This window comes from Lemur catta, chromosome 17, assembly GCF_020740605.2.
Source record: "Lemur catta isolate mLemCat1 chromosome 17, mLemCat1.pri, whole genome shotgun sequence".
Classification (NCBI taxonomy): domain Eukaryota; kingdom Metazoa; phylum Chordata; class Mammalia; order Primates; family Lemuridae; genus Lemur; species Lemur catta.
The window spans coordinates 29,116,824-29,242,961 of record NC_059144.1 but is presented as its reverse complement, the minus strand read 5'-3'; the positions used below and the strand labels follow the sequence as shown (position 1 = coordinate 29,242,961).

Sequence of the window (126,138 nt, the reverse complement as noted above, 5' to 3'; positions counted from 1 at the left end):
GAGGACAATTTCATCTCCAATTTCTTCTCATAACAATTTCATATCCCAGTGAGGGCAGAACAAAATGAGAGCTCTGATGACCAAACTTCACAATTATTCAATAATGCTTAATTAGATTATTTTTTCTCCTCCAGAGTGTCTTCTAAACTCTGGACACTTAACAAAACACCCCAGAAGGTTTCCAGCCGTTTAATTACAGGATTAAATAATGTAATCATTTTCTCAATAACCCACTTCGTTCTGAGGATTCTCTGTGCTGGCTCTTCCTGCCTGGCAGAAAACATTTTTAAATCTCTTTATGAAGGTTATCCTTGGCTTGCTATTCTGAGTTCCTTGGACCCATTATCTCAACAATTTTATGGGTCTACCAAAGAACTCCTAACCATGTGCATGAAAAATCATTGCATCTACATTGTGACTTGCCCATAAGGGTCTTTTGTTGCTCAGGGATTTTGTCTGCATTTTACAACCTGGCTCCTACAAACCCCCTGCAGCTTTTTTAACCAAAGATCTCTAAAATGAGTCAAACTATTTTTCTCTCTAGATTTTTAAAACCATCCAAGGAACCACTGAATAGTTAATTGGCTAAGTCACATCACACCTACAGTGTAAGACATGATGTATGGCCCAATATTCTCTGAAAAAGAAAATAACACCAGGGTTAGAAGGAGTTAGACAGAAGAAATTCCAAGACTTCACAAACTCCTTGCCCTAGATGGCACTGATTCAACCAATTATGTCCAAGTTTAAAGTGTGGCCACCAGCGTCCACTGCCATGATTGCCCCATCCAGCCCAGCGTTGAGCCTTGAACTGAATTAAGTTGGAGTTATTTTGTAGCAGAAAATAGACAATAAAATCTAAAACAGAAAACCTAGGCACATCCTCAATATCTCAAAGAATACTCTAAGGTCAATTATAAATATGTTGACCTCCAACTATAAGAGGAGAAAATGACTTGTCATTCCACAAAGGCTAATGGAATGACATGTTGAAGGATGTGCCTAACTATATTGGATCTAAAGGGATGGTGAGGGGCAGAGGGAAGGCAGTCAGTGGCAGCTGGGATCAAAGGAAATTTGGAAACTCCATATCACCAGGAGGGTGGAGAAGAGAAAATCCCAAGTCAATGACGATCCATCAAGTGAGCCTGCTCTGCAGGGAGAGACAAGGAAACCAGGGGGGCCCTAGACACAGCCCGGAGAAGTGTCAAGCACAGGAGACAGCAGGAGGTGGGGAGAGAAATCAGATGCAGAGGAGATCAGTGGCTTTCCAGAATTGCAGATGGGTTTTTATGTCTGATATGGGAACAAGGCTGACAATTACAAACAGATTTCAGAAAACCATGAGCCTCTTTATAGGGAGTGGGTTCGAACAGAGTTCAAAGAGGAAAATCCTGATTGCTTTCTCTGAGCAGGGGATCCTGGTTCAGGGGGAAGGGGTGGCTGGCGAAGCCATCTAGACACGTCTGACACATGCCCCTGGCCCTCTCCCAGCAGCCACGACCCCGTGCCATCCCAGATGTCTCAAGTTTCTAAAATGAAAATTTCCCAAAGAAGAACTTCTACTTCTTCCTTTAATAAACCATTTGTTTCTCAGTGGTAAGTGCCCCAAAATTACTGTTGATTTCACTCATTTATTTGCAAGTGCAATTTGAGTCCTTGTGAGATCTATTTTTTCCTCTTAGCTATACATAGCAACACATTTACCAACTTCTATTCAATCATAGTCTCCATACTTACAAACAGGGTTGCATGCAGTTTCTTAATGGGACATGCCAGGACAGAGTACCTCCAGCCCCACTGTTGCATGATCTGCCCAAGAAAGGCAGGGTGGAAAGTTTTAGAGCTGTTTTTCTCCCTGTGGACAGAGGAGAGGAATGCTGTCCTCCCTGCCCACCTGGACATTATATGATTCTACCTTAAAGGACATTATATGATTCTACCTGCCCCTATCCCAGCCACAGCTGATTGGATCAGGAGTTGACAAGGACTGCCATGTACTGTTGTCTGAGTTGTGCCCTGCGCTAGGAGAGGAAGGGGTGAGTGCAACAGAAGCCTTAGTTATGTGTCCTGGCTCAGGGCTGCATCTGCCTGGAGGAAGGGCACCCATTTCAAATAACACAAATGCGCCCTGTGGGCTAGTAACCACATGAGTAAATACCTCACCCAAATTAGGTCAGTTAAATTCTCTCTCTCCTAGGCACGTGAGATTCCAGGGCTATTAAACTGGGAAGTCTGGCCAAGCTGGGGCAGAGAAAGAGAAGGACAGAGCAGACACACAGAGAGGAGACATGGAAAACCAGGCAGAGCCCCAAAGAATAGAGAGGCAGCCGCTGGGATGATCCTCCAGCTGTGATTCTGGACCCCAGGAGTCCTGATGTGGGTTTCATGAGACACACCCAGCTGTCTCCCCCAGATTCCTCTCCTAGCTTGAGCTGGTTTCAGTGCATTTCTGGTGGTTGCAACAAATGATACTTGGCTGAGGCAAAGGCCTTATGGAAAACTACTCCCAGGGGCCTTTGAGATGGATCATCAGAGTCCTGTCCCAGATGAGCACAACCCTACTGATGGGGCCCGTGACATAAGGAAGCTTCACCCATGTATTCAGTTTTGTCCTTGGGGAGCCTTTACACTGGTTAACCATTTGATAACATGGTTCTTAACCAGTTGTTTGGCTATTAGAAAACATTTGTGCAAAATTATCTGATTAGGTTAGTCATTCCCCAAGGAACTTTTCAAAAGCATTGAATGTGTCAAAACAAAATATTGTTGTTTGCAAGGTATCAAATATCTGTATAACTTTTTTTGTTTTTTGTATATGTATTCTTTGTTACACAAGTAATTCACATCTTCTGTGCATCGATTTAAAAATAGACACATTGCAAATTCCTCCATAATCCCACCACCTAGAGGCAATCACTGCTAACATGCTACAGTTTCTTATTCCAGTTTCTTTTTCCACATGTCTAAAGTATCTGGATTTTAACCAGCTTTCTCTTACAAGAACTGCCTTCTTGGAGAGCCTGTCTGTCTTAATGTGTCATTTTCATTAATAATAGTTCTTAAAGTGAGGCTGAAATCGCTTAGGGGGAAAAAGCCATAACTGGGGTAACCCATTTGAGTGACCACCAGGCGCAATGAAGGTACAGCATTCGCCCTGGGAACAACAGACGCAAAGATGACAGACTCTATCACTTCATTCTGGGAGTTGCCAGGCTTTTGTCTAAACCAGTCCAATTGCCAAATGATCCCCCTGCGGGTGTTAAAGCGCTGCCTGCAAAGAAATAATAGTTGTCCCTTTCAAGAACACTTTCTGCTGTAAAAAAAAAAATAGCAGTAATCACTACCCCAAGATGTAAAATAGAAGCCAGGCTGGAAAACTCGAGCCCACCAGATGGACCTCAGAAAGATCGCAGTGTTAACTGGCTTGCAAAGATGCACAGAAGTAAGTGGGGAGATGCTGACTTCAGGACTCCCTGCAATGCAATATCCGGCAGCACAGATTGAACTAGTTGGCCTTAAATAACAGCAAAGTTGTAGACTGAATTTCAGTTTTGCAGGTTATGATGCAAAGAACATTCTGTAGGAATGGACACGCCATGGGGGGGGGAAAATGAATATCAAGGAGGGCTTTTGCCATTTAAAAAAAAAGTTGGGGCAGGGGTGTGGAATGATACTAGACGAAGGAACATGGCATCTACTGGGCGTCCAGATGTGGACAATGTCAGCAGTGGACTCACTTCACTTCCTGACTTTCAAGGGTTTATAACATGGTTATTTATAATATTGCTCCCCCCCGCCCCCGCCATCTCTTACCTACGTGTCCCTCTGTTTCTTTCACTTCCTCTGTTTCTTTCACTCCACCTTCAGCTCCACTTGGAGTTTCTCAGTTGGGAGGCTGAGTCTCAGCAAATAAAGATGTGTGTCTGTGTGGGTCTCCCTCAGCCCCTACATCTGCTTTTGCCGTGCATAAGCCCAGTGGCCCCTGCTGGCCCTATCCACACCCTACTCCTCGTCATTCCTTCTAAAGGGCCCTCGTGGGGCAGGGACGGCATGGTGTGGTAATGGGAGTCCAGGCATCAGACGACAGAAGCAGGTGTGCAATTCCAGCTAGTACAACCTCCCCACCAACTCTCACCCACCATTCCTCTCCAAGTACACTGTCCAGGGCAACAGCACCAATGTTCCATGCCCGCAGATGCCTTTGTGTAGGACATCTTTTATCCCTTCCAAGGAGGGTGCCTGTGATGAGAGCAGTAAGATTTTGGAGCCACAAGCTTGGCTTCTTTATTTCCAGTTCAATCCCAAAGTGATACAAAGGCCAAAAATGTGCCACCAGCCACACAATGCAGACTCCTGAGGCTGCAAGTTACTCCAGCATCTCCCAGCTCTCAGCCCTGCAAAAGCATCTCTGGACTTAAATGTTAGATATCTTCTGTTTAAAAGGAGATGCATGTGTGTAATTCAGTCCATTTTGGGGGGGTATGTAGTTTCTCAAAAACTACTTCCAATTCCCTGGACAACCTGTGCCCGTGGATAACCTGGCACCTCTCTTCTGCATCATTGCCCCAGTTCCGCTGCACCCCATGCTGCACTTCTCAAAGCCTTACGCTCACTGGCAGAGTGTGCTCCGTAGAGCTGGTACTCAGAAACAGCATGTTGAATTTGTCACCGATTTTAACTTTCTCTTCCCAGCTTTTATGTTTTCAGTGACGCTTTCAACTAGTACAGGTTTGGAAAATGTCCAAACTGAATCAAATACAGAGAAAAGGCCCCAAACTGAAATTTTTATTAAAAGAAAGAAAAGCATTCACACCATCTTGGCTGATCTATGATATTACAAGTGAGAAAACAAAATGTCACCCTGCTGGGAAGATGTTCCGCTGTTTTGAGGCAGAGTTCATTCAGCTCTGCTTCTTATAGGCAATGATTTCCATCAGAGTATTTTTAGTTTTCATGTTGTTTTTTTTGGGGGGGAGGGAACTTGGCAAAGAATGGATACTCGAAGAAGCCAGGAAAATATTATTGATACGCAGAACAAGAATCTACCAGCATTGAGCCCGGGCATGTATCATTCAAGAAAGGTCTTGACACACACTCCAATTTGAGAGCTGCCATTACAGTCTGCCTGATACCAAGTCATCTGGGCTGGAATGCCCATGGCCTCCAGAGACAAGCATAGGTCTTGGAAAGGTTGTTCCTTGCTCTCCCATTTTGTCCTGTTCTTGCTTCAATACTATACTCCCCGCAAGGCAAGCAGAGTTCACTATCAGGAGCAAGAGCATGTGAATCCTGATCCCAGCCATGCACAAGGGAAACCACAATTCTCAAGTTAGTGCAGAGGAAGAAGCCTGGATTTGGGATTTGAATCCCAATTCTGCCACCCACCAGCTGTGGAACCTTTCAGATTCAACCTGCCTGAGCCTGTTTTGTCCCACACAAAAATACCTGGATCTGTTAGGGTTCCTTGTTAGCAAGCAACAGAATTCAGCTCTAGATAAATTAAGCTAAAAAGAGAAATTACTAAGGCAATGAGCTGACTCATAGAATCTGAGCAGCAGCTGAAGGAGCTCTGGGATCCAAGACCCAGGAACTAAGTGTGAACTGCGTCGATTGTTTCCGTTCTTCGTTTCTCCCTGCATCCATGCCCTTGGCCGTGCTGCCTTTGCAGCATCCTCCCAACCCATGATTCTGGCTCTGCATGCGGCTTGCTCCAGCCAATGGGATGTTAGCAGACATGATGCTAGCAAAGGCTCGGAATGGTTTTGGTTTTGTCCATTGGGTTTGTTTGCTCTTGCAACTGTGCCTCTACCATGAAAAGGACATGCTCAGACAGATCTGCCAGATGATGAGAGACACAAAAACAGGGCCAGACCAGAAATTAAAGTACAACTCTGCAAAGTAATGCCCATGGCACAAATGTTCTCAGGTCCCACATACACACACACATACCCTCGCTATTTCAGTGCCTGTCTTCCAGCTATCCACACGGGCATCTTTTGCCTGGGAGCTTTCTCTGACCACAGGAGTCTGCTCTGCCGATAGAACACCCCTCAGGAAGAGTTCTCACAGATGACTGCCAGCCCCTCCCCACTGGTAGAACTCAGTTTTGGCTATTCCACACTGTGGCCTAGGCTCCCTAGTGAAATTAAGTTCTGTTTTCCCACAGTGACAACCTGCTTCATTTTACACCCTTTATTGGCTGCCTTCCCTTCCCCATCTCCCTTTTTTATTCTTTGGACAGTGTGTCCTGGGATCACCTGCCCAAGAAACATGGTGCACCCAAACCTTTGTCTCAAGGTCTGCTTTTAGGGGAACCCAACCTAAGACAGCTTATTATACCACAGGACATAAGCCAAGGTCACATCCCTTTTAATATTCAAGTTAAATAACACATAGCCCGATGTCACCCATAGTGAAAATGGCTTTCTCCCTCTCTTAGTCCTCCCATAACAGGCCCAAGCATCCCCAAAGCCTGTTTGGTTTGCATATGAACAGGTATAATAAAGTCCAGGTAACAGAGGTCACCTCTAAGGGGCCGGATTGTGGATAGGGGGCAGAGAAAGACTTTAACTTTTAACTTTCCACATTTCTACATTATGTGAATTTTTTCCAAATGTATGCACCCAAACCAACCCACCCCTCACCCTCAGTTGACTCACCTGAGGAAGGAGTTTTCATCTTTTTCCTGAGCTCTGGGAGGAATGGCACGTGAACACCTGGATACACGGTCTTCATCTGGAAGAAGAAGAGCCAGAGGAGCTGAGGCTCAACATAAATCCATTCCCAAGTGCCTCCTTATAAGACTAAACCCTTCCCAAACCCACCGAATGTGGATCTGGACTTGGAAGTCTTGAGTCTTTCTTATTAGCTACAGCGCTGTCCTCTCATTCACCTTCCTTCCAGTGAACAGGGTCATTTCTACAAAGGGGATTTCATGAACCGGACTCTCCATTTTAGAGTCCAGCTTTGAGTCCGTTGATGAGCTGCTTCCTGCAAAGTCTTTGCTCTCTCAACCCTGCTTCCTCCTCCCGAGGACTCTGAAAATGTTCTGAAACAACTTCAACAGCAATCACAAATCCTGACCAAAAACTCTCCCAGCTTTCACGTAAGCTTATCTCTTTCCTCTATAGACAGGGAGGGTGGCTGGTGGGCACAGAACCTGACGCTTCATGTCACTACCAGCTATCATCTTCCTGGCACTGCTGTAGAGGCAGAGGGAAGCTAGAGAGGGAAAAACACCTGGGTCAGGTGAGTCAGGCGGCACGTCTTAAAGAGCCACTCTGCGGAAGCCCGTGAAAGCTGAGCGCACGGAATGAAGGTGGAGCCAGTGCTGATGCACCTGAACCACTAATTTAGCTTCACCTTTTCCAACTTTAATTCATAGAGCTTAATTACATTAACTTTAAAAGCAATTAAAGAGTTTAGCTAACAATATGTCTACAGTCAATAACAAGGACACATTCTTAATTCGATTATTAAATACTCCAGGAGAGACACACAGGCACACAGAAAAATAACTTGGGGTAATTTTGGAGAGAATAGTGCCCCCTCCCTACTATACTCTGAATGACTGAGGCGACATGTGCATTCAGGACCGAGGACCCATGCAAGGGAACGGCATTGCTGAGGATCGTGCTCTTGAATATCGCCTCTTTGGGCTCAACAGACATTTGGTCATTGATCAGGTGCAGCCCCCGGCACTCACCTCTACCCTCCAAAAACTGCTTTATGGTGAGACCCCTATGGAGTTCAATGTGACAAAACCTATGAAAAAGCATTCTACATATGCTTTTATGATTTGACTCAGTAATACCACTTCTAGAATTTTATCATTCAAATAGATTTGCACATATACAAAAAGAGGCTATGTACAAAGTTATTCATTGAAGTATATGCATATCATTTCATAGGGTAGCACTATAATAGCCAAAAATTTGAAAAAAAAAACCCCAATTTGTAATTTAACAGGCATATTTTGAAAATACTAAACAACATGTCCAGCAAAAGGAAACTTAAAAAAAAACTTTGGTGTATCCTTACAATGGACTGCTCTACAGTTGTTTCAAAAAAGGAATGAAGAAGCTCTTCATATATTGAATTGGAAACTTCTTAGAGGATAATAAATGGTAATATACTGTTGTATTTGCAAAAAGAAACACTGGGAGAATAGTATAGGAAACTCATAAGAGAAGTCAAAGGGAACAAAATAGATGGGTACAGGAGCAAGAGTGATGCCTTTCAATGTATGATTTTGTGTATTTTTAAATTTTTGAGTCATTCATGGGAGTTTATTATTAGTTCCAAAAATTTTAATAACAGTATGGTATTTCGTAAAAACAACTTTATCACATTTTAGTTGATCAAGTTGTAGGAAATGTGGGTTGTTTCCAATTCTTTGTTATTCTACACATTACTACTGTCCATGTTCTTGTAGTGAAATCTTTACCTGCTTCATTCATTATCTCCATAGAATAGTCATGCAAATAAAATTTCTAGATTAAAGTATGTCATTTTTCAAAGCTTTTTATGTGCATTGATGCATCAAGCTCCAGAGAATCTGTATCCATTTTTATGATTTTAAAAAGTTTACTTCTGTAACTCTTACAAGCCTGGAGACCCACCCGGCTCTGTCCCAGAAAGGAGTCACTTTCAAGAAGCACAATTCAAATGTCAAAAGTAATTTAAAAGAAATGATCTGAAAATCAGATTTACCTCACAAACCCTGAGCTCTCTCTTCCCCACATACACACGTTGACACATGTTCTGAGCAGTGTGAGGGTTGGGGGACACTAAATGGAGTTCAATCTGCCAACCTCAAGTGGACTCAACCATTCAACCCTTCCCTTTAGGTACCAAGTGTCTCTAAGAGATGTTCCTCTGCCATCACATTAACCCTCTCCAATCGCCCAGAGTCATAATGACTGAGTGTCCCTTATGGATATTCTGTGTGGAAGAAAAATAAAGAAAACTCAGATTTAGTATTTTCAAAATATTTTACCTGTTAAATTTTTATGATGAATGTCTCTCAAGTGGATTCAAATTTATAATCTGGCCCGTGTTGAAGTCTCCTTTCCTCATCTATCCATTTTCCTCATGCACAGTTGTTTCTGCTATAACCTCTCTCCCCTGCGGATCTGCGACAACGCCAGCCTGCACAGTTTTCCTGTCCTCCCCGTTGTCTCTCCCTGTCCCTCAGTGCATTACGACGTAGTTCAGCTAAGTCTCTCTCACCGAGAAAGACGTCAGAGAGGAAAGACTCCTTCAGAGAGAAGGAGAGACTTTGGACTGGCAATTAGAGAAATCTCTTTGACTAGAGGGGGAAGTCCGTTAGTAATTTTCATCCTATCTGCTTTAGTAATCTCCCCTTCCCCAGTTCTTGCTAGCTTTGTGAGCCAAAGTGGGCATGTAAAGTTGCCCCCAACTACATAATGCAAAGTCTTCAGCCCCTCTCAAAAGTTGCACTCACACCCAGTTCAGTCTATGAACGCTAGTGTCAGTGCAACTCCTGCCACCCTTAGGAGGAAAATGCCTCTCCGCTCCCCTCTTGTAGCAGCTGTAGGATCAGTGACCTGCCCCGTATCTCCTCTGCCCACCCGAACTCACCAGCAGATGCAGTGCCTGACACCCTGACACCTCTCTTCTTTGCAGCCTTAGTCTTTCTGCACCACACAGAGGCACACCTCAGAACTGAGGGAAATTGTGGTCCTCAGGGAAACTGTCCATCAGTGTGGGGCTAGGAATCAGCGGCTGAATGTCCAAGCCTCCCTGTGTTGCAGTGGACAATCATGAAGCATGCTCCTTATGATTGGTGGGTCAACCGGAATGAGCTCCAGATGGCCACAGTGGTGCCCTGATTGTTAACACTGCTACGTGCCAGCTCTTGTCCCTTCCCTCTCTCAATTCTCCTGACCATGCCTGTGTCCCCAGGACCACCTCCCAGTCAACAACCTGCACTCAAGCCTTTGTCTTGGAGTCTCTGTGAGGGGAACCTGAACTAAGACAACTCCTTATAGCACTTTGTTGCAATATTCTATGAGCAACCACCATCTCCCTGGAAACTGTCCATCCCCAGGCAAAGCTCCTACTCTGCTAAGAGTAGTCAGGACTTCAAGTTATTAAAATGACATCTATGGGTTTCCAGATCTGTGTGAAAGCAACCTTGCCATAACTCTATCTCAGAGGGTTCCATGAAAGAACCAGAGGGCAGAGGGACCCATGATCTGTGTGCCCCATAAAAAAAGGGGTGGGTGTTGTCCGTGAGTGGAAAAGCCTTTAGCCAAAGTTGATAAGTATGCACCAAGCCTTTGAAAGGAACCTCCACCAAAGCGTGTGTCCAGGGCATGTAACTGGTCACCCCATCACCCCTCCTTAAACAACAGAACCTCTTTTGCCTCCACATCTGGAGGTTGTCCTGAGTATCCACCACACCAGCCGAACAGCAGCCCTTCCCCAGGAGGAAGGCAGAAAGCTGGATCTCTTGTCTCTGGTCATGGCCGGGAGATGCCAAAAGGGGAGGAGAATGGGGTTAATTTCACACAAAGTGGGAAAGGCAGAATCACAGAATGTCACAGAGGTTTCAAGTTCATGTACCCGCACGTTTTTAATTGGCAGCCCCGTGGACTGTATCAAGTCTGAGATATATCCTCTTTGGCCAACAAAAGGTCTTTGTTTTAACTAACCCAAAGAGTATTTATAAAGTTCTCAAATTCCAGATTCTCTTGAAAACTGAGAAGATCTGACAAGGCAGAGTCCATATTCCAACCTGCCATTAATTTGCTGGGGCTTAACAGCGGGGAACACCTTTAGACCTTCAGTGTCCTGCCACAGTTCCGTTCCCGCACACCCGGAGCTTCGGCTGCCTGGGAACCCGCACTAGCGCCGCAGGAGCTACGGTGCCCCGCGCCCTAGGCGCACCAGCCCGAGGGCACGCGGTGGGGTGCGGGAGCCAGGCACCCACCCTCGGCTTGGGCTCGGAGACAGCCCGGGGACCCCGGGGCGGAGCCGAGTGCAAGGCGGGGCGCGCTGAGCCAGGTCCGAGGCGCTGAGGAAAGCTGCGGGGGCGGAGCGCCAACTCCAGCGGGAAGAGAGAGACCGCCACACGCCGGGAAGCCCGCTGGCGCTCGGAAGAAAGGGACATCCCCTCACGCAGCGCCTCTGTAAGTGCAGATCCAGGTCCGGCCCTCGCCCGCCCACTCCACGACCCTCGCGCGAGCCACCGGTGCAGCAGAGCGCACAGGAGAGGGGGCGCCGAGGCAAGTAAGGGGTCAGATCCGCGCAGTCGGGGACTCTGGCGCTGCGGGGGGGGCGTCGCCTGGGCTAGGGCCTCCGATGCCCACTTATTTCTGCGGGGCATTCGGGCTGCTCTGCCTCTGCTGCCACTCTCGAGAAGCGCCCGGGCTGGCTCGCAGCAGGCGAATCGGTTGCGGGAGATGCCCTCGCGGCCCTCCAGGACCCGGCGGGGGGCGGTAAGCAGGGACTGGGGCGTGCGACCTCGGGGGAAGGAAGCCAGAGGGTCGCTGGGCTGGGGCACGTGCGCCAAATGGCCAGCAGAGCCCGGGCAGGGGGGGCACCTTCCTGAAAGCAGAGCAGAAAAGAGCAGGCGTCTGTGGGAAAATTCCCGCGCGCCGCATCCTCCGCCCGCCCCTCGTTTTCTTCCTGCCCGCGGCCCCGCAGGCTTTGCCTCTCCAGCCTGAATTTCTGCCTTGATTCCCGCCCCGGCCAGGGCGGCGCCTCGGGAGAGCGCGCGGGCGCCTCGATGAGCTGCGGAGGGGGCTGCTGGAGCGGGTGGTCGCGGGCCGGGAGGGTGGCACCTCCTGCGAAACCCGCCCGGGACCCGCCCCAGCCCGGCGCACGCCCTCTCGTTTTGGGTCATGGGACAGGAAAGCCGCGGAGTGTAGATGCCCAGAGGGCCAGGACTCCCTCTTCTAGGGGCTCCAGCTGGGCAGCCTGCGGAGATTGGGGTCTCGCGCGGGACGGAGAGGGTCTTGGGCACGCAGCTGGCGAGCGCGCCCCAGGTTGGGGTGTCCCTGCCATCCTCCTGACTCCTGTTCCTTGCTGGGGTGCAGTTCCTGTCTCTCGGTGTCGCCTTCCCCTCACAGAGGCGACCAAGCCCGTTGTCCAGTTTGGTCCCCTTCTTGCTACCAGCATCCCGTGGCCCCCACACCTGGAGTCGTTTCCATGTGTGCCGAGAGGTAGGGGAAGGCCACGCAGCGGGACGGCCAGGGCCCCCTTCCGCAGATGATAGGGTCCAGGCTCTTTCTCAGGACCCCCCCCCCCCCGGGATGCCTTGTACCCCACAGCGCCCTGTCTCCTGAAGCCTCAGTACTTCAGAGACTCCCCTGTGGGGATATTGAGGCACTGAGAATATAAAGGACCTAGGCAATGAAGGACCGTTCCCCCCTCCGGCTTTTCTGGTGTTCGATGATCACCCCTCATTCCTCCCCCCACCCTTGGGGGCTGACTTCAGTTAAACCAGGTTTTGGAGTGGCCACCACTTCCAGAGGACACAAGCCTTGGTGACAAGACATAATGCCTCCTCCAGGGTTGACTTTAGGTGGAGAACTGGGGCTGGAGGGAAGGGGGAGGGAGGGGAAGCAGACAAAACATTTCTTTCTACAGCTGGTCCCCAAAGAACAGGAGAGCAGCAGCATTCCCTTCCCACCACAGCCCCAACACGGACAGAACCCTGGGCAGGACCCTCAATCACTCACTCAACAGACTCCTCTCCAGCCCCCGCTGTGTGCCAGGCCCTGGACTGGGCAGCAGGAATTGGGTTTACAGGAAGACTGGGATTCCGAGAGCATAAATCAGTGGCCCCGGATGACTCAGTCTGTCCCTGTGAAAATGGATTTGGTGGTTTCCAAGTCCATGGTTTGGCCAGGACAGAGAAGCCCTGTCCTGCTTTAGTGGAAAGACCCTACAGAGTCCCAGCCCTCCTGCTTCCTTGTCCCTGGTGGCAACAGGTGGTGCAACATTGTGACTGCCATAGAAGCCTGAGCCAGTTTCTGGGAGCAGCCTTAGAAAACTTCCAGAAGACCCTTGTGGGGGCTGATGCATTTGGGGCGGGAAGATGGGTGTGATGGGCAGTCAGACAGGCCCTGGTGCCTGGGAAAAGGGCACAGGTGCACATTCTTAGGTGTCTCTAGAGAGTCCAATCCATCCTATGCTCAGTCCTTCCTGACAGCTGGGCAGCCAGTGGAGGGTTTCTCAACTTCCAGATCTCATGTCTCCTCTCCTCTGCATCCTGGGTAGCTCTGTCTCGGGGTTGGCAGTAGGTCTGATTGGCCTATGCCTGGGGAACTCAAGGAATGCCACCAGATATTCTTCTGCATGCTGTCCCCTGGTTGTGTCTCCTTCCGTATCCAGGATGGTGAGTCACTTCTCCCCAAGGATGTGGGCAGGGTGCCAGTCTCACTGACCTTGTGAGAGCAGAAGATCTGGACCCCCAGTTGGGATTGCTTGGACCCCTTACCCCCTGCACCTCCCTGCCACCTCTCCCTCCGCAGGCCTCACCATGGCAGCCCAGAACGGAAACACTAGTTTTGCACCCAACTTTAATCCACACCAAGACCACACCTCCTCCGTCTCCTTCAACTTCAGTTATGGTGATTATGACCTCCCGCTGGATGAGGGTGAAGACCTGACCAAGACCCGGACCTTCTTTGCAGCCAAGATCGTCATCGGCGTGGCGCTGGCAGGCATCATGCTGGTCTGCGGTATTGGCAACTTTGTCTTTATTGCCGCCCTCGCCCGCTATAAGAAGCTGCGCAACCTCACCAATCTGCTCATTGCTAACCTGGCCATCTCCGACTTCCTGGTGGCCATCGTCTGCTGCCCCTTCGAGATGGACTACTATGTGGTGCGCCAGCTCTCCTGGGAGCACGGCCACGTGCTCTGTGCTTCTGTCAACTACCTGCGCACAGTCTCCCTCTACGTCTCCACCAATGCCCTGCTGGCCATTGCCATTGACAGGTGAGGATGCTGGGTAGGGGTGGATAACGGAGCCGGGCTAGGCTGTCTCTTTCCTGGCTTCAGCCCTGCGAGGCCGGCATTGCTCCAGGTATGAATGCTGACTGATCTTTCGAGGGGCAAGAGGAGACCTTGTTTCTCCTGTTATGTTCTTTTCCCCACAAATGTGGGCAAGAGTGAGGCTTCGGAGTGCGCCGACACTGGGCTGTGGCCCCAGATACCACCTCTGCCTTAGATACAGGCATGCCACGTGACAGCCTACGGCATCCAACAAAGGCAAATGAGGAAAGTTCAGGCAGCTACTACTTAGAAGCCACGGGAGAGTTAACCAGGGCAGCTTCCAGCCAAGACCAAGTTTTGTACCAAGGTTTTCCTGTAACCACTACCGAGGCCGAGATGTAAAACATTTCCAACACCTAGAAAATTTCCCATGCTCCTTCCCAGTCAATCCTCCCACCCCAGGCAACCACTAATTTGATTTCTATCATAATAGTTTAGTGTTGCCGGTTCTTTAACATCATAAAAAAGGAATCATACAGTTTGTACTCTTGTGTTGGAGAGATGATTTTTTTTTTTTTTTTTTGCTTTCTAAAATTATTTTCTCCAAAATTTTTTCAGGGGTACAAAGGTTTAGATAACATATATTGCATTTGTCCTGCCCAAGTCGGAGCTGCTAGCATGCCCAAAAAGCTGATTTTAAAATAAGATAACAAGGTTTACAGAAAAGACGGAAGGACGTGCTTGCTTTTGCTTTCCTACATACGTCCCTGTGCTCATTTGCATACATTTGCATGAGATGTTCCAGAAGTCCTTGCTCTATTTTATTTTTTTCTTTCTTTTATTTATTTATATTTTATTTTATTTTTTGCTTTTATTATTATTTTAATTGACACATAATAATTGTACATATTTATGTGGTACAGAATGATATTTTGATGCACGAGTACAATGTGTAATGATCCAATCAGGATAATTAGCATATCTATCACCTCAAGCATTTATCATTTCTTTGTGTTGAGAACATTCAAATCCACTCTTCTAGCTATTTGAAAATATACAGTAAATTGTGTTATAGTTACCCTGTAGTGCTACGGAACACTAGAACTTATTCCTCCTATCTAGCCCTTGCTCTATTTTAAATCTATAAAGTAAAATTTATAATAGCAGCTCATGACAAATCTTACACACATTTTATTTATTGGAACAGTTGTAGACCAACATCTGACCATCAGTGGCTGTATGTGACAGGGGCAGTTGGTGTCACCTCCTTTTGGTTACTGTCTGCCATTGTAACATGTGCTTATTCTGATAATGTGTTTTAGCATCTTTTCTTCCTTTTGTCTCTCTTCAACTCTTCAATGTTTCCCTTGTCCTCAGTGTTCTCTTAAGTTTGTTGCCCTTTTTAATCAACCCATTTATTATTTTTCATTTTGGTAATAAGATACACATACAGGTACAAGAATCATCTTCCTTCCTTTTTATAATGTAATTCCCGCAGGGAGAACAATTTTGTTACAACTTTCGGGCTCTCCAACCCTTAAACCAGCGCTTATAAAATGTGTACCTATCAACTAACTGCATGAAACTCCCCAGGGCAAATGGTAGAGTATCATTTGATGCAATGATACAAAGATTCCTGGGCCCCAGCCCAGCCTCTTGTATGGGAATCCCTTGGACTGAGGCCCAGGAATCTGCATTTTTATCTAATTCCTTGAGTGATTCTGATGCTCATTAAAGTGAGAGTTATAGCTGTTACCGTCGTCTTTGTCCTATTGAAACCTTTGTCTTTATAATGTTGAGGGTTTCATGTCTCTTTTTTTTTTTTTTTCGGTAACATTGGAGTTTCTTGGGAAGCAATCACCCTGCTACAACACAGCAGATATCAGAGTGGTTCTTTTTTGACCCCAGACCAGCTGTGCCCCAGTTAGTTTCCCAGCCCCATCAGCAGTTCCATCATTCTCTCAGTCACCCAAGCAGGGAAGAGTTACCATTATCCTTTACCTTTCTACCTATCCCCCCCCCCACCCTCACCCACCCCTTGTGTTCAGCCCTATACCAAGTCCTGGCAATGCTCCCTCCAGCTTCATCTCTTAGCAAGTCATAGCTGGACCATCATCATGCTCTTCTAGCCTGTCTTTTCACTCCCCAGGGGTTCCTGACTGTTCTGTGAAATCTATACTCATCCATATTAAGCATCAGAATATCACCATCGATGGGTCTTCCTAAAGCATTTGATTGCTCAAAAAATCTCTGAAAGTCTCAGCGTTTACAGAGTACATGCCAAATCCTGTGTCTAGCATTCCAGAGTCTTTGTAATTTGATGCCAACCTGTCTTTCCAAACTCATCCTATGTATGGAGATACAGGCAGTGTTTTCCAAAAGACAGTGTATTTTAAGCACAACAGCCATGTCTTCTGTTTTTCTGTGTCTTAGATTATACCTCTGTTTTAGTTTGGGTGACTCCCAAAACAGACTCTGAGACAAGGATTTATGTACAGGTAACACCCAGGAAGTACCTATATGGCGATGGGAAGTGAGGCAGGGAAGGGAAGGCAGTCCATACAGAATGCCCGGTATTATATAACTTGTTATTAAACAAGTTTTCACTGTGGGCAACTAGAGCTTATTCCTGCTGAGGGACTCTTGGAGCCAGTGTAGGTCACACCTCAGAGTTCTCCCAGGAGTGGGAGGTGGGAGGGAGCTGGGGTATTTACACACTATCTCTCGTAAGTCACTGGCAAGGGCTGCTCCGGAAGTGCTATGCACGTAGCCAAGAGAACTCTAGAAGCCAGAGAAAGCCTTCAGGCAAAGAAACACTGGTGTTGGCAGGTAGGAGTGGACAGGTGTGCACTGAAGTGACAGGAACAAATCGATATATGAGAGGGACACTGGGAGCATCAGCTACCACCTGGTAGAGCCACAACATGTTGCTGGGTCCTGCCATGTGCATGGCGTGTGTCTATGGAAGCTTAAAGCAGTAGAAAATACAGTCCTTGACCCCAAGGAGTTTTTATTCCACACAAAAACTAGTATTTATGAAACATAAAGAATACTCAAGAGATAAGACAAGAGCCATTTGCAGGAAGATGTGATCATTAGGTTACTGATGTAGTCTGGGAATACTCTGTGAGGAAGATATAGAGATTTAAGGGTGCTGTTCTGATCACCTCATACTCAGCCCATTGATAAAGGGGGGATTCTCCCACCTCAAATAATACAAGAGGACTAAACACATGACACTTGACATGGACAGATGAGATTGACAGGAGTTAATTACTCACGGATGCTCACAGCCTGAGGGAAGAGGACAGTACACATCATGCAAGACCACACAAGGGTTGCACTCAGGAGCAGAGTGAACTAGCAGGGGCTGCGAGAGGCAGGCTCTGTAGTGACAAGGAGGTTGGGTGACCCTTGGTTCCTGTGGGAGAATGTGATTGCCTTGCTTGAATAATTTTATGGGCTGGAAGGGAGGTGAGACCCATTAGGTTGAGAATGGGGGTACAGCTGGTCCAGCTGGATGGGGACCCCTTCCTTCTAGGTGGAGGGGTACATCTGTTGAGAGCAGAGGAACTCACAGCTCGGCCTTCAGGGCCCCGTGAAGCTCAAAGATGTCAAGGCAGCACATGGAATGTAAGGACTGATGACACAGGAGCCTAATAAATAGCCACTCCTCTCCAACCAGGTTTTCTGACCAATTGAGAAATAAAGCAAAATGGTAAGAAAGATGGATGGTCACTCTCAGCCCTGATGATGCTGACTTTGGAGAACAGGGTTTTTATCTTTGGGCATACTCAAGGACCTTGCAGATGTCCTTCTTCCCATGGGAAGTGGCGAGTTTAAGCAACATACTGTAGCTTCCCACATACCTTATGCACATTTATTTACCTTTTCAGAACCTGACAAAAAGCCTGAGAGGCTGTCGGTAAGGTTATGATTATCCCCATTTCACAGGGGAAGAAATTAAGTCCCCCCAAGCATAACTGATTTATCTAAATACACAGCGTAGGTCCAGGTGTCTAGCTGGAATCCAGGTCTTCTGAATAATTCCTAGCCCTGTTTTGTTTTGTTTTTCTGATTTATTTGATGACAACTCTGAGTTTTAGAACATCCTACAGAATGAGGAAGATGATATAGATGGAAAAAGAATTTGAATTTAAGAGTTGACAACAGAATATGCAGGAATGTGGAAATTCCCTTTGACACTGGTTATTGAGATACTCTCCATGATGGAACCAGATTGAGAGGGAGCCATTAAGTCCCAAATTAGTTCTGCATTTTCTAAGGACTTTGGATGCAGTATGGTAGGCGGAATAATAACCCCCTCACCCAAGGATAACCACATCCTAATTTTCAGAATACATGAATATCTTATATTCTATGCCAAAGGGGAGTTAAGGTAGACGATGGAATTAAGGTTGCTAATTGGCTGATCTTAAAATAAGGAAATTATACTGGATTATCTGGGTGGGCCCAATGTAATCACAGAGACCTGAAAGAGGGAGGCAGGAGAGTTTGCATCAGAGTGATACAGTATAAGAAAGACTAGTCTGGCCACTGCTGGCTTTGAACAGGGAAAGGGTCACCAGTCATGGAATGCAGGCAGCTCTAGAAAAGGCAAAAAACAAAAACAATCTGGCAACTCCAGAAAGCCATGCTTGCCTTGGTGACACCTTGATTTCAGCTCAGTGAAAACCATGTCAGACTTCTGACTTCCAAAACTGTAAGATAAATTTGTGTAGTTTCAAGCCACTAAGTTTGTGGTAATTTGTTACAGCAGCAATAGGACACTAATGCACTTGGTCACCACAGAGAGACAGTGATTGTGAGGTGTCCCTGCCCCAGTCGAGGGTGAGCCAGCCCTGTGAGCCTGGTACCACCCAGGAAGATAGTGCAGGTTAAAGTAGCAAGGCTGGCTCACATGGATGGGTGAAGAACTCCACCAACCACTGTGCACATAAATACATCTAGCTGGGGTGAAGCCAGTGGTTGCAATGGAATCCAGCTTCATCCTAGATCTTCTGAAGCCACAAGCTGGGCAGAGCCATGCTGCCATGCGCTCTCCTGATGGAATTCAGTGGGTCAGAGCCACCAGCAGGCAGGAGGCAGGCAGGAGACAGGCAAGAGAAGATAAAACAACCTCGTGACAGAGATATTGCCAGGGACAAGAAGAAATAACATAGCAGAAGGTCTTTTTAGTCCAGTTGAACACCTGGGAAGGTGATCAAAGAATCTGGTTACAAAGGAAAGGCAAGTGGGATAGAACTTTCTACAGATGGCTTCTTGCTCTTGGCACCCCCAACTCAAGCTCCAGGTATGGGGTACACATTCATTTCCAGGGTTGATTTGTGTTTTCCCTCACCCTGATGCCTCTTATCTTCCTTCACCTTCGCCTATCACTCCTCCACATCCCTAATAAAATACACAGAAATGATTCCAGGGCACCAAAGTATCTAAATAGGTGTCATTAGGTCTTTCTGGAAAGAAAGTTTTGACCCATGCAAATGAGCTCATTTCATACAAACAGCTCCAGACGGTCTTTCCCAGACAGTGTGGCTCACTGGAAAGAGTAGGGAAAAGCCTGATGGGGTCAAGGTGACTTCACGCACCTTCTCATTTGAGCATGAGACAGCCCAGGGAAGTGGGTGTAAAAGCTTTGTATTAAGAGCCTGGAGTCTGGTCCCTGCACGATGTGAGCTTGGGAAAGACATAAATTTCTTGTAGAGTCCATAGATTCTACGACAAACCCACCCTGACTCTTCTGCCTTTGAAATGCAGGATGACACCACATGGGAGCGGCAGGAAACCCTTGTGCACAGCCCTTGCTTCACCTCTAAACTGTGAGATATTTGAGAATGAAGAGCTTTGAGGGTATTATGTTCTTGGGCAGAATGGCAAGATGGAAACCCAAGGTGTAATAGGACTCTTAATAAATAGGCTGCAAGTATTTCTTGAACACCTACTATATACAAAAAAGGATTTTACAAAAATTATCATTTTTAATATTCACAGCAGCCTTTCAAGGTATGTATCATTTTATCCCAGGTCGTTTTTGAGGAAATACACCTCAGAGAGATTGCGTAATTCATCCCAGACCCAAAAGCCAATTGGAGAAAAGCCAGGATTTATTCAGCCTGTTTGACCCAAAGCTGGTGCTGTTTTTGCTAAACCACTCCACTACTCCAAATGACGTTGCTAAAATAAGATGAAGCTTGTTGAGGCTGGGTAACAAATGCATGGGATTCATTGTGCCATTTTGTCTGCTGTCGTGTGTGCTTAGGGTTAGTTAAAAACTATTAATGTTTTCAAGCATACATCATTATTATTGTTGTGTTTCCTCTATCACCAGATATCTTGCCATCGTTCACCCCTTGAAACCACGGATGAACTATCAAACAGCCTCCTTCCTGATCGCTTTGGTCTGGATGGTTTCCATTCTCATTGCTATCCCTTCCGCCTACTTTGCAACAGAAACCGTCCTCTTCATTGTCAAAAACCAGGAGAAGATCTTCTGTGGCCAGATCTGGCCTGTGGACCAGCAGCTCTACTACAAGTCCTACTTCCTCTTCATCTTTGGTATCGAATTCGTGGGCCCTGTGGTCACCATGACCCTGTGCTACGCCAGGATCTCCCGGGAGCTCTGGTTCAAGGCCGTCCCTGGGTTCCAGACGGAGCAGATCCGCAAGCGGCTGCGCTGCCGCAGGAAGACAGTCCTGGTGCTCATGTGTATTCTCACAGCCTACGTGCTGTGCTGGGCGCCCTTCTACGGCTTCACCATCGTGCGCGACTTCTTCCCCACCGTGTTCGTGAAGGAGAAGCACTACCTCACCGCCTTCTACGTCGTCGAGTGCATCGCCATGAGCAATAGCATGATCAACACCGTGTGCTTCATGACCGTCAAGAACAATACCATGAAGTACTTTAAGAAGATGATGCTGCTCCACTGGCGTTCCTCCCGCCAGGGGAGCAAATCCAGCGCCGACCTTGACCTCAAAGCCAGCGGGGTACCTGCCACAGAAGAGGTGGACTGTATCAGGCTGAAGTGACCCACTGGTGTCACACAATTGAAAACCCCAATTCAGTACTGAGAGCATCACCTACCATCAACCAAGTTCACAGGCTGCATGGGAAAGGACATCTGTGTTCATGACTCCCTGTCCTGAAGGAGCTGGACGCTTCTAAGTCATAACATGCAGTGTGATGACTAAATGCAAACTGCAGCAGCTGACATTTACTGATACCTGCTCAACACCTACTGTGTGCATGTTGACAACAAAGAGACTAGGTACAAGTAGCAGCAACTGACATTGACTGAACACCTACTCTGTGCAAACCGCACCAATGAGATTAGACAAGGACAACAGGAGCTAACAGTTACTGATTACCTACTGGGTGCAAAAACGTTTGAAAAACCAAACAAAATGGCAGAAGCTATCATAGTATCCAGTTATGTAAATAGCCAGGCCAGAGGCCACAGATAGTTATCTGGACTCAGCCTCTACCTTCCCTCATTCAGTATCAGTGCAGGAAGGTCAAAGGCTATAGAGGAAGGGACTCAGACAGGCACAGAGACACAATGGAAATGTCAAGGATAAGCTCCCCATGTGGGGTTTACAGCCTCATGGGAAGAGAGTTCAAGTTTTCCCACCCAGCTCCTGCTACCTCCTGGGACATTCTCTAGGATTCTGGCTGCCAGAAAAATTTTTTTTCTTGAAACCAGGCCAGGCTGATGTGGTTATCTACAATGATGTAATCTCAAAGGAAAGAACCCACAAATCTCTTTTCTACTGATGCTTGAAAGTTCGTCATTCTATTGGGTGAAGATGGGCAATCCTGAGATGAGGGACACTTCAGTGCAAAGAATTTCAAGGACCCTGGGGTCAGGGAGGAAGAGGACAGAGAAGGGGGCAAAGGTTGCCACTGGCAATGAAATGAACATAATCTGTGTGGCCATTCTGCTAAGGCCTGGACCATTTTCTAGAACACACCCTTTTTTACGAAAGGAACTCTACCTGAAATCCAGAGACCTGCGTTTGAGTCCTAACTCTAAGACTCATGTCCTAATTTCGTGGATGTTTTCCCTCCATGTCTCAGTTTTGCTTTAACGAAATGGAGATGATGAAAATACATGCTCTGCCTGCCTTGCAGAGATGTTGGGGGGGCCCATTACGTCACGGTTTGTGAATGTGCTTTTCGACTGTACACATGATAAGAATGCATGAGTGATATTGAACAGTTTGGAAGGAGTTTGGAAACCCCAACCAGTGTGATTTATGATGGAGAATCACCCCCACTTTTCATCCCCATTCTTTGGACCAGAGAACGCTTAACTCTTTACAGTGTAGCCTGTCTACACCGGGGCAAAAAGAAATCCCTGTCCTGGGCTATAATCAGGAAAATTTAACCGCAGAGACTTAGTGACCCCCAGAATCTCAGCATCCCCGTAGTCTTAGAAGTGTTGACAGTCTTCCCTGCATGTTGTAAAACAGCACACCCCAGGGCTGCACAAATATCCGTTCTGAATCTGTCTGTATTATTACATGTCTGTGGTGATTGTGTATAGATGTCCTCATTTCTTCCTGATTCATTTTGAAGCAGAGAAATGACATGAATGGTATTTGGTTTGGTCAAGTTGACCAATCCATATTTGATCAACTTCTAATTTTCTGTACAGAAGGACTTATTTAGTTGTTCCCTTGGTTTTTTTTTTTTTTTTTTTTTTTTTTTCCGGTTTGTTTCTCCAACAGTGAAATTTCAACCAACATTTTTTTCTATCACCACCCAGCAGACTCACCTCCAGCCCAATCGTTTTATCCTCAGAAAATGCAAAAGCATTGTAATATTAGTCTAAGCAAAGCTGTTTGTAAATTCTGATTTAAAAAAAATTACACAATGCATTCCAAAGCCAAGCAAGTAAGTATGTTGAGTTATCTACATTTTTATAAGTATAATAATTATATTCTTATTTATTACCCTGTCCTGATTCCTCCTAATCAGAAGATTCTGAGGAGTAGACTGTGTCCCAGTTGAGTCTGTCAACAGAATTCTTCCACTTTTTCCTTTTTATCCTAAAATGTACTATCCTCCTTTCATCTAGATTTCACTGAAAAAAACTTTTGTAAATAGCAGTGTGTATTTGTGATCTTCCAGTGAATAAAAATGTTATGTTGTTATCAAATGAAATAATTGACATATGGAATCTTTTTTTTTTTTTTTTTTTGAGACAGAGTCTCGCTGTGTTGCCCGGGCTAGAGTGAGTGCCATGGTGTCAGCCTAGCTCACAGCAACCTCAAACTCCTGGGCTTAAGCGATCCTACTGCCTCAGCCTCCCCAGTAGCTGGGACTACAGGCATGTGCCACCATGCCCGGCTAATTTTTTTCTGTATATATATTTTAATTGGCCAGATAATTTCTTTCTATTTTTTAGTAGAGACGGGGTCTCGCTCTTGCTGAGGCTGGTCTTGAACTCCTGACCTTGAGCAATCCACCTGCCTCGGCCTCCCAGAGTGCTAGGATTACAGGCGTGAGCCACCGCGCCCGGCCCAACATATGGAATCTTAATCACACTGTTCAAATGTTTCCCTGCTCTCTTTATATCACGTTAGTATATTTAGATATGAATGGAGCAATAGCCACCTAAACAGCTCAGCTGTGAAACAGAGAGAAATTTATCAAAGGTGTTTTAGAACAGTGGCAGCTCATGCCATCAATCACCCTTCTCCTGGTCACAAGCTGATAGCCCATGAGTGTATTCATGGCACCTGAAAGCAGGGAACCACTACACTGTGCCCATGCGACCCCTTAATTTCAAAATGATCTCATTTGTTTAAATGAAAGCTGCTGCTTGCATGGTGACTATTCATCCCTCCAATTGGTATTAAGGTAATAAATTAATTGCACTTTTGTTTACTCTTCTCAAGACTAATTAATGGTAAGCTTAAGACACTTTCACTATGCTAAGATATATTACTATACACATTTATACCTCTTGTTATACATTGGAAAATCAATCTTATTTAGCAAAACAAATCCATTTTCTCAGCTGGAATAAGAGAAAAGATGGCCCTGTGAGGCCCTCAGGCCTGAAAACCAATTCCAGACTTAACAAGGAAGAATATAACATGTAGGAGGTGTTTAAAAAAACTTAAAATGAGTTCTATTTCTATGGGAAAATGATGGCTTTGAAACATATTCTCCCAATTTAACTATTATCTGTCCCTTGGGCTCAAGAGAAAACACACACACACACACACACACACACACACACACACACACACACACATTCCCAATAAGACACCAGACCAGGAAAGACCTTTTAAGGGTATATAATTCACCTCACTCCTTTCTTAGGACAGAGAGCCAGGCAGACACAGGGTCCTTGCATCCCTTTGTTGACTGTTTGTGCTGAATTTCTACATATGAGTCACAGGCTGAGATGAAAGAATTAGTCTCCAGAATCTCATTTAATGCTGACCTTGGGTTTCCAGCTCCTAGGCAAGATCCCAACAAAATCTTTTTACTGAACTCTGGCTGCAGAGATGGTCCAGTGTTTGGAGAAGGGGCCTTCTGCTCACTCATGCAGTTTCTGGGCTGGAGGCTATGGATGGAACATGATGACAGAGATGTAAGGCTGAATCTCAAGGTAATTAATCTACCTGAAAGCCGAGACACTGGCAAGACACTGCAAGTGCAAAGATGAAGTGAATTTAGAGAAAAGTTCCTTCCAGCTGTGGGGATCAGAGAAGGTTTGGGGTTGGGGGTAGTTAGGCAGGACCTTGGAAGATCAGAAAGTGGTGAGGAGAAGTTATCCCAGACAAAGGGAACAGAAGGAACAAAGATCTAGAAGGGGGGAAATGAGATGGAATATAAGTAGCTTGGTTGGACAGGCCCACAGGATGCAGAGTGTTTAGGGGAGAGCGGATCGTGCCAACAAGCTGGATGAAGAGGCAGGGGGCGGAGCAGGCTGGAAGGGCCTGGGATTCCCAGCCAGACAGAAGTGCATTCAGATAATAATTCTTTACTTACCCATGTGGATTTGGAAAAACACTTGACCTCCTATCCAGGCCATATTTCCTCATGTGTAAAATGGGAACAATAGTAGTATTTACATCATAGGATTATATGTGCATTAAATATATTTTAGAAAATGCCTGGTATATCATAAGCAGACAATAGATATTAGCTGTTATTTTTAGAATGATTAATTCTAGGAATAGAATTTCTCCTAGATGCATCCAGAACATTGTGTCACATGTAGCGGATATATTTTGGAATTATCAAACCAGCGCATTTTTATTATCTGTGATCTCAAGTTTCAACTCCCTGCCATAACTGTTCAACTCAAAGCAGTGGTCCCCGACCTTTTCGCACCAGGGACTGCGGTTTCATGGAAGACAATTTTTCCATGGGGTGGGGGTGGGGGAGGCGGAGCTCAGGTGGTGAAGGAAACAATGGGAAACAGCTATAAATACAGATGAAGCTTCCCTCGCTCACCTGCTGCTCACCTCCTGCAGTTCCCCCACTCACTGCCCCGTTTCTGAGTTTCACAGAAGACAATTTTTCCATGTCCATGGGACAGGGGGGTGAGACGGCAGAGTTCTGTGGCCCAAGGGTTGGGGGCTGCAGACTAAAAGCAGAGGGTTTCTTCCATAGTGTAGAGAGGATGCCCTTCCACCATTAAGACTGAACCAGAAAGTTTAACGACCCTCAAGAAAGAGACCACGATGTAGGGGAAGTCCTCTCCATAGAGGAAGAAGAACATCGTCCACTCCTTGCAGCCCCAGTGGGTGGTGGGAAAGAAACAGAAGTTAGTTGAAGGCCAGATGCATTTGTCCTTGCTTTCTCCTTCAGGACCTCAATCTAGGTGGTACAGGAGGGAATGCTATAGAAACAGCTGAGGTATAGGGGAGCCTGAGATCATGCGGCGGGAAGGCAGCAACGGGATGCTTCCCTGGGCTCCCTGGGAAAGGCCCCAGATCTCTAAGAGGAGCCCTGCATATGACCCAGGGAGGTGGTGGAGACGGGAAGATGCCTCCATCCGAGGCAGTGCCCTAATACCCCACAGCAAACAGTGAAGTGCAGGGGTCCCTGAATTCCTACATGCCCCACGTAGGGGCCACAGATGGATGGGCAAAGGGCTGTGGTTGGGTTAAAGTGGCTATTATCAAGGACGAGTGGCCAGGACCACAAACTCCAAAAGACCAGATGGGTCCATTATTCCTTAGCAATCATCCTGAGCAGAGCCAGCAAGGACCCAGAATCTTACAGCACATAATCCTGAATCTTCCTTCTCTCCTCCTCCAACGTGAGGCCACTGGAAGCTCTACCACGCTAGAAAGTAGCAGGGGTCGGAGACTGAAATCCAAAGGATTTCTTGTGTCCAAATGTGAGTGATTTAAACTGAAGGTAGTTGACTTCAATTCAAAAAGACTGTGTATCATTAATAGCTAAATTTAAGTTTGCTTCCCTACCTCCCATGAGATGGGGGCTCATGAAGATTCAACCAATGGTAGAAAAATCAAGAAGCTACATTTTCCCAAGTGTGGTGTCAGCCAACGTTACACATATAACTATGATGAAGAGGCAGCAGGAGACCGGGTTAGGGAGAAAAAAGGAAGAAAAGCTGTTACACTGGAGACGCATGATTGGAATGAGAATTGTCACACAGGATCCAGAGTCGGGCCTTCTGGAATAGCACTCAAAATAAAAAGAAGTCAGTATGTCTCCATCATGGACAGTATGGAGAAATATAATTGATATAACATATGGTAGCCCTTGATACTGGCAGCTTTGATATTTGTGACTATGTTCCTGAGCCGTCACAAAGATCCATGATGTGATCATCTGTTATTTCGAGAGGTGTAAGTTTCTATCTTGCATCCCAGCGACTAGGCCTAGCCAGCCCCAAAGCAGCCCCATCTCAGTGGGCTTTCTTGTTCCTTACTCAACGTTATATACCCAGTTGCTCTCATGAAACGATAAAAGACTATTTTTCTTAGGGAGGGGAAGCCCCTAAAAGAAAGCCAATGGCTTTCCGGTAATGGAAGCTGGTGCAGGTTTTGAAAGTGAAGAAAGAAATAAAGATGTTATTAGGTGAGAAGTTAAGGATTCTCTAAGAAAATGAAAGCTTTTAGCCAGAGAATAGAAGTTTGGATAGATTTAAAGACAATAAGGACATATTTTTTTGTTCCAATCCAGCCCTTACTCTGTGCTTTTGTACTGGCTTCTCATATTCTTACTTCTTTCCTCTTCTTTTTCATAGATTTATTTATGTCATCCCCATCACTTCTTGTTGTTACATAGTCCTAATTTCAAGTTCTTTGCCAACTTAGTGACTTTTAAAAATATGGTTGCCATAACAACTCTTGCAAAAATCACGGACTGGTTGCATTATTTGGCAGTTGGCATGTCCCACTTTGGAAAGACACACTGATAAAAGAGGGGATGGGCTTCTACTTTATGTTAACACTGAGACTCAAGGACCAGAACCCACATGCTCAACCTGGTGGGTACCTACATGAGCTCATTTAACCCTCTCAACTACCCTCTGTGGTATGAACCACTATTAGTCCCATTTTACAGATGAGGAAACTAAGGCTTGGAGAGGTTGAGTAACTTGCCCCAGGTCATGCTGCTAAGAAGAGCCAGAAGTGGGACGTGTGAACACACAGAAGTAGAGAATAGAACAGGGGGTATCTAGGGCGGTGAGAGGGGAGGAATGGGTGGTGTAGGTCAGAGGACACAGAGTTACAGTGATGTAGGAGGAATATGTCTAGAGATCTAATGAACAGCAAGAGGACTATTATTAATAATATTGTATTGTATACTGGAAATTTGCTAAGAGAGTAGGTTTTAGGTGCTCTTACCACAAAAAGGTAGCCATGTGAGGAGAGGGATATATTGGTTTGCTTGACTATAGTAATCATTTTGCTATTTATATACAATAAAAACATGAACCCAGATCTGTCTGAGTCTAAAACATATCCTCTTGCCCAGTAAATCGAGAGTCTCCATGTAAATTACTTCAAAGATCCCCAAGCAAAGACATAAACATTGGAGACTGACCTCTAGGAATCCCTGCTCCTAACATCCCCCCTTCTCCTTCCACCAGAGATCTGTGGTCCTATCTAAAGGATAATTCTGCTCTGGGGCACAGCTGGTTGAAGCCGATGCCTCTCTGATTCTCTTCCTTCCTGAAAGCCTGGGGTGGTGTTTACTGGAATGTCTTCTTGGGCTTCCAATGCTGGGTTGCCCCCCTATCATAATCAGATTGGAATCTGACCCTGAGGCAGGGATTCAGGTGTAAATGGTCAATTAAGAAATAATAAACTTCTTAATTAATTAGATGACCAATTATTAGATAATGAATTAATTAAGGTGAAATAGTAAGAATGTGGAAAAGCAGTATGCAGAAGGGGAAGAAGCCAAGGAAGGAGTGACTGCAGGTGGAGCCCCAGTCTCAGCCTGACCCCATGCAGAGCTCTGGAACGCATATTACGATGCAGACTGTCTCACCTTGGGGAGCTACTTCTGAACTCCCACTGCTGCCCTGGGCCAGAAAGAGAAAAGCCTGGGGGGAACGGCACGAAACTCCCAGGCCTCAATGGCTCACTGTTAGACAAGGTGGCTCTATTGCCCAACAATCTTCCAAAAGACACAGATGCCCAAATTAGCAGCAAAGCACACAGAGCTGGGGGTACACCCAGCAGGCTGGTAAAAGGGATCTCAGGAGATCTGGGTGGCACAACAATGTCCACGACTGCTATGGTCTAAATGCATCCTGCAAAACTCATATGTTCATACTTAATTGCCAATATGATAGCATTAAGAGGTGGGGCCTTTAGGAGGTGATTAAGCCATGTTGGCAGGGCCTTCATGGGTAGGATTAAAGCCCTTATGAGAAAGGGCTTGAGGGAGAGGGTTCCTTTTCTGCTCTTCCACCGTGCGGGGAACTCAGGGTTCAAGGCACCATCTTGGAAGCAGAGACCAGGCCCTCATCAGACACTGGAACCTGCTGGCACCTTAACCCTGGACTTCCCAGCCTCCAGGACTGTGAAAAATAAATTTCTATTGCTTATAAATGACCTAGTCTGTGGTATTTTGTTAGAGCAGTGCAAATGGACTGAGGCAATGACATATACCAACTTCTCTCCTAAAACCAAGAGCCAGCCCTGTTCTGCTTCAGCACAACAAACACTTCAGCTTTCCTGGTGTTCTGTCCTTCCAGGCAGTTCTGACCATGCACTGGTTTGGTTTGTTTTACAGCCTTGATGTGAGCTTCGTCCATCCCTTCTCAGTTAGTGTCTCTGTCTCTCTGTGTGTTGTCAAATGGCCATAAATCCCAAATTTATGTACAAAAGCAATATTTAACAGGATATACTTTTGTCTGCTCTTGCTGCGGTCATTTTCCTGGGCTCCCCTCAGATTCTGCACAGCTCTGCCTCTCCTCTTTGCCTGGTGTTGCAGAACTAGACTGAATGAATGAACAGCCAGGAGCAGCCTCCCAGGAGGTGACCTGAGTCCAGGCACCTGGGACGGGAGCTCGGCCCGTTGCAGCTGGGCCTTTTCAAGCTCAGGTCAACAACCAGCCACTGTGTCTTTGTTCCCTTTTGCCAGTCTGCTTTATTCAAGAAACAGAAAAAAGAGCTTTTATTTTCTCCAGGAAGTGGGGAGGGATGGGGGGAGTCTTCTGGGGGGTAAATTGAGCAGAAATGGGGCAGGGCTCTACCTGCTCTCTCATCCACCCACTGCCACTGTCAACACAGGGGTTGTTTCTACTCTACAAAACTGGAAAAGCCACGGCAGCTCTTAATAAGCCATTGTCTGCATTCTCTTGGGCTGTTTGGCATCTCTCATCCACTTCCCAGCACACACACACACACAGCCCTGGGTGGGTACAGAGTGGACAAATGGCCAAATGCTCCTGTCCTGCTTGTCCTCTGAAACTAAATCTGTGTGTGATGTTTGACCTGTCCATTGAATCCTCAATCCTCTCATTTTCCAAATAGGGAAATCAGTCACAGAGAGGCAAATCATGTGTGAGACATATGAGAACCTGTTGCTGGCAGACTGATCTAGAACCCAGGTATCCTGGTCCTCAGTTCACACTAGGCCACCCATGCTCCCCAGTGACCCCCAAGAACGACATGAGAAGAGTCAACAGCAGACTCCAGGTGGGCCCTCCTGCCAGGGTCAGGAGAAGGTTTGTGGGGGAAGAGGCCTCTCGAAAACCTGGGAGATAAGACTCAGCCCCTCTCAGGCCAGAGAGAGCCCTTCCCAAGTTCAGCTGCCAGATTGATAAATCAAACTACAGGCCACCCAGTAAATTTGAATTTCAGATACACAACAAACAATGTTTTGGAACAAGTATGTCCAAATAGTACAACTCTATCTGGCGACTCTACTCCTGATGCCCAGATTAGGGAGAGAGTGGGGCTTGAGCACAGTAACTGCCACAGACCCTTTTATTTTCCCTGAGGGTGTTCAGGGAATGTCAGCAAAATGAGGCACTGCCCTATTTTCCAGGGTCAGCTAGAGCACTAGGGAGCAGCTAGAGAAGTCAGAGAAGTAAATAGTCTGCAAATACAAATTCTAAAGCATCTAATCCACACCACCTCTTTGCCATATGAATTTCTATGTGAATGAGAAGTAAACTTGTCCTTCTGGACAGTCTGCCAATTGGGAATGCCCCCCTCCCCCAAGAAAGATGCCAAACAGATCACCCTGAAAGTAGGTAGGTGCTCAATACATATTTCTTGGATGAATGAATGAGTGAATGAGCAAGCCAGGGCCAGAATGGGGTGTTAGGAAGCCCAATCTCCAAAAGACAACACTCCCACCTTGAATGGACACCCTCTCTTCTTGCCTAGCCCAGGCCTGAGCCATCCTTCAGAGCTCAGCGGAATCCCCTCTTCCTCCAAGAGCAGGCGAGCTCCCGGATGTCAAGGACCTGGTTCACTCATTAGAGTGATCTCTGCACACACTGGGCTCTCTTTCACCTTCTGCCAGGAGTGGAAGCAGCCTAAGCCTTTAACCAGATGCCGAATCTTCCAGCCAGGAGAATCATGAACCAAATAAACCTTTTTTTCTTTACAAATTACCCAGCCTCAAATATTCCTTTATAGCAACACAAAAGGACTAAGACAATAACTAAACGTGACCAGAGCTACGAGGGCATCATTAGCCAGAATGTGACTGACAAAAAGAATGAAGAGTGAATAAGAAAGTTTTGGTCTGGGGAATCCCTTAGTCAGCTCTTCCTTAAGAAAAAAAATTTTTAAAGCCACATATAGAGGATTTAGAGTCTCAAATGTTAGATTCTTGCTACTCTAAGTGTATTCTGCAGACCAGAAGCAGCAGCATCACCTGGGAGCTTGTTAGAGATGTAGATTTTCACCCCAGGCCTGCAGAGTCAGAATCTTCATTTTAATGAGATCCCCAGATGACTGATGCGCACATTACAATATGAGAAGTACTAACGTAAAGGATTTGAGGATTTGTTGGGTTTTTTCCTATCTTGACCTCTTTCCCATTCCTTTAGGAAAACTAATGAAGCTAATTAATTTGGGGATAAATTTGATGGCAAAGAGTCTCTTAAAAATTGTCTAAATGCTGTGCATAAAAAACTCTAAGTACAATACTGGGTCTCATGTTTAACTCTTGGGACCCTTCCTATATTTAAACCTCTATCCACAGATGTATTGTTCCAGTTCTCCAAGTTTCTAAGTTCTCATTCTATAATTTCTCAACTTCCCTTTTAACCTTTCCTTGCTCCTCTTAATTTATCACTCACATCCCAAAGGTTGGGGACCAGGGGAAGGTAGGAGATATCTTATCAGGAGTGTCAGCTTATTTTACATGTCTTTCTTAATTCTGAATTGCAAGGAGTATTAATTCTGGAGGCTGGCTCAAAGAGGTATTCTAAAACTAATTGGGCAGAAAAGACGTAGGAAAATGTAGATATCTGGTCATTCAAAGACATTCTGTATCAAGATGCTTCCCAAGGTGCTCAATATCATTATTTCTTAGGGGAAATCAAATTCAAATCATAGTGAGATACCTCTACATACCTTCCAGAATGGCTAAAATCAAAAACTGACAAGACAGAATATTGGTGAGGCTGTAGAGCAACCAGAATTCTAATCCATGGAAACATAAAGTGGTACAACCTCTCTGGAAGACTGGCAGAATCTACTAACATCAAATACATATCTACCGTATGACTCTTTTCCAGATTATCATATTATTGGAATCATGCAGTATGCAGCCTTTTCAGATTGGCTTCTTTCTTTAATAACATGCATGCTTTTAGGCTGCCTGCATGTCTTTTCGTGGCTTGATCTTTCTTTTTAGCACTGAATAATATTCCATTGTCTGGATGCACCACTGTTTATCCACTCACCTACTGAAGGCCATCTTGGTTGTTTTCATGTTTTAGCAATTATGAATAAAGCTTCTATAAACATCTGCATGCAGGATTTTGTGTGGACATAAGTTTTCACCTTCTTTGAGTAGATGCCAAGGAGTATGACTGATGGATCATACGGAAAGAGTATGTTTAGTTTTACAAGAAACTGCCAAACTGTCTTTCAAAGTGGCTATACTATTTTGCATCCCACCAGCAAGGAATGAGAGTTCCTGTTGCTCCACATCCTGCCTAGTATTTCATGTTGTCAGTGTTCCAGATTTTGGTCATTTTAATAGGTGGGTAGTGGTATTTTAATTAATTTTATAATAATTTTTAAATTACTATTGAGTTTTTTTTTTAAGAGACAGAGTCTTGCTCTGCCACCCCACCTAGAGTGCAGAGGCACGATCATAGCTCACTGCAACCTCCAGCTTGAAAGCTCCAGCGATCCTCCTGGCTCAGTCTCCTGAGTAGCTAGGACTACAGATATGTGACACCACATCTGGCTAATTTTTTGTGTGTCTTGCTCTTGCTCAGCTGGTCTCAAACTCCTGGCCTCAAGCAATCTTCCCACCTCAGCCTCCCAAAGTGCTGGGATTACAGGTGTGAGACACCATGCCTGGCCTAATTATTTTTAATTAATTTAAAAATGTTAAATGTTTTCTAACATTCAATGTCTTCTCCCTGGGAGAGGAGAAAGTTGGCCTGTGTTCTCAGGCCTTTTCCTAAGGATAAAATGTAAGGAAGGGCATCTTTGGCCCCACAGGAGTGTGGGGAGGGGAAAGGGAGCATCCCCTCCTTTCACAGCAGCTGGTACCACCTTTTGGCTTCATCTCCTCTTCTTCCTCTCCCCGTGTTCCTCCTCCAACTGCCACTCAGAAGCTAATGTGTGTGACGCCTACCGTGCGCCAGACTCAACAGACGTTCCATGTACTTATTATACCACTGCCCCATAATGTTCCAAACGTTTGAAAACAACTTTAAATAGAAACTCAATGTATTTTAAGTGGGGTGGGGAAGGGGGTGGCTCCACAAAGAGGCAGTGAAAACAGATGCCATAGGAGTGAGTGATGGGCAGACAATTCGGCAACATGATTCCATTCCAGGGTCCTCTGTTCTTTGTGGGTGATAATAAGTTACTGCAACTATCACAGTTAATCCACAAAGAAGTGGGTGGTGTTAACACAGACTGCCACATGCTGCCAAGGAAGTTTCACTAACTTGTGAATCGTGAAGGCTTGAAGAGTTTAGTGATGGGCAAGTGGGGCTAATTCGTCAGGTCCCCAAATGAAGTTGGGAACATATATGCAGGATACGGGAAATGAGAGCAAGGTGAGATAAATCTTCACCACTTCTGGGAGGCTGAACTTGGTAACCCTCTCAACTTCCAAGAATACACACATGGATGGCTGTGCATGTACATACAGACACATCAACATATATACAGGGTTCCTTGACAGTGGCTTTATAAAAATGGGACATTATTCATGCTTTTCTACATCTAGCTTTTCTCACTCAACAATACCTTGGGAAAATACCTCCAGGCCATCTGTGTGACTTGGATATTTTTTTTTAATGGCTGCACAATATTCCACGGTGTGGTTATGCCTCCATGTATGGTCCATTTCTTTATGCTCAGTTTCTTCCAGCACAATGAACAATGTTGTAATAAATAGCTCTGTACCAATGTCCTCACGTACCAATGGCGGTTTTAGTTTCATGCGATAGATTTCCAGGAGAGTACTACTGGGGCAAGGGTAAATGTATTTTTAAATCTTTATTTACTTTTTAATTCAGATATAATTTACAAACAGTAAAGTGCACAATTTTTACATGCATAGTTCAATGAATTTTAAAGGGTATATATATATATTTTTTAATTATGATAGTCGTTACCAGATTGCTATTTATAATTCACATTTCCACAGCCTTTTGCCCTCCCATCCCTGGTAGTGATTTCTTTTATCTTTTTTCTTTCTCTTTTTTTTTTTGCAAATGTGATGGGTATAAAGTGATATTTATTGTTCCTTCAATTTGCATTTCCCTGGCTGCTGGTGAGTTGAAGCATCTTGTCACATGTAAGTGGGTAAGTTGACCATTTGAATTTACTCTTCTGTGAAGCATCTCTTCAAATCTTTGCCCAGTTATTTTCTGTTCAGTAATTGGTCTTCTCCTGGTGAATTTGTAAGATCTCTGAATATTAACAATATTGACATTCTCATCTGTATTACTCATATTTTTTCAAATCTATCATTTATCAGCTAACATTGTCTAGCTTCATTTTTGCCATAGAAAGCTGTGAACAACAGTGAAGCATGGGGATGTGGGCAGAGACATGAGGAAGAAGGAGAGGGACAAATAAAAAGAAAAAAAGACTGCATTTGAAACAAATCCTGTGCATTTATGTAAAATTATGTATAGATTTAAGGAAATTAAGTACAAAGGTAAAAATATTTTAAAATAGTTAATGGCAGTGCCTTTCTTTTTTAATTAAACTCTTTATATTGAAATAATTGTAAATTCACATGCAGTTGCAAGAAATAATACAGAGATTTGTACAGTATCAGAGGCCGTGGCAGAGGTGGGGAAGAAATAATAAAGGGAGATTCAATGTACCCTTTAGTCAGTTTCCCTTAATAATAACATTTTGAAAAACTACAGTACAATGCCACAACCAGGACATTGACACTGATACAGTCAAGATACAGAACATTCCAGCACCACAAGGATCCGGCATGTTGCCCTTTTATAGGCCCATTTACTTCCGTTCCATTCTTACCCCATTATTAATCCCTGGCAACCACTAATCTATTCTCCGCCTCTGTAATTTTGTCCTTTCAAGAATGTTATATAAATGAAATTATACAGCATGTCACTTCTTAGGACTGGCTTTTTTCTACTCCGCAGAACTTTCTGGAGATTGTTGTGTGTATCAATTGTCAACCGATTTTACTGTGAGTAGTACCACGGCATGGATGTACCACCGCTTGTTTAACCCTTTACCTGAAGGGCATCTGTGTTGTTTCCAGTTTGGGGCTACCGCAAATACAGCTGCTGTGAACATTTGTGTCCAGGTTCTTGTATGAACGTAAGCGTTCATTTCTCTGGGATAAATGCCCAGGAGCACAAGATGGAGATCGTATGGTGGTTTCATCTTTAGAGTTTAAGAAACAGCTTTGTGCAGTGGCAACATCTTAGCCAATGAGGTTTACCCAAGGTGTGATTATTGCCAGTTAAGAACTTTTCCCAATACTCTGCTGCAATGATTTGCAATGTAGTTGGCACCGGCAATTTTTGACAGTCTCTATGGAGACTGAATATTAAAAAAAGAAGAAGAAACTGCCAGACTGTTTTCCAGAGTGACGGTACCATTTTACATTCCCAACAACGCCTGAGTGATCCAGTTTCTCCAAATCCTCACCAGTATTTGATGTTATCACTATTTTAAGCTTTCTGGTAGGTATGTAGTGATATCTCACTAGGGTTGCAATTAGCATTGCCCTGATGGCTACCAATGTTTAACACCCTCTCATGTCTTGTTATTCCTAGACCCTCTTTGGTGAAATGTCCCTTCATGTCTTTAGCCCATTTTCTAATTGGATTTTGGGGGTTTTGTTTTTTTGTTTTACTGCTGAGTCTCAACAGGTCTTTATATTTTCTAGATATTAGTCCTTTGCTAGAAATGTGTTTGCAGATATTTTCTTCCAGTCTATAGCTTGTCTGTTCTTTCTGTTTTTGTTTCTCTGTTTTCCTTTTCCTGCCTCCCTGTGAGTTACTTGAACATTTTTTAGATTTCTCTTTTGATTTATCTACCGTGGCTTTGAGTGTATTCCTTTGAATAGATTTTTTTTTTTTTTTTTTTTTTTTTGAGACAGAGTGTCACTTTGTTGCCCGGGCTAGAGTGAGTGCCGTGGCATCAGCCTAGCTCACAGCAACCTCAGACTCCTAGGCTTAAGCGATCCTACTGCCTCAGCCTCCCGAGTAGCTGGGACTACAGGCATGAGCCACCATGCCCGGCTAATTTTTTTGTATATATATTTTTTAGTTGGCCAGATAATTTCTTTCTATTTTTAGTAGAGACGGGGTCTCACTCTTGCTCAGGCTGGTCTCAAACTCCTGACCTCGAGCGATCCACCCGCCTCGGCCTCCCAGAGCTAGGATTACAGGCGTGAGCCACCGCGCCCGGCCTGAATAGATTTTTTTAGTATTCCTTTAGGTATTACTCTCTCTCTCTATATATATATATAGATATATATGTAATTTATCACAGTTATCATTTTATCAATTCCAGTGAAGTATAGTAACCTTACAACCCTTTATGTCTCTTTACCCTCTCCAATGATAATATAATTGTCTTAAATATTTCCACTATGTACATTTAGAACCACATCAGACAGTGTTACAATTTTTGCTTCAAATGTCAAACACCATTTAGAAAACACAAGAGAAGAATGAAAGTCCATATTTTGCTTACCTTATTCTTTCTTATGTCTGATAGTCCAAGAGTCCTTCTTTTATAATTTTATTTCTGTTTAGATAACTTATTTAGCATTCTTTTAGCAGAGGTCTGCTAATCTCTTAGTTTTCCTTCATCGGAGAACACTTTGGGTTCCCCTTAATTCCTGAAGTATATTTTCACTGGATGTAGGATTCTGAGTAGACAATTCTTTTTTTTTAGCACTTGAAAAACGTTATGCTACATCCTCTTGATTTCCAAGGTTTTTTAATGAGAAATCTGCTATACCATGAAGTGTTTTTCCCCTATAGGTAAGTTGTCATTTCTCCTGTGCTGCTTTCAAGATTTTTTTTTATATTTAGTTTTCAGAAGTTTGACTATAATGTATCCTAGTGTGAATTTCTTTGCATTTATCCTATTTGGAGTTCACTCAGCCTCTTTAATCTGTAGGTTTAAGGCCGGGCATGGTGGCTCATGCCTGTAATCCTAGCACTCTGGGAGGCCGAGGCAGGAGGATCACTTGAGCTCAGGAGTTCAAGACCAGCCTGAGCAAGAGCAAGACCCAATCTCTACTAAAAAAATAGAAAGAAATTATCTGGACAACTAAAAATATACAGAAAAAATTAGCCGGGCATGGTGGTACATGCCTGTAGTCCCAGCTCCTAAGGAGGCTGAGGCAGGAGGATTGCTTGAGCCCGGGACTTTGAGGTTGCTGTGAGCTAGGCTGATGCCACATCACTCTAGTCCGAGCAACAGAGCAAGACTCTGTCTCTAAACAAATAAATAAATAAAATAAAAATAAATAATAATAAAAATAATCTGTAAGTTTATGTCTTTTGCCAACCTTGGGAAATTTTTAGTCATTACTTCTTCGTGTACTTTTTCAGCCCCATCCTCTTTCTCCTCTCCTTCTGGTATTTCAGTGACATAAATGCCAGATATTTTGTTATAATTATACAAGTCCCTGAGTTTTTATTTTTGTTTTGTTTTTGAGACAGAGTCTCACTCTGTTGCCCAGGCTAGAGTGTAGTGGCATCATCATAGCTCACAGCAACCTCAAACTCCTGGGCTCAAGTGATCCTCCTGTCTCAGCCTCCAGAGTAGCTGGGACTGCAGGCACATGCCACCATACCCAGCTAATTTTTTCTATTTTTTATAGAGACAAGATCTCACTATGTTGCTCAGGCTGGCCTCGAATGCCTGGCCTCAAGCGATCCCCCTGCCTTGGCCTTCCAAGTGCTAGGATTATAGGCATAAGCCACTACGCCTAGCCTGAGTTTCTATTTTCATAAGTCTATTTTCTCTCTGCTGTTCAGATCATTTCTGTTATTCTACCTTTCAAATCATTTATGATTCTTTCCTTTTTCTCCTCCATTCCCACATTTAACCCATTCATTGAGTTTTTATTCTGATTACCGTATTTTTTTCAGTTCTAAAATCTCCATTTAATTCTTCTTTATATCTTCTATTTCTTTGTTGAGACATTCTAATTTTTTTCATTTGTTTCAGGTATGTTCATAATTGCTTACTGAAGCATTTTTATAATGGCTGCTTTAAAATCTTGGTCAAATAATTCTAATATATCTCATCATTGGCATCAATTGGTTGTCTTTTTAAATTCTGCTTCAGATCTTCCTTGGTCTTGGTATGATGAGTGATTTTTCTATTGAAATTTGGGCATTTTGGCTAATTTTGAAACTCTGGGTCTTATTGAAACCTCCTGTTTTAGCTGACTTCCTCTGACACTGCTCCTGCAGGGACGGGGGAAGAACACCAGTTAATTACTTCCACCTGTGGGTAGAAAGCCAGATTCTCTGCTTGGTCTCCATTGATACCTGATATGGGAGGAAGGCCTTATTACTGCCAGGTAGAGGTGAAGTCCAGGCTTTCCCAGTGGTTTCCATTGACAACATGATGTGAAGAGACTGCCTCATTATTCCCCAGTGGGGAGGAAAGTCTGGGCTCCTACTTGATTTTTTCTGGCACCATCTTGTCCAGGAGGTATAGGGAGCCATTTTATAGCCTGGCAAGGCTAGACGTCTAGACTCTCCATTCAACATTTGTTGGCAGGGCTGAGAGCGGGGTCACAATTTTTGCTATGTTTGGCTAAAGTAGAACAGTTATTGTCTAATTTTGTTCTGTATTTCTAGGCTTCCCTAGCCCTTTGGCTAACGAGAGCAGGCTTTTGCTTGGATTATTTTTCTGTATGCATCCATTAGCATTTCCAGTTTGCTGGCTTCTTCACCTTCAAGTCCAGGATATGTGAAGCAAAAAAAAAAAAAAAAAAAAACCCACAAAAAACAGAACAGGGAACTCACCTTCTGTGCTTTCTCAAAGAAAAGTATATCTCCTACATTTTCCTGGAGACAGAAATCCTCCTGATTTTCTTTTTTCTTTTCTTTCTTTCCTGATTTTCAAAAAATATTTGACTGAAAAATAAAATCTGTATATATTCAAGGTGTACAATATGATTATTTATGTATACATTATGCGATGAGTACCACAATTAATTAACACATCCGTCACCACCTATAGTTACCATTTGTGTGTGTGTGTGGTAAAGACACTTAAAATCTGCTCTTTTATCATATTTCAAGTAAACAATACAACTTTAGTCACCATGATATACATCAGATCCTCAGAACTTATTTATCTTACAACTTCAAGTTTATACCCTTTGACTAACATGTTCCCATTTTCCCAACTCCCAGCCCCTGGAAACCACAGTCTTGCTTTTTGTTTCTATGAGTTTAACTTTTTTAGGTTCCTCACAGAAGTGAGATCATACAATATTGGTCTTTCTGTGTCTAGCTTATTCCATTTTTCATAATGTTCTCCAGGTTCGTCTATGTTGTTATAAATGGCAGGATTTCCTTCCTTTTATGGAATAATATTCCATTGTATATATACACACACATATATATATTCTTTATACCAACAAATTGTGTAATCTAGAAGAAATGGATCAATTCCTAGAAACATGCAACCTACCAAGACTGAATCATGAAGGAAGAGAAAATCTGAACAGACCAATAACAAGTATGGAGACTGAATGAGTAATCAAAAACCTCCCAACAACAACAACAACAAAACCCAGGACTAAATGGCTTCATAGCTGAATTCTACCAACCATTCAAAGAAGTAGGAGGTGATGTCAGCACAATGACAGAATAGGGAGTCATCCACTCTTATCCCCCCACAAACCACAACAACAATTCTTCACCCATCCGTAAACAAAAGCCTCTTTGTGGGAACGTTGGGATTCAGGTAGGAGGCAGATACCAAATTTTCATAAAAGGTGGAACTGAATCTTGGAGAGGCTCTACGATGTCCTGGACACTGTCATAGGTGATGTGAAGAAGGGAATAAGACACTGTTGGTACTGACAGTTTTGTGGGAGAGACAGAAAGAGCACCTGGCATAACCATCTGGAGTGATGGGTGAGACAAAGTGAAACACAGAGTGTGATGTCTGTTAAGGGGTCACAGCCACTTATTGACCGCTGATTCCCTTCCTGCTCTCTGCAAGGACACTCATTATTTTCCACAGACCTGTATTTCTGTTTCTGGGCTCTCTCTTATGTTCCATCAGTTTGATTGTCTCTCTTTGTGGCAATACCACGTTGCCTTAATAACTCTGACCTTTTAATAAAATGTCTAGTAGAGCAAAACCGCAACACTAATTGTTTGTCAAGAGTGTCTTGGCTATTCTTGGCTCTTTGCTATCCCACGTAAGTTTTCAAATCAGCTAATCAGTTTCCAACACGATGTTACTGGAATTGCATTGAATGTATAGCTCCATTTTGGGAACAGTAACACTTTTATTTCATTGTATGTCTCTGATCATAAACATGGAACTTATCTGCATTTGTTTAAATATTCTTTATTATCTTTCAATAAAGTTTTATCATTTCCCCATCATAAGTCTATTTTATACAAGTGAGAATTCTGAATTCACATGGAAAGGCTCCTTATCTTAATTTCCAAAGTGTTCATATAATTATCCCAGGTTTTCATTAGTAATCAGCTGCTGATAGAAGACTTCAAGAAGAGCTCTTCAGCCTAAGTTCTCATCAATGAGGAGCAAAAGCTTGGAGGAAACCACATCCACAGGAGGTTTGCAATTAGTTAATTTTCTCATCCACTTGTTCGAGGGGGAAAGAAAAGTCTCACTGCTCAGCCAGCACTCTGGGACTTAAATGGCTTTTCGCAAGTCATATTCTTTCACTTGTCCAACAGACACTTGTATTTTGTGTACCTAGAACAATATTGGAGACTACCAGGGAGCAAGTGGAACATACATTGCAGTTGGTCCCTGTCCTCCAAAATTTGCAATGTCCCTATAGAGACACCTCACTGCTAAATTCCACAGCCCAGAGCTTTAAATATCCCAGCCACTGATTTTAGTTTGTGCTTCTCATTTGGCACAAGGCAAAGTGATGATGCCTGAAAATGTGGTTTTTCTGTATCCCCACAATGTCCTTTCAAGGAAACTTTTGCCATCTGCCATCCTTTTTATGGGACCAGTGGCTTCCTTTTTTCAATTATCCTCTCCTACACTGTCAAAATAGACAAGGAGCTGAGGGTCTCCTTAATTCACCGATTGACATTTTTCCATAACATGTGTGAGATTCTTGTATTACATCAGCTAGCATTTCCATCATAAGCCTTTTCTCTTTAGTTGGGGAACAAAAGACTTTGCCTGCTGTTGAAGGAATTTTATGGTAGCATTTGAGGAGATATTTTTTGGATGAGGAGGTTTAAAAAAGGGAAGAGAGAACTTGAAATCAAATGGCCAAGTGCAGCCCTGAAAAGAAAGAAACAGATGCTGCCCAGCCTGCACGGCTAATATAACAAGCCTAGACAAAGGGTAAAGGAAGAGGAATGCCCATCCTCCTGCCTTCAACTTCACAAAGGAAACATAATTTGAAACTACAAAATATGATAAAAGTGACAAAAAGTATATTCCTTGGTAGGCAAGTAAATTGTGAAACATAAGTTCCATTTCCATTCTGCAACAATAGAAATTATAAGTCTTTCATCAAGGTAGAAAAGAAAATCTAAGACCACTTTGGTATAAAATCCACCTACGTCATTCCAATTATGCCATCTCTATGCCCCTGCCCCAACTTACTTCGTGTTGACATTGTGCAGTTCTCCATGGCTATGTTCACACATTTCATGATTTTCCTTGAGTCATTAGATGTTTTTTTATGTTTGTTTTTTTTTGAGACAGAGTCTCACTCTGTTGCCCGGGCTAGAGTGAGTGCCATGGCCTCAGCCTAGCTCACAGCAACCTCAAACTCCTGGGCTTAAGCGATCCTACTGCCTCAGCCTCCTGAGTAGCTGGGACTACAGGCATGCGCCACCATGCCCGGCTAATTTTTTTTTTCTATATATATACTTTAGTTGGCCAGATAATTTCTTTCTATTTTTTTTTTTAGTAGAGACGGGGTCTCACTCTTGCTCAGGCTGGTCTCGAACTCCTGACCTTGAGCGATCCACCCACCTCGGCCTCCCGGAGTGCTAGGATTACAGGTGTGAGCCACCGCACCTGGCCTAGATGTTTTAAGCACATGTTTAGCTGCAGCTTCTTTCTAGAGGCCCTGTGCAATACAGTAGCCATTAGACACATATGTCTATTTAAATTTTAACTAATTCAAATTAAACGAAATTTAAAATTCAGTTCTTCAGTCACACTTACCACATTTCTGGTGTTCCATAACCACATATGGCTAGTGTAATAGCACAGATATAGAACATTTCCATCACAGAAAGTTCTATTACAAAGTAGTGTTCTTGATCATTGGAAAATTTTAAAAATAATATTAAAACAAAAATCTTTCTCTTTCCTCCCAGGCTCCTCTCCTCCTTCCTCTCTCCCTCCCTTTCTATTCCTGCCTCTTCTTCTTAAGTGGGATTCAGAATTTCTGGGAGAGATTGGACAGGATTCTCCAGGGTTTGTGAGTGTGAAGAAACTTCTGAATTCTGCAGCAATAATTCCAAATTTGTTATTTCGTGCACCTCATTGGTAACAAAAAAATACTTGATACACAATCAAAACAAATTTTTAAAGTATAATCTAAATAGGAAAAAACACTTAATAAAGATTTTAATACATGTATGAATATTTCAGTTTATTATAATGAATAGTCCTCATTAAGATAGAATTAAAATATGTTTATTATTAGAATTTTGAATTCAACATAATGCAATGTCCTTTAATTTTTTAAAAAAAATTGACTTCACATTTTGTGATAAAGTAATTTGAAGATGTGTTCTTTCAACACTTGGTTTTGATTGCTGTCATCGCTAAAAGAGACTTTTCAGAAAAATAAACGTAGTAAGGACATTGCTGAATGTGCTTCCCTAAATTGTGGTATTCATTTTTCCATCTTGTTCACTGCCAATTATGCAAAGATTCTTGTTGACACTTGGCAAGTAAATCACTATGTTCCGTGATGTTCTTGCAGACTAATTGGAGGTCGATGTGATTTTATATATTTAACAAAGTGTTTCTGTTCAAAACCTACCGAAACACTTCATTTGGAAGCTTTTAAAACAGCCCAACGATTCTGTTCCCAAGTCCCCCCACCTCATTTTTTTATTGTGGTTAGAAACACATGACCATCTTATTGTGGTTAAAAACACATGACCATGAAATTGACCATCTTAACCATTTTTAAGTGTATAGTACAGAAGTGTTAAGTATGTTCATATTGTTGTGAGACAGATCTCCAGACTTTTCCATCTTGCAAATCTGAAACTCTGTACCCATTAAACAATAATTCCACTTTCCTCCTCTCTCCAGCCCCTGGCAACTACGATTCTACTTTCTGTTTCTATGATTTTGACTTCTTTAGCTATCTCAATCACTTCTCAGCCTTTTGACTAAGATCAAGTGTAGATATCTCATATGGGTGGAATCATGCAGTATTTGTCTTTCTGTGACTGCCTTATTTCACTTAGTATAAGGTCCCCAAGGCTCATCCACGTTGTAGCATGTGACAGGATTTCTTTCCTTTTAAAGGATGAATATGTTTTGGAATCAAGAAGTACATGTTCTCCGACTCTGTTCTTCTTTTTCAAAATTGTTTGGCTATTCAGAGTCCCTTGAGATTTCATAGGAATTTTACCATGAATTTTTCTAATCTACAAAAAATACCACTGGTATTTTAATAGAGATTGCATTGAATCTGTAGATCACTTTGGGTGGTATAGACATCTTAACAATATTAAGTTTTCCAGTCCATGAACATAGGATGCCTTTCCATTTATTTGTATCTTCCTTCATTTCTTTTAACAATATTTTTGAGGTTTTGGGTGTACAAGTCTTTCATCTCATTGGTTAGTTTTATTCCAAAATATTTTATTCTTTTTAATGCTATTATAAATGGAATTGTTTTCTTAATTTCCTTTTCAGGTTATTCATTGTTTTCCCAAGTTTTTTTTTTTTAAAATACGGCAGCAGAAGAGTTGGCAAATGACTCACTTGTATTTCTTTTATCAATAAGATGATAATGGAAATTTTCCAAATTTCTCTCCATATATTTTATTATAAAAAATACGTTCTCCCTCAATGCTAGAATATCATTTTTACCTTGATGGTACAGATTATATTACTTTCTATGGAAATTTTTTTTATAAACATTTCAAACATACAGAAAAGTAGAGAGAAATGGTGTAATGATTTCCCATATACCCGTTACCTAGATTTAATCATTTTTAACCATTTGCCAGATTTGTTTCATCTAATTTTTTACCTAAGTATTTATAATAAATTACAGACAATGACATTTCACCTTATAAGACTTTCATATGCATTTGGCTCAAATGGACCACTGCAAAAGACATTTTGGCGACATTTGGGGAAATCTGAGCATGGATTGAGTACCAGGTGATATAATAGACTGATTATCCATTTTGTTAGGTGTAATAATGGTTGTGTTCCTCCAAAATTGATATGTTGAAACCTAATCACCAAGATGATAATATTAGAAGGAGGGGCCTAAAAGAAGGACATTTTCTTACATAATCACTCTCTTAGTTTGTTCTGGCTGTTATAACAAAATATCATAAACTGGATAACTTATAAACAACAAAAATTTATTTCTCACAGTTCTGAAGGCTGCGACATCCAAGATAAGGATGCCAGCAAGGTCAGGTTCTAGTGAGGACCTTCTTCCAGGTTGCAAACTGACAACTTCTGGTTGTGTCCTCTCATGGTAGAAGGCGAATGAGCACTCTGGGGTCTCTTTTATACAGGCACTAATCTCACTCATGAAGGCAGAGCCCTCAAAATCTAATCACTTCCCAAAGGTTCCATGTTATAATACCTCTAAACATAATCTTGGTAATTAGGTTTCAACATAGGAATTTTGGAGGGACATAGACACTCAGACCATAGCAACCATTATCACACCTAACAAAATGAATAATCATTCTTTTATATCACCTGGTACTCAATCTGTGCTCAAATTTCCCCAAATGTCACCAAAATGTCTTTTGCAGTTGGTCCATTTGTGCCAAGATCCACACTAGGACTAAACATGCATCCTGTTCAGCATTGCAGCACTAAATTCAGGAATGTGTCTGGACAAGGCTGTGTTAGCCTGGGGTAGGGGGGAAGAGGGGACACAGAGGCTCTGTTCATGCCTGAGAGTGCTGGGTTCTGTCACAATATGACATATCATAAACTCCGAGAGTGATGAGGTGCTCCTGGCCCTAGTGCAGAAGTCTGGAGCTGGAAAAACAGTTAGGCTTCCAGAAGGTCTGATGGAATTCTCACCCAATCAAATGTTATCTGACACTGTGTAGCTCTGGGAATAGATGTGGTGGACAAGTTTATACCCCTGTGTGGCCCGGTTAATATTCCTAATCTCTTTGCAGTGAATTCTGACTATGCCAACTTCCTTCTCCATCCATGACATAAGTGAACTTTGTTGATTTAACCGTCAGTGTTTGTTTCTGGACTTTCTGCCAATTTGAGCACTCAGTGTCATTTCTCAATTCTATTGTCAGCACGTGCCTTCCTTGAAGAGTTTCCCAAATTTGAAACATTTGCCTTGTTGCAAAGGAAAACCGTGTAACTCATCTTTCAGTTGGAAGCTCTTTCAAGAACTTGGCCACAAGATAATCAGTGAATTCCTGTGCAAAGGATCTCCGTCCTAGTTCTTTTAAAAACGTCCTCACAAAGCAAGCTGTGTTAATGGAGCATTTCTGGCTGTCACCTCTTTGCTGCAATACCTGGCCTATGAAACAACAGTGAATGCATTTTTTTATGAGAAGCTCAATAGTCTCACCCTAAAATCCTTTCTGTTCCCCTCCCAAATCAAAGCAGATGATTCTTGGTAGCTATAGGTTTTTGCTTTTTATTTTCCATCAAACACTGTTTATGCTCTGTAAATTTACTGTTGAGATTATATCTTATCTGGTTTACCTTTTCTTTCACAGCTCATTAAAAAATGGTTCTTTCAATTTGTGACTGACACAGAGTCTAATAAGCACTGTAAACTGGGATGTGCTAAAAACATCTGTGCTTTTATCAAACCGTATTGCAAATTTCCTAATATTAATTTATTTTAATATTTTCCAAATCTCCAACAATACCATCTACATATCTTCCACTTATTTGCCCACCAAGGACTGCATTTTAATTTTGCTGCCATATTGTTTCTAGGTATTCTTTCAATTGTTTTTATATCCAGTAGGATGAAACAATTTTTTACATAGTAGTGTGTAGCTTTTCATCTTTTACTCTTAAATAAGAAATCTCAAAAGAGGCTTTGTAAGTATTTATCATTAAGTTGAATGAAATTTTATAAAAGTCTGAATCAGGTTTCCCATGACTTTAAAAACAAAACAATGAAAAAGTATAGAGCTTTTTCATCGCCTGTTTCTTTAAAAATATATTTATATTTATATCATATTAATCATGACAACTTTATGTCAAAGTAAACTGCATTGAATAGCTGATTTTCTATCAAAATAGAGCTGAATATTGTCAACTTCATATGATTCAGTCTAAGACGATCTGATTTCTTGATTTCTCAAGATGTATACACCTAAGACAAGGTTTAAAACTAGCGAGAGTAGCTACAAATCCATAATCCAGAAAGATATCTTAATAATTTTGAGGGTTTTTTTTGTTTTTGTTTTTGTTTTTACCAACCCCTGGTCAGGACTGATGAGACTGTCATTGTTTTCAGTCTTATTATGTATTGATACTAGGCATGATGCCTATCAGCTCCCCCATTTTCTTGTCATTTGCTTACCTTGCCTTGTTAGTATCCTCAATCTGGGAATTCTTTGCAGAGATCTTTTTAAGCGACTTGCTCGTTTGGAGAGTGTAACCCATAACTGTACTTGGCAGGCACTTTCAAGGCACAGAGATGCCACCAGCAGCCCCTCCAGGCTGGGAGCGCCCTCTCTTTCCTTGGGACGCTCCGACCCCATGGGCACCTCATACCCTGTGAGCCAGCAAGGATGTCAGCATCTACCAATACACGCGATATTAGCAAAGCTTTAAATACAGTTTAGATAACCTTAGGCATTCTTTTGATAATATTTTATTCCTGCCATCCATCATGGGCACCCCTCTTTAGGAAATTACTTTTCTAGAAGGTTGTGACTGGGGGCCCATCCTCTACAGCAGGCTGCCTGTCACTGCCCAGCCCCACCAGGAACTCGTAAGACCCAGCCTGTGGGCAACGACCTGACCTCCTTCCCGAGACCCACAGTCACAAGAGGCCACCTTCTCTCTCTGCTCTTCCCTACTCAGCCCTTACCCCACATTCTCTATTCTTCACTCAATACAACATGCCCCCTTGGAGTCTCAGGTGCAGCATGTTATAACAGATCTTGCATTAGTAAAAACTGGCCTTCAGTCTGACAACAGAGGAAACTAATTTATGAACTGGAGAGCACCACACTGACATTGGGGGAATGTTCTCCTCGGGCCCAGCCCAGGCCTAGTGGTTCCAAGTCTCTGGGGTGTGACCGGAAATCTGCATTTTTACTTATCTTCCTACTTGTTATGCACAGTTATGTGCATTTCCATTTCAGAACTTTAGTATTAGACATTATATTACTTGCCTACTCATATTTTAGGAAATTTCTGACAATGCCATATAATATCACTTTCTTCATTAAGAGCAGATGAAAGCCGTGTGATCAGCATCGCACTTGTTGAATGAATAATTCCTCTGGGCTTCTTGGAGAAAAACAATATTTTGTGCTAGTTGGCTGGGAAGAAATCTACATTGAGTCCAGCCTGAGGACTGTAGAATTTAGGTTAATAATCAAGCACCGTAACAGGTAAAACAGAAGGGCAAAGTTGTAAAGTCATGGAAGACTTGTAGTTTTGTTCTTGTTCTCAAAGAGCTGGAAGGATTCTATTTTTAAAAATCAAAATTATTAAGAAAATTTTTTGAATTGTGGCTTTATATTGACTGTCACTAGTTCTGAACCTTGCCTTGGGTAAATATGTTTTGAGAAATTAAGTAATGGTTGTATTAGACTGAACCATATGGGTCCACAAGGGAGGCCTATTGTGAGGTGTGTTTGTTTCCAGAAATGGTTTTGAGCGAGATATCTATGCAGTGCATGAAACAGAGGAAGGAAAAAGGAGCTTCTGATGGAATGTGTGGGCCTGGGATGGGGAACAGTCCAGATGCAGACAGCCAGGACTGTGGGGAGACCAGGCCTGATTTCTGCGGTTTCTTTCTAGATCAAGTCCTGCAGAGATGTTGGAAGCTATGCAGCAATAAAACATAATTAGGGTAAAGGATTTTAACAACATTCTCAGGAACTCCCCTGGATAGGAGAAGCAGCAAGGGAAGGAAATGGGGAGGGGGTACACGGGCCTTGCCACTATGACTGATCTCACTGCAGAGACTGTCTACACGGCAGGTGCTGCCGGGCTGAGATTCCTCCATGAGCACTGCTCACCGAGTGCCCCTTCACTTTCACCAACCAGGCTAAGACATGGAGCCATCTGCTCCTTTTGCAATGGCTCTGGGTGATTCAAAATCCTCTCCTGCCTGTCCCTCTGAGCCAGGTGTGTGACAAAAAAGCCCAGATAGAGATGGCTGGACATGGTGCACGCAGAATTTGGGTCAACCCGAGCTCCCTCCTCTGGGGTAAAGTGAAATGGGACTGAGGTATGTCCCTGCCTTAAGGTTAGGATGGGTAACCCATAAACATGGGCACTTAGGAGGGGCTGGTCTCGAACTCCTGACCTCAAGTGATTCTCCCCCCTCAGTCTACCAGAATACTAGGATTTTAGGCATGAGCCACCACACCCGGCCGTAGGACTTCAACCTTCTTTGAGGGACATAATTCAATCCAGCACAGCATATAACAAATATTTGATGGAGGAATGACTAAGGGCCCTCCCAACACTAACATGCTGTGTGTCCGTAAAGGAGAAACCAGTGTGAAATGCTATAAAAACAAGACGCTACACACATAAGAGCACAGTGTCTCTGTCCCACAACTGTCAATGGAGATGATGTCAGCTAGTGACATCATTCTGACTTCTGGCTCTGCCATCAAGTTTTGCTTCATTGAGACCCAGATGGACTGAGTCCTGGCTGCTGGTAAATCAGAACATGTAATTGCATCCTCTGGCCACAGGAACACTCTGTTCAAGGCTATTTCTTCCCACCTGTAGAAATAGTTGATGTTCATCATAAGAGCCCAGTGACACCACACAGTCTATGAGCATCTTCTGAATCATCAAAGCACTAAATTATCTTCTGAAAAATATTCCTGTTAAATGCATTTGAATGATTTCTTTGTAATTCACAGCATTTAGGTTAAGTCCCTTGAAAGTAGAGACAGAGACAGGATTCAGGTACCTGTAATTCATTGAGAGTCACTCGGAAGTGGAGTGAGCCAAGGAGATGAGGTCAGAGGAAGGCGCTGAGGGAGGATGTGCTCTCAGCTGGAATCAAGGCTCAGTCTGATCCACAGGGGCCTCTGAAGTGTGAACTACATCCTGGAGTTGGTCCTGCCTTAAGGTGAAGGGGCCGGCCTTTGCACGCCCCATCAGTCATCACTGGCTGTGGGTGCCAGGGGAGCAGGGAAGCTCCTGGACAAGGAAACACCTGCAGAGAAGGGGGCAACTGTGAGCTGTTGGCAACCAACACTCCCAGAAGCTGAGAGATGGCTGCACTGACTGAAAAAGGGGATCCAACGACATCCTCTACAGTTGGTAATGCACGTGTGGAAGAGACAGGGTATGTGCCTGCATGTAGTCACCTGCACTGACCAGCTCTCCAAAGGCCATGACGCTTGCTTTGCCTGGAAATCTCATCTCCCAACGCTGCTAGAAATCCCCGGCCATAGTGTTTCGTTATTCCCAATGTCCAAAGGCCACCAATCAAGACAAGTTCCCCTGGCGCTCTACACCTGCGGAAGTGCTGCTAACACTCAGACATCTCACTAGCGTATTTCCCGCATCCGTCTCAGGGCAGTTTATGCAGCTGGGACGCAGGCTTTGTTTTGCTAAGAATTATAAATTTGAGAGCTCCTGCATTAGGGGTGCTTTGAATAACCGTGAAAGAGAAAAGCTATTAGACTGGGCGTGCTCATTGTCTTCTGTTTATAGAACTTCAATCTATGACGGTGTCAGGGGATATTAAAATGTCATTGATGGGCAAATGCTTTATAACAACACAATCTTACCCAGGGACCTATTGATGGCTGGATTATGATGGAGAAGTACTCACATAGCTATTGATTTCTACAATACTGTGTGGGGAAAAGATATGTTGCTATGATTTTACCATCCTCTCCAAAACAACTGGCAATGAGTTGCTTTTTGGTAAGGAACTACTAAGCCCTGGTAGACCATTAGGTGGCCCTCTCTCTGGTAGGGAAGGGCAATGCTATGGCTATAATACATTGTTATAATAGTTATATAGTCACAATGTTACCATGTTGCATAGTTACAATGTTGCATAGTTACAATGCTGTAACTACATGGCTGAGGCCTTTCTCTGAGCTAAAAGTAATTCCCCAGTTGTCTAAGCTGACACACAGCACTTGTGAAAAGCAAAGTCCACCACAATCACAATGAGTGGTAGGCTCCAATGGGACTTACGGGGCACATTGTGGTTTCTTCACAGGGACAGAGGCTTGGGGTGAGGAGCCTACGTCTCAGGTCTACTGACCTTTTAACAGTGTCCTACCCTTTGACAACCACCCCCAGCTTAGCTGAAGTATGTTAGTAGGAACAATAGAGCCACATCTGAGGTTGAAGGAAAGGTAGCCGGGAGGAGTAGTTTTGCTCAAACTATCTGTGTCAATCATTACAGAAATAGGAGGAAACACAATATTATTTTTCATGATCTATCTTTCTATTTATAAAAGAAAGCTATTGTTAAACACTGTGAAAACACCAATATAGTATCTTCCCCCAAATTCCAAATCACCCCTCCTCCCAGTGTACCAGTTATGAATATGATCGTGTCTACTCTCCCCATATTCAGGCATCTATGATTTTTATATGTAAGCAATTTATGTGTGTGTAATATAAGCATGTGTCATGTGTGTTTATAATTTATATCTGCCTATATGATTTATCAAAATGAAGACCTCCTGTACATTCTGCTTCGCAGCCTGCAACCTATTATGAGTATTTACCCCTGTAAGTTAATATGATTTAGACCCTGACTATAGGGCTGTGAAGAAATCCATTACATTGTCACATCTTGATCACCTAGCTGGATCCCAGGTGTCTTAATCCATTTTCTGTTGCTTATAACAGAATATCTGAAACTGCATAATTTATAAAGAAAAGGAAGTTATTTCTTACAGTTATGGAAGCTGAGAAGCCCAAGGTCAAGGGGGTGAATATGGTGAGAGCTTTCTTGCTGGAGGGACTTCGCAGAGTCCCATGGTGGCAGAGACATCACATGGTGAGGGGCTGAGTGTGCTGCCTCAGGTTTCTCTTCTTCCTCTTAGAAAGCCACCAGTCTCACTCTCATGATAACCCATTAATTTATCAACCCATTAATCCACGAATGGATTAATCCATTCATAAGGGCAGAGCCCTCCTGGCCCAATCACTTCTTAAAGGCCTCGTCTCTCAACACAGCCACATTGCAGACTAGATTTCAACATGAGTTTTGGAGGAGACAAACATTCAAACCACAGCACCAGGGCTGGATGTTTAGGTGGACAAATTTGCAATTATAGCTGAGTTTTGGTTTGTTTCCTTATCTTTGAGGCATGGGTTGGTCTGACATGGCCAATGGAGATAAGGTCTGAGAAGGAAGGAAAACGCTCTCTGATTTGTGTCACCAACCCCTGTCCCCTGTGCATTCTTCTCCCTCAGCCCTGTGCAGGGGCCCACAGTACTGGGGTCAATTAGAAATGCTTGGGGGAGCGTGGAGTGATGGCACTAGAGTGTGGAGTACACCTCTCGAGGCTCGCAGAACTGTGAAGTTGCAAGGGAGTGTGAAATGCATTGTTTATTTTCAAATTCAACTTGCCTCCAGGCAGGCAATTCAACACTTCCATAGTCTGTCATGCTGCTGGTCTAGTCAAGGACAAAGAGGCTAACAATTGTATGCTGAATATTCCAGCAAATTCTAAGTTCAAGTGTATGCTTGGGGTTGATTGGCAACTTGAGGCTATATGCCCATTTTCTTTTTTCTCTTTCTTTTTTTTTTTAGACAGGATCTTGTTCTGTCACCCAGGATAAAATGCAGTGGCATCATCATAGCTCACAGCAACCTCAGACTCCTGGGCTCAAGTGATCCCCCGCCTCAGCCTCCCAAATTGCTAGGATTACAGGTGTGCACCACCATGCCCAGCTTCTATTTTCTAAATATTAAAAATAAGATACAGAGTCCTCATCCTACCCCTTCTAGAAAATTTTTAGGAAGAAGGAACATTATTTTCTTGTACAGCCTGTCTGTATCTCTGCTTACCATCATTCATGTCAACAGAGAACCCTGAATGCTCTGTGAATGAAAAGTACTTTCCAGCTGTGGCATTGAGCCCTCTTGGTGTACCTTGGGCTTATAGAGTCAAATGTGATATGGAAAATATATTTTGTATTTGCTTGTAGCAAAGGAGTAGGCAAATGTTCAGGGGAGACTTATTGCTTATTCAATGATAGGTGGGCATGGTAGAGAAGGTAAAGGTCCCTATGGGCAAGCTCAGGTAAGAGAAATGAAGATAAGGAACAGTTAAATTGCTCTGCATAATAATTCTGGCATTGCCTGCTGGGGCTTGGGAAAAAACAGTGGAGAATGTGGAAGGGGAAGGGGGAGGAAAGTGCTCCCAGAAATGTGGTGGAAGGAGGGCTGTACAGAAGGACATGTCCAGCAATGTGACAGAAGGACGGGGCCAGCCATCACCTCAGGTCCAGGAGCCCAGGTCTCCCCAAAGGCTGTTGTAGCAACACTGTCATTGTCCTGCCCACACGTGCTTGGCCCTCACCATTCCCAAGCATGCAATGGCTTCTATAGCAAAAACTTGTGACTCATAACCTGCGAGATACCTCTAGCTGCAGGTACGATCTCAGCTGCAGGTGCAGCAGGTAGGATGTGTTAAACGACCCAATGCCACTAGTAGCTATCATCAGCCAATGACAGGAGCAGGTTGGAGGAACTGCCTGCCTTACCTCTTGGTGGTGACAACTCTGAGAAGCACTGTTTACAGGCTCCCAAGTTTCTGCAGGGGGATTAAGCCCCAGTTGCCCCCAGCAACAACCTGCCCCATAATACACACTTCTCTGTCTCACCTCTCCACTCCACAGCAGATTTTTCCTGAGCTCCTCCAAATAAACTACTTGCACTCAGATCCTTGTCTTGCTGTCTGAAGCCCAACCCAAAGCAGCTGCTTACTGTGTTAGTTAAGTTGATCCTTCCTTTAGGTCTCCAAGTCTTGTTCTTCAGACTTCTGTACAGACAGAAAGTAATTTTCACAGAGGAATTTAAAATATGCAAATGATATTCAAATCCCAGAGTAAGAACTATTGTTATTTCTGCCAGTGTAATTACGCTCACACCCACCAAAGGCCAGAAAAAGAGATGCTGTCAAAACAAAGATAACAGAAACAAACGAAGCAAAGCCGCGGGCCCTGGCCGGTGTTACCAACTTGAAAATGAATAAGACACTGCTATCAGGAGCTCTCATCTCCAAAGTGGGGAGAGAGAAAGGTCATTTTCCTTCTGAAACATCCTCACAACCTTCACCCAATTGTGTTTCCACGTGGTCCTTGAGTCTGTCCCCATCTCCATAATAGCCTCTGTCCTGTGTAAGCAGTGAGGCTCTAACTGGGAAACAGTGGTATCCTCTGAACCTGTCGGGCAAGGCTGAAACCTAAGACTTGTCCTTATTCGCCTTTCCCTCCCACCCCTATCCAATCCACCAGCATGATCCACTGGTTCTACAGCTAAAATACATCCCAGGAGATTCCATGTATCTCCTTTTTCAGCCCAACCACCTGGTCCAAGCCTCTAGCAGCACCTGCACCAGGAGTACCAGAGTACCCTCTTACCTGGCCATATCTCCTTCCACCCTCTCTCCCTGCAAGGATGTTAAAGACCACATTTCCCCTGTTTGTGCTGTGTGCAACCTACCTTCATTGTGAGTCCCACGAACGTCTACTGTTCCTGCTGGTCAATATACGCATGAAGGGACTTGGTTTTCTGCAGTAACAGTAACCAAGGCCCCAGTGTCCGAGCCCTAACTTCATGAGGATTGAGTTGACCTGCACTGTGGCAGCAACTCCCTGGTCCCCTGAGGAGGGGAGTGTTTGCCCTCCAGAGCCTGACAGTGGAGGAAGTAGTGCTCTCTTGGTGGCGGATTCTGCAGGGTCACTCTATAAATTATTCCTGGAGCTCAGCCTTAAGTTGGCTTCCCTAGTTGATCCAGTGATTTTGCAAGCACCTAATTCTCTAAATAGATCCCGCTCTGCTTGCCCCAGCTAGAAGAGTTTGTCACCTATAGCCAACTTCTGACTGTCACCATTGGAATATCTAAAAGGAAATTACAAAGGTTGTTTGAGTATATACTTGAGAACATGTGTAATAAGTCCCACAAGAGGAGGGATTAAAGTTCTGTGCAATCACTTTCCCCATAACCATTGGAAAATACATGCAGGAACTCGCATGCTTCCCAGGTCTTCTTACCCATCCCTGGTTCTCACCCTTGCTTTCCCACCTTTCTGTCAGAACACTGCCCCTGCCTCCTAATCCTTGCTGGTGAATTCCTATCCACCTTTTGGGAATCCTGCCCCTGCCCAGAGGACTTGATCTCCCCTGGAAGGCATTTCTCTTCCCGATGGCTCCCATGTGGCATTCCATAGGAGCCTTTGCACTCCAAGGCTGGCCAAACAGTAGGGAGAAGGGAGCTCGGACGACCAGATTCCGACAGAGCAGTCCAGGGTGGGTGTGCGAGTGGCCCCTAAGGTCTGCTCACTGGGAGGAGTTACAGAGATGCCATTTCATTTCTAACTTTCCAGTCAGTTCATGTGTCTCTCATGGACACCCATAGATTCTCAATGGTGATACCAACAAAGAAGAGGTGAAATTGTTCTACAGCTGCCTGATTTATTTTCAAACCCACCTATCCATCATAATGTAGAAATTCACCATTCTATGAAAGATTATGGCAGTTCCTTTCCCTAATTCCCCATTTCTTCCAAAATGAGCCCCCCTTAGACTCCCCGGCTAGAGAAAAGGTTTATTGTGAAGCCACATGCTTGTTTATAGCCAGACTGTGGCTACACAGACCAGAAGGACATTCAAGGACATCCTCTTGTGAGGACTGGACTAAACTCTTGGCTAACTCACCTTGGAATGATCATATGTAATATACAAGTCCAGGAACCTTAATTGATTTTTAAAATAAGAATAATGTGTTTAGCAAAGATGTTGCAGCAGAAATAGCATTAAATGTTCACTGGCTCAGTTTGTGTAAAAAAAAAAAAAAAGACTCAAATCACAAGCCCTGAGATACCAGTAGAAACCTGCTGTGGCTTCCCCAGGACAGACCCTGGGGAAGGAGAGGATGGGCCCCTCATACCTTCGTGGAGGCTACTGGGGGCGGTTGAACTATGCCTCTCCCGCCCCATTTTCTCTCTTCCCTACTCCCCCCTCACACAGGTGTGTGCACGTGCAAACACACACACACACACACACACACACACACACACACACACACACACACACACACACACCCTGTTTTGGAAGCAAAGGTATCCAAAGCCGGAATTTGGCCAAAAAGGTTTGTTCTGCTGGTGAAAACAGCCTTAAGGAAGACTGGAAATGCATGCTGTCAGCTAAATGACAAAATGTGTCAGTAGCATTGATCAAGCCCCTACTTGTGCCTTCACAACAATCTCCTCAAAGTGGGGTATGACTGTGATAGAGAACCGTAACTGCCTCTCAATGACCGTTCTCTCCCTTTGTCTGAGGAACAGACTCTTCCATTTCAGCACGTTGCTCGGCAGAATAAAGGCTGCTTTCCCGCTCTCTCCCTGCCACCCTTGCCCTAGATCTTGCACTTGGCTAAATTCTGGACAACAGATTATAAGCAGACATGTTGCACGGGACTTCTGGGAAATTTCCTCCTCCCTTTCTCTTCCTGCTGTCTGCATGGTGGTTATGCTCCTGCCACCATCTTGGACCACAAAGTCTACACCCCAGAACCAAAACCAGAAGGAACCTGGGATCCTAACAATTGTGTCGCACCAAAATCACACCAACCAGACCTTGGGACTTTTTCTACATAAGTTAGAAATACAGTTCTGTCTTACTTAAACCACTTGCTTAAGCCACTGTTATTTTGGCTTTTCTCTCAGATGTAGCTAAACTGATAAATAAATAAAATGTATGAAATAATTTCACTTGGTAAATGAAGCCCAGAAAGATAAGTGACATTAAAAAGCAGTTAATGGAAAAGCCAGGAGTAGAACCAATATCACTCAACCACAGTTCAAGACCAGCCTGAGCAAGAGTGAGACCCCATCTCTACTAAAAAACATAGAAAAAATTAGCTGGGCAACAAAATAGAAAAGGTTAGCTGGGCGTTTTGGCATTTCCCATAGTCCCAGCTACTTGGGTGGCTGAGGCAGGAGGATCACTTGAGTCCAGGAGTTTGAGACTGCCACGAGCTACTCAGGGCACAAGAACTGTAGGCCACGTCACAGAGTGAGATCCTATCTCCAAAACAAAAAAGTAATACCCCAGTTGGTGAAGAAGGAAATGGACTGTCTAACCATGGTCCCCAAATTCTTTTCTAAGTGATGGGTAAATTTATATAAAGTATGTATTATTTTGAAACCAGGAAGTGTGATGTCTCCCCTCTAGCTTTGTTCTTCTTTTTTAAGATTGATTTGGCTGTTCGAGTCTTTTGTTGTTCCATGTGAATTTTAGACTTGTTTTTTCTAGTTCTATAAAAAATGCCATTGGGATTTTGATAGAATTGTGCTGAATCTATAGATAGCTTTCAGTAGTATGGATATCTTAACAATGTTATCTTCCAATCTATGAACAAGGAATGTCTTTCCATTTATTTATGTCTTCTTTAATTTTGTCATTTTCATTGTACACATCTTTCATCTCCTTGATTTAGTTTATTCCTAAGTATTTTATTCTCTCTGATGTTATCGCAAATGGAATGGTTTTCTTGATTTTGTTTTTGAATAGCTCATTGCTGATGTATAGAAATACAACTGATTTTTGTACACTGATCTTGTATCCTGCAGCCTTGCTGAACTGATTAGTTCTAACAGTTTTTCAGTGGATTCCTTAGAGCCTTCTACATAAAAGTTCATGTCTGGCTGGGCGCGGTGGCTCACGCCTGTAATCCTAGCACTCTGGGAGGCCGAGGCAGGTGAATCGCTTGAGGTCAGGAGTTCAAGACCAGCCTGAGCAAGAGCGAGACCCCGTCTCTACTAAAAATAGAAAGAAATTATCTGGCCAACTAAAAAATATATATAGAAAAAATTAGCCAGGCATGGTGGTGCATGCCTGTAGTCCCAGCTACTCGGGAGGCTGAGGCAGTAGGATCACTTGAGCCCAGGAGTTTGAGGTTGCTGTGAACTAGGCTGATGCCATGGCACTCACTCTAGCCCAGGCAACAGAGTGAGACTCTGTCTCAAAAAAAAAAAAAAGTTCATGTCATCTGCAAATAGAGATTGTTCTACTCCTTCCTTTTATCTGGATGACTTTGATTTCTTTTTCTTGCCTGACTGCTCTGGTTAGAACCTCCAGTAAAATGTCGAGTAGAAGTAGTGAAAGTCGACATCCTTGTCCTGTTCCTAATCTTAGGAACACTCCAGAAAGATAGCTATTGGGTTCTCTTTATTTGTGGTCAGCCAGCTATAGCCCTAACTCCTCTTGGGAGTAGTTTGGCATCAAGGGGGTGCCGCCCTGAGGCATAAGTAGCCACCATCAATCCTTTTTAAACATATAGCTAAAAAAAAATGAATCACACTCTGACTTTCAATTATGGCATCAGCACTCTGACACATTATAATTATTATAAACACATCAGCCAGATTTTTAATGAAGGCCTCAGGCTTCAAATAATTTGGGTGACAGTTTGATAACAAAATGAGAAAGATTCATTGCCAAATGGCATTTGATTGAGGGGCTAGGACCTATAAAGACGTCTTGGGACCCTTAACAATCTACTTGACCAAGTTGCTCAATCCTTAGGAGCTTCAATTTCATAATCTATGACATAGGTAGAATACTATTGAGCTCTTGGGATGACATCAGGATTAAAGGACATAGTGCCAGTAAAGAGTCAGTCACAATCCTTGGTCCAGGGAAAGCTTTCGTAAATGGCATTGATAATTAACTCCTAATAAACCTCCCCACATAGTGTGATCATGGTCCATTTTAAATGTCTCTCACTCTCTTACTAACAAGGGCAGGGTATGATTTATTTATTTATTTAGCATTTTATTTTGGTGAATAAACGAGAGTAATCCTGGGCCACTGAGTTTGTTCTGACTTCTGCTCGAGGTCCACGGCTCCTCACACGTGGCCCCTCACACGTGGCCCACAGTTCAGAGAGAGGGACAGGGAGGAAGGGGCAGAGTGCAGAGGGTCCTCTCTGAGTTCAGTGAATGATTAGCTGAAGCTCCATGCAGCGAATTTTCCATTTCCCCAAATGCCTTCTGATTACGTTCTCAGAAGCTGCCACCTCTCTCCTCACCACAAGACCTGAACAGAATCTTAATCACCGATTGACGATTTCACAACCTTAGCACACTGACAACAGAAATCAGCTGTCAATGATGTAGAGGAGACCTGTTTGTTTGTCCCCTTCCCACCACATTCTCATTCCTCAACCACCAAACCACCGCTCCAAATAGAGGCTGATCTAGGCCAGGCAAGGGGAAAACGTCAGCTATTGAGCGGGGAGATGTGCTCTCTGGGGACACGTAGCAAGCTAACCACAGGGGACCTGAGAGAGGGAGCCCCCCCACCCAGGGAGAGTAGGACAGCAAGCCTGCCAGCCAGCTTTAAAAGCTCTACTCTTAACAAAAAGAGAAATAAAACAATAAACAAGCTTAATTATAAAGTTCATAAAGACGAGAACTAGGTTTCCCAATATTTGCATCCCTTAAGGTACCTAATGCAGTGGCCTTTTATTCTAATTCATCCATTTTTTTCTTTTACAGTTGGCCCTTTTGTGTCTTATTCAAGAAATCTTTGCCTACTCCAAGGTCATGAAGGTGGTCTTGTGGGTTTTTTTTTTTTCTGTTTGGTTGTTTGATGCCTAGACTAGAGTGCCTTGGCATCAGCCTAGCTCACAGCAACCTCAAACTCCTGGGTTCAAGTGATCCTCCTGCCTCAGCCCCCCAACTAGCTGGAACTACAGGCATGCGCCACCACACCTAACTAATTTCTTCTATTTTTAGTAGAGACGAGGTCTCGCTTTTGCTCAGGCTGGTCTCAAACTCCTGACCTCAAGCAATCCTCCTGTCTCAGCCTCCCAGAGTGCTAGGACTCCAAATGTGAGCCACCTCACTCTGCCTGAAATCCTGTGTTTTCTTCAAAAGCTTTATTGTTTTGCCTTTCACATTTGGACCTGCAAACCATCTGAAATTGATTTTTTTTTCAGTGTGAAGTATGAGGTAGTTTTCTCATATAGATATGCAGTTGATCTGGCACATTTATTGAAAAGACCACCCTGTCCCCACTGCACCATCACCTTTGCATAAATCAAATGACTGTATACGTGTAGGTCTGTTTCCCTGCTTTTAATTCTGTTACTTTATGTCCCAGCCGGCACTGCCTCACTGCCTTGGTTGCTAGTTGGTTCATCCTTACACAACAGGTATTCAATAGCAATGGTACAGTTTGTTTAGAAAAGACAGGATAGATGCTTGATTCTTTCCATTTGTTTACTAGTTTCAGAAATAGATTTGGTTTACTATCATCCTCCAACAGTGATCAACTGAGTTTAATTATCATTACGAATTCATGTATTTAAACATAATTGATATGTTTCAATCAATTGCAGTTATTACCCTTATTGATGTTCAAAATGTTTCATCCTTGGAAGCCTTGTCTTGTTGGCTCCATCATTTTGACATGATCCTATTCTTTTGTTTTGTTTTGTTTTTATAACTTCCTTTCTTTCTGGCATATTTGCATCAATGGATAATGGACAGATAGAAAATCCTTGGTCATATAAAAATTCCATGAGGTGGGCCGGGCGCAGTGGCTCACACCTGTAATCCTAGCACTCTGGGAGGCTGATGCGGGAGGATCACTTGAGCTCAGGAGTTCAAGACCAGGCTGAGCAACAGTGAGATCCCATCTCTACTAAAAATAGAAAAATTAGCCAGGTGTCATAGCACATGCCTGTAGTCCCAGTTACTCGGGAGGCTGAGGCAAGAGGATCACTTGAGCCCAGAAGTTTGAGGTTGCTGTGAGCTATGATGACACCACTGCACTCTACCCAGGGCAATGGAGCAAAACACTGTCTCAAAAAAACAAAGAAAAAATTCCACAAGGTTGGCTGGTGGCTATAGGAAGTTCAGTATGAGCAGCCACTTGTACAACAGCTGTATTAAGGGACAGGGAGGTGCAGACCCAAGAGTAACTCCCCCACTCATAATGGGACCACCTTGAGGATGATATGAAAAAGCCAGGCACGTAGATCAGGAAGAAAAGCACGTCGGGGGGTGGTACTGAAATAATAAAAGCTAATATTTATGAAAACTTGCTGTGTGCCAGAAGCCAGTCTAAAGCTCTTTGCAAGTACTAACTTATTTAATCCTCACAATGATTGCATGAGGTGAGTACTATTATTATACCCCATTTTATAGATGAGGACACTGGAAGCACAGAGACGTTAAATAATTTGCCCAAGGCCACACAGCCAGTATGTGATGGACTTAGGAATCAAACTCATGCACTCCCCCAACCAGAATGGAAAAGAAGACAAACCATCGCTCCTTCCTGGATTTGTTAAGGATGGCTGTGGAGGGGGATTCCAGCAGCTGGTGGGAACCTGGACAATGCCACGAATGTTCAGCCAACACTCTGGTGTGGATTTTAGTTCCAGCCGGCCTTGGGGTGCCCAAGGTGAGAAAACTCAGCCACAGCTAAAACTTCATTTTCCCTGCACTTCATTCCCAAGAGCTCCCTTCCACCTCCATGTCCCTAGCCTCACGTCCAGCCCTTAATTATGAAGTTTATCAGGACAAGAACAAGATTTCACAGTCACTGTACCCCTGTCTTCACTGGGGTAGCGGTGGCAGCTCCGTCCCCTGCGCCCCTGAGAAATGCTCTTCTCCGACCAGCGCGGTAAGATTACAAATAGAAGTTCCTGTTGAATGATTACTAAGTGCTAGGGGCTGGACAAGTGCTTCACGAATTTCCTCAATTATCCTTATTTTATAGAGGACGAGGCTGAGCGGTTGAGTGTTTTGTTCAGTTCACGAAGCTAGTGGAAGCTGAGCCAGGATGCCCTCGAGATGTGTCACACACCAAGGTGCTGCACGTCACTCCTGGCCCACGACTGCCCTCTGCTGGGCCCATGACAGCACTGCCGCACTGTGCTGGGTACTGCATTTTACTATACTGGGGTGTCTAGAACAGTCCCCAGGACCCTATCCAGCAGGTGAGGGAAGGGGCACGTGGGGAGGAGGCAGGGAGGGTATTTCTTGTTCTCAAAGCCCCTGAGGAGACGCTCCCATCCCACCCGTCAAAAATATACATATTATTTTGCTATGAAGGATGTTATTGGGATAATTGGTGGAATGTCCTCTGGTACATACGGGGACGGGAGTGGCTTGTGATTCAGCACGTGGTGGTCAGACCATCAGTCATCACTGGGGCTTCCCGCCCCAAAGGCCTGGCCTCTGAGTAACCAAACACAGAAGCCACGCTTGCTTTGTTTCCCTTTCCCTCTTTCCCCAGGAGACCAAAAGGGAATGCTGCTCTTCCTCCTAAAGGAAAGGGGACCCAGGCCTCTAGAATTCTGGCCCATTCCCCAGAATGGGCCAATGAGGGGTTTGGTTTTGGACACATTCGGTTCAACTTGCCTGCGAAATAACCACATGGGGGTGTCCAATGCAGCAGACTGGTCTGGGGTGGAAATAAAAACTTTAGCCCGGCCGAGTGTAGTGGCTCACACCCGTCATCCTAGCAGTCTGGGAGGCCAAGGCGGGAGGATCGCTTGAGCTCAGGAGTTTGAGACTAGCCTGAGCAAAAGTGAGACCCCCATCTCTACCAAAAAGAAAGCAAAAACAAAAACAACAAAAAACCAAACCCAGCTGGGCATTGTGGCATGTGCCTATACTCCCAGCCACCTGGAAGGCTAAGGCAGGAGGAGCGCTTAGAGTCCAGGAGTTGGAGGTTGCAGTGAGCTACATGATGCCACTGCACTCTACCCAGGGTGACAGAGTGAGCTTCTATCTCAACAAAAACAAACAAGGCAACTGAGCACCCCTCCTCACAACCCCCTGCCCCTTCATAAAAATAAAAAAATAAAAACTTTAGCGAGATCAAGGTGTGGATATTATTCCACACTAAGAACCAGGGGACTGGATAAGGTCATTGACAGAGAGTTGAGGTCCAAAGACCAGCCCTCCGTGGTTCTGGACTCGGAGATCCACTTCTTTGTAGGTAGGGCCCTCCCCTTTCCCCTTCAACGAGTCTCTCCTTCCTCCTTTCTCTCCTTCTTCCTTCCGCAGACCACCAAGTTTCAGGTTGGGGCAAAGGCCTGGAGGGGTTGGCCTCCGGTGGCCCCACTGCTACCTGACAGCAGAAGCAGCTATTAATTTCCTCTGGGGGTTGGGAGCCACAGATCTAAAGGATGAGAAGAGATGCCCAGAAAGAAGCCTGAGGAGGAGCAGCCGAGGGGGCGGGGGAGCCAGGGAGCAGGCTGCGAAGGCCAAGGGCAGAGGTGTCGCCAGAAGCAGGGAGTGGTCAGCAGCATCCGGGGGAGTAACGCTGGTTCCACAGAAGCAACCCCAACATCCGTGCCAGGTCGGCGCACCCCTTCTGCACCCTTGGCCTCCAAAATACACCCCCCCAAATCAGAACACACACGTGATCTAGAATCTAATATATGTTTATTTGTGTAGTAGGAACATTCAGGTATATAAATAAGGTAAATACTTTCCAATGTACAGCATATCATGTTCTTACATTATGTGGAGAAAGAACCTACACGTATTGGTCAACACTGATCCGAAGTGCACAAAGATCAACTGCAGGAAGAACGCTGATTTAGGGAAACGCCACACTGGGGAGACGGCACAGCAGGAGCGCCCAGGCACACACCTACCTGGGGAGGCTGTGAGGACTGTCACGGGGACCCACACACCCAAGAGTTGCTTCAAGGTCACCCCGTGTCTGAGGGTGGAAAAACTGAATATCAACACCTGGCCTATCAGTGCCAGATAACTGATTCCACCGTGTCCGTCCACTTTACCAAGGGCAGGGCAGAGAGACTGACCAGGGGATGCTCGCCCAATCACAGGGGCAGAACGGCCGGGGCAGACACGGTGGATCTCTGGGAGGCACAGACGCTGGCAGTGATGGGCCCATGTGACCGCCTGGCACTCCAAGCACAGACAGCTCCCCAAAGTGGGTGGGGAGGCCATGTCTATGTCTGGGGAACTTGCAGGTTAAACAAATCCTCGAAGTGGACAGAATTAAGAAGGATGTCCACAGTCGTGCATGACTCACCCAAGAACACCAGGGTTTCTTCAAAACAGAGGGGTTCCTGTCTGATCTTCCCCGTCTGTTTTAGAAAGTATTAAACAGCAATAAAAATTAAAACTTGGAATCAGTATCAACTCTAGAAGATAATCCATGAGCTTCAAACTTCCCTGCATGGGTATTCTGAGCTCAGTTTTCTGGTCCCAACACCCACATGAGCATTCACTGGGATGCCTCAGTTAGAGTCAGCCCCCAGTTGCAGACTCCTGGCCCCCTCCTCGCCCCTGTGTTCCTCCTGCTGCTGCCCCTACAGCTTTTCGGGAGTCCTCTGGCTGGATGACAATAAACCGCTGCCTCCCAATCCCCGACTTGTTCTCTTGGCTCCAACCTTTGGTTTCATTGGCCCTGATGTCTGTTCAGCTCTTTCCCTTCATCATCAGCCCCCAGACGCCCATCAACACAGAAACGCAGGGTTTGCTAAAGGCCCACGGTGCTCTGTGTATAGAGGATTTAGAAGACACAGCACACAAAGAACACTCAAACACACTGGCACATTCTGCACGCTACAAAACATTCTTAAGCCCTCTTCTGTTCCGGTGTTCCTTTCAGAAAAGCCAGCAAAACCAGCACCAGAACCTAACGCAAGTGACAGAAAGCATCCCAACAGCCAGTGACAGGGACGGCTGTGTGGGTGACATCAACAAACACAATTTCGCTTGGGATGGAATCACCAGGTGGCTAAACCTTCCAAGCACTTTATGCAGAGAAAGTCCACTGGGGGCTGCAAAGAGCTGGCCCTGCCAGTGCCTTGGGTGACCACTGCAGGGGCATCTTCAGCTCAATGTCCAGAGGTCCCTCGCCCCCTGTGATGAGACTTTGTGTGGACAAAAGGCTGCCCTGGGTCCACTCGATGGCACAATGAGGGAGAAAGCATCAGGCCTGGCAAACTTGAGCCCAGAAGGGCAAGGGGACCCTCGGGGGCAAGCCCAGGATCAGCCCGTCACAGCGCTGTTTGCTAAAACCCCACCACCATCTTCTCCTGCTTCGTGGCATTACCATGACTTCACTAATTAACGAAGGACAGAGACCGTTATTTAAATGCTAGCAATAGGCTGTTGGGTCCCACCAACACCCAGGAAATAACCCACAGTAAAGCCAGTAGTTCTACACTGTTATTACTGAGTTGGCTTCAGAATTCCACGGGGCCTGTTAGCCAGCACCTTTCCTGTAGAGTGAGGAAGCTCCGCCGCACACACACTCGCTCCCCAGTCCCCCTTGTCCCTGTTCAGAAAATGAAGTTAAAGGAACTTTTTTCACCCAGTCCTGTGCCTGTTCTCCCTCCACTCATGAATCCCCCATTTGATCCTTTGCTAACCTAGAATCTGACAGAAACACCCCACACCATCTGTCCCCAATGGGTGGCTCACTTCTATCCTGTTCATACTTTTAAGAAAGAATGAAACACGAGGCCCCAGACTGGCTGCGTTGTACAGGTGTGGGCAGGACTTTTAGGCTTTTAGTCTGTCCGGTCTCCTACACAGCAGGTTTCTGTTTTCCCCACTCTTCCCCACTCTTCCCTGCTGCAGGTTCCTGAGCTGTGTGTGCAGGGCGCAGCCCTTGGCCAGAGGGGAAGGCGGCATCCACGGTGAGTCACACACAGCCCTTCACTGCCCCCAGAGTGGACGCACCACCAGGCAAGAGGAAACGGCCCCCTCCCCACGGACAGTCCAGACCACAGGCACGGGAGGTGGGCAAGATTCTCAGGCCAGCCCTTCCCGTTAAGAACAGAACTTCTGAACACCTCGCAGTCTCCTTCCTTTTGTCAGGCTGGCCTTCTTAATGACACGTGAAGCCCCAAGATACCGTAGACGGGTGATGAGTCTGGACCGCTTCTCTCAGAAGGGCCTGGGCTGCGTGCAGGGTGGTGGCAGTGTGGTAACTGAGAACCCAGTTTGTGGCACTACACCAATGTGGGCCAAACTACTAGCAGAGTTCAACAAAAGGAACTACCATTTATTGAGCGCTTACTATGTGCCAGGCACTGTGCTAAATGCTTACATGCATTATCTCATTAAATCCTCACAACCTCCCCATGGAGAAGGTACTATTATCAGAGCCAGCTGGGTTGGAGGTGGAAGCTGGCAGCAGCCGAGTAACCTGCTCAGAACTAGGTCTTTTGAGCCTGAAGTCTGTCTTAACCACTGCTCTCGACCTCAGTCACTCTCAGTTTCCTCATCTATAAAATGGGATAATAATACCCAATCAAAGGTTGTTTTCTGGATTAAACAGGATAATGTATGTAAACCCTTAGCATTATGCCTGGCACATATTAAGCACTATATTGTAATCATTAATAAACACACGTGATATCTCACTGGCTCAAGAATAAAAAGAGAAGGAACCTCAGTATACAGGCCTTCCGTAGAGAAGCGGAGGGGAGAGGACAGTCTTCAAACAGCCAACAGATTTGAAACCCACTGGCCATAAAACCCTAGGCTGCACATGTTCTGCCTCTATTCTCATAAATCATCCACAGGCCCTAAAACACCCAACACTTCAGCATCCAAAGTATACCTCCTAAACTTCCCTCAAAGTAGAGATCTCTGCGCCTTGGAAAACATGGTGCCCATGCAAACAGGTGAGAGCCTTGATCAAGAGACAGCTCCAGATGAGAAGCACAGCCTCCATCCACCTGAGAGCCAGGTGATCTGGCTGGTTAACCTGGAATGGAAACAGCAGCTGGGACTCTTCTGAGAACGCGGCCCACCCTCTGTACGGGATGTGGGAGGGAAAAGTCCAGGCCCAAGAGGAGGTGGGCCAGGCAGAGCCCTGAAATAAGAATCCCTCGTCACCGCCTGGTCCAAACCCCAGCAACCCATGGAGGCCGTGCCACAAGGCCCTATCCAACAAGTGGAACTGAGTCAGGAAGTGTGAACTGTTAACTCTTTAAGAAGTGGAAGCTGGGCAGCTGTGTGGAGGGTGATAAAAGGAAAAGGAAGATTGTTTTGGCCAAGACAAGGAAGACTATGAGGCTCTGTGTGAGTATTAGTCCCTGCGTTCAGGAGCTGACAGTGTTCCAGCTGCTCTCTGGAGCCCTGTGCTCCAGACAAGCACATGTGTGAGTCCACCCACAGCCTACCATCTTGCAATGTGTCCTCAACAGTCGCCTGGACAGCCTTCCCCTAGCCTTTCCTCCCGACCCTGCCCTCAGAACAGGAACCTGGGTCCAAGTGAAATCATTCCCCTTAGTAGAGCAATGAAAATCTACTTCCCCTCAGAAATCCACCTGGGTCTGGCTTCATAAGGAACAAGGCCACTGCTGAACAGTTCTCCCCAGCAAGGCTGATTTTCGCCCTGAGCCGTTCAAATCCTCCCCCTCCCCAAATCTGTCAGCAGCAGGATGGACCTCAGCCCGCCAGGAGTTCGCTGACAGTGTGAAGATCTCAACTCAAGAGTCCATGTGAATCAGGCTCCCTCCAACTCAACAACTAGCTTAAACTCAAATCACAGGGTCTGCGTAGTCTCCCTTAAAGTATAGTTTTGGGATTTTCTTGCATAATATAGGTCAAGTTACAGGTTAAAAGCCGAGTGGGAAAAAGTAAATTTCATAAAAATGGTTTCAAAGTCCACCTGCATAGGTTAAAAGTTGCATTTCGCACCTCTGAAAAAGGACTAGTTTCAATGGACGTGAGACTAGTTCTTACACATTACAGAGTATACAACACTAAGAGTAGATACATTTTAAATGTAGTTAATATTGTAGCTACTAAAATGCTCAGAATATGAAACCGACAAAAAATAATTAACAGACAATACATAAGCAGATAGGCAAAGGGAAAAATACTAATAAACATACCGAAGGCCCAGGCTGCCTTTAAAGGGTTTCGCTTGCAGGAGTAAAACACAAACGTGCAGTCTCGCGATGCTGAATGCAGTTCAGAGGGCGGCATGCGAACACACACACAGGGCAAGACCTGGTGCCCTGTGAGCTGTCATGAGTACAACTCACGGGTCAGGGCACCAGGCTGCATTTCGAGAGTCAGCACTGGTGTCTGTGACCCCTTCCTCATCAACTCCTTACTTCACCAGTTATGATTTAAGAGCAATTTAAGCTCTAACCTGGCTCAGGCCAGGCCTCACGAGCTTGAGAGAAGGGAAGCTGCAACACCCCAGGTGTGCTCAAACCACGTTCACGAGGCAAGCGGGGCTAGTCCTGTGCACAGGTGCTCAGGACTCTCACCTGAGGCACCTCAGAAGGCTGTTGTGAGAATGCAGAGGACACAAACTGGAAAACAAAACAAAGATCTCTAAAACGGGACCACAAAGTATTGATGAATACATAAACAAGTGAGAAACACAAACCATGCATGGAAGTGATAAACAGTGAATTCACACAAGGAGGGGCACACGGTTTCAGTCACATTTTATTTCTGACCAAAAAAAAAAAAATCAGTCTAAAGCGAGCAATGCCATTCATTAAGATCTGCACGGGTGTATGTTAAAACAGCCTTTTGAATCTTGTCTGTAAATATTAGGAGAAAGAGAAACAGTGTACTCTGGACACAAGGTGGCGTTGCTCTTCTGGCTATTTGGGGAATTCCTCTTCCCCAGAAAGCACGTGGGGAAATCAGAAGAAAATAAAGGCCAAGCGAACCCTCTGGCCTTCCTGCTGACAGCTCCAGTGAGCGTCCAGCTCCTGCTTCCCAGGACCCCTCAGTGACCACGGCCACAAAGGACCGAGACTTTGCCTGCTGCTGCCAGGCTCCTGGTCCCTAAGGCAGTCCCACTGGAGACAGTCTCTGCTGCTGAGCCCCAGTGAGACTCCCTATTCCTAAGGACCCCACATATACCCACAAAGGGACAGAAGAGACAAGTAGGCACCCTTCGGTATCTAGGTTGGTGACCCAGGTTCACTCTCCAATCTGAAAACTACAGTCCCATTACTGATCACCTTCACTGCTTCAGATTTGTTGCTGAGATACTGACTCATCTTGGGGACAAGCATTTAGAAAAGGCCTGAAACCGCTTCCTTTTTGTGTGCCCAGGATGTGACTCAATACCCACAGGAGCCTCTGTCGATGTGAACTTGCTCTGCCAGAGTTGCAGGATAGAGAAATGGGAAGACAGCACGGAAAATGAGTCCCCTGAGAGCAATACATCCAGCCTGGGGTCACATGTGTTTTGTTTTTAAGAAGGCCTTGGACCTGAATGAGAAAAGCCATGAAGCTGAAATGAAGTGAAAGTTCAGGGAAAAGAAGCCACTTCAACCCCGCACGCATGTGGGAGGTCACACAGTGATACGTAAACTGAAACATTTTGAGGGCTCTGTTCTCTGCCCCACGCCTCAGAGACCTGGGTTGCCCATGAGCTTTGAGGGAGGCAGTAAGGCTAATTTACAAGCAGAAACAACACAAAGCACCACTAGACCAATGTGCTGAAGCAAGTCATTACACCCTCATTGGAAGTGAAAGCAACCACAGCACAGAATAATTTAACACGTTTGGGCAGCAAATGCTCTCTCCCACGCTCCATCGCTTAGGACTCATCTGTCTTCCCCAAGTCAATCTCACCTTTATAATTAGGGAGGGAAAAAAATAAATCACAGTTTAGCAAATAGCAACAACAGAAGGTACCCCAGTCAAATACAAAATACATTTAAACTGGTCACATTATATATATAAAAAGTGTGCATTTAATCTTCAAAATAGTCAAGCCTCTGATCAGGCTAGGTTTTCCATAGTTTTAAGCAGGACTTTGTGGTTTCAGTGAAAAGTCATGGTGCAACTAAAATCATTGTGAGAAATAACTGACTTTTTAAAACAAACAGATATATACACCGTTAAGAGGAAAATATACACAACACAGCAGCTACATGGGTGTTCAGGCAAAGGGTGCACGAGTGAGAAGCCCTCTGCTCCCTGCCTGATGGGAAAGCCCCGGGAAGGATTCAGCAGCAGCAGGTCTACAGCACAAATGTGACGGCATCGTCCCTGAAAAAGACACAGTTAGCTGGACTGCCCTACAGGAGACACTCGAGCCGAAAATATGTGGGAAAGGGCTCAGTTACAGTACATTCTACTGCATACACTTGAAATATTACAGTGTGTTTTTTCTCCAGACTATTATAAATAATTTCTCGTGCTTTCTGAAAAAAATAAAAACTGAAACTTTCTTTCAGTCTGTGATAAAGTAAGGTGAAACCGTACTATGAAGCAGAGCTTCTTTATACTTTGCAGGATTTCCGTGTGGACGGAATGCTTCTCTCTTAATAAGCAATCCATCCTTCCATCCCACAGAAGGCAACCTCCCATGGTTGCTAGAAAAGACCAGGTGAAAGCTCTCCAGGACAGCAAAGACATCCAAGCCGTGCCCCCCGACACAGGTGAGGAAGCCCCCTGAACTGGTCAGACACAGATGCATGTCTGTGTTTGTCTGAGCCCAGAAACAGTTCAATTGATGGGGGCTAGAACCACCAAGCAGACACACTCCTGAGCTGGGCAACATTGTCTTCTGGATTGTTAAATACTTTTGTTTCTTTAAAAAACTCAAACGGTTTTTACCCCCATGACTTCTTTCCAACTCAAAGCTATAGCTTACTCACAACCCAAATCATAAACATAGACTGTATATACAGATTTTTTTGAATCCACAAATAAAAAATACCCTACCAAAAAAAAAAAAAAAAGAAAGAAAGAAAGACAGTGAGTTGAAGCCTTGTCATTGTCTGAGTCACACCAGCAGGGCTTGCCTTGGAGACCTGCCCCTTGCTCAGTCCTGCTCCTGCTCTCCCGGCCCCAGGTGGCCCCTACTCGTCCTCCGTGGCAGCTGTCAGCATCCCCTTGTCAACCAGATGAGACCGGAGCGTGTTGAAGATGTGGAGCTGCTGATCTGGCCTCAAGGTCAGGAACTGCTGAATCAGTTTGCTTGGATTAGGGCCCCTGGAACGGAACGTGAAGAAACAGCGCTGAGCTGGGGCCTAGAAGCTTCTAAGGCCAGATTATCCAAGGGGCTGCTCTGATCTCTGGATTCTCTACTAATGGAGGGTGGAGGAAGGTTTCAGAAAATCCATAAGCAGTAAAAAATAACTACATTCACATTTGGGATACTTTTCACTGGAACTTTGATGTAGCTAAAATTCTAGAATTGCACCATACTTAAAAATCCACCAACATGGAAAAGTATATACCTGATAAAACTGGCGATGTACACATTGACAAAGGTGGCCATCAGATACTGGCAGTCAAAGCGATCCATGATGCCTCCGTGGCCAGGAATGGTATTGGCAAAGTCCTGTTAGAGGCAAAGGAGAGACAGGTGAGCCTGGGTTCAGCCAATGACCAAATCCAGCCTACAGGTCCCACCCCAATGTCCAGCAACTGTCCTGAGTAACTGAGAGCAACAGAAAGTGAAAAATATTAAATCTAGAGCTGAGGCTATCTTAGGACATAATTTTATTAAATTAAAAATATTCTTTTGAAGAAATATATATTAACAAATAAACTTAAAATCAACTATTGTGTTTTTTTGGAAAGAAACGTATTTTTATTTAACCCACCTAACTTTAGCACCTGGGTCAGGAAGAGCACACATTAGTCACCAGGGTGTACAGCCTGGTATTCTGAAGAGGGTGGTGGCGGATGGGGTAGGACAGGGGGAGACAGGCCGGGCTGGGCGAGGAGGGAGCAAGATGAGGGGACAGAGACCAGAGTTTTCCTACTTTGATTTTAAAGGCTCGTTTGAATCCACTTGCGAAGAACCCGCCAAAGGGGCCGATGAGCGAGGCGAAGGTGGAGAGGGCGACGCTGTGAATCTGGAAGGGGTACATCCGGACCGTTTTCTGAGGAGGACAAGCAAAGTAAAAATCAACGTGCCCATGAGCCCAGTGCTGCGATTTGAGTTGTCCCCACCAAAACTCATGCTGAAATCTGATCCCTGGGATGGCAGTGCCAGGACATGGGGCCTGGTGGGGTGTGGGTTACGAGGGCAAATCCCTCAGGAATGGTTAACGCCTTTCTAGAGGTAGTGAGTTCTCACTCTCAAGACTGGATGGGTTCTCTCGGGAATGTTCCCATGAGAGTGGGTTGTTATAAAGCGAGGCTGCCCCCCGGGTTTTGCCTCTTTGCACGGCCTGCTTCCCCTGGGACCTTCTCCACTATGCTATGACCAAGTGCAAAAAGCTCTCACCAGAAGCCGGCAGAAGCCAGCACCTCGCTTCTCGTACTTCCCAGTCTGCAGAACGGTGAGCTATTTGCTTTATGCTTACCCAGCCTCAAGAGTTCTGTTATATCAACACCAAATGGGCCAACCCTTATTACATGTCACCAGAAATAACTCTTTATGAAACTAATTATATATTTTTTTAATCAGTAAGAGGAGTGGATTTTTTTTTCCCATTTTTGTAAATCTCTAACATCTAGCTTAATGGAAGACATTAAGATATTCTGCATTTAATCTATTGCAATATGTCGTTTTGGTGGAAATATATGAAGAAAATCCAGCCTTACAGATATGTTGTTGAAAAAAGGGAGAGTTTTTTAGTAGTCTTCTCAGATAATTGTGGTATTCTTTTTTGACACCATGCCAGAACTTGACAAGTAGTCATTTCTTCAACGTCAGGGACAATGTGCAATCTGAAATCCTATTGATGAACTTTTTATACTCTTTTACATTAAAATCCATTGGCCTATCTTGTACTTTAAATGGTTCTTTTACTGTATAACACCATGCATCAGCCATTTAGAAAATACTGGTTGTGGCCAGGCGCAGTGGCTCACACCTATAATCCTAGCATTCTGGGAAGCCGAGGTGGGAGGATAGCTTGAAGTCAGGAGTTCAAAACCAGCTGGAGCAAGATCCTGTCTCTACTAAAAATAGAAAAATTAGCCGAGGATCATGGCGCATGCCTGTAATCCCAGCTACAGGCAAGAGAATCGCTAAGACAGGAGAATCACTTGAGCCCAGGAGTTTGAGGTTGCTGTGAACTAGGCTGATGCCACCGCACTTGAGCCCAGGTGACAGAGTGAGACTCCATCTCGAAAAAAAAAGAAAATGTTGGTTCACTGAATTATATAAATCTTCCAAATGTAGACACATTTCATCATATAATATCAAAATATCATATGTTGGCTGGGCACAGTGGCTCGCACCTGTAATACCAGCACTCTAGAAGGCTGAGGCGGGAGGATTGCTTGAGCCCAAGGGTTTGAGACCAGCCTGGGCAATACAGCAAGACCCCATCTCTACAAAAACTAAAAAATTAGCCGGGTGTGGTTGTGTGCGCCTGTAGTCCCAGCTACTCGGGAGGCAGAGGCAGGAGGATTGCTTGAGCCCAGGAGTTTGAGGTTGCAGTAAGCTATGATCAGGCCACTGCACTCCAGCCTGGCAACAGAGTAAGACCCTGCCTCTTAATTAATTAATATAAAAAGTAAAAAGAAAAAAAACGAAAAAAAATTTAACATATGTTAAAATCACCACAGATCTCATCAGAAAAGCCTATAAGAATCAGGGAGCTGCCAAGCTCACAGTGGCAGGTCACACTTTCCTAAATTCTACTTTTCACTTGAGAGCCAAATTTTATCATTGGTAACAATTACTGTCATTTTCCTTAAAGTGACACACTCACTTCATCCTTTCCAAGAAAAATGTCTGCCAAATTCTCAAGTCTGAAAAAACTATAATTTGTCAGTTCTTTTCAAGTAAAGATTATATTCCTAGGAAAAAAACAGCAGATTTGGCTCACAACTCAAGTAACTGCACACATACATGCTTTCCCTGTAGGCAAGCAGCATACTTCAGTATTTAGTGGAAACATTTTACACATATGTTCCATTTCAGTAGACCGAGTATTAAAAAAGTGTGTGTGCAAGGGTCAAGACTGAATAATAATTTTACTATTTCAAGCACATTCTTAACAGCAACGGGCCTGTTTGTACTACAAGCGTGTGGCGTAAAGAACCCACTGCCTTAACTCACGTGAGGGCACCAGCAGTTTTAACCACCACTGCTTTTGTACCATATCACAGCAAATGTCAACACATTGAAAAAGGCATACAATGTCATAGTCTAATGATGAAAATAGTAATAGTCATGACATCCCAGACCCCACTAAAAGGATCTCAGGGTCACCCAGGGATCCACAGAACACACTTTGAGAACCACTGGTCTGCATGATCTGAATTGGGGGGAAAGGTCTCCGGCCCTGGCTTGAGCAATTCTCCTTCATCCTGGGGCTTATAGCTTTGGGGGGGAGGAAGCTAGCTTTTGAGGACAGCAGGTGGTGGTGGAGGGGGCTCTCTCTTTGTAGTCACTGTTCAACCAAGGCCCAAAGGCTATTTGCCCCATGTGAGTGGCACGTACCCAGCCAATGACTGACTGGATCACCCCAGGAATGTTGTACTCCTGCAGGCGAAACAGGTCCGAGGGCTCACAGTCCACAGTGAAGCTGTTGGTGTCGTTGTTGTACTCCACGGGGCAGACGAAGCATCTGTACCCGGACATCACATAGGACAGCTGAGGAGGAAGAGGAGACAGGCAAGGAGACAAGTTCCAGCCATCCAGCCTGGACGGCAGATACCTGGTTTGGCCACGTTCCTCACAGTGCCTAGCACCCCACTAACTGCAAGCTTCGAGCTGAATCAGAGGTTCATGTTTCACCACACGTGTATTTTACCTGAAGTTTAAAAAAAAAAAAAAAAAAAAAACCCTCACTACCCACTGAGGTCTCACACAGAGGTGCACAAACACCCAGGCCTTGAAAGAATCCAGGAAAGACCTGAATGAATTTGAGCAAAGAACTACAACAAGGGCTGGGTGTGGTGGCTCACAGCTGTAATCCCAGCACTTTGGGAGGCCAAGGTGAGAGGATCACTTTAGGCCAGGAGATCAGCCTGAGCAACATAACAAGACCCCATCCCTACAAAAAAATTTTTTTAAAAATACAAAAATTAGCAGCAAGTGATAGCCCCAACTATTTGGGAGGCCAAGGCAGGAGGATCGCTTCAGCCTAGGAGTTTGAGGTTGCTGTGAGCTAGGCTGACACCACAGCACTCTAGCCAGGGTGACAGAGTAAAACCCTATCTCAAAAACAAAAGCAAACCACAACAACAAAAAAAAAATATGAGAAGATCCTCCCCATCTGGGAAGCTATGGTCCACTTTCCTCAGATCTCTCAGGCCATGGGAGTGGTGCAGCGAGAGGCAGACACCAGGAAGAAGAAGGCAAGAGAGCAACAGTGCTGGGGGGTGGGGAGGGGGAGCACGGAGGGGCAGCCAGACAGCACTGAAGAAGGGAGACTGGCCGAGGGTCTAAACAAAGACTGGTGCTCTCGAAAGGGCAGGAAGGTCACCCACCTAAGGGCAGGGCACACACAGGAGAAAATCTGGGCTCGAGTGGCACGTCTCATCTCACCCCTTACTCTCGGTGCCCTCGCCCTGACCTTGGAACATCAGATGCCTGACGAGAACACTGCCTGCTGATGCCGTGCCTGGGCATAAGAGGGCATGCAAGGTGCACACAGCCCTGCTCTCCAGCTGCCGACACCCTGGTTGAAAACTAATGAGTAAAGGACAGCTGGTGGCTGCCTTTACCCAGGCAAGGTCAGCATTTTCAGCAGATGGAGGCCCTGGCCTCGGGAGACACTGTCTAGCTCTAGACAGGCCTTGGAAGGTAGCATGAGGCCTGTGTCTACTCGCCCAGCTCCCACCCTCCCAGCCAGGAGCCACCACCTACCAGAAGGCCAAACACCACAGTGGCAAAAAAGCCCCCGATGAAGCCTTCCCAGGTCTTCTTCGGGGAGAGCTGTGGACGGAGAACAAGTTCTTAGCAACGGGTGTTTCAATAACGCCAGCTTTGGGAACCATGATTACTTGTTAAAAACCTTTCTATCTTAAAACTCCCATCCTGTTAACCATGTCACCTTCTAAAATTCCCCCAAATATAGTGTCTTTGTTCCCCACCTTATACCCTTCCTTTGGTCTCCTTTCTGTTTCAATCAGTCATTCAAATATTTTTATTATAAAACCCATAGACTACACAGACTAAATGACAACACTCAAATCCAGATCAAAACCCCAAAAATGTGCCTATATAGTTTGTAAAAATATTTTATTAGCTCTCTCTTTTTTTTAAATGAGTTTTCAATGTTTTTCTTTGGCCTTTGTCTTAAAATCAGCGTATTACCAGGATGACATGAAGACGTGGCCACAATACACACAGCTATATTTCCTGTGTGTGCCAAGCTGATCTGCTCATATTGAAAGCACCACCCTCCCATCACGGTGATATTTCATGTTAGGATAATCTATTTACCTTGATAAGTGGAGTCCGACCAAAGAAAAAGCCAAACATATAGGCCATGATGTCATTACAGATCACGCAAGAAATGGGGACAATGAACCTGGGAAAGAAACCAAAGTAAAGATCAAGTCTACCAAGATGATAGTGCCCCAGAAGTCCACTAAATAATGCCATTCATAAATTCCAGTACCAAAACAACACATAAATTATTATACTTGTCACCCATTAAGGAATAAGTTAAAAAGAAAGAAAATACCAAAAAGCCATACCTAGTACCTGGCATATTCAAATGTTTACTGAATGACTACTAAGGCACTTTATAAAATGTCATTGGTTCTTTTTTAATGATAAAGTAATATATATATACACATATATATACACACACACAAATATAAATTCAAATTGTAAAAGAAATTAAAAAATAAGTTTTCCTTCTTTCCCCATCCCTATCTCCACTCCTCAAAAACAACCACTTTTAATCATTTCTAATTTTTCTTCTTCTAGTAGTTACCTCCACAACTCTAAATAATATACTGTATGTCTATTTCATACTTAACTTTTTACTGCTTATTGCCAGCTCTTGTGAGCCCTATCTTTCCCTAGGACAACACTGAGAGCAAAACCCGACACACAGCTAGATTTCTTCACCACCTCTTCCCCACAAGAGAGGGGGTGGTTTCCACACTTGCACCATCCCTATTCTCTCCTCACTCTCACCTCTCTGACACTTTTTAAAAATTCTTCTATTACAGTTTAGCATAGTATTGTATACATAAACTTCTATGTCCTGCCTATCAACTGCAGGCAGTATTTTCTGACTTCCTGTTTGTTAAGGGAGAGAATCAGAGCATCGGTACCCTCCTTACTCCATTCGCCCCCCAGCCCCTACAACGTGATTTACTCTGTTGAGGCCTCTGGCACATGGTCTCTGCTCTGTAACTATAACTAAGTCTTCCAGGTTGAGTCTGAAAACCAACAATTATGGAGATTTTAATATTATTCACTGTAGCACTAAGTGGTATGTCTGGCCCTGAAGATGAGAACTTAGTAGGTGCCACTCTTAAGAAGGACCTTTAAAAAAAAACAAAACAAACAAACAAACAAAAAAAAAAAAACACTGAAAGAGGAGTTACTTGCCTCCCCCAGCCATTGTAATTGTTTTAAATGTAATGATGCCTTAGGCTAATGTAAGCCAGTCTCGGTTCTGAGCACTTTACATATATTTACTAATCTACTCCTCAGGAGGTGGGCATTGCTGCATCCTAACTGTGACAACTGGAAGCAAAGGCACAATCTGGATCTTAACCCCAGTACTTAAGAACCTCTCTCTCTCATGCACACTGGGATACGCCTTTCCCTTCCCGCTAAGACCATCCAGCGTCTTCATTGGCCTGCTGATTTCTATCAATGCCAACAGATTTCCTGTTGAAACCACTGCATTTCTGGAATAAAATCTACTAAGCACTAGCATATTATTCTTTTGACACATGGTCAGATTCCATTTGCTAATATTTTGTTTAGAATGGTTTATATATAATCATAAAAGAAATTGGCTTATCATTCTTGTTTCTCCCTCTTCATCAGCTTTGGTAGAAAGATTAGATAAAACTCAGCTGTTATCCCATCTGGGCCTGTTTCTTTTTCCAGGTGTGCAATCTTACATAATTTTCTTTTATACTTATTGATCTATTCAAGTTTCCTTCTTCATGACTTTCAGTACACATTTTGCCAGGAAATCATGAATATTTCCTCTAGGTTTTCAAATTTGTTGCCATACATGTTGCGTTGTCTTTGAGTCTTTAAATATCCCTGTAGCGTCAGTCTAGAACAGTGGTTCTCAGAGTGTGGGTCCTGTGCAGCAGCAGCAGCATCACCTGGGAATGTACTAGAAATTCAAGTTCTCAGGCCCTACCCCAGATCGACCAAATCAGAAATTCAGGCGTTGGATCCAGCAATCCATAACTAGCCCTGCAGGGGATCGTTAATGTGGTTCAAGCTGAGAACCCCTGGCTTAGAAGGTAAGGCAGGGGCTCTCAGTCTTCCTGTTCAGGAGAAACAGCCACAAAATAAAAGGGAAAGTCTCCTCTGCCCCCAACATCACTCACCAGATCATTCCCTCAAACAGGTTGTGGATAACGAGATGTGACTGAGTTACAACAATCAGTAACGTTACGTGGGTCCAGCCAAACTGCAAAAGAAGAAAAATAAACTTTACCTATTCATTTACCTTGAAAGTAACTTCAAAGACTAATCAATATCAAACAGAATATCAATGAGAAACAAGAAGGAAGAATATCTGCTTTTATATCTAACTTATTGGAAGTGAAAAGGTACAGAACAGGCCTCTGGGAGTAACATTGTGTGGGCCCCCCCACCCCAGCTAAGAGTCCCCACCAAAAGTAGGGCCCACTAGTGAGTGAGCCCTTCCTGCTCTGAGAGCCCGGGTACTTTTCACTTTCTTTGTATTTACTGGGTGCTTGGGGCACTCAGAGAGGAGGTGTTCTCAAGGTGAGGCAGGGAATGACTGGCAGCACATGATGTACCAGACGGGCTATCCGTGGGCAGCATCTGAAGCTGCAGCTTGAGCCTTACCTGGAGTCCACCTTCAGGGCCCTAGTGGGGAGACTGCCTATGCCATAAGTTAAGTAGTAGCGCCTGGCTCTAGGTCGATGTAAAGCTGACAACGGGCACTGTTCCTTCATGCTCTGGGTTCTGCATGCACACAGAACAGACGGCATTCCAGAGTGTTCATTTATTACAAAAAGCATGAAAGCCCTGTTGAGTTTCTGCGGAACTTCATTTAAACCAAGAGTCCTCTCTCTCTCTCTCTCTCTCTCTCTCTCACACACACACACACACACACACACACACACACACATTTCCCTTACCATGTAGAACTGCAGTCGATAATGCTTCTTGACCAGACTCAGTACAAACATGCAGAATCCTAGTTTGAAGAGAGACAAGAAAGGACAAAATGAATTGCATGCACATTTATCTTTGTCCTAGTCATTTCCTTTAGCTGTGTTAAGTGGTTCTTTGGCTAATTTTTTCCCAGCAGCTAACTGGTACACAATTTCAAAACCCAGGGGAGGAAAACTAGTTATCTAGAGAAACAGTCGTAAAGAAAAAATAACTCCTCCAAGATAATAAAAGGAAGGCAATATTTTATAATTTTGCAGACCACACTCAATTCAGGACACTATTCATGAGATAGGAATGTTTTGTTCCTAGAGCAGGGACCAGCAAACAACGGTCAGGAAAGCAGCCTGTTTTTATAAATAAAGTTTTATTGGAACCCAGTAATGCTTATTTGTTTACATATTGTCTGTAGCTACTTTTGAGCTACAATGGCAGAACTGAGTACATTCATGCTCCAAATAACAACATTTTGGTCAATAATAGACTACATATATGATGGTGGTCCACAAGATTATAATATCATATTTTTACTGAACCTTTTTTATGTTCAGATACACAAATATCATTGTGTTATAATTGCCTGGAGTATTTAGTACAGTGACATGCTGTACAGGTTTGTAGACTAGGAGCAACAGGCTATACCATATAGCTGAAGTGTGCAGTAGGCTATACCATCTAGGTTTGTGTAAGTACACTCTATGCTGTTCCTACAATAACAAAATTAACTAATGATGCATTTCTCAGAACATATCTCCATCATTAAGTGATGCATGACTGTGGTTGCAACAGAGACCCTACCGCCTCCAATGCCTAAAATATTTACTAATTGGAACTTTAAGAAAAAGTTTGACAGGCTGGGCACAGTGGCTCAGGCCTGTAATCTTAGCATTTTGGGAGGCCAAGGCAGGAAGATCTCTTGAGGCCAGGAATTCAAGACCAGCCTGGGCAACATAGTGAGACCCTTTCCTCTACAAAAAACAGAAAAGTTAGCCTGGCATGGTGGTACAAGCCTGTAGTCCCAGCTACTCGGGAGGCTAAGGCAGGAGAATGGCTTAAGCCCAGGAGTGAGCTGTGATGATGCCACCACTGCACTCTAGCCCAGTTAAAAGAGAGAGAGAGAAAGAAAGAGAGAGAGAGAAAAGGAGAGAAGAAAAGGAAGGGAAAGGGAAAGGGAAAAGAAAGGAAAGGAAAAGTTTGCCAACCCCTGTCCTAGAGAATAGGGTTGGGGGAGGAGGGATCCACTTAGTATAGGGTCAAGATCACCCTTGCATCTCTCTCACAGTGACCTAGATAGTGGCAAAAAATGTCTGCAGCCCCCTTCTCCAGGAAGGAAAGGAACCTTTACCCGTAAGTGTGCTAGGCCCTGTGAAAGCAGTCCTGCCCAGAAATGAGTGTGTCACTGTTCCAGACCCCTGACCCCCTCCCATGGGAGGCTGCTTTCAGGGTCTAAGGCATGCTCTCTGAATATCCTCAACAGCAGCAGACCCCCTGGCAGTAGTCTTCATATTTTAATAGCCAGGTGTCATTCACAGAACTATAAGGCTATTCAAAAACTTGTGATCAAAACAGGTCAGACAGAAATTGAGATCAGAACAAATTTCTCATGTGCCTCAAACTGGCTTTGACGGCAACTATGAAGACCATTAGCATTATTAGAATTGGTGTGTGGCCTTACCTGAGTTTATGTTAATATAACACTTTAGTGTTTATGAAGTTTTAATATGTCTAATTTAATCCTCACAATAATTGGGCGGGTTTAGCTCTACATTACAAAAGAGCTGAGACTCAGAAAGATTAAATTCCTAGCCTCTTGAGGGTGCTGAGTCTTTTAAAGCCCAAATCCAGTCAAATTTCCACCACGCTGCAATGTCTCTCAAGGGGGTCTCCTAAGATGACTCTCCTGATGACGGTGAGGGTCTGGGTGGTCCCACTGCAGAGTTTCTGCCAACAGGATCATGCTGTGCTGTCCCCTTCAACAGAGGCCAGAACATAGGGACAGGTGGCATAAAATGCAGTTCCCCACAATCGCACAAGCCCCTCAGACTCCGTTTCTCTTAGTAAAGAGCTGCCACAGCTCAACATAAGACAGAGCTGCCAGCTCTGCTCCCTTGCATGGTCAGAGTTGATGCCACGAAACTAACCAAAAAAAATTTCTCGATGCCTATTTGACAGACATACAAAAATAATACAGACACAAGAACTGGCGAACCACTTAATCATGCGTACCTGTCAGATAGAGGGTGAAGGAAATGAAGCGGTGGTATTTACTGAGAATCCGCAAAGGCTCCTCTCTCTGGACCAGGGTGAAGAAGTAATCTGTCACTGTCTCACCGTAGAAGAAATAGTTTACACACAGTAGAAAGTACCTGCAAACGAGGACAGGTCAGTGCCACGGGAACACATGTGGCCTCTCCTTTACAGCAAGACCGTTGGACAATCCTGAGGAGAGGACAGGGGGCAGCAGACCACCCCACCCCTCAAGAACCCCAAGAAGACCACGGTTCTCTGGTGACGCTGTAGGTGAGAAGTTTATCAAGAAACTAGTGGCAGCTTTCAACACTCTCCATTTATCACAAACTTGGGATTCGGTTTTTGTCCTTTGGTGGCATTTCCATACCTAACCTAATGACACTTGAATCATAAGACCCTCCCAAACGTGCCTCATCTTCCCTCCCCAGTCTTATTTCTGCTCTTCCCGACAGCGATCCCTCCTCTCCTATAAAAAGGGTTTATTCCAGCTTTGCCTCCTGTCTGCTTTGCTCCTCCTGCCTTTTTCCTGCCTGGAGCATTTTCTTCATTTACCCATTTTTTCACTCATTGCTCAAATACCATTTTCTTCATAAAATCTTGCATGACCTAACATGGTATGTGCCTCCCTGCATTTATTTCTATAGCAAGTAGTTTTTGCCCATTTCACTAATTACGCTTCATTTCAGAGCATCTCCCTCCTTGAAGCCTGGCTCTGACACATAAGCCATTCCTTAGCGTCAACTCACTTGTCACTATCCCCTCTCTCTTCAGCGGGCCTTCCCTGAGAGGAGAAGCCACACTCACATCCCTTTGCAGCCTCCATGCTGCTTCTGAGTATGGGGCCATGCAGCCACCACTCCAAACCCTCAACAAGGCTCCTGAGACAGGGAAGAGAGTAGAGAGCTTCTCTTTCCCATTTTTTTAAATTGTGAAGTTCAAAAACTCCCGTATTAGGCTTATTTTCTATTACATAGAAAAAATTTCCTTTGGAAAGTGATCACAGCCAGAGATCAGGCCTTCTGAGCATGTTAACAAAATTCAACACACTGCTTTCCAGCCATAGAACAGCCACAAAAGAGACCTACATCTTAACCCAGGTGGCAATCACAGGTCCACCTGGAGGCTGGGAGGCAGCATGTGCCGCTGGGTAATGGGGAAGCACCTTGGGAAGGAGGTCCCCAACCTAAGGCTGAGCACATCAGCTCCCCTGACCATGACCAAGTTGCTGGGCACAAAACACTACTCTCCAGCCCACTGAGTCATGGACTCAATCCCTGTGTCCCTGCACAGTAGGGGGAGAAGGTCCATATTTGCCCCGGGTCTTCTCAGCACTGTGCAGTGCTCTGCTCAAATGTCAGTACCTGAGAATACTGTGGCCAATAATGCTGAGTTTCAGATCAGGAAGGGGTTTCAAACATCATCTGCACTACAGGTTTTTATTTTGTTTTTGCTTTAAGGCAGCCAAGCCCTTTCCAAGGAGAAGGAGAAAGCAGAGTTTCTCGGAGGAGCCCAGATCCTGTGCATTCAGTCTCACTCCTGCCCACTCTGGCACCCAAGGCACGTCCGAGGAACTAGGGCTCCTACACTACAGTTTGGAAACCACTAAGGCTCAACCATCTGTTTCAGAGATGAGGAAACCAGCTTCCACGGATAACACCACCAAAACCAGAACCTGACAACTCCCAGACTACTCAAGTGGGATGCTGGCCTACTACTACAGCATGAAAAACACACTGATCTAGAAAAGCGGGGCTGTTGTGCAGAATCTAAGGAATCCAAGTACCGAGACAAACACAGTCACAGAGCAGCTAATCTGGTTTCTTCTGAGGAAGATTCCTGACTCTTAATAACAAAGGCCAGTCACAGAGCGTGACCTTGACTCCGGTCTCAAAGGTGCTGTGCAAGTCTGTGGCCATCACTCCACCTCCCACCCACCATAACTGTAAATATCTGCCACAAAAGACATCATCCAAATCTGTTAAGGATCCCTGTGGGGCCAGAGTGCTTACCAGCTGAGGGTCCGGAACCAGGGCAAGTCATAGGAGTGGTAGACGTTGTAGCCAATCGTGATTATCTCGTGGAAACACTTAATCTGAACACACATCACCTATAGGATGCAAGAATTGGAACAGTGATTCCCCAATTCTTTTTTTTTTTTTTTTTAAAGAGATGGAGTCTCGCCATGTTGCCCAGGCTGGTCTCAAACTCCTGGGTTCAACGGATCCTCCCGCCTCAGCTTCCCAAAGTGCTGGGATTACAGGCATGAGCCACCACATGCCTGACTGATTACCCAACTCTTATGATCTTTGGAAACAGAAAACAACAGGTCATGAGCCTTCAAGATAAAACATAGTATTTAGGAAAAATACCAAGCCCACAGTGGTTGTGCTCACTGCCTCCTCCTCCCTCTCTCATAACATCCCACACTGCAGTGCAGCCCTTTATGTCGCAGACATAGATTCGATTTCTCACTCACAATACAATACACACCCCAATGTTTCAATTAACTTTTTGTTCTAAAACCTCCCAGGACTCAACCAATCCCTTCCCCTTTTGACTTTGAATATAAAACTTGAAAAGCTCCAACTGCTTTGCTCAGCATTCAGCTGTTGGTCACCTGACCCTGCCTGTGACAGTGGGAGGGACAGAAGGCAGCTCTGTGGACTGCGACTTCTTAATGGAAGATCTAAGCCCATGAGGGAGGCCCCAGGGAAACAAGAAACAAAACCAGGAGTCACACAAAGGCACGGCCAGGGTCACAGTTTAATCCAACAGTTAGAATAATAAAGTCAATTTTTAAAATGGAGAAATATTCTTAACCACAAACAACTGGCCTATGCCAATGACCCTCCAGTTGGCTGCTGAAAAGTGAGAAGCCAGAGATGCTCTATGGCAGAAGTGTTCTGAGGATCTCCATCAATTCCCACAACCAACCCGACACCTGGCACTTAAAACAACTGGTCCTGCAGGAAACCTGAAGGCAAAACTAAAATAGCCAGAAAGGGCACTTACGATTATCATTAAAACCATTGGTCCCAGGTAAATGATGATGAAGAAAAATGCAATCATGGCCAAAGTCAGGATGCCTCTCACCCACCAGTTCTTCCATCTGGGTGAGAGAGTAGAGGAAGGAGAAAACACCAGTTAGGAACCCAGAAACAACCTCAGCATATGGGTATGGGTCTTCCTGAGATTCAATCCTTTCCAAGTTCACCTTGACAGAGGCACCAGCCCCCAGCTGGCAGGAGCAGGGCCACTGGTGCCAAGGCCTCACCTATGACCAAACTCAGCAGGTGCTCCAAGGCCTCCAGAAAAATACACCCAGCTTATGCCTTAAGGAAGGTATCAGACAAAACAAAATAAAACCCCAAGGCAAAGGCAGTGCCCTGTGCTTCTGTATCTACTTGGATAGTTTCTACGGCTGACTCTATCTGAAGAAAAAACTATGCACATTTTTCCTGCAGCAGAATTCCACATTGCACTGCCCCTCATCATTACGGGGATAACAGGCAATGATAACAACAGCTACTACAAATATGCACAAGGCACTTTTATAAGGACTTTACATACGCTAACTCCTTCAACCCTCAACACAACTAGCTTTTATAGATGAGGAATGGAGGCACAGGTCACACAGCTGGCCAGTGGTGACACTGGGATTTGGATCTAGGGGTCTGGTTGCAGAGTCCATGCCCTTACCCACTGCACAATACAGCCTCTCAAGGGACAGGTGGGAGGCACACATAGGAACGCTTACATAATGCTTTGGAGTCTTGCAATTTGTGTTTTTGATCTACGCACATACCATACCTGGTGTTAGAAGGACCAGATTCTCAAGGGCCAAAAGTTTTAACCCTAGATTTACCTAAGTCGAGATGTTTTCCAGTCCTTCTCGGAGAATTTAAGGAATTATTCACAATGGGTTCAGGTGGGGACGGAAAACTATACTTTGAACTAGAAACTTGGACTCTTCAGGGAAAAGCAGCCTGCCCGTTAGTCACAAACCCAAACACGATTTCCTGTCACACACTTGTCAGCCGACCTTGCCCACCCCCATGCCTCCTATCCACACTTTTCTTCCTTCTTGGAACTGCATTTCCCGGCCCAGCCAAGAGCACCCTTCCCAGGCATCATCTTCCCAGCCTGGGTGGCCCTCCCCTCCTGGTCACCCACTGTGCTCGCAGCCACTGCTAAGCACTAACTGCACTCGATGGAGCCCAGGCAGGGCAGGGAGGCTGAGGCAAGTAAGCAGGCCCGCCCTGCACACGTAACAGAAGCGGGCTCACCTACAAGGCCACAGGCTCGCTGAGGGCTCTGGGTCTTCCATGGCACTTGGACACCGTGCAAGGCCCCCAACCAGCACCTGCATCATTAAGCCAGGTTACCTTGAAGACAAGTTGGAAAGGGCTCTGTTGAGGACCTCCGGGGTATCATCTACAGAGGCTGGTGGGGGAGCGGGTTCTGCCCGGCTCTCGCTGTCCGATGCAGTCTCTCCATCTAACTTTGCTTCTGACTCTGACTCCTGCACAGCAGAAACACAGAAGAGAAAAAGGTCAAAAGTGCTGAATAGGCCGGGCACAGTGGCTCACGCCTGTAATCCTAGCACTCTGGGAGGCCGAGGTGGGTGGATTGCTCAAGGTCAGGAGTTCGAGAACAGCCTGAGCAAGAGCGAGACCTCGTCTCTACTAAAAATAGAAAGAAATGATCTGGCCAACTAAAAAAATATATATATATTAGAAAAAATTAGCCGGGCATGGTGGCGCATGCCTGTAATCCCAGCTACTGGGGAGGCTGAGGCAGCAGAATTGCTTAAGCCTAGGAGTTTGAGGTTGCTGTGAGCTAGGCTGATGCCACAGCACTCTAGCCCAGGCAACAGAGTGAGATTCTGTCTCAAAAAAAAAAAAAAAAGAAAGAAAGAAAAGTGCTGAGTAGACTACTGAGAAGTGCATTCCTGTCATAGGAGAACTGTGGGAAAATACTCCAAATGGGGCCTGAGGACCTGGCATAATCAGGTGACGGAACAGACGGGACTAACAGCAATCCTGACCCTGTCCTGACACGTGCCAAGGTGACTGGTGCACTCTGCTGGAAGAGTGCACACACGATCTGCTCAACTGGGGAGGATAGACACAGAAAAGAGAGAAAATGGCTCCTTTATATCCAAAGAACACACAAGGAAGGCTATGACGGATTTTAGCAAGGGCTTATCGCCGAGCCTGCCGGGGGAGCCAGTGGCACTGACCAAGCTCTTAGGGAGAAGCGGGCCAGGTGTGTGGGCTATTGTTCCTATGGGCCAGTTAATGCCAACATACCCCAAAGCCCAGAGTATTACTTCTGGACTTACAAGAGCATTCTGTGAGGTCAGCCACAGTTCGCGTGGAACACACCGTAGAGCTTACTCAAGTCAATGCTTGAGCCAGGACTGGTGCACCTCTGTCCTTTCCCTGCCAGCAGGCCCTGGGCATCGACAGACCTTACACTGTTATTCACACAGAGCTGCTGCCCCAGGCCTCAGCCATGAAGAAAACACCTACAGGAACTCATCCTGCTCCCAGCCGGGACAGGGGACCAGAGCCCTGCCAGCAACAAGCTCTGTACCCAAAGTACCAAGGAGCAGGCTATTCTGAATCCTAGGAACCACCTCACTACTCAGACCTTTTATTTCTTAGGGGAATTTAGAATAGTTGCTGTGAGAAGAGGTGGAGAAGAAATCAGATCACTTAGAATTAGACAGAGTAACAACACTACTCAGTATTTGTATAGAGTGAAGAGCATTTCCCAGGCCTGTGAGCTTGGGAGCAGACTGGGAGGAAGGGAAGGAAGAGCCCTGTTTACAAATAAGAAACAGGGGCTCCGGGAAGTTAAATGTCTGGCCCAATGTATCATATTAACCTAGGTCTTCTGACTTCCCTGGTGACTAAGAAACACATGGAATTGAGCACTATTTCGTATGTTCACTAGCCATTTGGACATCTTCTTTTGTAAAGTGTTTGTCAAATTACCAGCCAGTTTTTCTACTGAGTTTTCTGCCTTCCTTTTTATTGACTTGTAGGAGTTTTTATGCACTCCATGTTAAGTATTTTGTGTCGAGAATACGTTCTCCCTGTCTACTCTAACCCTCACCCTCACCTCAGGCAAAGTGAGGCAGCCCAGTCATCTGCTCTCCTAACACTTCTCCCTCTTAGCACTGGCCACATGGGGACTTTTTCTAACTGCCTCCCTGGCAGACCATAAGCTTCCTAAAGACGAGACTGTGACATCTTGTTCTCATTTATATCCCCATGCCTGGCACACAGCTAAATACTTATTAATGGTTGGAAGGATGGAGGCAGGAAGAGAAAAATTAATTCCAGGTGTGGTAAGGAGAAACCCAGCTCCTGCCCTCATGGAGACAGCTATTTCTGAATTAATTTACAACTGTGACAAGACCACAAAACAGAGGGTCTTAACTCATGCAGACTGCTGCTACAAAAGAGGCAGCTGACTTTGGCACAGGGCCTATAAGATGGCCTTGTCACTGGGGTCCAGGACAAAGAGCCACAGCTTCTGACGACAGGGCACTGCTCCCCACTGCTGCAGCCAGGCCAGGCAGCTCTGGACAAGTGGCCCAAGTGCCTCTGTCCCCTGGAGTCCTCACCTTATAAACGGGGCCCAGGAAGGGCCCTCCTGACCTGCGGGGATCCCTTGAAGAGATATAACAAAATTCCCACTCAGCACTGTGTCCTACTCCACGTCCCCAGAGGCTGTGAAACACAGGAACGCCTCCAAGATCGCCCCTCTCCAGTTAGCGTAAATGAAGACAAGGCATTCAGAACAGCTTTCCCACCTTTACTTTAACACTGACACCCACACCCCATCAGCAGCCACCAGTAATACCAGGTAATGATGCTGCCTGATTATGTGGGCCTGACGCCCAAACCTTCAAATGCCAGCACCTGGGTCCCACCGAGGCTCCCATGGAGGCCCTTCTGGAACATCTAATCTAGAAGCCACAGGGGTTGCGCTCGAGCACAGCAGGCGAGGGGGCACTCACAAGCACAGAAGGGCCAGCACAAGGTTATTTTTAATTTTTCCACCCTGTTGTCAAGGAGACTCACGAAGACTGCCGGCTCCCCAGGCAGGCAAGGGCAGGAAGGGAGCCCAGGCAGAGTCCTGCAGGGGAAGGGGGCGGCAGCTCCAGCTCCAGCTCCGTGCTGGGTCTCCCTGGACCGCCTAGGCCCTCTTAGGGACTGTCAGCCCGGCGCTGCCCGGCACTGCGCCCTGCAATATTGGCGGGCCTGGCTCCTCTCCCTCCCTGTAGGAAGGGGTGAAGTGAAGAGAGGTATCTTGAGGCAGAAGGCAGCAAGAGGAGGTAGAGAACTGCTATTAACACAAAGTTACAGGGACTATTCTTACCAAGGCTTCAGGGTGACTGGGATGAACAACTAAGAAATGAAATAAAAGCTCTGAAGGAACAAGCCTGAAAGAGATTCACCTTCCAGGTTTTTCCTGCCTTTAAGTGAGTAACTTCAGGTTCCCTGGGCCTTCCCCCAGGGCTACTAAAGAAGCGTCCTCGGAGCAGAAGACCAGCCCCTGCACGGACTACCACCTTCCCACAGCTGACACAGGGCCGAGCAGGTGGGAAAGGTAAATCCTGGGACAGGGAACAGCCTGGGAGGACAGATGGGGAGGGGGCATGTCAGCCAGCTCCCCGACCCCTGCTCTCTGCCCCCCGGTGTGGATGTCACAGGGAGCAGGCTGGGGGAACAGAAACCTAGGAGAACCTGGGGGCCTGCGGTTTTCTGGCTCCCCCAACCCTGTGGGCAAAGGCCGCCTGCTTGGGCAAACGGCTGCGCATACCTGGGTAAAGGAAGCTGAGTGCTGGCGGCAGCTTCCATAGCGGGCAGGGACCTGGAACCCAAGTGCCTGCCCACAAGAAAGGCACATGCTGGACCAAGAATCACAGGTGTTGAACACGTTGATCTGTTTGCTTCTCTGGGGCGAGACAGGCAGATGTCAAGGAAAATTCTCTGCAGAAGGAGGCAGCTGCCAGTTCAGGACAGCAGAGCCCCAGGCTGGCTCTGACACTCATGCCACTCAGCATAGGCCTCCACATCTGGTCTTCACAGTGGGGAAAGGACTCCCTATCTCGCACCGTTGTTGAGACGATCAAATGCAGCATCAGTGAAAGTCTGTGACAACTATAAAGGGACTGCATAGCAACAGGCACTTGCTGCATTGGCTCCCCAGCCTCCACCGCTCAGTAACCCGACCACACAGGACAGGAGCATGAGAACCCTAAACACCCACCCCAGGCAACCTGGGCACCCTTCCCAAGGAGGGTGGAGTGGGGGGAAGAACAGTGGCTTTCAGGTCTTGCCAGGGCCTGTGTGCTAATATTAATATATCATCTGAGCTCAGCACCTGCCTGCCTTGCTTCCTCTTTTCACACGGGCAGCCCCAATTCAAATGTGTAAGGTGACGCCTGACACACAAAGCCCACCCATTAAAGCTCCAGTCCATGCCAGTGCTCTCTGAAGCGGGATGCATGCACTACAATCCGCCGAGGTGTGGGAGGAAATACGAGAACTTATTTCTACTTACATCATTCTTATTTCCTTCCCTGTGTATGCTTTATAACAAACATATCAGTACACGTACACACCTTAGTATGTGTCAACTGGGGTGCTTGGTCACAACATCATATACGTGGCAGACATGATGTCAGGGGCGGTGGGCTACCTGTTCACCACTGCACTAAGCAGCACCTGGAATTTAGCAGGTACCCACAGGCTGGCTGAACTAATGAGCTAATTAATTCTACTTGACCTACCATGGACCAAAGTGTCCAGACAGCATTCACTCTCCTTCCAGCTCACAAGACTGACACATACCCTGCCTGCCCTGCAGTAGGACTGGACTAGAGTTCATTCCTGCCTCCTTCCCTTATGGGCAGTGGGTGGGAGGACTCAGCTCTGAGACCAGCTGCCTTGCCACATCAGACTTCTCTCTGCCCAGCCCCCCAGGTCCCCCCTCTCCTTCCTTCCCTTTCAATCCCAATGGCCCAGAACAGAGACTGAGTGCGGCAGACCTCTCAGATTCCCTCTCCACCACCGCCCATCCTCCTGCAGTTCCTTAGCCACTTCCCAAGGGGGTTGCGGTGCTGGTGTAAACAGGAAACAAGAGTGTTGCTTTTAAAGGAAGGGCAAAAAAGCTCCTTCTGAGGCTCCCTTCCTCCGGTTTTACTTAGACCCTCAAGGGAAAGGCAGAAGCACTTAGGATGATGGACACATGGAGCATCCTGGGCACCAAGAGCTCAGTAAGATCAGTCAGCGTTTTTGGAGAAACTCATGCTCAAAAAGCTTCCCCTACCAGCCTGCCAGGGCCCCTTCTAGCCTCCCACAACTGCCCAGAAGTCTCCCCGCACCCAGCACTGTCGTGGGCACAGAAGAGCACAGAAGCCTTCCTTCAACAGAACCAAGAGAAGGCAGCCAGGAGGTGCAGAGGGAGCAGTGGGTGGGAGGGAAGTTCCTTGTGGTCAAGGTCTGGCTTTTCCTGGGGAGGGACCTAGCTCAGTCCAGAACAGCATTTGTAGAGCTCAGTTTCACTATTAACTCTCTGGGTGGAAAAACCTGTCGTTTGGCTCATACTCCGCCTCCTTCTTAATTCTCAGGATTTCCTGCAGGCCTGACGGGCTTACCAAAGCCTGCTGGGCAGCGTCCTGCTAAAGTTCCCCTCCAGTCGTCAGCTGGCATCAGGGCCCACCCTCCTACCTCAGTATTTCTCAAGACTCGACAGTGATACACACAAGTGGTGATGGTCAGAGCTTGAACCAAAAGATAGTGGCTATGGCCAGGGCTGGAGAAAGCCCTTGGCACCGTGTCAGTTGGGCTCCAGGCTGGTGGGACTCGTTGCTCCACACTCCATTTCTTTACCAGATGCTGATTCAGTTTTGCACCCCACTAAAGAAAATACATTAATATTCCCTTCATGTTTGCCTAAGAGGAAATAAACACTAGGGAAAGAAAATTGAGTGGTACCATCCATTAGGCTTTTCTTCTCTTTTTCTTTCATCTTCAAGAAAATTTCATTAAAAGTTCAATGCACTGGCCAGTTATATTTTCAACAACTCTGTACTTTCCACTGGCATTGCATTCAAATGCACAAGTTTCACTTTCTGAGTGACTCCTGAACTTATACTACTTTTTGCACTGCTTTATGTGCAAGTTACAAGCCTTCTCCTGGAGGAAAGTCATGTGTCTGAGCCTAACCATTTTGCTAAATGCCACTCCTGCCATCTTTTAAATCAAATCCTGTGGCCAGGTGCTAGGGCAATCAACTATCCTACTTACACAGACAGGTCCCTGGGAGAGAAACTGCCAGAGAAAGCTTTATCCTTAATAATGACCCTTAATAAGTGCCAGGGACTTATGTGTCCCTCTCAGTGGAAAAGCCAAGTGGCTTTCATCTGAGTTCCTCCTGCAAAAAATATATGTGTCTATGTGTGAGTGTGAGAGACAGAGAGAGAGAGAGAGAGAGAGAGAGAGAGAGAGAGTATGTGTGTGTGTGTGTGTGTGTGTGTGTGTGTGTGTGTGTGTGTAGTGTTAGGAATAACAAAGGAGTATTTCCAGCCCTATATAATGCCCCATTTGACAAGTTCAACTGTCTGAACACAGGATCAAACAGAGGGGAGCTCTACTCTGAACAAGTCTGAATCATCCCCAATGTGGCTGTACCCCGTCCTCCAAAGCCTCTATCAATGATGGAATCCATAGAAAATGCGTTCAGCACCCCGATGGATTGCTTCACTTCCGGGACCTATCAGAGGTAACTGTATTCAGAGAGAGGACACAAAAAGACATGCATGTGGCAGATTTAGCTTTTTAAAACCTAACTCCGGCCGTGAGCCATTTTGCCTCCAGACAAAGACATTTACAAAGGACCACAGGGCCCTTTGTAGAGGGCACCTCCCTGATGGCCACAGGCCCAGACAGGGCTCTCAAGGGAGGACACTCATTCCCAGCACAGCCACATCAGGAGATGGCCATGTGCTTGCCGTGCCCTCCCCTGCCACTCCTCAGACACTCGCTCCATTACCCTCCCCCGTCTTCTCAGCTCACCACAGCCCTACTTAGCCATCTAAGCCAGCCTGACAACAAACAACTTCTGACAGCTCATCCAACCAATGCACTTTCTTCCCCACTCACAGTAACCCTTTGGGAAGAGCCGTTAACACCCACGTCTCCCCTCCCCCCAACTGTGCATCATGTCCTCAAACCACAACAACCCAGCTTCAGCCCCACCTATTCCACTGAAGCAGCTTTCCCAGGTCAACAACCACCTTGTCACTAACCCGCTGGGGACTCTCAGTCCTCGCTTCAGTCTATCTCTCAGCAGCTTTTGACGCTATTATTGAAAAATACTCCTCAGTTGGCTTCCAAGCAGCACCTCCCCCTGGTTTTCCACCTGCCTCTCTGGCCAGGCCATCTCTAGCTGGCCTTCTCTTCAGCAGTTTCCTCCTCCTCAGCCTGCTCCTTAATTTGAGGGTTTCTCAGGGACTGGCTCTAGGCTCTGTTCTTCTCCTACTACTCACTTTCCCTGAGTGATCGCGTTCATTCTTATGCCTCCTGCTGTTTCTTCTTGAGCTGCAGACCCACATATCCAAATGCCTACTAGATGTCTCCACAGACACCTACAAGTCTCCATGTGTCCAAAACCAAATTCATCATCTCTTCCCACAAGCCTCTTCCCCCTACTGTGTGACCTCTCTCAGCAAATGGTACTCTTTCCACTGAATTTCCAAGCGAGAAATGTGGCCATCACCCTTAGTGGCTCCTCCCTCAGCCTGTAGATCTATCCATCACTAAGCTTGTTAATGCTACTTCCCCAAACACCTTTCAGCCGCACCCACTCCTTCCCACCAACTCCGTCATTTCCTTAACTCAAGCCAACATCATCTCTCCTCTGAGCAACTGCAACAGCCTAACTGGCCACCTCACCTCCAGCCTAGAGTCCACTCCCACCTCCACTCTTAACACTGCAGAAAGGATCTTCCCAGAAAGAAATTCTGGCCATGTCACTCCCCATCGTGAACCCCTTCCAGAGCTCCCCAGTGCCCATACGATAGGTCTAAACTTTTTAAAATGGCATACAAGCCCCTCTGGGATCAGAGTGAGAACTAAACTCCGATCATTTTCTTTTGCCCAAATTCCTTTCTAAGGGGGCCTGGTGAGTCACACCTACAAATGATAAAACCTCAGTGAACAGGTTTTTATGATGAGGTTTACATCCCGACCTGATTCTGGTATAGCATCGTATGAAAGATAAAAGACCGTTATCTTAAGCATTCCTTTTGGCTGATTCCTGGTCTTTGGACAAAGCCCTAACTCTTTCAGCCAATTGTCAAGCAAAGAATCCCTAAATCCATCTATGACTTGTAAGCCCCCACTTTGAGATGTCCCACCTTTTTGGGCCAAACCAATGTATGCCTTCCATGTACTGATTTATGACTTTACCTGTAATCCTTGTCTCCCTAAAATATATACTACCAAACTGTAACCCAGACACAGCAAGTCTACTTGCTCAAGGCTTCTTGGGTGTGGCTCTGGGCCATGGTCCTCAAATTTGGCTCAGAATAAACCTCTCTAAATTATTTTGCATGGTCTGTCTTCTTTTCCATTGACAAGGGTCTTGTCTACTCTTCCAGCCTTGTCTCTCACAGCCATTCTGAACTATAGTCAGTTCCTGGAACAGGCTGTACTTTCTCACATTTAGGCCTTTTGCTCATGTGCTCCTACCTAGAACAGTCTGCAACAACAACCCTCTTCTGAGACCCACTTCTCTTTCCAGTGAATTCTAATTTATCCTTTAAGAGATCTTTCTCTCCAAACCTTCCCCGACTGCCTGTGTGTCCTGCTGGCTCCCTATCCTTCCTCAACACTGCACTGTCTCCTCCTTGAGATGATAATCTCTGTGAGGGGGTATCCACGTCAGCTTCCTCACCACTGTACCCCCAGCACATGGCCTGGAGCCTAGAACACGGAAGACAACAAGTAAGTTTCACCACATCTGCGTAAGCAGCCACAGCCAATTATTCAGAGAGAATCCAGGGTTTGCCAAAGTGGCAGATACAGCTGGGCTACACATAGTTTAGGTCAGCAATTCAGTACTTTTTGTGCTCAATAGCACTAAAAGAGGCATTATAGGGCTACAGCCAATCATCCCACTGTTCATTTCCCCTTCTTTCTTCAACATTTATGACCAAATGTATCCTGAGTGATATGGGGGGATTCCACAAAAAGTACAGGATTTGCATGTTTGAGAAAGAGTTCAAAAAAGGATGAGGAGGCCTGTCTGAAATCCAGCTTGTAGGAATGCAAGGCTTTCTAATTCAAACACGCACCAGTGTAGTGGGTTCCAACCTCTGCAAAACCACCAATCTCATACATTAAACCAAGAATTTGCATGACAAGGAATGAACAGGAATCCTTTCTCCCAACACCTACCTTGCCCATCAGAGCCTCCCTCTGGAGTAGATGGATCTGTTTACTAACAGAACACACATAGGACTACAATCTGAAACAGCTGCAGGAAGTACCAATCATCACCAGAAGACATTAATTAATTCAGTACAGAAACTACCAGGGACAGAAAAACCACTCAGGTCCCCACAAGGCTCTGCCCACAGTTCTGTTTTGATGACTTCACTTATTTTCCTATTGTCCTCCCTTGCCTTTGGGCAAGGACACCAAAAATTAGAAGCATTCTGGGGTCTAACAGATCCTCCTATATTATCAGTTCCCTAGGCAGGCATCTCCATTTAGTATTTAAGGGAAAATGAGTCTTCAGCCTTACTGGGCAAGGAAGTGATTTTATTTTTCAGTTTATTAAAATAAGGCTCTTCCAAAGAGGGAATATGTCAAATATTGCCAAAAGATCTAAAAGATGGGAAAGAAAAACATATTTGCAATCTCAAAACTGGGCTCAAATGTGCTCCCTAGACCTCCACTAGGAAGCAGAACCAGAACGAGCTGCTGGGGTTTCATATGTGACAAGCCCCTAAATCATAAATTGCCATCACTGTCACCCTTCTACAACAGTGCCCTAGGCAAGGCCATCCTGGCTGCACCTAGCCGGGCAATGGCCACAACCTCCTAACTGACCTCCCTCTTGCCACTCCCATGCCATTCTCCCAGAGCAACCAGAGATCTTTAAAAAACACAAATCACTTTGGGTCATTCCCTTGCTTAAAGCTTAAAATCCTCCAGTGACATCTCAGTTGACATCCAGAATGAAATCCAAAGTCTCAATCGTGACCTCCAGGGCTCCTCCTAAGCACTCCAACCTCATCTTTCTCTCCCCTCACACGCAGCCACAATGGCCTTCCTTCCACCTCTGACATGCCACTGTTGCCTTCAGCGGCTTCCCTTCTCCTGGACTACTCTTCCCTGAGAGCAGCTCATCACAAAGATCTGGAACTCCTAAGCCACCTACTCTTCACTAGCCCCTTCATTGACCCCACACCCTCCTGACACTGAGCGGTCAACCCCTTGAGCCGCTTCTGCTCCCCAAGATTCAGGCTTCACCCTCAGCCCACTTTGTTAACTTGCTCAGCAGCAAAGGTCTCTGAGCCAGGGAATGACTATCATGACCATTCCGCTTTCCACCATGGTAACGTCTAAAACTTCAGGAACCATGGCCACACTGGTCATGGCAAACTCTGGTGCACTTAACTTCATCAATGTAATGGGCTCTGTGTGCAGTGCCCAGGCTTTGGTGAGTGGTTCAAACCCCCATGCCAGGCTATAACTTTGGGGCCACAGCTACTGCAGGAATAAACCTGAGTGACCTACCCTCGGGAGCTCTGCTACCAAATGCATTGCCCAGTGCAAGTTCCATTTGGCTTAATAAATACTCCAAGTCTCAGGCTCTTAAATCTACTCCAGCTTCCAGGTGGGTCGCTCATTTTTAACACTGCAGCAGCAGCAACGGCAGCTCTCTCGTTAAGCCACAACCAGGACCTTGGCAACCTACAACATCTAGTCTTCAACAGCCAGGCAAACAGAGTTCTGAACAAGGTTCAACCTGTCAAGAACAGGCCTATCCCCTCAGCAAGCATAGGAAGCTTTATGTCATTATAGGCCTGAAAAAAGCCCTGGGCAAAGCCTTCCTCAGCAGATTCCAGCCCTCCTCTGCCTTTCAACAGCAGCAGCAACATATTTGTCCAGCATCCAATGGCTATGGCAGCACTGGCGGCACTAACAGCTCAGCTTTATCATCACTGGCATATGGGCAGCGAGGCTGCTTTTAAAAATGATGACCTAAGGGCTGTCAGTAACAAGCTCCTTCAGAAAGAAGTGAAATAGCTGGTTCAATCTAGTGCCTGGCCATGTCCCCCACCATGTTTGAGGTCCTGGCCTGCTATGGTCTGAATGTTTGTGTCTCTCCAAAATTCATATGCTGAAATCCTAACCTCCAAGGTGATGGTATTAGGAGATAGGGATAGTGATCTTGGACTTCCCTGCCTCCACAAGAGTGAGAAATAAATTTTTGTTGTTTATAAGCCACCCAGCTTGTGGTACGTTGTTATAGCAGCTGCAGCATGGCCTCTCTTCCCCTGCTCCCAGCTCCGGGTCCCATGCCTTCCAGTGCCCTCCTAGACCAGTTACCCTCTCTCTTGTCTTCAAGGCCACATCAGAAGAACAAGAACAAGTGGCTGAAGAGAAAGAGAGAGCAGTTTATTACTTTGCTGGCAAGGAAGGAAAAATGGAAGACTCTCATCTCAAAATCCAAATCTCCTATCCCTAAGCAGAAAGATAGAGCTTTAAAAGGGAGGGCCCTCACTTCTAGGCTACTGTCCTTAAGGATTCTAATCATCCCATCTCTGCCCAGACAAAGCCTGTGTCCTCCACCCACCTGAGAGGCAGGTGCTGGCCAGGAATGGCTGAGCTATCTCCTGTAACACACAGAACAAAAGACATTACCTTGCCTTTCCCAACCACTGGCCCAAGGCAGGGGTACAGGTTTTAGCTCTCAAAAAGGAGTGGAGGATGTTCTAAAGGGACAGAAAATATTTTTGCCATTGTTTTTCTTCAGGCCATTCCCTCTGTCACACCACCACCTGCTCCAGCCAAGCCCAACCACTCCTTATTCCTGATGACATCCCACCCTTCCCTCCTCTCCCCCTTTGCTCCCAGCCTTTTCTCCTCCTTGTCCATCCTTCAAGTCCCACCTTAGAAGTCACTAAAGAAAACATTGCCTGATGCCCATCTTCGGGTAGACAGGGAAAAAATGCACACTCCCTCCAAAAAAATAAATTCACTTCCTAATCCCCGAACCTGTGACTATTACCTTACATGACAAAAGAGTAAATATTGCCTTACTTGGCAAGGCTGTGATTAGGTCAAGAGTCTTGAGAAAAGGCGTTATCCTGGATTAGCCAGGTGGGCCCTAAATGTAATCACATGTATCCTTACCGGAGAGAGGCAGAAGGAGATTAGACACAGAGGGGATGGGAGTGTGAAAACAGAGCAGAAAGAGAAAGATGTGGCCACAGCCACACTATCCTTCTCATCAACTTTGTCTTCTGATAAAGTTCCCATGGAATATTACATGTACCTCCCTTGTATGATTTTTTATGCTTTATATTTACATTAAGAGGGTACTTTCCATAATTTAGATTTCAAGATCATCAAAAGGACTGCCCTATTCATTTTTGCTGACCTTGAGAGCTCCTTGCCTTGAACCTGTTAGATGCTCAATGAGTATTTTTTTTAATGAATCAAATTCATCAACCTTTAACTACAAGACCTAGAATCCTGACTTGCCAGCATTTGTGAGTGGAAGACAACCCTAGAGCTATAGTGATACAAATGCAACTCATGACTAAACACACTGTGTTTCAGCCCCTCCCAAAGGTTAAGATGATTTTGGGTGGAGGAACCCCACAAGGGGCAACCATACAACGCAGAATGATAACGAGCTGTATTTCCCAACAGCAGCTAATGTATTGCCAGGGATAATGAGTAAGTAGGCAGCATGAAATCTTTTAGAGTCCTAAATGGTTTGATCCTGCCCTACCTATAGGTCTGTGTACATTTCCACTTGTTTCCCATGAATAATAGGAAATGCTTTAGGCAGAGTCAGAACACATCTGTACTTTGAGCCAACTGGACCACATAGTGGAAGGCTCCTTCAGATGCTAACATTTCAAATGCTATCCTCATATTAGGAAATACCTGCATTCTTCTTTGTAACATCACTAAGACCTAAAATTATTATACATTGGTCTGTCTTCCCCATGCAACACACGCTCCATGGTGGAAGAGACTGTTTATTTACTGCTAATACCCATAGCCTACAACACAGCCTGGCCGTCCCTTCCCTGAGAGTGTTTCCAAGCCACTTCTCTGCCAGAGAGCTACCAAAGGTGGAGAAAGAACGTCAAGGCCCTTAGAACAAAGCCTCACCTAAGAACTACCAGAGCCAGTGATCATTTCACAGCCCAGGAGAGTCCTCAGGCTCAGTCCCTAGACAAGACTTTCCGGGCATGGGCTGTGGGACATCAGGCCCAGCTGCTCCCAGAGTATCTACCCACAAAGGTGCTGACTGGGAGCAATGACCTCACAACCATAAAAGCTTGAAGATAACAGGACAGCTTAGCACTTGGGCCTTCTAGGTAGGTGTTGTGGAGCCTGAGGGAGACATGGAGTGGAAAGAAATCTACCCATAGGGAAAGCCTACAAGCAGGGAAGAAACCGCAGGTCAGCACACTGCTCTGCTGCACGGTGAGGGTGGGGAGCTCTGCACACTGTCATTTGTCACACCTGCATGCATCTATGCCTCTGCAGAGCTTCATCCTATTAGGAGGAGGCCAGATGACAAATGCCATGAAAGCTTCCAAGCCACACAACCTCCAAAGCAAGAGCAAATGTATCCAACTCATCATCACAAAAACACAAACCAAAAACATTCTCAGTACTTACGAATGATAATATCAGGAATTCACTACAGCTACATCTATAATGGATATCAATTCTGTAAACACATTAAGAGGGAGTGATAAACTAGACATAAAACAAAAAAGGCTACAACTGACTTTCCAAAGCAAGTCACTCCTCATTCCAGGGAGAAGAATAGCTCAAATGCACAGGGAAAGGCGAAAGGGGAAAAAGTGTAAGCTCTGTGATCTAGGGAGAAATCAAGCCACCTCTGGGCCTCAGCTTCCTCCTCCAAAAAACAGAAACAACTCCTATCTTAAGGGTCATTAGGAAGATAAAATAAGGCTGAGTTTTTCAAACTATGAGTTGAGAACTAGGGTCTTGAAATCAATTCTGTGGGTCACAACTAGCAAAAAATAAAATAAAACATGGCACCAGAAGCCAGGCTAGTGGCTATCCCTGACGGGGCAGTGATTAGGAGGCATCATGAGAGAGCCTTCCTAGGGACAGGTACCCTTCTGCTTGATCTAGGTGTTGGTTGCAGGTATATGCTTACTTTATGAAAAGTCACTATAAAATTATGATATGTACACATTTTATATGTATATTTAATAAAAAGTTTACATAAAAAGTAGAATCAGATAGAATCAAATAACAGAAAACTTCTGGATACATCACAGATATTAAGAGTAAGCACTGCTTCCTGAAATGTTTGTTTCCAAATGATAACACGCATGCAAGCTGGTATTGGGACACACTGTAAAGCATATTTATTCCTGTGGATCAAGGTCCAAACAAAGACCAAAAGGCCCTGAGGCAATGCAGAGAAACATGTTGTAAACTAAATCACCACACAAATGCTAGCTATTATTAGGGGCAGAAAAAGGGTAGGAACAGGATGCTCTCAGTATTGCTGACCTTTTACAGATGAGAACCTAAAACATAGAGACAGAACATGTTACAGAGGTAATGGCCTGCAAAAATGGCAAAAATACTTTATGTCTCTTTAAAACATCCCCCACTACTTTTTGAGAACTAAGACCTGCATCCCTGCCTCAGCCCAGTGGTTGGGAGGGGCAGGGTAATGTTTTTCATTCTTTGTGCTATAGGAGATGGCTCAGCTGGCCAGGCAGAGCTCCTGGAGGGGGCAGGTGGGCCTCCCAGGTGGGCAGAAGTGATGGGGTTGTCTTAGGTGGAGATGGGACCATCAGAATCATCAACTGTAGTTGAACAGCAATTGCCTGAAGCTGAATGGCCTCCCTTTAAAAGCTCTGTATTTCTGCTTATAATTAGGATATCGGCATTTCAAACAGGAGTCTCCATCCTCCTCATTTGCCGGCAAATTAATAAACTCTTCTTTCCTTCTCCTCAAACCACTTGTTCTTGTTCTTCTGATGTGGCCTCGAGGACAAGTGCCAAACTTTCAGTAACAAACACCACTGTGGTAAAAATGCATTCTAAATGACATGCTTTTATATTTTACGACTTACCCACACCCAATGTATCCTCACTTAGAAGCTTTCTTCTTTTCCTCTATAATCCTCAGGAAGAGAAAGATCAATCAATAAAGCAAAGTTTTTGCCTAAAGACTAATTCTTATGCCATTTCAAAGATTTCCCAAACTAATGATGAAACTAAAGAACACTAAGATAAACAGAAAATTGTGTCTTTGAAACAAAAACCACAGGACATTAGTTAAAAGGCTGTAGTCTCTGCCCCACCCCCCCAAAAAATTCCTCAAAGTTATCAAACAGAAGATGGGATTCTTTAGAGGTGAAAGATTAAAAGGAAAACAGTTGCAGTTCAGTGCTTGCATCATTCCACTACCCCAAAGTTAGTTTTTCAGCACAGGGAAAAAAAAGTTAAACAAATATATGCTTAAATCAGTGTCACTAGTGATATACATTTTAAAAGATAATTGCATTTTTTTAAAGACTATATGTTGCTATGTTACTCAGACTGGTCTCGAACTTCTGGGCTCAAGCGATCCTCCTGACTTAGCCTCCTAAGTAGCTGGGACTACAGGTACATGCCATCACTCACCTGTTCATTGCATTTTAAATCTTAGTTTTAGTTTTGAATTAAATGTACTAAATGAAGTAAATGTAGTAAACTGAAGGAAATGTAGTTAACTTAGTATATTTTAGTAAATTTTAATTTTCAATAAAATTTAAATTTTATTTTCTTTATCTACTAAGCTACAAAGGAATAGTAATTTATGTTTTAGCATTTAAATAGTTATCAAATTAGGTTTTTACCTGATATTCTGTAGTGTGTCCAAATCTTGTACATTTGAGGCACCTAGTTTTACTATCTTTTTAATTTCATAAATTCTAAGCACCTTTTAATGAAATATTAGGATTGAAACTAAGCATATTATATGTTAATGTAGCTGTAATGCTGTTAATATGGTACTTCAGTACTAAAAATAAACACTAACGTGCCAATATTTTCTGTTTGCTGCACAACTCTAGTCACTAAGCACAACAAATTCCTCCTGAAACCAGAGGCCTAGTTCTCACCGCCCAAGCAGTTGCTAATCTTCACAGCTGATTTAGCGTGAACTCTACCTCCTCACAACCATATGTGCTAGGAACAGCCAGGTCTGACCGGGGAGGAGTTTATGACCAAGTGTGAGCTCTGTCTACTTGGTTCCCTGTGGGACAGTTGGTTTTGCCACTGTTCCAGGAACCCCCATGATGAATTAACGTGCCTTTACTGAATCATGTGGGAGCTACAGAAATCCAAGACAAGGAGCCTGACTCCAGAGACCGTCTGCTGAGGAGACGGCAGGAGAGAGCACCTAATGAGGGCTCAGACAGTTGATTTCCACAGAATCCTAGGGAAAGGGAGGAGCTGAGGAAATGGGGTGGGAGAGTTGGAGGGCTCCACAGCAGGGGCTGTGGGATGAGGGTACTGTGCCACAGGCCTCCTGCTACTCCAGGACACCCTGGCTTCCATCATGCAGGTCCCAAGGAACTCAGTGGCCAGTGTCACCACCTCCTTTCTCCAAGACTGGGGACAGAGGAAGGCGAGGGCTGCTCCACTCCCATGGCCCTGATGGCTGACCCCAAGAAGCTCACAGGTCCTCTCTGCGCTACAGGCTCTTTGGCCAAACTGTGGAAGAAAAATGACTGAAGAGGCCAGGGAGGCAGAATGGCTAAGGCAAAGAGAATGGGACTGAGGTTCAGCCCAGCTGGGTTCAGACTCTAACTTGTCAACTTATCGAACAAGCCTGTTTGCTCATCCCTGAAAAATAGGAGCCAATACTTCTGATAATCCAGCAAGCCCATTCCTAGAAATGGACACAGCTGGTCCCTGCAAGGTCAGACTTTGTTATAACCCACAGCTCTGCTGAGCAGCGGGCCATCACAAAGCCACACCTTGCCCCAAATCCTCCCTTGGTTAGCACAGTGGCATGACTTTGAAAAATGATCATTTAAAAAAATCCTTTAAGAACAATACCACAGTTTAGATCTCTACTTCACACCATTCATTAAAATATACTCCAGTTGGATTAAAGATTTCAAAACCAAAAGCAAACTATAAAAATAGCCAGAAAACATACAAGTTAAGCAACTGCAGCTCAACTGTCACCACCTCTGCCAAGCCCTTTCCCTGGCTCTGACCAGGCAGTGCTAACTATCTCAGAATGACGAGTGAGCCCTAAAGTCACACAAAAATGAATACATGAGGCAATATGAGCTTCTTCAAAGCAACCAGGAGAACCAGCCCACTCAAGGTCAGCTTCCACAACCACATTACTTATACGAAACTCATCAAAGCTAAGAGGGATTAATGGTCTGTTGAAGGCTGGAAATCCTACGTCAAATTTCCCTGAAAAGCAAGGGCCCTGAAGAATGCTCAAACCATGAGGCTTTTATTCCCTTTTTGATTCTCTGGACACATAAAAGTTTTTGTTTTTCAACTCTCAAACGGCAGATCATTCTGGTGCTTTGGATATTTTAAGACCAATGAGAAAGGACTCATGTTAGAACACTAAACCTAAAAATCGAAATATTCTTCCCTGAGATCTAGGAAACAAGATGTCACTCTAACTACTGTTCCCAGGACTCAAGTGAACCCCCTGAGAACAGTAAGATATCACTTGCCTGACAAAAAGTCCCTGGAAGAGACTAATATCTCTAAAGAAATGGTTCTTGGTCAGAGTTTTCAAAACAGCTACTGCCTAGTGGCACATTTTGAGCAGATCACTGGGTGCAAACTGAAAAATATCTCTGTATAGAGAGAATTCTGTGGAATAGACAGGAGACATACAAGGCAGCTGTGCAAGAGAAAACTGGGTGTTTGGCTGTCATCCCTGTGAGAAAACAAGGTTCACAAAACAAACTTCACATGGCTCTAGCACTCCCGAACTACAGGAGGGGACAGATATCAACCCAAACACAGTGTGGACTGTAGGGGGGAGATTCTATTCCAAGTACCCAAAAGATGAGCAATGAAGAAGGGTCCCCGGGCATCTACAAGCTACCCTCACACTCAAAGCAGAATGGAACACCATAAATCTACAGTTGAAGGGACTAAAGATGATTTGTTTTTTATGCTTTCAGAGATATGCCCATGGAAAAAACTGGCCAGAGGCAATCAGAACTCTGGCCGACTGCCCGTCTCCTTGAGCCTCAGTTTCCACATGCAACATAACAGGGCTAGTCTAGACCTATGTCTCAACCTCATCCTTTCATTATTTTTCCCCCAAAGACCTCTTATTTTGAAGACTGTACACTAAGCTGCATTAACTGATTAATTTCACCAGCAAGAACGGCCCCATTGAGCTGATGAGAGCCTAACCATGGCATTCTGTAAGGCCCATTAGGCAGCAGGACGCCCAGGTTTCAGTCCCAGCCCTGCTGGTACCTGTGTCACCCCTAGCAAGCCACTGCTGCAACATCTAGGAACGACACACTTCTGCTGCAATGGCAGGAAGAGGGGGGCAGGTGCAATAACAATCAAAAGTCATCCTGTTGGCCGGGCGCGGTGGCTGGGAGGCCGAGGCGGGTGGATCGCTCGAGGTCAGGAGTTCGAGACCAGCCTGAGCAAGAGCGAGACCCCGTCTCTACTAAAAATAGAAAGAAATTATCTGGCCAACTAAAACTATATATACAAAAAAAAAAATTAGCCGGGCATGGTGGCTCATGCCTGTAGTCCCAGCTACTCGGGAGGCTGAGGCAGTAGGATCGCTTAAGCCCAGGAGTTTGAGGTTGCTGTGAGCTAGGCTGATGCCACGGCACTCACTCTAGCCCGGGCAAGAAAGTGAGACTCTGTCTCAAAAAAAAAAAAAAAAAAAAAAAAAAAGTCATCCTGTTAAAGCAGCACCATTTCTGGCTTTCTTCCATACCTCATTCCCACACACTTTTGTAAGAATTCAAGATTATCATTTTAGATAACAATTACTGCTCTTTATAGAGAGATCAAAAGATATAAATCAGACAATGAGAGGCATGAAGCAGAGGGACTGGTTGTTCCTCTACTTTTAGCAAAGTGGGGCGGGTGCGGTGGCTCATGTCTATAATCCTAGCACTCTGGGAGGCCAAGGCAGGAGAGTCACTTGAGCTCAGGAGTTACAGACCAACCTGAGCAAGAGCGATACCCTGTCTCTACTAAAAATAGAAAAAATTAGCCAGGCATGGTAGTGCTCACCTGTAGTCCCAGCTACTCAGGAGGCTGAGGCAGGAGGATCACTTGAGCCCAGGAGTTTGAGGTTGCAGTGAGCTAGGCTGACACCATGGCAATCTATCCCGGGCAAAGGAGCAAGCTGGGGCTTTTTTGGTTTTTTTTTTGGTTTGTTTTTTGTTTTTTTTTTTTGTTTTTTGAGACAGTGTGTTGCTTTGTTGCCCTGGCTAGAGTGAGTGCCATGGCGTCAGCCTAGCTCACAGCAACCTCAAGAACTCCTGGGCTTAAGCGATCCTACTGCCTCAGCCTCCCGAGTAGCTGGGACTACAGGCATGCACCACCATGCCCGGCTAATTTTTTTCTATATATATTTTAGTTGGCCAGATAATTTCTTTCTATTTTTAGTAGAGACAGGGTCTCGCTCTTGCTCAGGCTGGTCTCGAACTCCTGACCTCGAGCGATCCGCCCGCCTCGGCCTCCCAGAGTGCTAGGATTACAGGTGTGAGCCACCACACCCAGCCAGGCTGGGGCTTTTTTGTCTCAGAAAAAAAAAAAAGTGTGCCCCTCTGGGCACAGGGTGTGTGTCTGTAATCCCAGTTACTTGGGAGGCTGAGGCAGAAGGATTGCTTGAGCCCCGAGTTTGAGACCAGCTTGGGTAATGTAACAAGATCTCATCTCAAAAATAAAAAAGAAAGAAAGAAAAAGAAGAAAGAAAAGTGGGCCTGGAAATACTCAAGAACTGCTGAGCTACTAGGATGCAAGGAGTTTTCTGCATATTTATGCCTTTGTTCACCAAACGTTTATGTACCATACATGAAAAGACCCTCAAAGCCCAGGCTTCATTACTGAGGAGGGGGCAGCTGCCTGTGCCTGTGCCCAGCCCCTCTTTCTCATCCCCAGGCCTACAAAGCAGCTCCCCTTCCCTTTCTGCCTGGTGTCACTGAATCAGTTCTTGCCACCACTAGTGAAGACTCTCAGCAACCACTAATCTCATCTATTCTCCATCCTTATCGTCTCCCAACTTTTCTTCTTCATTACTTCTTGGATCGCCTGTCAATTTTTAGCAGGCATCTTCAAGCCTTTGGAAATTCTCAGAGGCTGCTGGTTGTCCCCCAACGTTCATTTTCCTTTCCTTCCATGGTAAGAGGAACCCTAATGCTCAGCCAAGCACATGGCCCTTAAGGAGGGACATTTCCCAGCTTCCCTGCAGTTAAGGACATGCAACTGAGTTCTGGCCAATGAGACGTGAGCAGAAATCGTGCACTTTTTAGGAAGTGTTCTTATAAGAAAGCAGCAGGCCTCTCCTTTCTCCTTCCCTCCTTCCTGCTTACTGAAATACACAGAAATGGCGGGAAGTCTAGCAGCCATCCTCTACTGTGGGTGGAAGCCACACACTCAGGAGGGTGGAAGAGCAAGAAAGAAGAAATCTGAATCCTTGAAACCATGAAGCTGCTGGAATACCAACCTCCAGACTTCTTTTCACATGAGAAAAATATACTTCTGTCTTGCTTATTTTATTATTTTTAGTTTTCAGTCACTTGCAGTTAAACAGGGCATGGAATATTTTTTGGGATATAAGACAGATTTTGCTGTAATGTTTAAAGAAACAGGTTATAAACACATTGTGCTAGTTATTTCATAAGGGAGTAGAGGCTAAAAAATATCACAAATAAGAGCTTAGCAAAATCCATAAAATGGCAAATGTATATACAAAGGTTTACTGCTCAAAAAAACTTAGGTCTCATCACCTTCTAAGATGACAGCCTCTTCTATAAAATGATTACTGGGCCATTGTGAGAAATACACACGGGTGGGATAAACCAAGTCCCCCCCTTATTCTACTTGACACCCCCATGGTACTTAACACTGTCCTTTTCTTCTTCCTCAAAAACTTCTTGCAGGCTTTGGCAGCACACTACCTCCTGGCTCTTTCACTGGTTTCCTACCCTGACTCCTCCATCACCAACCTGCAACCAAGCACAGGCACTTTCCAGGTCAGTGGTCAGCTTCTGCCCATCTAAATGCCAAGAACAGAAGCCCAGAATTCACGAGTGTCGTCCATCGAGAGGAATCATTTTTATCCTTCACTGCCTACACAAAACCAAACCAAAAACAAAAATCAACAAGAGTGTTGCAACTACCTGCTTCTGTGTTGTAACACCAGCTTGGTCTCTCAAAACTCAAAACGTCCTGTTGAAGACAGCAGACCCAATATCCCACGGAAATGAATGTCGAATGAAACCACAGCCTTAGGCAGAAACAGCAGGGGAAAGGGATCATCAGTGGGTGTGAGATTTCAACAAATTTCTGGGTGACGAAATAGACTGAAGAGCTAAGATGGATGAAATAACACAGAAAATGCAACCAAGGCAGAGGAAGTAGCAGCCTTTGCCCTCTGAAACCCTGGAGAAGCTCTGGACCAATATCTGACATATGGGATGGTGATGAGAGCAAAACTAGGGATTGTAACAGAAACTGAAGGTCTACACACTAAGACAACCATGCAAGTTACAAGCTCCACTCCCAGACTCATCTACAGAGAACATGGTTATTCCCCTAGTCCAAAAACTAGAAGGTACATCTGTAAATAAACCAAGTAGACCATCTGGGTTAACTTAAGCTTCCAGTGTGAATACTGGGCCCCAGGGTAGAACTCTCCTCATTCTGGGATTTGGGGGTTCTGCTCCCCATCCACTTAACCTAAAATGGAGCCCATTAGGCAACAGGCTCCATCTAAGTAAGCACTAAGAGGTCTCCAATTTCCACTCAAGAGAGAGGGGAACTAAGACACTGCTGTGTGTCTCCCCCATTCTTGCCTTGTCGGAATGAGAAAGCTTATTTGGGTTATCCCGCCCACCTTCATCCTGTCCCTCCTCCACAGTTGTACTCGGAGGGCAGAGGGATGACAGATGACCCTTTCATGCACAGTCACCAGACCCAAGGAGACTAGTGGGCATCAAACTGCCATGCTGAACACTCACAATGACTAGTGACAGGGCGGGGCTTCGTGTGGCCTTCCTTGGGGAGGAGGTAATGTGTTCTGCAAGCCAGAGGGGAGAGGACTGGATCAAGCCAGCACACCCTGTAAACCCTCCCCAGTTAACATTCCCATGTATAGGAGGGAAGACACACACAGTCTGTTAATACGCAAACTCCACAGAATGCAAGTGATCCAACAAGATGGTTTCAGTCAAGTCAATGTTTATATATTTTTGAAAAATGTATATTTTGTCTCAAAATCCATCCAACATTTTTAACAAAACAATGTGTGGGCAAAGTTTAATTCCTACTTCTGGGAATATACTCAAAAGAACTGGAGGCAGGGACTCAAACAGATATTTGTACACCATGTTCACAGCAGCAATGTTCACAATTTGGACTGTTTGCAGTTTGAGACTACTACAAAGAACACTGTGTTGAATGTTCTGGAACTTATCTTTCAGTGAACACATGTGCAAATTTCTACTGGACCATCACCCAAGAGTGAAAAGGCTTGATCATAAGGTCTGTGTACATTTAGCTTTAGTAAATATTGTCAGTTTTCCAGAGTGATTGTACCAATATACTCCATTATACCAGTATGAAAGTATTCTGCTTGTATACTTTATAGTGGTAGTGTATTTCACATATTTGCCAACCCTTAATATTTTCATTCTTTTTAATTTTCACTAATTTGGTGGGTATGCAGTGGTATCTTATCAGGAATTTTAATTTGCATTTCCCCGATGACTAACGACACTGGGTACCTTTTCAAATGTTTACTGACCATCTACAGTGCCCATTTTTCTAGTAAGTTGTCTTTTTATGTATTTGTTTTAAAAAAAATTCTTTACAGATTCTAGAAATGAGTCCTGTGTCAGATATTTTTTATAAATATTTTCTCATTGTCTGTGGCCTTTCTTTTCGCTCTCTTAATACTACAGTTCAATAAAAGAAGTTCTTAATTTTAACATACATAGCACAATTTATCGTTTCCTTTATCATGCTTTTTGTACAAGGACTTTTAAACATCACCATACCATTATCACATCTAAAAAATTAACAATTCCTTTATATTAAATAGCCAATATTCAAACTTACCCGATAATTTCAATTTTCTCTTTATTGTAGTTTAATTGAATCAGGCTCCAAATCAGGTCTAGAAATCATTAACATCCTTGAGTCTTTTAATCTATAGGTTTTATCCTCCGTATCTATCCCTATCTCTCCTCCCTCTCTTCTTTAAATAGAGGAAAACAGTGTATGAAAATGAAAATGGAAAAACTCAAACTGTGTTTTTCCTGTTGTCACACCACAACGACAATCGCAGAAGACTTCTGACCAAATGTGTGGGGGTTGCTCCCCACACACCAAGCAAGCAATCGATCCTGCAGCGGACACCAGCTGGGTGTGCTCCAATTCAATTCAGACTCTATCTCCCTGGAGATAGCCTCAGAAACCACAGGTTGAGGGCTCAGTCCCACAAAACTACCCCCTCCTTCCCACCACCCCGCTTTGGGGTTAATTAATTAACTTGTTAGAAAGCTCACAGAACTCAGGGGAACACTTACTTACATTTACTGGTTTACTACAAAGGGATATTTTAAAGGATACAAATCAACAGCCAGATGAAGAGACACACAGGGCAAGGTCTGGAAGGGTCCCTAGCACAGGAGCGTCTGTCCCTGTGGAGCTGGGGTGTGCCACCCTCCCAGCACACGGGTGAGTTCTTGTTCACCTTCCCACACACCTCAACATGTTCAGCTATCAGGAAGCTCCCTGAACCCTGTCCTCTTAGGCCTTTTACAGACACTTCATTAGACAGGTATGACTGAAGCACAGATAACCATATAGAAACGGGACTGAACAAAAACTGTATGCTCTAATACCAACAGACTGGGGAAACCCAGCGAGCCCTGTCTGTTCAGATTCTTCTCGGCCTCTCTCTACAGCATTCCTTCCCCCGGGGTATGGGGTGTGCCAGCCTCCCAGCCTCACTGAGGGTCTTACAGCCTACAGTGAAACAAGATGGGTCAGAGAATTTCTTTCTGGCCAGCTCCAAGACAGAAAGACAGGGGAAGATTCCTGCCTTGGGGAGAAAAAGGAACAGGTAAAAGGAGGGCCAGAGAGAGATTCTGTTTCCTGAGGCCTGCTTCTGAAGCCTAAAGTGCCCCAACATTGTAACAAGCCAGGAATCATGGACAAAAACCATACCACAACATTACAGGTGCCTCCCTGCCACTTACTTACTAAAGTGACCAGGTCATTTGTCAAGTAGTGCTTTTCCATGTATTCTTCTGTCCCTTGAATTTCCTACAAACTAGCGCTTAGAACTATAGTGTCTTGATCAGGCTCAAGCGTGATTATTTGACAAGGTTTCTCCATCAAGAGGTACACAGTATTTGGCTGTCTCTGTGATGGTAGCAGTATCTATGATTATTGCCTTGTTCTATTAATTCATCGGAGGTTGGGAAATATTAATGTTCTTATTCTATCACTTCTTTACCATTTATTCTATAAAGAGAAACTTTCCCTAGTCAATTATTTGATTACTCTAAGGTAGAATTCATATAAGAAAGAAACGATAATGCCTCAGAATAACTCTGTAAGGTAGATACTATTCTTGGCTCCATTGTTCAGATGAGAAAACTGACACAAATCAGTGATAGGGCTAGGATATAAATCAAGCAGTCTAACTCCTGAGTCTATGCCTATAATCACTAGGCTATGGCGCCTCTCCTAAAATCAAGAAACAAGTGAATACTCAGTATTACTTTGCAAGAAGGAGAAATGACAAAGACAGACTCTCATACTGTTATGGTGGTGGCTACAAATTTGCTACAGAAGGAAATATATTAATTGTATCAAAAACCTAAACAATGTACATCCTTTTTTGGGTCAGCAGTTCTAAACAAAGGAACTTACTTAAGAGTATCACCTTGTGTGCAGAATGAATGTTTACAAGGATTATTTCCTCCAGCATTGCTTACAATAGCAAAAAACTTCAAACAAGTTAAATGGAACTGATTGGTTCAGTAAGTTGAGGTATAGCCCCACAACAAAATGGCAGACCACCATTAAAAATGATGCTGGTGGCCAGGCACACATAGTCCCAGCTACTCAGAAGGCTGAGGTGGGAGGATCACAGGAGCCCAGGAGTTAGAGACCAGCCTGGGCAACATAGCAAGACCTCATCTCAAAAAAAAAAAAAAATTATGCTGGATTATGAACAACTATAAGCCAACAAATTGGAAAACCTAGACGAAATGGATAAATTCCTGACCATATATAACCTACGAAGATTGAACCAGTAAGAAATAGAAAACCTGAACAGACCAATAACCAGTAACTACATTGAATTAGCAGCAGAAAGTCTCCTAATAAAGAAAAGCGCAGGACCAGACAGATTTACTGTTGAATTCTACCAAAACTTTTTAAAGAACTAACACCAGTTCTTCTCAAACTATTACAAAAACTTGAAGAGAGGGGAATTCTTCCTAACTCATTCTCCTTGGCCAGGAATATCCTGATACCAGAACCAGACAGGGACGCAACCAAAAAAGAAAACTACCACCTAATATCATCCCTGATGAAAAAATCCTCAACAAAATACTAGCAAACTGAATCCAATATCACATCAAAAAAATAATACACCATGTTCAAGTGGAATTGATCCCAAGGATACAAGGATGGTTCAACATACGTAAATCAGTAAATGTGATACATCACATCAACAGAACGAAGAACAAAAACCATATGATCATCTCAATAGATGCAGAAAAAGCATTTGATAATATTCAACATCGCTTCATGATAAAAACTCTCAACAAATTAGGTACAGAAGGAACATATCTCAACACAATAAAGGCCATGGCCTGTGGGTTTATGACAAACACACAACTAAGATCACACTGAATGGGGAAAAGCTGAAAGCCTTTCCTCTAAGAACTAGAACAAGACAAGGATGCCCACCTGCACCACTCTTACTCAACACAGTACTGTAAGTAATTAGCCAGAGTAATTAGGCAAGAGAAAGAAATAAAGAGTATCCAGATTGGAAAAGAGGAAGTCAAACTGTCCCTCTTTGCAGATGAGACGATCTCATATATAGAAAAAACTAAAGGCTCCACCAAAAACCTCTCAGAACTGATAAATAAATTCAGTAAAGTTGTAGGATACAAAATCAACATACAAAAACTAGTAGCATTTCTATAAACCAATAACAAACTATCTAAAAAAAAAATCAAAAAAGCAATCCCATTGACAATAGCTACAAAAAAATATCTGGAAATAAATTTAACCAAGGAGGTGAAAGATCTCTACAATGAAAACTATAAAACATTGATGAGAGAAATTGAAAAGGCCACAAAAAGAATGGAAAGAAATCCCATGCTCATGAATTGGAAAATTAATATTGTTAAAATGACCATACTACCTAAAGCAATCTACAGATTCAATGCAATCCCTGTCAAAATACCAAAGATATTCTTCACAGGAATAGAAAAAAAAAATCCTAAAATTTATATGAAACCACGAAAGACCCTGAATAGCCAAGCAACACTGAACAAAAAGAACAAAGCTGGAGGAATCAACTCCTTGACTTCAAAACATACCACAAAGCTACAGTAACCATATTGGTATAAAAACAGACACAAGCCAAGTACAATAGCATGCGCCTGTAGTCCCAGTTGCTTGGGAGGCTGAAGCAGGAGGATCGCTTGAGCCCAGGAGTTTGAATCCACCCTGGACAACACAGCAAGACCGGGTTTCTAAAATAACAAACAAAAAAACAGATACATAAACCAATAGAACAGAATAGAGAACCCAGAAATAAATCCACATATTTACAGCCAACTGATTTTTGACAAATGTGTGAAGTACACACACTGGAGAGGGGACACCGTCTTCAATATATGGTGCTGGAAAAACTGAATATCCATAAGCAGAAGAATGAAACTAGACCCCTATCTCTCACCACATACAAAAATCAACTCAAAATGGATTAAAGACTTAAACATAAAACCCAAAACTATAAAACTACTAGAAGAAAACATAGGGGGAAACGCTTTAGGACATTGGTCTAGGCAAAGATTTTATGAATAAGATTTCAAAAGCACAGGCAACAAAAACAAAAATAGACAAATGGGATATATCAAACTAACAAGCTTCTGCACAGCAAAGGAAACAACAGAGTGAAAAGACAACCTGTAGAATAGGAGAAAATATACACAAACTATTCATGTAACAAGGGACTGATATCCAGAACATATAAGGAACCCAACAACTCAACGGCAAAAAAACAACAACAACAACAAAAAATCCAATTTAAAAAATGGGCAAAGGATATAAACAGACATTTTTCAAAAGAAGACATGCAAATGCCCAACAGATGTGTGAAAAAATGTTCAACATTACTAATCATCAAGGAAATGCAAATCAAAGCCACATGAGGTATCATCTAACCCCGATTAGAATGACTATTATCAAAAAAACAAAAAATAACAAATGCTGGTGAGGATCCAAAGAAAGGGGAACTCTTATACACTGTTGGTAGGCATGTAAATTAGTATGGCCATTATGGAAAACAGTATGGAGGTTCCTCAAAAAACTAAAAATAGAACTAACATATGATCCATCAATCCCATTCCTGGGTATCTACCCAAAGGAAAGAAATGGATATGAAAGGGATACATGCACCCCCAATGTTTATTACAGCACTATTCACAATAGCCAAGATATGGAATCAACCTAAATTTCCATCAACAGATGAATAAACAAAATGTGGTATACATACACAATGGAATACCATTCAGTCATAAAAAAGAATGAAATCCTGTCATTCATGGCAACATGGATGAACCTGGAGGACATTACATTGAGTGAGATAGGTCAGGCACAGAAAAGTGAATGCTGCATGTTCTCACTCATATATAAGAGCTAAATCAAATTGAGCTCATAGACATAGAGAGTAGAATTTTGGGTATTAGAGGACAAGATGGGTGGTAAGGAGATGTAGGTTAATGGATAAAAAGTGACAGCTAGATAGGAGGAATAGGTTCTAGTGTTCTATAGCACCGTGGGGTAAATGATTAACAATAATTTATTATATATTTTCAAAGAGCTAGAAGAGAAAATTTTGTATATTCATAACACAAAGAAATGATAACTGTTTGAGGTTAGGGACATGCTAATTACTCTGATTTGATCATTACACATTGTATACATGTACTGAAATATAACGCTGTATCCCATAATATGTATAATTATTATATTTTTAAATGATGCTGGGTTAAAATGTTTAAAAACTTGAACGATGTTTAGGGTATATTCTATAATAAAAAATGGGTTATAAAATGGTAGTACACATAGTGCAGGAATGTATGGTGTGTCTAAAAAGAAAGGATACGCATCAAAACATTAAGTGGCTTTCTCTAAGTGGCAGAATTATGATGATTTCTTTTTGGTGCTTCTACAATGAATACATTTTATTTTTATCTGTTTCTTTCATAATTGAAAGTTTGAAATACTATTTACAAAGAACCTTAAGGATGTGGGGCAATGCTTTTGACAGCATAAAAAAGCACGCTACCTGATTACACACAATGGCTCCTGTTACAGCCATGTGTAGCAGCAATATTTGTGAGAGACACAGATGTACACATTTGAACAACGTTTGTTTCTCTGAATGACGGGATTGTAGACAGATTTTATTCTCATATAAAGTACACACTTCTGTGATTTTTATAATACTTGCCTGAATCACTTCTAACCAGAGACAGTCTGAGATAGATTTTGAAAAAAATGGACTTAAATAGGTAGAAACAGGGTAGGTGGCAGAAAAACAGCACATTTCGGGACTAAGAAATAGCAAGAATCAAGATCCATGACAGAGAGGTACCAAGCAGGGGCAGGGGCAGGTTAAGAGAGAAGGCTACAAAGGATCTTAAGCAAAGTTTAAGTGATAAGAAAAAGGGGTCAGAATTCTATCCTTTTTTCTCATAATTCATATGGTAGCTTCAGAACTGACAGAAGATACAAAGAACACACGAACTAGATAGGGCCCTAGAAGAGCAAATCCTGAAGGGAGGGAGCTCAGTTAGAAGGGTTTACAACAGTACAATCATTAAGTTCTGAAATCTGTGAAATGTCCCTGAGTCACAGACAGATAAGGATTCCAGGTAAAAGTTTACCACAGTGCAAGCATTAAGTCCTGAAATCTTTGAAATGCGCACAAGGCACAGACAGATAAGGAATCCAGGTAAGGGTTTACAACAGTGTAAGCATTCAGTCCTGAGATCTGAAAATGTGCACCAGCCACAGACAGATAAGGATTCCAGGTCACATCTGGTTAGAACCTGCATCCTGGCCTGGGCAAAGGAGAAAGAGGACTAGTGGATTTCAAGCCAGAGTAACTGAGTGATCTGTGATTCTATTTGTAGAAGAAAGGAAACTGGAGGAGGAGGGTAATAGTAGAGTGAGAGAACTCAGATTTGTGACAAAGCAAGTTTGTGCTGACTGCGGGACATGCACCTAGGAATATCCTACAGACCGCTGAAACCACAGGTCTAGCAGGACACAGACCGTGGGGACACAGCTCTGCAAGCTGCCCACTTAGGGGTCTGGTGTCAGTGATAGACATCCTCTCGATGTCTTAGACCCAGGAGCACAGAGTGTTGCCCACAAATCCCAGGTGCCAAGGACTCTTTCAAAAACTCGGCAAAGTCTTCACAGAGAAGCTCCACGCTGGACCTGTGGTGACCCAAAGGCAGCAAATCAAAAGGACATCTGATTTTGGTAGGTCAGGTCAGGTCCTTTCACACAGAAAGCAGCCTTCACAAGCATCGCAGCCTGGCGTGGGGGCTGCCTGCAGGGAGAAGTAGGTAGGAGAAAGGAGGCCTTCACCGTGTACCCTTTGTTCCCTTCAAATTCTGAACCCCACATTCCCTAGGGTCAAATACCATAATAAAGTTTAACTTTCTTTAAAAGGTTACTCAACTTGGCAGGCCTGACGCCATCCCCACTGTTGGAGCAAACAACGTGAGACCAAAGACCAGTGACTGGCATGGGGAGCTGCCTAATGGGTGAGGAGAAGGCATCTCGCTACTATCCCAACCACATGACAAGACTTGGAAGGCAAGAACTCTGCCCAAAGCCAGAAACAAATCAGTATGCTTTCAAGGAGACCCTGGCAAAATTAATAGTCAAGAGTCAGTATCTGTATTGTTCCAGAACTAGGGGCAGGCTGATATACAAATGGCCCATAAAAGAGACACTGACATGCAAATTTTTTCAGTTTAAAGATGATTATTTGCACTGTGAAATGAGTTACAAAATTCATTTTAAAAGTTTCTCAGAAACATTCAAAATTACATGATTTCTTAAATCAGTAGAGAAAAGGTGGATTATTTGGGAGTCAAAAATGGTATAAAATCCTGAATGTCCTCATGAACACTGATATCAGCCCCTCTCAAAGATACATAGACTGTACACAGCAAACACTGGAGTCAGTGAATGTTCTAAGGAGAAGAATACTAAAATCTGACTTGATTATTGCTAGAACAAATGGTTCTCATCCGCAAAGTAATTTTTCCAAGCAGCCTCACACATTGCCCTGAGTGAGGCCCTTTGCAATCTTCAAGCTCTGCTCTGGGAGTACCTTTCAAGGATACCCCAGTGGGCGCTCCCAGGATGTGCTTACAAATTTATAAATCACCAGTCATCCAATAACTGGGAAAATTGGACCTAATTAACTTTCTCTACCCCCCCCCAAAAAAATATTTTTCACAATTTTACAGAGTGTAAAATATCCATATTCACTCTCTGAGACCTTACTTTTTTTTGCATATAACATTTTGAAAGACATATTTTTGCTATTTTTCTGATTTTGTAGGCAAATAAAAATAGGTAATACTTGGGCATTTTATCTATCAAAGTTAATCAATGCAGAAGCTTTTAAAGTCTAATTAATTCTATACTCTTGAAAGCATCATTATGTAACGTAATGGGGAAAAAAACAGAAATTAAATGACCTTCATACTATTAACTAGTCAGTCTCTAACCAGCTGTGTAACCTTGGCAAATAAACTCTCTACGCTGTGGTATCCTCTTCTGTAAGATCACCTCTAGTCCTAACACCCAGTGAGAGCAATTTTAACATTTTAAAAAGATATTAAACTCTTTTAACAAAATACCATATTAACTTGTGCAAATGTAAAACATTTTTATTTCAGGAACAGCTACCTTTAAATATTTATAAATTGGAAAGTAAGTTTTGAAAGAAGATTATACTGTTTGATCAACATATATAAGAAACTTAAAATGCTCGGTTATATGACAAATCAATCTTTTAACTCGTCTCCCTATTTAAGTCTGAGAACCAGAGTTAAGGTTTACTGAGTTTTCATTTCCCAAATTATTTCCCAACATTAAAAAAAAAATTGTGAATCTTAAATTCAGCTCAAAAAAATTGTTTAGAAAGAAATAAAACACTTCTCCTACACCTGAGGTAGTCATAGCTCTTAAAATAATATTTTATTATTTCAGTAGTTCACTCTCAATGTCTATCAGAAAGCCATTTTTAATTATTCATCAGTGTCCTGAGATATATCATAGCTAGTACTATGAAAAAAGATAATTGCATACAGCAATGCCCAGTGGTCCTTCTACAGTTAAAGCTTAACTGTGATTCTGAGTACTGAAAAATTCAGCAAGAAAATAAACTGAAAAGAAAAGTCACAGAAGGCTAAGCCCTTTCTATAATACTTTCCTTAAAAGGTAATGAATATGAATGGTTTCTCCAAACACATATAACTTGAAGATTTAAGCATCTTCCAAGAGTGGAAGGTGAATATTAAAGTTTTTCCTATAAAAATCTATTTTAACCAGTAGCAACAATAACTAACACATTATTACAGTGTGACAAGCTCTGCCCTAAACAAGTAACAGGCATACTCATTTAATCCACATGAATATCCTATGAAGCACATACAATTTCATAACCCCCATGTTAAGGATGGACAAACTAAGACTTACACAACTTAAGTGATTTGCTCAAAGTTACACAGCTTCTAAGTGGCAGAACTCAGACTGAAGGTGAATCTAACTGACTTAACCACTATCTTCAGCTAAAATTTAAACCTTCCTTTCTACATGATGTCACTATTTCCTCTCCACATTGGTTTCATCTACCTAGAAAGGAAGCCTTGAAACAAATAAAGCTCTAATTTAAATAGCACAGCAACATCAAAGTAAAGCAAAAAACCCCAGAAACTTCACTCTAACTTCCAAAACAAAATCTCCTGAAATGCCAACTCAATCATAAATTTTAAGATGACAATCTTTTGGACCACATTTCATCCTTCTCTTTCCTAAGCTCCATTGGAAAACCATGGTTGGCCAGGAAGAGGATCATTCCCAAAGCTTAAATTCCAAGTTTTTTAGTTTGGCAACTATACTGTGCCTTGAGACTTTAATATTATAAGCACAGTTCCCAGAGGAGAACATAGCAATTGGCTTTGAAAATTCCATTCTAGGATGCTAAATATAACAAAATACCTCTGACTTTTATAAATAAACACATTCCCCAGATAATTTTGATACTAATGATTGTCTATTTATAAGATAGTTTTGCCACAGCAGTTAAGCAACTGTAACATTTTGAGAAATCTTTCAAATTTGTTCCAGATCTTTTAAAAAACTGACTTGAAAATGGTTCTCTGGATTCTTCTATGTGAAACAAGAAATTTCCCACTTCACAATTCATTTCCCTAAAAAGACAACCTTGTTTTATTATTTCTAATTTCCTTGGGTTCTAACACAAGAATATTGGCAAAGCCAGAATCATAGAGGTAGATTTTTTCCAAACTATGAAACAGAATAAATCAGGATTTTTAAAAATTTTACTATATATATTCATCAAAGGCAAATAATGCATTTCATGGTTTTTAAAATGTGCCCTTATTAAAAATCCTATATATGACAACTCAGAAATACTAAATGATAGGGTGAAGGGCTAATTGCCTTATTCTGGACTAATGGTCATCAGATTTTTAACAAAATGCACAGCAGCTATTATTTTAGGGAACATGCAATTAGTGGACATCACAACCCCAGGCATTCTGCCATTGTATAAGTCGTATAAGCAAAGTTATAACTATTAAGGCACCTTTAGCTGGACAGCTCCTCATGTCCTCCCTACATAAAATATGGGATGTGAAAGTAAGAATCAACTGGCACTTTATTTTTGAGGAGGAAGAGCTGAGTAGAAAGAGTAGAAACCTCCTTTCACCTCATAACCCCATGGTTGTTTTGCTTTTGCTTTTTTTTTTAAACATGTCTAATTATTGCAAGTAAGTTAGCTTTCAAAAATATAGCCCACCAGCTATTTTCACGCCTTCCTTCTTCTCCCTCTTTTCACACCTTCTAGGCCCTTCTAAGTATCATGTCTCTGCAAGTGACTCCTAAATCTGCACCACTGGCCCTAAATTTTCTCCAAAATATGTTCTAAAAATCAATATAGACAGTTCTCCTTGGATGATCTGCTGACAATAGCAATAACAAAAAAGTTGTTTAAAACCCCATTATCTTTCACCCAAAACATTCCTCCTAGCGTAACTGCTCTGTTGACATTCTGTCACCAAACCTGGTGCTTTCTTCCTTCTAGGTGTCTCCCAAATGTCCCTTTGCTCCACTAATCTTTCATAGGCTACATAAGCGGGTGCTGTGGGCCTGGTATAAGGCAGCAGGGATTGGTGGGAACAGATGATTCCCAGCTCCAGCCAACCATTAACCATTTCTAACCATTGGTGAGAAAGCAATGGCAGATCCTCCGATTATCCAAGACAGGGAAGAAATTCAGATTGTTAGGAGAAATTTTCTGGTCTTTAAGGCAACCTGTGGGCCAAAGAAAACATCTGCAGGTCACCCACTGGCAAACCCTGAGTAAACCAGTCTCCAGCATTCTGGTCCAGATTCCCTCAGTCCATTCTACACAAGATCAATTTTCCAAATACATGGCTCCTGACCACTGCTAACTCGAAAAGCACAAATACTACTACAAAGTCCCAACCCTTATGCTGTCATTCAACGTCTACAGTAATACAACCACTCTCCACCAACTCCCCACACAAATCTTTCGCTTCAACCAAAGGAGTCTACTCGCCCATCCTTCACCCCCCTCCCGGCTGTGTCCCCAAGATGGCCTCCTTCCCACTCTCTGCCCCATCAGTGCCCACACTGGCGCAGGAAACAAGCCCATCCATCCGGAGTATACCCTCCAACACCTGCTGACTGAGAGCTGGTACACTGCCTAAGACATCTCTCTGCTCAAAGCAAACGATTTAACTTCCAAGAAGGGATTTAAATCTCCCAGGAGGCAAATCCTATGGCCTTGTCTTGATTCCCCCACCTTCCCTCCAAAAATGATAAAAATAATAACATTTTAATAAGGGAACGTAAAGCCCAAGTCGCACTCAGAGGAGTCGCCTCGCACAGAAGGCTCTGCGAGGTCTCCGCATTTTCACACCCAGGAAGGCCTCGGGGATGCTGGGGAGTGGAGGGGACCCCCAACCAACCCTGCGAGGCAGAGGCCGTGCTCAACTCCAGGCTTGCTCCTTCCTGCGCCCTGGGGGTACCACCCCAACCGGACACAGAGCCCCGACCTGCTGACCCCTGACGCGCGTGCCGCGGGGCCCTGGCACCCGAGGTCCCTCTGCGCTGCCCAGGCCCAGCCGCGACAAAGGGTCAGGGGACCAGACGACCCCTCTGCGCGCGTCCCCCGCGGGCCTCCGGGGAGCGCCGCGCCCACTCGACGCTGCCGCTACCTTGTCCTCGGGCGGTGCATCCGGCTCGTGGGCCACCCTCTGCCTCAGCTCGGTCATGTTGGAGACTCGGAGGCGACGTCGCCGCAGGCGAGCAGCGCAGCCGCCGGGGGGCACAGCTCGACGCGGGAACGCGCGGACTCTTTCGACCGGCCCCGCCCCGCCCGAGCGGCGCGCGGCTCTGCAGCGGCTCGCAGGCCCCTCCGCAGCCGGGCCACTAGCCCGGGAGCTCGGCCCCGCCCAGCACCGCCACCGCCCTTTCACCCTGGCCGAGCGGTCTACTGTCCCTAGCCCGGGCCCGCTAGCTCCTCCTCCCGGGAGGCGGGCTCGGAGCGAAGGCGCACGCGCGCCGCCGCCATCACGGCCGGAGAGATCCACCAAGGGCGCAAATACGCCAGGGAGGCGGAGCGGTGGGGGCGGAGCGGAGCAGAGTGGAGAGGCGCGCATTGGGCAGCAGCGTGAGGGGGCGGGGAAAAGCGTGCGAGCCCTAGCGAGATTAGCCAATGGGAGCTCCAGCTGTGAACGAGGATGGCTGGTGCCCTGTGTCCTGAACGTAACCGGATACTGAAAGCGAGGGGCGCCCCCCAGAGGCTCCAGCCCCACAAGTACTTGCTGCCTTCCGCTTCTAGTCCGCCGCAGCCGGGGCTCTTCCCTCATACTCTTAAATAGACGTTATTTAGGCTCTGAATGGAGAGGCCAGGTGAGCCGACCTGATTGAGAGCATTACCACTTATCACGTGATAAAGAAGTGAAACCCAAACTTCAGTCTGCGTTGCTTTGCCAATCGGGCGCTAATTGAGTGCTAGGCACTGAGTTGAGTAATCGCTTTAGTTTGTCTAATTTAATCCAAACATCGCTTGGAAGTGGATATGATTGTCATTTTACAGATAAGATCTTCCTCAGTGTTTCAAATTTCTTGTCTTCTGGACTACTGAAGGACATTTTGGGGAACAGGAATGCTATCTAGCTTTGTTTACGGTGGATCCTCTGTGTACCTAACACGTCCTACGTGCTTTTTGAATGGATTTTAAAACTTTGAAAAGGAAAATGATTTAGCCAAGTTCTCTCCGCTAGAAAGTGCCTAGTAAGAGTTAGAACACAGGTATGTTTGTTACCAAGCCCACATTCTAACCACTCTACATACTGCCTGCCTGAATTCATTAAGACTTGTATTGCTCCAGCATCGCCTTCAGTGCTTCCTATTCTTCCTATTCGCTGCCTGGTAAGTGATGTAGCACAAGTGTAACGTAGAGTCCCGAACCTTAACCATCTTGTAATCTAACAATGAGAGGCACTTCACACAGAGGAGTTGCAATTCCCTAACTGGCAATTGTGACCTGAGCTGTGGGTTTGGGGGAAAGCAGGGAGAATTCTGAAAACGGCATTATATATTCCTGATTTCTGTATGAGTATATTCCTAAGTTTCTTTACAGTGCTTCGAAGTGACAGTAAAAGGAGTTTGGAGTAGCACTGAACTCAAGGTATATTTTGTTTCCTATTTAACAACATTGCACAAATACTTGTAAGGGTTTTCAGGGGAGAGGTACAGATGCTACTCTTCAGCTTATAATTTATTTAGAGAAAACTTTGCTTTTTGTGTTTATTTTGTCTTCTGTTGTTATTTATAATGCTGATGGTAATTTTAAAACTCATTTAACCTATTAAGGACTGTGTGACCACCATTTTGAACAATGTCGATGGTCACTTCTTGATCTAAAGACCAGAAACCTTTGGATAAGTTAAGCAAAGTTTATTATCTTAAGGACCTAGAAGGACATCACCACAGAGAGAGCCACAAGGTCATCTTCTGAGACAGGTGGAGATGTTAGTATCCTGAACCTCACCTTTAGGGGTGCATGGTTGTGAAACATCACCTCTGAGTGAGTGAGCATCACAGCAGTCCTTTTGGAAGCTCATCTGTTCCCTTTCAAATCCAGCCTAATAAAAGAAGGCTGGGAAATCAATACACATAGGTCAGAGTTATAGAATGCACAGTATGATTACTAAGATAGATAACTCCCTAAAATTTGGTCTGAACAAACTTATCTGTCATGCTCAGCCCTCCCAAACTAACTGAGCTCAGATCAAGTATATTGCTGAAGTCAGTGCTGTGAAGAACAAGGATCAGGTAGAAGTCATGCTTTAGGCCAGCTTTAGGGCCTCTCCCTCAATTGTAAAAAGAAATTAAAAGTAAAAATCTCCCTCCACCTCCAGCCCAAAGAAGAATTTTGTTCCTTTACATTACCTTGCAACTCTTCCTCTATTCCTGATTTTCTCTTTTGTTCCTTGTATTAACTCTTTATTAATTCTTTCCTCCAGGGTCATTTTTTCCAAGCATGGGTCACATCTGTACACAGAGATTAATCTTCATTGCACTCCTGGGTTAGTTTCATTATTTTTATTTTTATTTTTTTAGAGGCAGGGTAGCACTCTGTCATTATGGGCTCAGGGGATCCTCCTGCCTCAGCCTTCCAAGTAGCTGGGACTACAGGCAGGCCACCAACATGCCCAGGTTTTTTTTTTTGTTTTTTTTTTTTAGTGATGGGGTCTTGCTATATTGGCCAGGCTGGTCTCAAACTCCTGGCCTCAAGCGATCCTCCTTCCTCAGCCACCCAAAGTGCTGGGATTACGTGCATGAGCCACCATGCCCAGCCCAATTCTAAGGCTTTTGAAATACATTTCCAAGTTCCCATCAAAAAAATTATACTGGCCAGGCGCAGTGGCTCATTCCTGTAATCCTAGCACTCTGGGAGGCCGAGCTCAGGAGTTTGAGACCAGCCTGAGCAAGAGCAAGACCCTGTCTCTACTAAAAATAGAAAGAAATTAGCTGGACAGCTAAAAATATATATAGAAAAAATTAGCCAGGCATGGTGGTGCATGCCTGTAGTCCCAGCTACTCGGGAGGCTGAGGCAGGAGGATTTCTTGAGCCCAGGAGTTTGAGGTTGCTGTGAGCTAGGCTGATGCCATGGCACTGTAGCCCTGGCGACAGAGTGAGACTCTGTCTCAAAAAAAAAAAAGAAAAAAAATTATACCAATTTATACTCCCACTTGCAATATTTGAAAGTGCCTATTTATTTGAATCCTTTCTAACACTGGGTGTTAATGTGATTTTTATTAATTTGGTAAGTTAAAAGTCTATCTCTGTTGAATTTACATTTCTTCACTTATTAATGTGGCTAACAAATTTTGCTCATATTCACTAAGGCTGGACACTGGAAGCCAGATGCCTCTGGCTTTTTGTTTAGATGAATAAATTTCACTTTTCTCTTTATCAGTTTGAGTTCTCTGTCACTAAAACCTAAATTATACTAACCAATACAGTGCTTGTAGGCATATTGCAGTCTTAAAACTTACAGTCATTCCTGTGTTTCATGTTTTTTTTCCTTTTATAGTTAGAAGCACATAAGAACACCTCATAAATATTTACTGAAATATTTTTCCATTTCTTATTGGGTATACATTTATTTGAATTTGAATTCTTTAATGTACCCGGAATTTATTTTGGTGAATAGTTACTAGGAAGAGTCTATAACTTTATTCTTTTCTAACAGTTTAACCAATCATTTGATCAAAATTTACTTAATTCATTCTTTCTCCCACTGATTGAATGGTACCTTTACTATATGTTAAAGTGAACCTCTTAAAATGTAAATTGGATCATGTCAAAGACCTGCTTTTGATAACTTTCCCTTGCATTTATAGAGGGCCTACAAAGTCCTGTAAGATCTCACCTCTGCCTTTCTTTGCAACCTTATCTTGCACCACTCTCTCCATTGTTCAGTGTGCTCTGGGCACATTAGTCTTTGCATTCTACAGCAAACTTGTCTGAACATTTTCTAAGCATGCTGACCTTTGTAATCATGCTATTCTTTCAGCCTAGAATGCTTTTTCTTCTACTTTCCAAACAGCTAGCTTCTCTGGTAAAATACTTTCTCCTCAGAGAGGCTTTCTCTGACCACAGGTCATAGCCATTTTTATGTCCTCATTTCAACAGATTCATGTGCATCGTGGGTACCACATGGGTAGAGTTTAATTGACATTTAAAATGTTTTGAAACCCATTACACTGTGATTTGGCATTAAATCAAAATGTTATTACGTAAGCTGAGAGCACTGAAACAGAGTAGCAGAACATATACATTTGTTATTAGTGAAGCAACTGTTCTTCACTGAAGGAATAAACACATTCTACATTTTGCAAAGGAACTGAGACTTTAAGAGACTCAAGAAAGAAAAATACCCACAAATAGATGAAGCTGTATTATGTTTTGATATTGAGATATATGCAAAAAGATAGTCAATCACATGTAAAGCAAGAAAGTTCCAGCATCAAAGCTTACAAATGGGTGGCAGAGGCTTGCAAGAAATAACAGACAATAGAGTAGCACTCTTGAAAAATGCTGCATCAGCAACACCTTTGACAATACAGAGTGTGATATTATATAGAAAAACAGCAGTATCAGCAACTGAGTGGGAAACTGAATGTGGAGAAGTAGTAAGAATGCCTTAACCAATTTATTTTGTTTATATTTTTTATGTAGGCACAAGAGCAATATATGGTAAAAAATCTTTTTAAAGTCTAAACGTTCTTTTAATAATTACAAAATAGAAATTCTAAGTGATAAAACATTGTATAATAGTGTGAGTTTTATTTTCATTCTGGTGCTACATAAAATAATGGTACATCTTACATTGAAAGTATCTTAAATTCAGTGAAGTACGTATGTCTAATAGAAATGCCAAAGGGAGATGCCCTTTCAAGGTTGATGCAGTGCTTTAAGAGACTAACACAGAAGTGAAAAGTATCCATAAAACCCAAAGAAGAGGTTGTAAAATTCCTCTTTGGATCGTGTCTGAAGTCAGAGCTGAACCAGAAAAAAAAGAAGAAAGAAAGAGAGAGAGAGAAAGGAAGGAAAGAAAGAGTGAGAAAGAGAAAGAAAAAGAGAAAAAAAGAGAGAAAGAAAGAAAAAGGAAGGAAGGAGAGAAAAAAGTGCCAGAGGGAGAGAATAGAATAAGAAGATACTTGAAGTCATAATGATTGAGAATATTCTAGACTTGAAATAAATTAATCTTCAGTTCCCTGAACAGGATAAATAAAACTAAATCCATACCTAGATACATGGTAGAAAAACCAAACAATTTGACAGACCAAGATAAGATATTGAAAGCAACTAAAGAGAAATGTTGTAAGCAAAGCAAAAGAGAAACAAATCCCGTCCAACCTGTAACAACTGAAATTTTCACACAAATGAACACAGATTTAAAACTAAGACTGCTCATATCTATTGGTAGGAAAATAAGGGGAAATGAGCATGTTCATACACAATCTTGGC

General features: G+C 44.4%; 2 protein-coding genes and 2 non-coding genes across 5 annotated transcripts; 3 read left to right on the top strand and 1 right to left on the bottom strand.

Moving 5' to 3' along the window:
• The first annotated feature begins 13,478 nt into the window (after window positions 1–13,478).
• PROKR2 (prokineticin receptor 2) lies at window positions 13,479–21,373 on the top strand. The gene is made up of 2 exons (XM_045528288.1): window positions 13,479–13,974; window positions 20,321–21,373. The coding sequence occupies exons 1-2, from the start codon at window positions 13,517–13,519 to the stop codon at window positions 21,015–21,017; spliced, it is 1,155 nt and encodes a 384-aa protein (XP_045384244.1). The 5' UTR covers window positions 13,479–13,516; the 3' UTR covers window positions 21,018–21,373.
• Window positions 21,374–35,549: 14,176 nt separating this feature from the next.
• LOC123622987 lies at window positions 35,550–35,690 on the top strand. Its single transcript, XR_006729717.1, has one exon. It is a non-coding gene; the product is annotated as a U4 spliceosomal RNA (small nuclear RNA).
• Window positions 35,691–63,384: 27,694 nt separating this feature from the next.
• On the bottom strand, window positions 63,385–121,190 carry CDS2 (CDP-diacylglycerol synthase 2). Of its 2 annotated transcripts, XM_045529601.1 has the most exons (14): window positions 120,809–121,011; window positions 89,299–89,639; window positions 85,845–85,981; window positions 84,472–84,568; window positions 83,469–83,566; window positions 81,436–81,575; window positions 79,176–79,234; window positions 78,393–78,475; window positions 76,300–76,387; window positions 75,721–75,789; window positions 74,350–74,502; window positions 71,711–71,830; window positions 71,180–71,283; window positions 63,385–70,931 (listed from the first exon to the last, which is right to left on the bottom strand). In XM_045529601.1, exons 2-14 carry the CDS (start codon window positions 89,383–89,385, stop codon window positions 70,799–70,801), a joined length of 1,368 nt encoding a protein of 455 aa, XP_045385557.1. In that variant the 5' UTR covers window positions 89,386–89,639; window positions 120,809–121,011; the 3' UTR covers window positions 63,385–70,798. The 2 variants fall into 2 exon arrangements, with proteins under 2 accessions (XP_045385557.1, XP_045385558.1); XM_045529602.1 differs by lacking the exon at window positions 89,299–89,639 and having other exon boundaries at window positions 120,809–121,190.
• Window positions 121,191–125,554: 4,364 nt separating this feature from the next.
• LOC123622959 lies at window positions 125,555–125,672 on the top strand. Its single transcript, XR_006729696.1, has one exon. It is a non-coding gene; the product is annotated as a small nucleolar RNA SNORA26 (small nucleolar RNA).
• Window positions 125,673–126,138: the final 466 nt, after the last annotated feature.

What these genes read in the sequence shown, in the direction of transcription:
- PROKR2 (XM_045528288.1), top strand. Translation starts at nt 13,517, where the DNA reads ATGGCAGCCCAGAACGGAAACACTAGTTTTGCACCCAACTTTAATCCA. An exon ending in CTGGCCATTGCCATTGACAG is followed by an intron (nt 13,975 to 20,320) that starts GTGAGGATGCTG and finishes CTCTATCACCAG; the next exon opens with ATATCTTGCCATCGTTCACC.
- CDS2 (XM_045529601.1), bottom strand. Translation starts at nt 89,385, where the DNA reads ATGTGCCTTTCTTGTGGGCAGGCACTTGGGTTCCAGGTCCCTGCCCGC. An exon ending in CAATGGTTTTAATGATAATC is followed by an intron (nt 83,567 to 84,471) that starts GTAAGTGCCCTT and finishes TGCATCCTATAG; the next exon opens with GTGATGTGTGTTCAGATTAA. An exon ending in CTGTGGTGTTTGGCCTTCTG is followed by an intron (nt 74,503 to 75,720) that starts GTAGGTGGTGGC and finishes CTTCCTCCTCAG; the next exon opens with CTGTCCTATGTGATGTCCGG.